Source organism: Dipodomys merriami, unplaced genomic scaffold (assembly GCF_024711535.1).
Source record: "Dipodomys merriami isolate MVZ:Mamm:240054 unplaced genomic scaffold, mDipMer1.0.p SCAF_1, whole genome shotgun sequence".
Lineage (NCBI taxonomy): Eukaryota > Metazoa > Chordata > Mammalia > Rodentia > Heteromyidae > Dipodomys > Dipodomys merriami.
Window position 1 is genome coordinate 46413890 of NW_027202270.1, and position 144179 is coordinate 46558068.

The window sequence follows — 144179 nt, forward strand, 5'->3', positions numbered from 1 at the left end:
GATTTTTGATCACCATAGAAGTAGGACACAGAGTTGAACTTGCACCCTTGCATAAATTTAAAGCTCATTCTGTTCTGATATCTCTACTCTTCCTCCCACCCTCTCTTCTCCCCTCTCATTCTTTCTATCTCTGTGTTTCCTTTTAGTCTCACTCTCCTTTTTAGATGAAGCATTTAATTATCTGTATTTTTACAGTCTCTGGTTTCTCTTCAGATCATATAATTTTTTGCCTTTCACTGTCTTTTTTATTGTGTTATATTGTATTTGTAGATATTTCTATGTCTTTTAATTACAAATGTGAAAATAAGATCTAAGTCTTTTTTAGAGACAAGATCTCCCTATGTAGTTCAAGAAGACCTCATACCGTAATCCTCTTTCTTCAGACTCTTGAGTCCTGGGGGGGGGGGTTACAAATGTACATCACTCTGCCCAAAACTGATTAAGTGTTTGAACTGGTCACTGCCTGAAAATTTAACTTCTCGCCTGAAAGCAAAGACAGCTCCAGGAGAACAGAGACAAATATGAATTGTTCACTATTCATTGTTCACTATCTTGGAATCCAAGCAAATATACCATGAATAAATACAGTCTTTAGAAAGTTGCAGAACCAACTATCATTCCCTTCAGGTACAAACAATTTTATTCTTTCTATAATAGAATATTCTACTTGATTCCTTCAAGCATTTGACAGCCTGAACTCTGTTGTGCCAGAGTATTTTTTGTACACTTTTTTTATTGTAAAAATGCTGTATGGAGGGGTTACAGTTACATGAACAAAGTAATGAGTACATTTCCTATTGAGCATTTTTGCCTCTTCCTTTGCTTTGTTTTCCTCCTACCATCCCTTTCCTCCCACCTCACAACTACCCCCCATCTCCTCCCCCCTGCCGAAGTTGTAAAGTTCATTTTCAACATAGTGTTTTGTACATCTCATTGTTACAATGGGTCAATCTGTATCCTTATTTAAGCATTTTGGTTTTTCCTTTCCCCTTCCCGAATTAGAAAAGTGTATATACAAGATGCAGGGCACTGACATCAAATACAGTGAAAACAGGGGTTATACCATGGGGGAGGAATGTACAAAGCAATAAAAATTCACATGGTACATTATAAGTATGTTAGAAACAATAGCAAGAAAGTAAAAAGATATTTGTGTCTCTATCTTGGGGTTCATTTCACTTAACATTATCTTATATGGTCATATGTACATAGCTTTTGGCCTTTTCTGCTTGTCCTACACATACATTAGTTATTGCAAATAAGGAAAACCATGGGACCTATGTTTCTTTGGGCCTGCCTTACTTCACTTAAATATAATTTTTTCCAAATCTTTCCATTCCTAACAAATGGGTCATTGTCATTCTTTCTGATGGAGGCATAGAATTCCATTATGTATATATATATATATATATATATATATATATATATATATATATATATCACATCTTGATCCATTCATCTACTGAGCAGAAAAGTATTTTTGATATGGAAGACATCTTGATGAGTATGCACTGTGGAGTCTAATCTTAGCCAAATCTCCTCAGTCCCGAGGTAGCTCATGACCTGAATTGATTTACTTAGGGGTCAATGAGCTTCCTGGAAATGCAAGCAAGAGGTTTGTGTTTGTGCACATTTCTTGGAAGAAGGCCACAGCTTTTGCCAGATTCTCAATGGAATCCCTGAACCAAACAAATTGAGTAAGGCATAAAGTTCACCAGAATCCCATGCACTGCCCATGGTGCCTATTCCCAGTAGTGCCTCCCTATCCCACCCGGTTTCCTTGAAGCCATCTTCAGCACTCCATTTACACTAGCATGACTTGTGAGTTAATGACATTCTAATAACTCATGTGTGAGGGTGAGTTTTATCTTTTACCAAAATTGCCATTCTCAAACCCCATTATGGTTGCCTTGTGTTTAACTAGTTCCATTAATTGAGTGCTTCAGATCTTTTCAGAATGTGCTAATTCTGAGTCATCTAAATTCTGTATAGGTTTTTATTTCAGTCAATTTTGTCTGTTTTAGATTGCTATACAAAGGAGAGAGGCTAGAATTTCAGTACGTTTTGCCACATCAAATATTGCAACACATGCACGCACATGTACACACACAGACACACATATTTGAAATGGGTCTTGTTATATAGTCCAGGTTGACTTCAAACTTGGTAAGTTTTTCTTCCTCTGCCTATGGAAGACTGAATTTATGAGTGTGCATCTCCATTCCTGCCTTTTTTTCATTGTTGGAGATTGGATGCCTGCAAGGCAAGAGCTCCACTACTTGATCCACACACTGCTTTTTGTTGTACTAGAAGATAGATGCTTATCATAAAATCAGTCACTCATCTTTGAGTTAAATGCTTACTGCAATTCAACAACATTCAGAGACATTTGACTGTAGTGTGTTACTTCTTCAGTGGCAGAAAAACAAAAACAGATTTTTGGAGATGTTGACCTTTAAGGTCTAAATAGTATTACCCCTTTATAATAAGCTTACCTGTCTTCTCTAAGATAAATCGTACTTAAGAGTCTCTACACTGTTATGTTGCAATGTAAAATAGATTTATTTCAGACCCTAGAGTTTAAATTCTACTGACTTTCAGAAAATAATTACCTCTATCTTGGCTAGCATCCCAGGAATATTGGCATCCCATTATGACACTGTTATGAATGATCCTGCTACAGCTGTTCCAGGTACCCCCTCCATTAGTCCCATAATGTATTCCTCTCTCGAAATGATCATTACCTATACATCCATAAGCTCTTTCTTGGATCAGCAATGGTCTCAGGAGAGCTGGCCAGGAAGTAGTGTTATTAATTCTTCACAGAAGAGCCAAATATTGTACAACTGAGGTCATATTGGATAGAGGATGTAGAAAGTACTTTCTGAAAGGTAGTAGCTTCCAAACTTGAGTATGCATCTTATTCTTCCTGAAGGAAAGTTAAAAACATGTATTACAGGAGCCCCTTTTCAGAATCTTTGACTTGGTAGGAATGGAGGGGGCCTTTCAACTTTGTATTTCTAGTAAATTCCCAGGTAATGGTGAGGTTGTTGATTGAGAAAACTCATTTTGAGAAAAAGTGATCAATGTTTCAACACTGATTCTTATATGTACTAGGCAGGACAGAAATAAATCATATCGTAAGAAACTTGTACTCTAGTAGAAGAGATAAAATATTTGTATGAGGAGGATAATATATGCCTTTACAGATGAACAGAAGAGTAAATAGAACACAAAAAGGGAGATGAAACTTCCAGTCTAGGAATTAGGGAGCCTTTGTGGAGCAGATGGCATGTAACTAGGTGTTGATATATGGGTAGAGTTTATAAATGTAAAATGTAGGATTTAAAGTAAAAATAGATCCTATAATATAATGAAAATGATACCATTATTTTGTCTAAAAATTTCCACAGTAATTAATAGATTGCATTTAAAAACTGTAAAACAATTGAAAAATTGCTCCCAAAACGGTCAACTTTGTGTGTGTGTGTGTGTGTGTGTGTGTGTGTGTGTGTGTGTGTGTGTGTGTGTGTGTGTGTGTGTGTGTGTGTTTCTAGGGATCAGACTCAAGGCTTCACACAAGCTAGGAAATCATTCTCCCACTATAGTCCAGAGTGGTCAGGTTTTCAGAATCAGAAGGAAGAGTGATGTTTGTCAGTGTCTTGGGGACAAGAGGAAAGGAGATTTATTGTTTAATGGGCACAGCTTTGTAAGATAAAAATGTTCTGCAGATGAATAGTAATGGTGGTATAAAACATTACCGTCTCTTATCATTTAAAAATAAAATTTTTATTTTGCTATGTGTATTTATGCTATGTGTATTTTACCACAAATTAAGAAATTGAATGTTTTTCTCACTATATTAAATATTCTGAGTGTTTGAGAAATTTACTCTTGTCTTCTTTGAAGTTATCCATCTTTTAAAAAATAATTTATATGAAATTTGAGCAATAATTTACATAACAAAATCTTGGCAATTATAACTATATCATTCCATGTAAACTTATATCAAATCACTTTTAAAATGTTTCTATTGCCTCAAAAAGTTCTTGGCTCCTCTGGTAGTCAATGTCTATTTTTGCTCTAGACATACACTGAACTGTCTTCTGTTTTTGTAGATTTTTTCTTTCTTGGTTATGTCACATAAATGCAATCATATAATATGAAGTCTTTTGCATCTAGCTTCTCTTACTTAGCATACTCTTTCTTAGTAAGCAGTAATTTTTATAGCTATTTGCTGGCTTTATCACTGCACTGTGACAGAGGCCTCAGTGCTTTCTTATGCTATTTTTTCTTTTAAATTCTTGGAAGATGAAGATTCCAAGTGGAACAGGTGCTGAAGATTGACTTCACTTTGGGTACTGTGATTTTTATTACAGCAATTATCAGAAGACTTGGGTTTTTAAAATAATTTATTTCAGTGGTTCCTGGAATAAGCCATGCAGAGATCTAAAGAGAAATAATTCACTCAGACTTAGATGAAAAGTTTGACAAATGACATAGAAATTTCTCCCTCACAGCTTGGTTGAATAGACTTGAGAAAGAATAAAAGGCAATAGCCACCCTGGGTCACCCTGAAGTCTGCATATTGGTTGGGGAAATCATTCTCTTCAGTTCCAGGGCCACAGAGAACTAGAATCTTCACTCAGCAGCCTGAGCAAGGTCAGTGTAAAAACTCAGGAAACAAAAACAGGTATAAAGTCAGTACCTTTTCTTGAATCTTTTTTTTTTTGTTGTTTTTTTTTTTTTTTTTTGTCGGTCGTGGGGCTTGAACTCTGGGCCTGGGCGCTGTCCCTCAGCTCTTCAGCTCAAGGCTAGCGCTCTACCACTGGAGCTACAGCGCCACTTCCGGTTTTCTGGTGGTTTATTGGAGATAGGAGTCTCATGGTCTCTCCTGCCCGGGCTGGCTTTGAACCGCGATCCTCAGATCTCAGCCTCCTGAGTAGCTAGGATTACAGGCGTGAGCCACCGGCGCCCGGCTTTGAATCTTATTAGTACTATGCTCACTGATCTGGGACATTAAAGACCCTACTGATAAGCACTGCCATTCATTCAGCTGAATCTCTGAGTTCCCAAGCCCATGAAATATAAGGTAAATACTACCAGATATCTAAAATCAGAAGTTCTTGGGTAAATATTTGGGAAATGAAAGATTTTTTTCTATAGCAAGCAGTAAATTCAATAATAATCTCAAAGCAGGAAGCTGACTTTCATGTACACTCTGATTTGTTCAATATGAGCAATAATAATTTCTCCTGATTTCATAGTTCTTAATATAGTTCTCAGGGATAGAGTGGCTAATATCTCTTACTCATGAGCATGTTATTTATACCTTTATCTTATGTTGGTGTTTGCGTTGTTAAAGACATCAAAGACCAGCAGTATGATAAAAGACCTATAGTCAGAGATTTCTGATGATAATGTGTATCTGAACACAGCACAGTGTATTCTTTTCTAAGATGAAAATAATATCTTTTTTCATATTACTAGCCATCTTTAGCGTTGTTTAGAGGACATAGTTTCCATCCTTCCTTATTTTTTTTTTAGTATTCCTCAAACACATTGTTAGAAAAGTTGGGGCAGGAAGAAGGAGGAGGAGGAGGAGGAGGAGGAGGAGGGGGAGGAGGGGTAGGAGGGGGAGGGGGAGGGGGAGGAGGAGGGGGAGGAGGAAGAGGGGGAGGGGGAGGGGGAAGATGAGAAGGAGAAGAAGAAGAAGAAGCAGAAGCAGAAGCAGAAGAAGCAGTAGCAGCAGCTTTTTAAAATAGTGTGAACATTTTCTGAGGACTCTCAGGAGGTTTCTGCCTACTCAAAATTGGAGTCTACTTTCCAAAGTAAACGCAAAGAAGAGGTTATATACTTCTTAGAATACAATTAAACTTCAAATTTATTTTTTGCTTGCAATGGAAGCCTTTATTTGATGCCAGGAATGCCCCCCTCTTGGGGCTATCCCAGGCTCTTGACACATTCAATGGTATCGCTGTAGTCTCGCAGGAAAGAACTACAAATCCCAGAAGGCTCTTTCCTCCGTATTTTACCGCGAGATTCCGGAGGGCGCTCCTAACCAATCGCTGCATGAAGATCCTGTTTTATCAGTCAATCAGAGGCCGGGTGGCTCTGGGAGGCGGGTGGCGGGAAGCCTCCCGCGTTTGAAGTTTGGCGCGGTGGCTGAAGCGGGCTGTGGGCACCGACTGGTTACTGGCGGCGGCTCAGGTCCGGTTTGGGGACGGCGGAGTGGCTCTGGCCCGCCCGGCCAGGTGAGGGGTGTGGGAGCCGAGCTGGCCCTTCGACTCGTCAGCCGCCCTCGGGGAAGTTCGTGTGTCCTCGGCCGGCGCGGATCCCGGCTGCCGCTCTGGGCAGGCCGCGGCTGGGCTTCGGTGGCGAGGTTCGGGGGCGGGGCTCACCGAGATCTGGCGGGATCTGGAGTCTTTCCGAGTCCCGGAGGGAGAAGGTGGGCCCTGTGGGTGAGCCGAACCCTCCAGACTCAACCCCGACTCCCTGTCGCTTGCGGTTGCTGTGTGTGTATGGAACCGACTCGTGGGGTGGAAGGGTAGGTGTACCGGAGACCGAGGAGGTGCGGGGCCCCTGGCGATCCAGGCCCGAGAGACCTGTGACCAGACCGCAGTCACCGTCCGTGGCCCCCGGCCACCGCCCTGGCGAGGCCGGTGGCCTGAGCGACTGACCAGTGGGAAGTCCGTCCAGGGGTCCTGGACTCCTAACTGCAGCTTAATCACAACTTTAGTATCTAGAACGAAAGCTAAATGGCGGGCTGTGTTGTGTAAGGGCCAAGCCGTCCAAACAGACTGGTTTGGAACATGGTGTTTATTTGCTTCCAATAACTTTAAAGTACCAACTGTGTTCTTTGTGTTTTGTAGTGGCTTACACCATGGTGGAGGATGAGCTGGCACACTTCGATAAAAGCATAAGCGAATTTGGGAGTAAGTTCCGAAATACTCTGAGTGACACTCCCTCTCAGATGGTGGGGCTGAGAGATGCCTACAAGGACTCCATTAAAGCACTGGCAGGTAGTGTTAACTGATTTCTTGCCCTTTTCTTTTTTATATTTTCTAATGGTATTTCAGCGTAATTGGAACGTTGATTTCAATATCTCTTTCAGAGAAGCTGTCTGTGAAATTAAAAGAAGAAGAAAGAATGGTTGAGATGTTTCTGGAATATCAAAATCGTATGTGAAAAACATCACAAAGTTCTTTTTAGATTTAGCATCTTTACATGAAATCTCTTGTACAAGTAAGGCAGTAGAGTGTTTAAACACACATTTTAAAATACATACGTGTGTATGTGTGTGTGTTCATGTTCCTACCACCCAGTTTGAGATGGAGGAAGTAGGGCATCTCATATTATTCTTTCCTCCTATATACTAATTTGTTTAGTATTGTGTTTTGAATGTTATGTAATTGGTATCATTTTATATGTATTCTGTCGCTTTTTCACTCAACATGTTTATGAAATTTATCTATGCTAATATGTAAAGGGAAGTATTTTTTAATTATTTTTAAATTGGAAATCATAGCCTGGGTATTGAAAGGCTGGGGTTCTTTCAGTACTTAAGAGTTAGGATTAGTTCTTAACAGTCTTTCTCTCTCTCTCTCTCTCCCTTCCTCTTTCTCTCTCCCTCTCTCACTCTCTCCCTTTTTCCCTCTCTCTCCCTCTCTCCTGGTCTTGGGGTGTGATTGAGCTCACGGCCTGGGTGCTGTTTCTGAGCTTTTGCTCAAGCCTAGCACTTCACTGTTTGATTCATAGCTCCGCTTCTTTTTTTTTCCCCCTTCTTTTTCTGTGGATAATTGGAAATAAGAGTCTTATAGACTTTACTGCTCAGACTAGGCTGATACAGACAATATTTGAGGAGTTGGAAAAGTTGAGGGGATTTATTCCCTCACCACCTGTTGAGTCAACTACTCTTTTTTTTTTTTTTGGTGGGTCATGGGGCCTGAACTCTAGGCTTGGGCACTGTCCCTGCGCTCTTCAGCTCAAGGCAAGCGCTCTACCACTTGAGCCACAGCGCCACTTCTGGTTTTCTAGTGCTTTATTGGAGATAAAAGTCTCATGGACTTTCCTAGCCGGCTTTGAACCGCAATCTTCAGATCTCAGCCTCCTGAATAGCTAGGATTACAGATGTGAGCCACTGGCGCCAAGCACTATTCATTTTTTATTTGTCCTGGTCCTGGGTCAAGGCTTGGGCACTGTCCCTACATTTTTGTGCTCAAGGCTAGCGGTATACCACTTGGGTCAACTTTCACTTTTTGCAAGTTTATTAAAGATAAGAATCTCATGGACTTTCTTGCCTGGGCTGGGTTTGAATTGTTATCCTCAGATCTCAGACTCCTGAGTAGCTAGGATTATAGGCATGCGCCAGCAGTACCCACTGCTAGTTACTGTTCTAAAATGATACATCAGAAAACACAATAGCCAAATGTTCTGGCCCTCCTGGTCCATCTGTTCTATCTGGTTATTATCTGCAGGAAGACTGTCAGTAAAAACTAAGAGTAGGGTATGAGTGGGGTCTTAAAATACCTAAATGCTTACACCGTATAGAACAGAAATTATCACTAACTTTAAATAGATTTACGTGCATGTCCAACAAAGTACCTATCATGATAGTTTTATTCTCTAGTCACATATGAAGCATTTCACCTGAATGTTAATTTTTTTAACCTTTCTTTTTTGTTTTTTTTTAAATAATTCTGCTCAATCTTTAATTAATTAGCAGAAAATCCCCACTTATCTTTGATTTATTTTTGATTTGGAGAATAGCTTTTTCCATGTAGTTAATTTTATACTCATAAATACTGCTTTTCAAGTTTTATTTTGTATATAAATATTTAATACTTTGGATTCTAGCACTATTTAGGGAATAATTTACTCATAGATTACTGGTTTTTATATTTTCTTTCTCCTAACTTCCTGAATATACAACTGACTGGGATGTGTATTTCTGTTTCACTGAGCTGTACATCAGTTCTTCACCTAGTATTCCGCTGTTGGATTAAAGTGTCTTCATATCAAGTGCCACTTCTGACAGACAAGTCTCTTGACTTGTTATTCTTTCCCCTTATGTCTTCTTAACAACATGTGGTGATAGGGTTAGTAATTACCTTTGATAGACCTTTTTTGCTCTCCCTCTATTTCCATTGGGAATTCATTAGATGTACTGGCTTTTTTTATGGCATTTAGAAACATAAAATGTCACTCTGGATATCAAATATGTCAAATATGTGTTTCCACTGTGTTCTACACTTTTTTTCCATATAGCACCTACCTATTTCCTGGTCTAGATCATTCTTTTTTTGTTTGTTATTGCTGAAAATGAGACATCCCTATTTCCTAAGGGAGGCCAGTCTTTTTTTGGGGGGGGGGGAGGTCCGATCGTGGGGCCTGAACTCTGGGCTTGGGCACTGTCCCTCAGCTCTTCAGCTCAAGGCTAGCACTCTACCACTTGAGCCACAACGCCACTTCCGGCTTTTTTTCTTTTGCTTATGTGGTGCTGAGGAATCGAACCCAGGGCCTCAGGCATGCAAGGCACTAAGCCACCTTCCCAGCCCCAGGGAGGCCAGTCTTATGATATGCACTTCAAGCAAAGAATCCTGGGTTCAGTTCTGTTTGGAAAACAGATCATGGCATCATTTCCCTTTTAAGGATTTGTGGTATTTAAAGTTCTCAGAAACTTTATGATGGGCTCACTCATTTCACTTTTGGAGAACACTTGTAATTAAATATTGGAATTAAATGGCAATGTAGTTGTTTCAGTTTGTTTAACATAGAGCAGGTTTGCTGTTATTAACAATGTGTTTTGTGTTAACGTTCAAATTTCACTTAAATGTTAGTTTAAATATTTAAAAATTTATGCACAGTTTGTTGTGGTAGTGCATACCTGTAGTCTCAGCTACTCTGGAGACAGAGGTAATAGGATGACTTGGAACCATGAGGTTGAGACCAGATGGGACAAGATAGGGAGACACTGTCTAATTACAACAATAAAATAATAAGCACATCATAAAGCTCAACTGGCTTTGTTTCTCTCGCTTCTGAGAGTTCTTAGACTTTTGGGTAGTCGTGTGTTTTCCGGTTGACAGAGGTCAGAGTGGCCTTGCCAGTGTTATTTCCTTTTTCCAGGTTTAGCACAGGCTTTGTTGTTAGCTGCATTTTGAGGATGCGTATGAGGGGTGGGGTGGCTGTAGAAGCTGTGTTTAGAGGACTAGGAGAACAGAGTAAGTTTTTTTCTTTCCTTTTGCTGTTTATGATTTTGAAGTCATTAGAAAATAATTGTCAGTCAAAACGTTCTTTATACCCAGGAAGCTGAGGCAGGAGGAGCCTGAGTTTGAAGCCATTTTAGGCTATATGAGAACCTATCTCAAAACCCAAAACTCATTCCTTATTAGTTGTATAAAACAGTGTAATTAGTTGTATAAAACAATTTTGTGTTTTGTTCCATGTTTGAGGCAGAAGTGTGTGTATTAATGTTCTGTCCTTGTGCTCCATGCAGAGATCTGCAGGCAGAATAAGATCATTCAGGAAAAAAAAGAGCGTCTCTTAAAGTTGGTTGCTGAAGTAAAAGGCAAAAAACAGGAGCTGGAAGTACTGACAACAAACATCCAGGATCTTAAGAAAGAATATTCTAGGAAAAAAGAAGGTAAGTTTCAGTAAGGCACGTATTTCAAGCGTGAATCCTGATTTCATAGCGGGGATGGCTCCCAATCCTATTATGTTAAAGATGGATAACACACCTTAGGGTATACCTAGCACTCATGTCTGGAGGATGGTAGCCAAATGGGCTTTGTTCCCTTTTGTTTTCCTTAGAGGACTTCCTCCTTTCAGTTGTAACCACAGTAATATTGGCATTGCTATGAGGGTTAATTAAGTGGAGTGGGAGACTATGTCACCTAATAAGATTTGCCTCTGGAAAGTTTGTGATTTCTACAACAATGTTTATTATAAGTCTACCTAGGTAATAGGAGCGCTCAGGTTGCAAAGCCTCTTTTTCTGAAGATACATTCATATCCAAATGAATGTGTTATTTACAAAGGAGACTTACTTGTGCACAATAATCAACTCTTCAAACCTTTTGAAAATAGCAGTTTGTTTTATTAACGCTTTTTCTTATAGACTTCTTACCCACAATTAAATTGTGAACTTGTTTTTATCAGCCATCAACTATTACTATGGAATCATTTTTAATGTTTTAAATTTTATTATTCTTACTTAAAATGATAAAAACAGAGGGTTGCAGTTACATTAGTCAGACAAAAAGTAATTGCCTTTTGGACAATGTCACACCTTCCATTACTCTCTCCAAGTTTTTCCCTCCCATCCCAACCACAAGTTGTATAGTTCATTTTCACTGTAGTGTACCATGATTTGATTGCATTTGTTTACCATTTGTCCCTCCATTTCTGTATCTCCCCTTCTACTCCCAAAGACATAAGACACGACCAAAAGAAAAATACTTTCCTATTCTTGTGATCACTTGAAGAAAAACTCTGAACTAACATGAAATGTTTACCTCATGAGGAAGTAGTTATGTCTAAAGAAGTAGGATGTTTTTCTCATAAAGCAGTTATTAATCTTTATCCAGAAAAAAAGCAATATAATGTAAAGGAAGCCCATTTCTATGCTAGCTATATACCTCTGTGGCCTGATTATCTGTGTCTTAAGCATTTATCCATTCATCTGGAATGAAGTTACCTCTTTTGCTAGTTGGTAGAAATAGAAACTGAATAAATGTAAATAGATTCAAAGTTTTTAATGTATACTTTTTAAAAATAGTCTTCATTTCTTAATAATAATTCCATGAGAATGAATTGAGAGATACTTAAAATACCTACTACAGTGTGTTTGTTTTTTAATCATAGCTATAGCCACTGCTAACAAAGCTAATGAAGAGCGGTTGAAAAGGCTGCAGACATCAGCAGATGTGTATAAAGATCGACTTGGACTAGAAATTAGAAAAATCTATGGTAAGTTTAATGTTATAAGTAATATTTAGGAGATTAGAAAATGTGTATATATATATATATATATATATATATAACAAAACACAAACCAATTTTATTAAATATGGTTATAAAAATATAAAATTACAGGGGCTGGAAAGGTGGCTCAGTGATAGAGCACTTGCCTTGCATGCTTGAGGCCCTGGGTTTGATTCCTCAGCACCACATAAGCAAAAAGAAAAAAGCTGGAAGTGGCGCTGTGGCTCAAGTGGTAGAGTGCTAGCTTTGAGCTGAAGAGCTGAGGGACAGCACCCAGGCCCAGAGTTCAGGCCCCACGACCGGACCCAAAAAAAAAAATTATAGTACAGTAATATATTTGCTTCTCTAATAACACTAAATAGCAAAACTACAAATGTCTAATACCTAAAATGCAAAAACAGAAATATGTGATAAAAATGATGGAACATGAAAAGATTCAGGATTTCTATTTGCGACAAAAATCATGGATGATGCTTATTTCTTCTTAATTAAATAAAATAAATAAATTCCACAAAGAGATTAATAAAATAAATATACCATTTCCCTCATCCAGTTCTACAGATACCCCAATGTTTATCCATAAACTCTCCAAACCTCAGATGTTTAAACTCTATACTGAAGATTTTAAATAGCAGCTGACTGCTTAAAGAAGATACTCTTTATTTGCTGAATAAGTTCTGATATGTTTGATTTTTTAATTCAGAGCCACTGTTTTTATCTCTATAACAACTTTGTAACTATCAGTGATGAACAGAGCTATCAGAAAATGTTTGTTTTTAAGTAGGGAAGAATTTTTTAAATGTTTTGAATTAAAATAATAACTATACTATTATCTTTTTAGAAAATAGGAGAAAAATTAGTTTTTTAAATCATCCCTAAATGACTTTTGGTGCTTTAATTATTTATCTGCTTTTTTTTTTTTTTTTTTTTTTTTGTCAATTGTGGGGCTTGGACTCTGGGCCTGGGTGCTGTCCCTCAGTTCTTCAGCTCAAGGCGAGTGCTCTACCATTTGAGCTACAGTGCCATTCCAGTTTCCTGATGGTTAATTGGAGATAAGAGTCTCATGGGCTGTCTTTGACTCAGCCTCCTGAGTAGTCTTTCAGTTTTAGAAATAAATAGATCCCTCATTTTCTTTTCTTTGTTCTTTTTCCATTTTATTTTGCCATACTGGGACTTGAATTCTGAGCCTCATGCTTGCTAGACATTCTTCAACTTAAAATTTATGCCTTACTTATTTTTGAGTTAGGTGTTTTTTAGTCTAACTAGGATATCTTTTTTGCCTGAAGCCAGTCTCTTAACTTTCATACTCCTACCAATATCACCAGTGTAACTGAGATGATAGGCCTATTAACACCATAATCAGCTTGTTTGTTGAGATAAGGTCTCACCAACATTTTGCCCTGGCTAGCCTTGAAACCTTTTTTACCTTCCTATTAGCTGGGATTACAGGTGTGAGCTACTGCCATCTCAAGGGATCACTAGGTTAAAACATATGGATACTCCTATTGCTGTTACTTATATATGTGCTAATTTACAATAATGTTTGCTGTTTTTGAGTTCCCCAAGCTCATTGTCAGCCTTGGTGATTAACTCAGAGGACGCAGAATATATTGTTCTGCTTGCCTGTATGGGTATGTTCCAGCCTGCAGTGGACTGCTGATAGTAATAAATGCTGCATGAACTGTGTATTATTTAAATTAGGAAGTACTTCATAGCTTCTCTTTGCCATATCCAAATTACTAGTATCACTAGCACTTTTGGACCATTAAGTAAACAAGGGTAACTTGAATACAAGCCCTCCAATATGTTAACAATCTGGTTACTAAGATGTGTGGCTATACTGAACAAAGGGATGATTGACATCCTGGACAGACAGTGGGAGGGACAAAGGAATGATTGACATTCTGGACTAATAGAGTAGGTGGGCATGAGATTGTATTACATAGTTTAGGCAGTTTACAATTTCAAATATATCAGTTTATTTCTGGAATTTTCCATTTGATATTTTTAGACCTTGACTTATAAGTAATTAAAAATCAGAGAGAAATGAAAGTGACTGCAGTCCTACTCCAGGCTAAGATTTATTACAACAAAAGCCTACAAAATATTGTTAGCAAAGAAGGCACATTATAAAGTATAGAGGGAATTAGGTGTAAGTATTTGAGAGTACTAAACAGAATCCGGCAGGATGGACTTTATTATTTGAAGCATTGAATTGTGACAACAAATGTGAATGAAGAAAGCTTGTTTAGTGAAAGCTTATTAGAAAAATCTAGAAGCTTGTACCTAGTTTCCTTGGTCTTTATACGTCTTTTATTTTCGCAGGCTTTGTTGAATCCTTCTCAAGTTGATCTTGGGGACTAATACTTACCAACCCATGGACATCCTGGGAAGCAGGGCTTCCTAAGGGTCTTAAGAATAGCAATCTCAAGCCTGTTTTGTTAACTTTTACATTTTGTTAACTTTTATATTGTCTGAAAGAACCCATTTCATTGAGTTCTTGAGACTGAGAGGTCTCTGAAATAAAAGAATTATTTGAAGACTGGTGTCACTGACTCACACCCATGATCCTAGCTATTCAGGAGGGTAACATCTAAGGATTGGGGTTCAAAGTCAGTCCAGGCAGAAAAATTGAATGAGACTTTTATCCCCAACTAACCAATAAAAAGCCAAAAGTGGAGCTATGACCCAAGTGGTAGGTAGCGTGTCAGCCCTGAATAAAAAAGCTAAGAAACAGTGCTCAGGTCCAGTGCTCACGCTCCAGTACCAACACATGCACACAAACTCAAACTTTTGTAGATGTTAGCTAGAAAGAAGGAACCTTATTGGGATAAGATCCCACAGATATCTGTGGCAGATCTAGGTAGCATTTGGCAAAATGTCCACCAGGCTAGCGCAAAGAACATTTCCCTCCTTTCCCCCCATGACAATTTGGGAAGAGAAGGCATAAAATTCTTACATTGGGCATTCCCTGGCTATAGATAAGAAAGGTAGGATTCTGTGAAGATGGGCAGTATTGGAATAGGAAGGAAGTTCATTGGGATAGGAAGAAGTCTTTGTTGCTTTAGATTAATTGGAGTTGTAAGGATTAGAACCTACAGGCCTGTATGGATTTGAATTAAGGATTTAACATATATTCAAGAGTCCCAAAGTGTCTTATGTAAGAACAAACCTTAAACCCCCATTTCTCCTACTGTCTTCCAACTGTCAGAATTTTTCTCTTATCAACAGAACTGTACATAAGATTTTTTAAAAAGCATTTCTCTGATGCATTTCCTTTCTTAAAGGGTGACAATTTTTTCCTATTTCTTTACTAATTATATATTTTTGCTGTTTGATTTTTTTTTTAACTGACATATTTCTTAGTCTTGGAGTTTTTCCTATCAGTTGGGTTGATTTTTTTAAGCTAATTAGATTGAGTTTTTAATAAAAACTATTAATCTTTTGAGTAAACAAGAATATAAGAGTCAACTCTGACCTTTAGATGTGTAGTATTCTTAAGTAGATCTTTGCCATCATCTTGCGTTTTCTTTGTTGTTGTTGCTATTGTTTGTTTAGTTTAGTTTTGAAATAGCCAGATTGAAGACTTTAAAGTTATTTTTACATTTCAAATAGAATTTGTTCATAGCCCTTGAAGTCAGGAAATAATGTTTTAAGGAAGTACGATGTTATGAAAGCTTTTTGGTGTCTTTCCCAGTTTCCTAATGTACAACTCCTAAAATCTTTGAGATATCTAAAATGATGAATGTCATTTTGTGTTCAAATGAGTTGACCTATGGCCAGCTTCTACATTGGTGACTTCGGATGGTGGGAGATTGTCACCTGAAGACCACCCTCTAACTTCTGGGGAAAGGTGGGGAGGAGAACTGCATAGCTCATCACCAAATGGCCAGGACTTAATCAGTCATATGTACAGAATAAAGATTATTATAATAAAAGCGGTAAGAGACTGGGATCTAGGAGCTTCTAGACAACTGAACACTGAGGTTTCTGGGGTGAGACAGGGCCAGAGAAGGGATGCAAGTTCCACATCCTGCCTCCTATACCTTGATTTTCACGTTTCTCTATGTATATACTTTGCAACATCCTTTAAAATAAACAAGTAAAGTGTTTCCCTCAGTTCTGTGAACTGCTCAAGCAAATCAGTTCAGCCCAAGGAAAGGATGGTGGTGGGCTGTCCTCAGGTGGAAAGTGTCAGCACTGAATTGAATTAGAGGACAACCAACTGGTCCACAGCAGAACTGATGTAGGAACTATTGACCCACCTATAGCTACCCGGTATTCTCTATCGATTGTTGAGTGACAGAATAGGATAAGCACTTGGGCACTTTTTTTTTTTTCCATATGTTTAACCCTGAAATCTTATTTTCCTTTCTGTTACTATGAACAGTTTTAAAAATCTGGTGTATTGGGCTGGGAAGGTGGTTCAGTGGTAGAGCGCTTGCCTTGCATGCCTGAAGCCCTGGGTTCGATTCCCCAGCACCACATAACCAAAAAAAAGAAAAAAGCCGGAAGTGGAGCTATGGCTCAAGTGCTAGAGCGCTAGCCTTGAGCTGAAGAGCTGAGGGGCAGCATCCAGGCCCAGAGTTCAGGCCCCACGACCGGACCCCCTAAAAAAAAAAAAAAATCTGGTGTATTGGCGTAACTACTTCATTCTGAAGTTGAATGGGAGATAGTTTTTGTTTTTGTTTTATCAAAGATTCATTTTTGAAATAAAAAGGTTTATAATGAGTTCTCCTAAGTTTTTACATGACAGAAAAAAAAAAAAACCTAAAATGCTTGTGAATTTCTACTGGGTATTTACTCCTTTTAGGAGCATTTGAAGTACTTTTGAAAAGTAGACTCAAGTGCAGGTTGCAAGGTTTAATAGTACCTTTTCATTGTGGTAAAATATGTTATATAAAATTTGCCACTTTAAGTGTGTAAATTCAGTGATGTAATTAACATTTACAATGCTGTACAACCATTACTGACCATGATGAATTTTTAGAATTTTTCTTCACTTCCAGTTCTATGAAATAACGCCCCATTCTCCCCCCTCCCATTCAATCTTTTAATAGCCGATCTGCTTTCTGTTTCAAGGAGTTTATCTTTTTTATGTAAATGGGTCATATACATTTTTTCCTTTTGTATCCTGCTGATCTCATTTAGCATTACATTTTCAAGGATTGTCCATATTATAATACATATGAGAACATCTTTTTTTGTGAATGAACAATGCTCTGCTGAATGTATATGTTCCATTGGTTTAGTGATTTACCTTTTGTGGGACACTGGATTGTTTTCATTATTTGGTTATTATATATAACATATTGAACATTAGAGTACACCTATCTCTTTGAATCTCTCATGTTCAATTTTGGAGGTTCTAAAACATATATCTTCTATGTATTTAGACTTCACTGGATTTTTGTGATTATAATTGTCTTATTTATCTTTTCCTTTGAAGAAGTTTTTAATTTCAGTAATATCCAGTTTATTCTTTTCTTTTGCTGTTTATGATATTGATATCATATAGATATGTGTGTATATATATTTATTGGTTGTGGGGCTTGAATTCTGGGCCTGGGAGCTGTCCCTCAGCTCTTCAGCTCAAGGCTAGCATTCTACCACTTGAGCCACAACGCCACTTCTGATTTTCTGGTTGTTTATTGGAAATAAGAGTCTCATAGATTTTCCTGCCCAGGCTGGCTTTGGACCTTGACCCTCAGATCCCAGCTAGGATTATAGGCTGAGCCACTGGTGCTCAGCTTAAAATCATATTTAAATTAAAACCAACTTAGAATGTCTACAGATACTGGTTAAGTGGTTACATATACTCAGCAATACAGTATTGGTCATAGATATGGAAAGCAAGCTTATCTCCATTGAAAATTTTGGCATGCTAAAATATTCTCATGCTAAATTATTAATTTCTTTTCAGGTGGCAAATTGCAGTTTATATTCACTGGTATTGACCCCAAGCATCCTGAGACTCCATTTATGTTTTCCTTACATCTGAATGAAGCAAGAGACTATGAAGGTATGTTCTCAGCGCTCTTAACTTGTGTTTGAGATTAGTATCCCCAAGTGGTTTTTGGATTAGGTAATTAAGTGTATGAAGTAATGTAATAGTCCCACAGTCCTTTTGCTTCCTTTTCCAGTCTTTCTGGAAAGGGAAGGATGTGAGGATAGTTCTGATTTATAGAAACTATATACTGTGTAGGAGCCTAGTAACTTCTCTTCACAGTGATTGAATGCCACAGTGATTGAAAGTCTACAAGACCAAACATTACTGCAGTCATACACAAATATGAAGCTCCTTTTAGACAACTTAAGTAAATGACTTTAAAATCAAATGTAATGTAGACTAGTTACTATTCTTTAGCAAACTAAAGGCCTTTGATACCTAGGAATATATAATTAATACTAGTGTGAATAGTAAGAGAGTAAAAATATATTTAACCATGTGCCCTTTGCTATTCGTTCTCTGCTGTGGTCATGGTCCTTAGTCCTCAGCGTTATCTATCAGAGCTGGAAATCTGTTATGATGAAGACTACAGAATCTAGTCTTCCATTTCCTTTGACCACCTCCCTGAAGGTTTGCTCTCAGCCATTACACTCTATATGAGGACTAGTGTTTGTGACTTTGAGTCTCATTTGATCAATAGACTTCATAAATACCACTCTTGAAAATATCAACTACATTTCCAATAACTTCCAATAACTTGTGCAAACTAGCTGTTTCTTCCTTATTTGTTCGATATTATGAATTGGTATTGAAATTTGTACTCATCTTGATCCAGTGGTGAGATACTAGAAGTCCATCAGTTGAAAGTTTAGAAACTGTTCAAACAGTTAAAAGATAAAATGTGTGGTGTGGATATAAGATGAAGGAAAATGGCATACTGCATCACTGAGACCTGAGTCTTTCCAGTACCAACTGTTTAAATTTAAAGCTGGATTATAGTTAAGATTTGAATATTTAGAGATTAAACTAAGAAAAGGTCCAAAAGATAGTTAGCATCAAGTGTATCATTTTATACTCAAAGCATTTTAGAGAATGTAATTGATGTTCAGATCAGATGAGCAAATGTCTATTAGAAATACTTCTCTCCCATTAAAAAAAACCCTCATTTATAGTATCTTCATTTTTTTTCTTCTAGTGTCAGATAGTGCTCCTCATCTTGAATGCCTTGCAGAATTGCAAGAGAATGTGAGGAAGACCAACAATTTTTCAGCTTTTCTTGCCAATGTTCGGAAAGCTTTCACTGCTATGGTTTATAATTAATGTCTAAATATTATATAAAGATGATTGTTTCTCTTCTCTGTCATGTATGTCTTTGTAAAATAGTTCTCATATATTGTCTACTTATATATAATTTATTGCTGTTTTTGTGATTTTTTCCTATGTGCTATGTAGGAAACCGGACCACCTAACCCCAAAATGTGTTTCTTTGATGTAAGTATTTGAATTGAAGAAGCAAAGTGAAAAAAGCTCTCTGCCCTTCCCCTAGTTGCATAAAAGCAAGTCATAACATAGTAAAAGTATCACTGATTCCCATGTCCACAAGGCAGAACAGAAGGTCACCACTAAAGAGAATCTTTCCCAGTTCACTCATAGTGGCAGGGGAATTAAACCTTACTTCACTGGCTTTTTCCTATGACCTTGTGTTCCACTACTTCCCACCTCTGAAAGCCTAAACTACTTTCTTCCGTAAAAACTTTTCCTTGTTGATGACCCCATGTAAGCCAGAGCTATAAGCAACTTCTTGGAGTTACCTGTCATTGAGGATTCTCCCATGTGATGTATTCTGCATGCATTAATAAAGCTGCTTATTTATATCTTCGTTACCCTGTCTTGTTACATGCATCTTCCAAGTTTCAATTTCTGAGGGTTGACTTAAGTCTTTTCTTCTACTTATATAGCTTTATTTTATTTTAATTACTGTCTAAAGAGGAGGTTGACAAAGTAAATGTGCCCTTTTAAAAATGAAGTGTAGTTAATATACTCTATATTCTTTGTTTTTTGCTTAAGTATCAGGCATGAAGTAGTTTATGTACAATGAGCACTGGGAATGGGAATTTATACAGCCTACCCTGTATCTTTGCCATCTTCACAGTTTTGGAGGATCCTGGACTCTTATTTATTAAAAGATGAAGAGTGGGCTCAACTTTGTGTTGACAACTTTTAAAAAATACTTCACAAAATAAATACTACTGTTTTCTATCCCAATGTCACAAGAAAAGGGTATTTTTACCTTGTGCCAAGAAGAATCTACAGTTAGAATAAAAGATAATTCACTAAAGAAGAAAGTTGACTGCAACCTAATAAGGCATCCAGAGAATGATTTATTTCTGAAAGTACAAATGTAAAAATTTATCATCAACTTTCATATGGTAATATTTATGCCATTTAATTCTGGTTTGGACATAAGTCATCTTGAGAGTCTGTTTAACAGATGAGAGTTGTAGAATTCCATTTTTGTCATCATTCTTGTAAATTTGATTGAAGCCACATAATACCGTTTCAAGATAACTTGGCAACAATTACAAGTCCTCAGTGTCTTGTCTTCTCTTAATGAAGTTTAGTTGTGGTCCAGCTAGTACAGAAGAGGTTGTTGTTCAGTTTTGGGGTATCACTCTGGGCTTGGATCAAATAATAAGAATTTCTTTGAGAAAAAGGTGATACACTGGTGGAAAAATCACTGACCCATAGTTGTGTGCAGACCAGCTTTAGCTACTACCCATCGGAATAACTTAGACCCTCTTATTCACATGGTGCTATGTTCTAAGATCCCAATAGACAATGGAAGCCACAGATAGTTCCAGAATCTGTACTATATTGTTGAAAAGGGCACATTAAGCAACAATAACTAAAAGCAAAATGACTGTAATAAAGAAATAGGTTTGAGGGAAGACCATTGCAAGGATGAGAAAAGACCTCATAAGGTCATTTCCCCATAGCAACAATCATGCATCACTTCTAAATGTTGGGCTAAGACCTGGGGACATTAGTAAGAAAGTTACAAAAGGACATTGCAGGAAGTAGCTTAGCTGCTGTTATCCAAAGTTGAATGTACAAAGTGCACTGTCATGCCAGAGACTTAGGCTATGAAATTTATATTGATTTACTTTCTCAACAGGGAAGTTGACTCATTCCAAAGTTGAAGGTTATCCAGGCAATCTAGCCTGGTTAGGGCTAGCCATCTTAGAATACCATATATATATATATATATATATATATATATATATATATATATATATATATATATATATATATTTCTGGCAATGCCTATGAGCCTGGTATTTTTCTAAACATTTTACATATATATTTGCTTCTTTGTATGTTCACAAGTTGTGCAATAGATAGTACAAGATAGATAGAACAAGATAGCCTTGTTCTTCAGTTAAAAACTTAAAAGTGCAAAGTTTAACTCAAGTCACACAGTTGGTAATCATAGCTAGTATTAGAATTAGATTTGAACTCAACACTTGAATCCATCAGCTTGCTGCACCTTAATGCCTTTCTATACAGTATTGTAGGGAAGAAATGCAAGGATAGTTCTTAAGTTTTGTTTTTTTTTTGGTCCGATCGTCGTGGGGCCTGAACTCGGCCTTGGCGCTGTCCCTCAGCTCTTCAGCTCAAGGCTAGCGCTCTACCACTTGAGCCACAGCGCCACTTCCGGCTTTTTTCTTTTTGCTTATGTGGTGCTGAGGAATCAAACCCAGGGCCTCATGCATGCAAGGCAAGCACTCTACCACTGAGCCACCTTCCCAGCCCCAGTTCTTAAGTTTTTAAACAAATTTGAATTTATGATTAAGTTGAGTGAGTGGCTCAAGTAGTAGAGCATTTACCTAATGAGCACAAGTTTTTCAGTTCAAACTTCAGTGCTGGGGGAAAACAAAACAAAACAAAAAAACACCAAAAAGGTAGATTGCCTTGAAAGCTGGGAACTATCCTTTGTCTTTATGCTTAGGAAATAGCCTCATTAAAATGACAAAGCAGTTTTAAGTCTCAGAAAATAGTGAGCAGCAGAGTGGCAGTCTGGTGCTCACTGAGCAGTCTCCTGGGAAATCAACTGAACTCATCCACTCAGGTCTTTATGAGAGTAGAAGATGGAAATGAGGCAGGATGGGACATGGAACTTGAGAAGAAACCTGCAATTTGCAAATATACACCTTATTAATGTATAACCAAACTAGAAGTGCACAAACACCATTTTCTTTAAGCTTCATGCTCCTTCACTGAACAGTACAAGGATGACCTTCCTTCTCCACCTGTCCTTGCTTCAGACAATTGTGCCCTAGAGACCAAACATACTTACTTTCTAGTTTACTCCCCTTCCTTCCTCTGAAGGGTAGAAGTAAGTGTTGCAAGGACACCTAATTAACTACCTTTTCAGATTGAATGTGTCTGGCTGAATTGGTTAAAGTCAGAATACCATAGCGATAGGAATGGTTGGGATGTCCAGGCTGCTTAGAACAAAGGCCCACTTAGCTAAACATTTAAATTACATCCATTTCACCTGGAATAAGTATCACTAACGTTAAAATGTCCAATGCCCCTCTTTCATGTGACCACATACCCAGGTCTGGGTGTGTACTCTCCTTTCTTTGCTGTTATAAACTTTACTAATTTCTATCTTGACATATGCTGAGAATCTTCTCTGAAAATGTCATAAACTCAGAACTCAGGTTCTCTTCCTTTAGGTATCTCCTTGGCCTCCCTTGGTCCTGGAGATAAGACAGTTATTGACGTATGCATTCTCTCTGCAAAATGTTCTACTATACAGCATCTACATAACTGTCTAAATCTAACTTCCGTCATCTCACCCCGACTACCTTCCCTGGATTTACCTCATTTCCCAGGATACGTTGCAAAGGACCATGGGGTGTGTGATTTTGATTCTAATGTATTCTCTTGGTCCCAGTCAGGCTGATTGTCCCTCAGAATCATCAAGTCATTTGGGGGAGGGGGAGCAAGGAAGGGAGGTTTCTCTTGGGGAGGGGACAGTTAAGCTATGCTTAAAAAACTAATCAAAGGCTTATAATTAGCCGGGTGCTGGTGGCTCAAGCCTGTAATCCTAGCTACTCAGGAGGCTGAGATCTGAGGATCGTGATTCAAAGCCAGCCCAGGCAGTTAAGACCGTGAGACTCCATCTCCAATAAACCACCAGAAAACCAGAAGTGGCACTGTAGCTCAAGTGGTAGAGTGCTCACCTTGAGCTGAAGAGCTGAGGGACAGTGCCCAGGCCCAGAGTTCAAGCCCCAAGACCGACAAAAAAAATAAAATAAAATAAGGGCTTATAATTCTGTACAGTAAAATTAGCCCCAAAATGAATATTATATTGTTCATTGTTGGATCATGAGACATTTTAAGTGATTAAAATGTCTTTTATCATTATGAATATTATTGTGGCTAATTGAAAATGCAAAAATAAAATTAGTAGATGTTTCTGGCAGATAGCCTGATGGATATATCAGATCTACTGTACTAGAAAGGAGGTAAAGTAGAATAATATCTATATGTTTGATAAGAACTGGCTTGTGCCTCTGTAGCCTATATTTCAGGCTGTTAACGGTGCTAAAACTTTCTGACATATGAAACTGCTTAGTGGGGGTATAGTTATAAAGTACTAATTAATAGTTTAAACGATTCATGCGAGAATTGATTTTATACTATAAAAGACTCAGATATATCATTACTTTTCACCCAATAAGCACTTTATTTTTGCCTCACATCTAAGAAGTACAATTCCATCTGTCCAAGATGGCATTCATGCTGTCCTAAAAAATACTTCGCAATTCTGTAATACCCAGCTACATTAGCGTTTTATTTTATATTTGTTGGTATGGGGAATCAAACCCAGAGCCTTGCTCATGCTATGCATGTGTTCTATCACTGAGTGACAGACACCTCCAGTATTCTTTGAAACTTAGAACTTGCCATAGATAGAAAAGACATTTATACCAACATTGCAAAGCAAGAAAACCATTTCACAGAGCCCAGCTTGTTTGCTGACTTATGAAGGCGGAAAGGGCTCTTTCTTTGAAAATTACTTCCAAAGAGGGTCCATCCGCCATCATCTCCACTTTCTCCACACAAACAGCCCAGAGAAACTTGCAATTAAATCCTACACTTTTTTTTTTATCCATAAAGGCTTAATGGAAAGAAGTAAAACGAAAAGGAGATATAAATTCAAAATCTCTGTTCATGGTCTAATGGCCTACTTCTTATATGCTGAAAGCATCATTAACACACCATTACAAATGACATTAAAATTGTGGATCTGCTCTTCCAAGCTGTAAGTTATGTCTCATAGAACAAATTTGACTTGAGTCTGAGATTTACTATCTCTATATAAATACCTTGTATATGCTATTCAGGAATATAATGACATAGTGCTAGGAAAAATAAACTATCTTAGTTTTGAAACTTTTCTTCTTGAATGTATAAAATTTGCAAATTAAAACAAAAAAGAAGTGAGCTGGGCATGGTGACTTACACTTGTATTCCTAGCTACTCAGAAGCAGAGAAGAGGAGAATTCAGGACCCTGTCATAACCAATAAAACCTGGGAGTGGTGGCCTGTGCTATTTTAGCCATGTGTGAAGCATAAATTAGGATTCAAAGTCCAGGCTAGCCAGATATAGATGTAATACTCATTCCAAACTATTCTTCCCCTGGGAAGGGACCGAGGCCCTCATTTCCACCTTTTTTTTCATTTTGATAGTGAATGTTGGTTTATGGTAAATTCCTTTCTAAACTAGAGACTTACAAATATTTAATTTTCTGTTCACTAGAGACCTCCTAGTTAGTCCTTCCATAATAACCTAGTTGGGAAGTGCAAAATTCCTTATTCCCAAATTGCTAAGTTTCTAAATGATCAAGGAAATACGGTGTTTCTCAGGTACCACTACCACCTAACCCTTTCCTATCTGCATTGCTCTTTCCCTCAGATCCCCAGGCATCTGCTTCATGCTTGATTGACATCAGCTTAAGAAAAGTTGGTAGTGGGCAAGGCTACATAAGAAACTGACTAGAGCTGGGAGCTGGGAGCTCACACCTGTAATCCTAGCTATTCAGGGGGCTAAGATCTGAGGATCTCCGTTCAAAGCCAGCCTGGGCAGGACAGTCCTTGAGACTCTTAACTCTAATAAGCCACCAGAAAACCGGAAGTGGCGCTGTGGCTCAAGTGGTAGAGCACTAGCCTTGAGCTGAAGAGCTGAGGGACAGCGCCCAGGCCCAGAGTTCCCCACGACTGACAAAACCAAAAACACAAAAACAAAGCAAAACAAAACTAACTAGGCAAGGGTGGCTCATGCCTGTCAGCCTAGCTACTCAGGAGACAGTGGCTCAAGTGGTAGAACACCAGGCCCTGAGTTCAACCTCATTACCTAAAAGTAAAAAAACAAACAAAGAACAACAACAACAACAACAAAACCCCCACTGCCTCAGAAGGCCCCTGGATCAGATGAAGCTCATCTACCATTGTTCCTCTGTCTAGGATCTGGACTTCCTGTCTTTTACTCTCCGATCCTGTGGCCTCTTCACCTTGGCTCCTGATCCTTTTTATTCTCCTAACCTGGGTGAGATAGCTCATCCTTGGAGGCCTGCAGTTGTGTTCTGTTGCTACCCAGAGGAAAAAGGACATCTAAAATTTATTGCTGTTGTGTTGTCAGGTAATTATGTGACTTCAAACAAACATCTGAATCTATCTTGTGCTGGATCAATCTCTCCCCTCTTCCTCCCTCTTCCTTCTGCCTTTCCCCATGCCAGTAGTTAGACTGGACCATTCCTAGGTCTCTTAGCATGTAGAGAACCACCAAGCTTCTTTCTGTCTTCCCTCTACTCATCCATCTTGGAATCAAATAACCATGGGTACACAGTGCTGAGAGGTGTAAGTAAGACTCTACCACGTATCCAGAAAGAAAACAAAAAGGACTTGCTAGGATAATATTTTATCTTTATTTGCACCATACTATATAGATTTCAGGGTGCATGATCATGTGCTCAGGCTTGTTTTAAGCCTGTATATCTGTGCCTCCAGGCTTTGAAGATAACTCCTCCACATATGCAGCAGGGAAATGGCCTTTTTTTCCATTTAAAGATCCGTACCACCATCCATCTTCTTTCTTTTCATGTATAGTCACAATGTCTCCTGTAAAAATACACCTTTAATTAGAGAAAAAGGTCTTGGCAACTCTAGCATGTACCAGACTTTAAAGAAAACATAGTAAGAGTTTTAAGGAAATGTTGCATCTAGAGAGTTGCGGCCCTTATTTTATGTAGTTGATTCAGGTAAAGAAAAATTTAGGCAGCACCTCCATGAAACAGGTGTAAGGTAAAGAATACTAAAATGGGTAAGATAATGAACCACCGAGTTGTGCCATCAACGAGTTCTCTTATAGCAGAATCAAGTTGTGTTCTTCAGCTACCTGGTTACTATTTCTGTAATCGATGCATTGTCAGTGAATTGTTTCTTAGTGTCCATACTTGAAAAGTCTCACATGTTGGTAACCATGATAGCTGGGTTTCTTGACTCCTATGAGTATGTCTCAGCAATCTTTCCATAAGATCGAAACAGCGCCTCTCTATGACACCTGGCTTCCTAATATGATATTCTCAGTCACAGATTTGCACAGTAACATGACTTCCCATTCATCAATTTAGGTAACTTTAACAAAATATCAATTCAAAGACAATGTTTTCTAAAGCAATGGTTCAAATAAACAGCATCCTTCAGACTGCTCTTATCTAAATCTATATTGATTTTTAAAAATATATATCATTATAATATTAATAGCTTTAAAACTTAACCTGGTGCTCTAAATCCTTTTTGTTAAACCTCTGTCTTATGAGAGAGTCATTTTCTTCTTTTTTTTTTTCTGGCTGTGTTGTGTTTGGATAAGAAGCAAAGTCCCAAAGGCTCATGTGCTAAGGATTTGGTCCCCAGAATTTGTGGCATTGTTGAGAAGTGATTGGATCATGAAGATGCTAGCTTTATTAATGGATTAAGACACTGATAAATTCACAGCTGGCTGGGCTATCTTTCTCTGCTTTCTGACTAGCCAGTAGCTTTTCTCCTCATGCCCTTTTTCTCCATAGTGGTTTTTTTTTTTTTTGCTTGTCACATTTCTAAAAGCAGTGGAGCCAGCCAACCATGAACTGACACCTCTGAAACTCCGAGCCAAAATAAATCTCCTTTAAATTATTTTTTTCCTCAAGTATTTCCTCAGCACCAAAAGGCTGACTAACACAAGCTGCTTCTGTTACATCAAAATTGAAGCCTTCACTTTCTTCAGGATCCAAGATCTACTTTTTCTTTCCAAAGACTTTTCTTTTTTCTTTCCTTTTTCTTTTTGTCGGTCATGGGGCTTGAACTCAGGGCGTAGGCACTATCCCTTAGCTTTTTTACTCAGTGCTAGTGCTCTACCACTTGAGCCACAGCTCTACTTCTGGCTTTTTGATGGTTAATTGGAGATGAGTCTCACTACCTTTCCCTTGTGGGCTGGCACCTGGCCATGATCCTCAGATCGCAGCCTCCTGAATAGCTAGGATTACAGGCAGAACCAGCAGTGCCCAGCTATTCTTTTCCACAGGGAATTTTGCTCTAAGGGAAAGGCGATGGTTAAAGCTCTTTCCACCTGTTCTTAATCATGCATCACTACGTATTCTTGCAGGGTATCATTCTCAGTCTAAGTTCTCTTCCAATGAGGTTTCTCAGGTGAATAAATTGTTTGACAAAATCTGTCATCAGGAAATTAAAAAATGAGTTAAAATTGTATTGCCACATTTCCTGTATTCCCAATGTGTTTCTCTTAAAGAAACTACTTAGACACTAGAAAGTACAAAGTAGAATTTGAGACCAATGGAAAAATGGACACAAGCAAGAGTCCTATTATTGTGAACCCTGTCACTCAACCTCAGGACTCTTTGAGTTGTAGGCTGCCTCTAGAAAATATGTTTTAGAGTCACAGAAAAAGAAAATAAAGGAGAAATTGACCAATATGCTAAAAAAGATAGCACCCCATGAACAAATGTACAAGGTTCCTACGTGGCTGGAAAATCCATCTCAATTTCCACTGGCTCTGGATGCCATATTCTGGTCATGAATAATAAACTTTCTTCTATGATATAACCCTTTATCACTGGTCCTTCCATTGCCAGTTCAGTGCCTTAGGACTGACATTCAAAATGTGGACATAAATGGAAAGTTGAGTCTGGAGACTTGTTTTTGTTTAATACTATTGAGGTTTACATCATGTAATGCATTTGCTTGTTAAATAAAAATTGGTACCACCAAGAAAGAAGTCTGATTCTTTAGGCTGGTTGTAAAACACTAGGAATCAATTGATCCAGGTTCTAGAACTTTCTTTTATATTCCAGTTTATGAGAAGTCACTTCATCTTTCTGTGAATTTAGTGTCTAAATTTGCTGATGACCTCCCACTGCCAACATTCATTCTGCCCCATTGTAGCTCCGTAACTAAGGACATGACTAAGTTTCTGAGTCTGAATCGTGTGCCACCACTGCCTGTAAGGTTAGCCCAAGTTCTTAACTGTCCTGTACTTCAGCTATAAAATGTGAGTAGATGTCAATACCTTCCTAAGAGCATTCCTACGAATATGAATTGAACAATATTCTTGCAGCAATATCTGACACATAGAAACATGGAATAACTGCTGTTATCATTAGGTGAGCTATAGTTTTTCATGCACTTTATATTTATATTATTTATATTTTTTGAGAGGTTGGTTCTGACATTTGAACTCAGGGCATTGTACTTGTTAAGCAGGTACTCTATAGTTGGAGCCATGTCTCCAGCCCTTTATGCTCTTTAGGGTCTCACTTTTTCTCCAGGTTTGTCTGGACCATGATCTTCCTTTTATTGCTTCTCATCATAGCTGGAATGACAGGTTCATACCAGCTATTGGTTGAGAAGGGGCCTCACAACTTTTTGCCTGAGCTGGCCTTGAACTGACATCTTCCCAAGCTCCACCTCCTAAATAGCTGGATATACAAGTGAGTCCCTAATCCAGTCATCTTTACATTATATTCAAAGAACTGTAAACCTCAACTGGTACTAACTTAAGGCTACAATGCCATGGAGGATTTTATTCATATCAAGAATCTCAACATGAAAAGGCAATGAACATGTTTGCAAATGTGTCTTACCTTTTTCCAAATTCAACTCATCATCTTGCCTGGCTTGAAAAGAATATAAGGCCTTGCAAAATCTGTTGCTGGACTGGGCCATACCAGGGGCTAAAAGTCAGATAAAGTTATAATTACCATGCTGTATTAGTATCCAAATCGAAGGGATACAACTAAGTTTCTGAGTTTGAATCCTATGCCACCACTGCCTGTAAGTTTAGACAAAGTTCTTAACTTTCCTGTACCTGTGTGCTTAGCTATAAAATAGGAATAGATGCCAAAATATACTCAGAAGCTCTTTTGGCAATTTAACAATGCAGTTCAGATTTAAATGTGCTGAAATGTTCTCAAAAAGAATGTTTATGGTTTTATCTAACATCCCTTGATTCAAAAGCATTTTTGATGTACCTATTATGTCTATTCTGTGCATATTATATGACCACAAAACCCATATTATAGTATTGGAAATAAGTCTGGAGGAAAAAAGTTATCATTATCACAATAAAGATGTTAGTTATAACATCATTGGTTGACAGGAATGGAAAACCAGCATTGCTATCAGGTAGAGATGAGAGATATAGAGACAGCATATGCTTTTTTACCCTCATCCTTCAGTGCTTAAAGAACCATTTAAACAAGGCAACAGTGACTTTTTATACTATACAAACCACAATGCCCAGTTTTTTTTTTTTTCCGGGACTGTTTAGTGCCAATTACAAATCAAGAAATTACAGATTACTGGGTGCTGGTGGCTCACGCCTATAGTCTTAGCTACTCAGGAGGCTGAGATCTGAGGATCGTGGTTTGAAGCCAGCCAGGGCAGAAAAGTCCATGAGACTCTTATCTCCAATTGTCCAATTAAAAACCAGAAGTGGTGCTGTGGCTCAAATTGTTGGAGCGGTAACCTTGAGCAAAAAGAGCTTAGGGACATTGCTCAGGCCCAGAGTTCAAGGCCCAGAAACAAAACAAAACAAAACAAAACTACAAATCTGAGATTATAGTATATGCTTAAACAATAAAGAAAATATCAAAGAAAGATTGGACAAATGGGATTGCATGAAATTGCAGAGCTTCTGCATGGCAAAGGACATAGCTAGCAAGATTAATAGAAAGCCCACGATTGGGAGATCTTCACTAGCCATACACCGGACAAGGGTCTCATATCTAAAATATACCTGGAACTCAAAAAATTAAATTCCCCAAAAACAAATCTTCAAAGAAACAACTGCCTAATAAATAAGTAGGCTAAAGTCTTAAAGAGAAACTTCACTGAAGAGGAAAAAAGATGGCCAATAGACACATGAAGAAATGCTCAACCTCTCTAGCCATAAAAGAAATGCAAATCAAAACAACATTGAGATACCACCTCACCCCAGTTGAATGGCTATAATTAAGAACTCTAATAACCACAGATGTTGGAGGGGATGTGGACAGAAGGGAACCTTACTACATTGTTGGTGGGAGTGTAAACTTGTTCAAACACTTTGGAAAGCAGTATAGAGATTCCTCAAAAGACTCCACATAGAGCTCCCCTATAACCCAGCAATCCCACTTTTGGGCATTTACTCAAATGATCATAAACAAGACCATACTAAATCTACCAGCACAACCATGTTTATTTGCCATATTTACCATAGCATTATTTACCATAGCTAAGATATGGGACCAACCCATATGCCCTTCAGTAGATGAATGGATCAAGAAAATGTAATATATATATATATATATATATATATTACATATATATATACATTGTATATATATATATATATATATATATATATATATATATATATACAATGGAATTCTATGCCCCCATCAGAAAGAATGACATTGCCCCATTTGTTAGGAAATGGAAAGACTTGGGAAAAATTATATTAAGTGAAGTAAGCCAGGCCCAAAGAAACATATGTCCCATGGTTTCCCTTATTTGCAATAACTAGTATATGTTTGAGTCAAGCAGTCAGATAAGTTGATGTTAAGGGAATGAACCCCAAGATAAGTATTCAAATGTTTTGTTTTTCTTTCATGCAATTGTTTCTAACATATTTATAAGATGATTTCTATGTTGCTTTGTATGCCCCTCCCCCATGGTAGAACCCCTACTTTCACTGTATTTGTTGTTGGTATAATTTGTGGAGGGGAAGGGCAAAAACAAATCATTTAACTAGGGATACAGGTGGACCCATTGCAACAATGAGATGTATAAGTTGGTATGTCGAAAAACAAACTTTACAACTTTGGTGGGGTGCGGGAAGGATCAGGTGGGGGGAGCTGGGGGGAGGATGGGAAGGGATAGTAAGGGGAAACAAAGAGGAGGCAACAATGCTTGATAAGAAATGTACTCGTTATCTTGCCCATGTAATTGTAACTCCTCTGTACAGTATTTTCACAATAAAAAAATTTTGAAAAAGAAAATAATGACGCATGTGTGTATGTGTTTAACACAATTTCTCACAACATTCTTTTCCCAGCCATCATTCTTCTTGAATACCTCCCATTACTTCTTTTATTAGATCTGCAAAAATACAGATTTCAGTACCAAATGCAATTGAATTTCTTTGAGCAAATATAAGTAAATATGGCCCTGAAAATAGTACTTAGTGTACTAATGTGTTTTACCAATAGAAGCAGCTCAGAGTTATTCTGGGTATTAGATTACCTGAAGATGAAGAAGTTGGTTTGCTCTGCCCACCAGAAGATGCCCTGCTCACAGCATTCTCTAATCTCTTTGTTAAAACAGGCCGGGATACTCTTATGTAAGTATGAGTATGATCCTGTTGAAACAGTTTTTTTTTAAAGTTCAATTTTGATGTAACATATTTTGTCAATTATAAGTTTTAATAAAAACTCATTATCTAGAGGTAATTTCCTCAAGAACTTGTTTTATTAAAACTAATTAATATAGTCATAACTCTTTTGTTTAGATTGTCTTGTTTCTGAAGCTTTAATATTTTTACAATTACACAGTTACTATAATTATAGCCTCTTTCCAGTTTTGACCTGTATGTCTAGGCCAAATAATTGCATTCACTGCATTACTTCTACAAACTTAGCTTTTACAGAATTGAGTGCAAGTAGAATTATGATGACTAGCTACATGATTACAATCATTTTAGAGCTCTTAAAACTCTTTTGAAAGCAGGCTGGCCCTTCGTGATAAGATAGTGACAGCTTCTGCTTCTGACTAACAATGGAAATCAGCTTTCTTCTATACCTCCTCAGGCAAGGAGCTCATCTTCAGCTTCTGAAAGATCAACACTACAAAAATACTTGTAGGCGGTTAACTTTTTGTTGGTTGGTTGTGTGTGTGTGTGTGTGTGTGTGTGTGTGTGTATGTGTGTGTGTGTGTGTGTGTGTGTGTGTGTGTGTGTGTGTGTGTGTGTGTGTGTGTGTGTGTGTGTGTGTGTGTGCTGGTCCTGGGACTTGAACTCAGAGGTTGGGCGCTGTCCCTGAGCTTTTTTTTTGGCTCCAGGCCAGCACTCTACCACTTGAGGTACAGCTCTACTTCCAGGTTTTTATGGTTAGTTGGAGAGAGTCTCATGTACTTTCCTGCCCCAGCTTTGCTTCAAACTGTGATCCTCACATCTTAGCCTCCTGGTATCAAGGATTACAGGTATGAGTCACCAGTGACCAGCTTGTGTGTAAAGTTTTAAAACTCTCCTCAGACAGTATATACTATGTTAAACCTTGAGCCATAACTAAACCTGTGATAATGAGACTAATACAGATCATAAAGCCATCAAATTTATATCTGTAAGAATACTAATTCAATTTAGTAGAAATTTTTCTACAAAAGCATATTCAAAGGCTAAAAATAAGGTATGAGAGAAAGAGAGAGAGCAAGAGAAAGAACAAAGAATGTGTTTGGTTGTATCTAGTTCTTACTGTCCTCAAATGGAACAAAAAGAAATTTGTCTTTGACATTTGCAATAAATATTTGGGAACGTTGGCATGTATAACAGCTCCATGTCTCCTAGCAAATCCGACCCAGAGATTATATCTGGTCTCTGCAGTTTTACCTTTTCTTTCCACTTGAAGATGGAGGTACTACAAGGATGGCTGGGTTTAGGTCTTTGCTCAAGTTCTGCTAATACTGATGACAGTTTGTAGGAGTTTGCTTGCAGAAGGTCTAGTTTCAGGTTGTTCTGTGGATACATGATTGGGCCATATAAGTAAATTTCTGGAAATTGAAGTACAATAAGAAAGATAAAGGAAGACTGAGATCACTTTCAGAGAAGAGGTCTAGGGAAGCAGGCTCACAGATATGCACAAAACTCACAGATATGCACAAAATTGCTAATGAGAACAAACCTGAAAGAAAAAGGACTCTTAGAAGAGTCTAAAGGAAAACACTTTCCTAAGTAGGATAAAGGAATATTGTTAGAAGCATTACTCAGTATTTTGTGACATTGAAATTAGCTATGCAAATTGCACAGCTTTATGCAATTTTCTGCAGAGGAACAAGACAGGAAGTAAGTGTAAGGTCTGCTCCTGGATGGCTAGCAGACTCCACCCTCCTCCCTCCTCACAGCAAAGTCTCCACCCAGTACCTGCGTTACCTAGGCAACTGGGACACCTGGAAGAGGTTACATCTGCATCCACTGAGGTCACATCTGAATTTGATGTGGCCACACCTTTCTCCTCTCATACCCTAGATAAGACCTAGCCCAGGCCCAGACGCTCTCTGCTCTTTTCTAGCTCTTCTCTTTTCTAGCTTTTTTTTCTCTCTTTTCTAGCTCTCTCTTAGCTCTTTTCCCCAGCTCTCTCTCTCTTTCTCTCTCTCTTTCCCAGCTCTCTCTCTTTCCCAGGCCCTTCCCCAACGCGTGGAGGACCAAGATGGCCTGGTGCCAGTCGGAACGATGAATAAACCTACCCCTTACCTGAATACCACGTGCGTGGTGCTGTTCTTACTCGGCCACCTCTTTTTAAAAACCTAACAGTAAGTGCTAATCAGGAAGATAGTTCTAGTGGCAGTGAGGAAGGGTGATTAAACCATAGGTTAATATAATAGAGTGTAATAACATTAGTAGCATCAAACAAACATGGACATGATTTTGTTTCTTTTCTTTGAGGAAGAAGGACCTTATAATACCCAGAAGGTTTGTAGAAATATGCTCTCAAAATTGGAAATAATATTCTAAGGTATTTCTATTTAAAAATAAGGCTAATGCCTCATCTCGTTCTGTTCTCTGCTTTGCCCTTGAATTAATGTGTTATAATTACTGAGTTGTAAGTGTGGGTTGGGTCAGAAGAAATCAAATATAGAATGTAAACATTCGAAGGGTTCTGCTTATCTATTCTCCCACTCCTCATTCTTTCTCCATACCTCTCATCTCTTTCTTACACTTCAACCTGGGGGCTCCTAACCTCACAGCTCTTCTGGGGGTTCCACCATGGGTAGAACATGTCCTTTGATGGGGAAGTTCTCTAACCCTTGTTTAGCACCATCCATTGTGTTGTGAAGTAGATTTACCTCCTGTTGTTAGTGAGACCCAGGCCAAGCTCCTTTTGAAAGCTCAGAAAATGAATGTACTTCCTTTTATGTGTGGTGCTTTTCAGTCTCTGAAAACAATCAAAATGTCTCCCTCCTGTTTCTGAAACAATTTCTCCTATGACATGCCTTATCAACATTCTTCATTCAAATATGGCACTTCAAGGACTGGGAGACAATGAAATAGGAAATAACTTTTTTTTAAAAGCAGGGGTCTTCATTAGGGCTTGAATTTAGGAGGTTTATGTTTTCTTAGACAAGCACTCTACCACTTGAGCACACCCTTAACTCTTTTTGCCTTAGTTCATTTTTCAGATAATGTCTGGTACTTTTGTCAAGACTGGCTTCAGATCAAGATCCTCCTACCTTTGCCTCTTGAATAACCATGAAACCATGTCTTGTTTTTTGAGATAGGGTGTCACTAACTTTGTTGCATGGCCAACCGTTGAACCATATTCTTTCTATTTCTGTCTCCTAAGTATCTGGGATTACAGATGTATATTGCCATAGTTTGACAAAAATAGGAAATAATTTAAATAAAGCAAAATTTCCTCTTCCAACCTTTCCCTGGGTGACAGAAAATGTGTCGAATACCACTAATTTCCATCTACCCAGATGCAGAGCATGTGTAAGGAGGTCTCATGGATATTTAGCATTGAAAGTTCATGGTTATTTCCTTGCTAGATCATGCATACATTAAGTTCAGAAGTCAGATGTTCTTGTTTTGGGTGTGTGAGTCAATCTAGTGTGTGCCCAGATGATCCTAGCATGTGCCTTTTGTTAGTAATGGCAGTGACAGAGTTTTGTATACGAAAAGCCAAAGCAACTTATAACTAATTCAATTGTAAATGTTTTGGATGACCATTTGCATTGAATTAATTAACTAAACATTTTGTATCTTCACAGAAAAATGTCCTAAGTCTGTTTTATGACTTTTATAAATTGTAGCCCCATGTTACTGGAGTAATATGTTTAACACCTCTGTTCCCAGGGGAACAGATGAAGGCCTTTCTTTTCACAAGAAGTTTGAAGACCATTTCTGCAACAGCGTCTCCAGTAAAGGAATCTTATACCTAAAAAGATGGCGCAATCTAGCTGGCTGCATTGGTCTACTTTCATCAAAGCATTTGCAATCACCAGGTTGAGCATAATTATTAAATACTTTCTTCTTTTTTATTATTGTCAAGGTGACATACAGGCTGAGTAAAGAAAGTTGACATCCTTTAAAACATTGCTAGAATTTTTTTTAATCTCTCCCTGAATTCTTCCCAGATTAACCTGAGCCCATTTCTCATCACTCAAATTATAGCAATCAGCTATAGTCCTGCACATACAGGTAATACGTGCCTATTTGTTTTTATTTCTGTTTTTTTTAAGTCTGGATCTTTTAAAGCCATTCTTTTTCTGTTGATTCTTTACAAAGAGGTGGCCAAAATGTGTCCCGTTGCTAAAGGTGTGGTGCTGTTGGAAGTCTAGACTCTGAGCAAAAAGCCCAGCAAGCAAGCACTGGGCCCTGAATTCAATCCCCAGTACATGTACACATAGACACAATCACACAAACATATATACACATTATTTGTTACCTAGGCATGATAGCTCATGCTTTCTCTCCTGGTTATGTGGGCAGCTGAGAGAGGAGGAGCAAGAAGTAAGAGAACTTTTCTAAAAAATAACTAAAGCAAGGACACACGATGACCCATTGCAACAATGATACTCACAAGACACTGTGTTGGAAATGAGCTTTACAACTTCGGACAAGGTGTGGGGGAGGGGTAGTGGAAGAGGTGCGGGAAGTAAGAGATAGTAGTAGGAGGAGGAAAACAAAGGATGAGGTAACAATGTTCTACAAGAAATATACTTATTACGTTACTCATGTGACTGTAACCCCTCTGTTTACATCTTTACAATAAAATAAAATTTAAAAAAGCAAAAAAATAACTAAAGCAAAAATGAGTGGTAAGCATGACACAAGTGGTAGAGTCCTGCCTAGCAAGAATTAGGTCTTCAGTTCAAACTCCAGTACTGCCATCAAAAAAAAAAAAATCTAGGAATCTCATCCCCTCCCCTCCTCTGACCATGTATGTTCCTAGAGCTCAAAGAAGTAGGCCTCTAAAGTTGCTTCCAACATCCCCCGAGGCTTTTGCTTCACATCCAGTCTGCTCTTTTCCTTCCCTGTTATTCTCCAGGATTCTGACACCAGCTGAATGGCATTTTAATAAAACATTGAAGATGCCCCTCAACTTGTGATGAGGTTAATCAGTTCAACATGAAATAAAAAATAATCCGAGCTAAAAAAAAATCACTAGAATGCACCTAACCTACTAAATGTGCTTCTTTAGCCATGCTGATCTTAAAGAGGCTCAGATCACTCACATTAGCTTATCATTGACTGAAATCATGTGGTACAAAGGCAATTTCCTAATGTAAAGCTCATATAATTTACTGGACATGAAAGCAAATGACAGAAGAGTCCTGTGAGTATGCAAGTAGTTTTAAAACTAGCATTTTCTATATAATATTCCTCTACACAAAAACTCTATGAAGTAAATATCAGTAACCCCATATTACAGAGAGAAAACTAAAGTTGTTTCAGGTTGCAGATCAAAATCCAAACATAAGATGCTATTCATAAACTGCTGAGTTAGATGGAAGCTCTTTTGTACATGAAAGATAATAAAAATTAAAAACAAAATTCTGGCAAAACAGAAAGGACTAATAGTTCTAATAGTAAATACTTGAGACATCAAAGTTAGCCTTTTTATAAGTGATAACAGCTAGACAAAAGTTCAGGAAATAAAAGGCTTGATCAAAAGTAGTAAAAAAAATATCCAAACACAGGCCATTGTGAATGCCAGCTCTGTGTTTTTTGGTCGCTTTTCTTACCTGGGTCAAAGTGTATATGGTTTCATTAAGGAATGAATCTATTTTGGAGAATTCTATTTCAGACGCAGTTGGGTTTTTTCCTCCCCTGGTGTTCTCCTTTTACACGACACCAAAGCAAACATTTCTAAGTAGGTGGATTTTTTTTTTCCTTCCAAATCCTTAAAACTACCTAGGCAAGAGCTGGCCTTATTAGCTTTCTGACTAAATTGTTCTAAGTCATAAGAAAAAGGTAAACAGGTCAAATGGGCTGGAAAGCAAGTTTTCTAAAAATAACCTTTTCATTAGACAGTACATTCTGCAAATATTTACCTCATCCATTAATGCGGCAGTGTCTTTCTGGTTCTTTGAGTCAGAGAAGGAGGAGTTGCTGGAGTGTGTGCAAAGCATTTGTTCCAGGCCTGAAAATGAAACCATGTTCTGGGTCACCATGTCCTGTCCTAGTGAGATAACCTGGGGGGAAGAAAGGGGGCCTGACATCCTCAAATTGCCTGATCTTCTACCTGGAAGTGATGCCAGCAGGTCTTCCTAAATGCCTGGGAAACTGGATGCACTGTAGTTCTTTTCTCTTTTTTTGCTGGTCGTGGGGCCTGAACTCTGGGCCTGGGCGCTGTCCTTCAGCTCTTCAGCTCAAGGCTAGCACTCTACCACTTGAGCCACAGCACCACTTCTGGCTTTTTCTGCTTATGTGGTGCTGAGAAATCAAACCCAGAGCCTCATGCATGCAAGGCAAGCACTCTACCACTGAGCCACCTTCCCAGCTGTAGTTCTTACTAAACATTTCTGGATGAATAATGAGAAACGAACTCACTATTGTTTGACTTTACCTTTGTTTAATGAAATTTAAGAAATGCTGGTTCTTAAAGTATTCTGATTCTTAATTTTCAAGTTTCTGAATTCCTTTTGATCAGGTCATTCCAATCACTCCTAGCATTTATAGAATGCCAGGTTACTAACAGAATTGCATTACAATAGGTTGTTGTTCCTGGTCAACATAAAAGAAACTAGATCTATTAGAATCACAGGTATGCCATTTAAAAAATTATCTGTGGCTTTAGAGCTGTTTCATACTGTAAAATCTCAAATATTTAAGTATGGGATTTAATTTAATTTTGTTTGAAAGTAAAAAAGGAATAAGAGTCTAGAACTCTATGCATAGTAGTTTACCATGCTTTAAAAACACAGAAATTGTCTTTCATTCCATCCAATTATAGAATAAAAAACCCCAATAAAATGCTATATTAAAAATAATAGTGTATTACTTATATAGCTCTCATATAAAGACCCATATATCATTTTACACTCTTTGCTTTCTCTTTTCCTCTTTTAAAATTTCCTTTACCCATACAGCTTAGATTTGATATATGGTTCTTCTTGATTTTTGTTGCAATTGGTGGTAGCTTTGGGTTTTATAATATTGTTTGTACACACTAGATATATACTTGACAGTTTAAACTACGTCCCCAATCTGATCACGTGGTTCTTTAAATGAGACATACTCTGCCCAATTCAGCAGAAGCAGATGGCCCCCAACTCTGCATAAAACCTCTGGGTACAATATTCGCTTCTATGGGACTATAGAAATGACAATCACATACCTTCCTTCTCTCTGCAGGCTCTTTCAATGTCTCTTTGTAGTCTCAACAATTTTGGCTTTATTAAAGTCTTTCGTCTCTCTTTATCCATTATATTGTTAGGATCTTCTTCCTTTAGGAGGAGAAAAGGATTTTTAACAACTTAAGGAGTAAAAATAAGAATTGCTGTTCTTTTTATGTGTGAAGGCAGGTTCCAAGGCTTGAACTCAGGACCTTGAGCCTCTTGCTCATGACTCTACTCCCTGAGCCATACTTCCAGCCCAGCATTTTGCTGCTATTTGGAGATGAAATCTCAGACTTTTCAATCTGGGCTCAATTTATTGAGTAGCTAGAAATACAGGTGTGAACTACCTTCTCTAGGCTAGAGTTGCTATTCTTAGTTATTCAGAGATTTTCACTGACTACATTCAATTTAACTTGTGAAGGAAAAGGTTCAAAAAGACCCAATCCCAGGATAATTCTTAGTCTTACATGCATTGCTTTTCCTGTCCTAGATGTCATTAATAAGAAAACATCTTGCTTATAACTTGTAAATACTTGACTGAACACTTTTTTCCCCCAGTCCTCGGGCTTGAACTCAGGGACTGGTCACTGTCCCTGAGCTTTTTTGCTCAAGGCTAGTACTCTACCACTTGAGCCACAGCACCACTTCTGGCTTTCTCTGTTTATGTGGTACTGAGGAATCGAACCTAGGGCTTCATGCATGCTAGGCAAGCACTCTACCACTAAGCCACATTCCCAGCCCCTGAAAACTTCAAAAAAAAAACCCCCAAAACCCAAAAAACAAATTATTCTTGGAGGAGAAGCATTACTATAACCACTTTAATTTATTGATTAAATCTATTGCTCCCTAAAATGATTTGTCTATAGTCAAGTTTGAGTTCTTAAATGGTCCAAATACAGTGAATGTGTCTTAGCCTAGGACTGCCTCAGGAGTGAAAAAGGGTTGAGTTCTGTGTTGGCTTGGTATTGAGTGAAAGTCAGCTAGAGCACAAGCTCTGCTCCACGTAGGATTATCTGTTGGCTAGGTCTTGAAAGCCTGACATTAATGCAAGGCCATGTACGTTGTTCAAGGGTAGAGGCAGTTGAAAGTGTTAAGGAGGCTGCAGACCTGACCAGCACTTTCAGTTACATGAAAATCACTTTCAGCAGAAGAAAGGGCATGGGCAAGGGACACACAGAGGGCTTTATATGGAACATATAAGAGACAGTAAGTAGAACAGTTGCTGGAGCAAAAATAGTGGAAGAAACAGAAAGTGCTTGTGGAGGTGAAGCAAGATTTTTAGGGAGAAAGGAGGAATTCTATCACATAGGGTGTGAAGAAGCACTAGTGATAGCTGAGTTTTCTCATGGATTATTTCAAGAGCTGAATTTTAAAAAAATGAGATGTTGATTTGGGAGGAGTGTGGTTGAACATGACTGGCCAGATACCCGTAGAGAAATAGGAGAACTAATGACATGAGACAGAGTGGGAAGGTAAGCTTCTCTGATAAGAAAGGAGGAAACTTAGAATCATGAATATTGGTTGAGAGATTAGCTTTACTGTAAAGAAAGGGAAGCAAAGAGAATACCATCAAGAAAATAAAATGAATGGATAAAAATCTTGCTATATATTATTATATATTATTAATGTATTCATTTTATTAACTATTAACTGTTAATATTTCTATGTATGATATATCATAGATTATATATTTTATATATCACATATTTTAAATATAAATATATGCTATACAAATATATATTATGGATTATAAAATGTTTCTCTATATTCTTGATTACATGTAGTTCTTAAGAGAACTCTATGATGAGATTTCCTTTCTAAGAAAGGAATAGTAGGCCTCTTCTTTGGCTCTCTCAAGTCACTCACAGGCTGCCATACAGTGAGACATGTGGAAATCCACATGGCAAGGAATTGACATCACCTTCTCACAGTCAGCAAGGACTACAGGTCTGCCAACGTGAACAGGCAGAATCTCTCCTAGCAGAGACCTGAGACATGTGCATTCCTGGCTGTCACCTTGACTGTGGCCTTGTAAAAGACTCAGAAGCACTTATATAGGCAAAGCTTTATTTCCATATAGGTCCATATGATTAGGGAGATAACAAATGTTAAGTTTAGAGGTAAATTGTTACCTAGTGCCTTTTACAGGACAGCACAATGTGCTCCATGATGATTACTTATGTGAAACATATTGCCTGGTATTACTCTTGTAGATCTTCTATGATGTCAATGTTATGTGTTAGAAGTTTCCCAATGTGTTGAGAGGTGGTTAATCACTAGGGTTGTGTCTAGCAAATGGACTAACGTCAATATCACAGGAGTGGATTTGTTATAAAAGCAAGTTTGGCCCTTTTGTTTCTTGTCCATGTAATACCTTCTGCCATATTATTATGCAGTAAGCAGGGGCTCACAAGATTTGATGAGTAGGACTTTGTAGCCTTCAGGATCCTGGATGAAATAAATTTATCTTCTTTATAAATTATTCAGTGTTCTACATTCTGTTAGAGCAGCATGAAGTATCTAAGACAAATACTGAATTGTCTTTGGTAGAGAATACCAAAGACAGGTGTCCACTGTCAAGTTTGTCATCCACACCTTATGTTTTAAAAATTATATGGACTATGGAAAAATCAAGAATTTCTTTTACCAAAGAAGATATTTCTTTTAGAGTTGCTTCCAATGTTAATTTCCACCTAAACTAGTTCAATGCTTTTCAAAATGAGTTTCTCAATATTTAGCTATGTCTCTCCATTCAGACCACTCACTTCCTGCCATCCCATACTTACAAAGTAATCAGTCAGCAGGAGCTCAGATTTGTTTTCTGTAGATAAAATTGCAGTTTCTTCCATTAGTGCCTGGATATCCTTCTCGATATCAACCTTGCCGATGGCACAGTGAATCTGTGTGTGGCACTGTAATGTCAAGAAACACAAAAGGATGCTGAAGAAATATTTCCTGCCCATCTTACCATGCATGCTAGAAATGAAGACATCTTTACTACTCACTGTGGTCAGGGTTTGGCCAAAAAGAGAAATATGTTGACTGTACTGGTTTAAGTTGTTGCATAAAAGTTGAATTCTTTCCTTCTCCAGCTCCAGGATGCTCTGAGGAGGATGGAAAATGAGGCCAGGACAACCAATTATTATATAACTCAAATGTAATCATAGCTGAGGAAAACCTAAACAAATTATCACTATGTTTTTTTTAAAGCTGTGCCATATCCAAATGACAGCCAAGGAATGTGATTTGGTGTCTGTCCCATTTAAGATGGATTTAATTGACAAACTTTCCCTGGGATATTTTGGAAAGGAGGGATAAAAGTATGTGGGTTACCTAGTGTTCTTAGAGAAGGAGAGAGAGAAAAAAAGAAAGCATTTGAGAAACACCCGTGGTTTCTAAAGAAGTACAGTGAATCCCATTAAAATCCATGTTCATATATCAGAAATATATCTAGTCACTAAAGAGTTTCAGAAACATTTATTGTTCATACAGAGTATTCTTCTAGTCTGGTGGGCAAATATGAGACACACATCCCTGATGAATGAGACATGAGCAGTATCTCAGTCTGCTCAGTGCATAATCCTGACCTAAAATTAGGCCTGGAGATCAGAGCATGGTGCTTGAAGGTGGAGACATAGTGTCTGTATTTTGTTTAGGATGCCCCAAATTCCAGAACTTGGGCTGAGTGTGGTGGTACATGCCTGCAACCCCATCTACTCAGGAGGCAAATGTAGGCGAAACAGTGTTCAAGTCCAGACCCAAGCAAAACACAAGACTCTGCCTAAAAAATAAGCAAAGTAGAGCTAGTGATGAGGCTCAAGTAGAAGGCTTGCTTACCTAGCAAGCAGGAGGCTCTGAGCTCAAATCTCTGTATCACCAAAAACCCTACAAATGTCAACATCTTGACTTTGAAGACTTTTAGTTAGAAAGGTAATAAAGAAGTGAGGAGTTACCCACTTGTTAGCCTTGTAAAGGATAATAACATTGCAGAACAAGTTTTAGACTCTTGCCACTGACATGTATTTTGGACTGGAGAGCAGAGAAGTTTCATAACTAGGATAAAGTGGGATATGCAAAGGATTTTCCTAGCCATGTGTGAGACTGCAGGGTACATGGCTTTGATAGAGATGCCAGGTATCTAAGAAAAACTCACCTCATCTTGTTTTCATAAGGGTACGGCTTAGGCATTCATCCTTTCATCCAGAGATAGGTCAAGTTGGGTTGCTGCCATACCTACATCCAATTTCCTCTGTCCCCACAATGATCTTTCATAAAACAGGTTTGGAACATTGATGGGTGACACTACCACAGGGAAGAAGGATTGCTGTATCTCCTGACCTGTGGCTAGGAGGTGGGGCTGCAGAGGGCCAAAGATGTCACTGCGTGCTCTCATCCTGCATATCCTGGCATACCTGCTGGGTCTATGGCTTGATCCATTATGGATTACTATGAATCCACTATGATCTCCTATGTCCTGTTCTTTCATCTATTGTACTTTAATGTTAATTTGATTTCACTTGCATTTTTAACTATGATAAAATTAACATAAATTGTATCATTTTAATGATGGTTAAACTGTAGTTTAGAATTATTAAGCACATTTGGATTCTTGGGTAACTATTACCACCCTTAGTCCCAGAACCTTTCTCTATATCCATAAAATAACAATTGCTCATTTCTCTTCCCTCCCCATCCCCAAGCCTTGGCAACTACCATTCTGCTTTCTGTCTCTATGAACCCTTATAGATATTTCAAATAAAAACAATGATATATGTCTTTTTTGTGCCTGAACTATTTCACTTAGCATATTTTCAAAGTTGACTAACTTTATAGCACATGCTAGATTTTTTTTGCTTTTAAAGGCTGAACAATATTCCAGTTTAACTATATACCCTATTTTGTTTATTAGTATAAAGTTATCTTAACACTTCTTTTAAATGGAAGCACTAAAGGGATCAGGAAGTAACTATGAACATCTATGCTTCCATATCCAAATTTAGGTTTTGTGCCACACGTCCTGACATTTGGATCAGAAGCCTGGACCTGTGCTCTTGTGGCCACCCTCTTAGATGCAGGCATAATTTCTGTAAATCAATAATGTAAGCCTGGCAATCTCCTGAGTCTTTCTCCAGAATCACTGGAATCAGCTATTTGAGTGGGTCCAGTTGTCTTTCTTTTCCTCCCAGATAAAGGATTAAACACAAGAAGCACAGCCTATCAAATGTATTGCTTCTTCAACGGGCAGAATCAAAATGCTTCGTTACAAATACACAAAACACATTCTGCTCATTTATTTGGATTTTAAGTGGGACAATCCTCACAAAAGAAAAAGATTTATCAGTCAGCTCTAGCTCAGCATGATGAGTAAAAGGCAGGAAGAAAGAAATGCCGGGTTTTTAAAACACAGTGTGTCGCTGTGGCCGCTGTTTCTTTACTTTGAGGAGTGTAGAAGAAGCCACAGCATCAATTGAGATTAGAATCACTCATGTCCTTTGGCAGAGATGGCAATGTTTAACAGATTTTAATTACATTTCAGGGAAATCATTAAAATGATCTATGTTTGCTAATGAAAAGAGGCAGAAATAAATTTCACTGTGCAAAGGGGAAATCCATATAGTATTTGATGAGTTATATTGGTTTCTATTATCTTGTTCTTTTCTATAATGGGCAATAGAGAGACAAGATCTCCAGAAGGACTCAAATTGTGCTCTTGCATTTCTGCAAAGGTGCATGGCCCAGAAAGAATGTTAGAGACTTTATCAAGAATCATGGATTTGGAGCCTGTTTGGGGTCAGGCATTAGCATAATTCATGCTCTTTATTCATTCTTTTCTGCTTCCTCTACCCTGGCTTTCAACTAGCTAACCAAAGGAGGAACTTAGAAGAGCTTATGTTTCCTTTTAACCTGCTTCCACAAAGCTGATGAAAGAAATATCTTGCTAAAGAAAGGGCCATCACACTTTAGACTGTCCAGATCTTTCTTAAAATCATTGGGAGTTCTGATTTGCCAGAACTAGGGAGGTGCTCAGAAATCTGAATTTCAGCAACGTTCTGGTGCTTTGGATATTGTCCTAGAGCCACAGAACCCCACAAAGAAATGCAATCTAAAATCATACCTAATCCTTCCACTCAGATGATCAGTATAGACATTCTGCTGTATGTTAGTCTAGGTGAATGTGTATGACTGTACCTTCTAATTATAAACAGTTTCTCAAGCCATTATTCCAAGAAAACACTATTTAAATAGCTTCTAATAGTCCATCGGGTAGGCAGGTATGAATTTCAGGTGTCATCTTTTCATGTTGGCCACTTGGGTTATGTCTTCCCTGTTACTTTAAATGTATTTTGAACAGAAATCTGTGTTCTGATTTCATTTTTCCCCATGATAGATTTGTAGACAAAAATTGCCCTTTTATAATTATCTTGAAGTAGTTGTACAAAGGAGTTTCTATTCAACAAATCAGTTTATAAGTACAATCAACACATCCTGATCAATGTCACCCTTTCATTGTTATCCCCTACCCCTTCCAACCCAACCCCTTCCCCTAACTTTCTTAATTCTGTAGGACACCCATAGAATTTTATGAGCAGGTTCTCCTCCACCCACTTTCTCTTCATGAATAAAAGAAATTGCCTTTTTAAACAGGAATTCTAGGAGAGAATGAAGTACTGCTGTCCAAAGACTTCATATGTATTGCCATGTGCTATATAATGACATTTTGGTTAATGCAGTGGTTCCATCAGATTCTATGGAACTGAAAAACTATGACCCACTGGTGTCATAGCTACTGTAACATCCTAGCCTAACATGTTGTTTCCTTGTCTGCAATGATGTTGTGTCAAGGAACTTACTGCCCAGATAACCTCAGAAGTGCCAAAAAAGGACAGCATGGCAATACAATTATGTACAGTACATAATAATTGATAATTATAATTATATGCTTCTTATACTTTTTGGTCATTATTTTAGATGTATTCCTTACCAAAAAAAGCTAACCACAAGATAGATTGCGTGTTAAACTGGCAGCGGCCTCAAAATCTAATGTTTACCTTTTCTCTGGATTGCATTAAGAAGCCACAGAAAGTGATGGCCTCTACCATTCAGTTTTGTGTAAGTAAACTCTGTGATTGATCACACCATAGTGAAATTGTCCTCAGGATGCATCCCACTGTTAAGAGGTATAGGACTGTAATGAACTGTATCTACAATGGTACTTGTCAAGTACACTCCTCAGGAGAATTGAGAAAACAATCTCTCAAATCACTTCTGTATTCTCTGACTCAGTTGAGAAGTATTGGTTAATAAAAAGAACATCTTTTAAGGATATTAATACCTAATTGCAAATGGCTTTCTGAAATAATTTATTGTTGGTATCAAGCACTTGACTTTCAGTAATTATTGACAGTGTGACTGTTACTTTTTGGTATATATATATATGTATCTATATATCTATATATCTATATGTTATTTCTACCAACCAATTCTTTTTGGTTTCTTCTTTTATAGAAAGGAAAAGTGTATAATTGTAAAGTAATCAGACTAATTTTGACACAGAGTTTGTACATGGCTTGACACGATTTCTTTACTTAAAAGTTATATTTGTGATTTTTGTTATATTTTTCATACTGTCCAGTAACTCTCTTGAATGAAGTTCTATGAGTGTTGTCTTAAAGATTTTGTAAATTTCATCTATGTTGTAAGAACAGGTCAGAAAACCTGGGAGGTGAAGCAAGGTTCCAGACAGACTCCAGATGGAAAACTCTTCCCTTTCCTCAACTTTTTCTAAAACTTATTCACCCAAGGCAAGGAAGGGCTGTGTTGGGATCCTATGTTCAAAAATCTAAGTTAAAAAAAAACCTGCCTTCTCATTTCTTTCCTTCTTTAACCCAAATTTTTATCTCCCCTTGACTTTCTTCTCTAGCCTTGAATCTATTCTATCCTAAAAGTGGTCGAATCCCAAGTGATTTTGAATATAGCCCTTCAGTAGATAGGCTTCTTGCCCATGGCTCCCCTTCTTCTAGTTCTTATAAGGGCAGGATCATAGCACAGAGGCCAGCTTAAATGTCAAAAACATCTTGGTCAAGATATTTCACTTCTCTAGCCTTACTTTCTCAAGTGTAAATTAGGCAATAAATTCTTACTTTCCTCACAGTGTTTGATGGTAACAAAATATAATGCATATGAAGGCATTTGGTACAGGGCAAGAACCAAGCACTTGCTGCAAGGTACACAGTATGCCACTTCCTTTTCCATTTGTAGCTATTTTAAGGATTTTTTCTTTTACTAGAAATACATGGGAAAAATTTAAAAATTTATTCTTACCACCCAGTGTAAACAATCAATCATTTAATGTGGTTATATTTATGTTATCTTAAAAACAGAGATTTAGCTGATTGCTGGTACTTTACACCTGCAATCAATCCTACCTATCAGGAGACTGAGATCTGAGGATTGTGGTTTGAAGCCAGTGTAGGCAGTGAACGTCCATGAGACCAGCAAAGTGACTGTAGCAGTTCTAGTGCATAGCGTGAGCTTCATTTCATCCAACCAACTGAGATCTGACTGAATTGTATGAATGTTTATCAACATACATATATAAACAGTATAGTTTTTGTGTGTCTATATTTTTTCAAAAAATTTACATAGATCATTACTCTAATTAACTTTTTACTATTACCTTCCAAACTAGAGCACAGTTTTTAAGAGTACTCTCTTAATGGGTATGATGATTGTGATCAATCCCTTTTTTACTATGTAATTCTATGATAAACACTCTTTTGCATCATTCTTGATGTACAGGTGTAAATGTTTCTTCTGGATAAATGCTTAAAGTGCACTTGCTGTGTTGTGGGCATGTACTCATTTCATTTTCACTGGATGCCACTAAATTAATTCTTGTACCATCCTAGAAAGGTATAAGAATTCTTCTTTTCTAACATCCTTGCCAATACAAGATATTATCACACCATCATTTTGCCAAATGATTGATAGTGTAACTGTGGAAATAAAATTAAGCAAAATGCAATGAAGGCTTAGGTATTACATACTTGGAATTGAGTTTTAGGTATGAGAGCATGTTTAATCAGTGATCATTTATGAAGTTTCTAAATCATAGGTTGTGTTGAGCACTAAATATAGAGCAATGAATAAAGTCATATTTCAACATTTTAAATGTTCATCTTAGTAGCACAGACACATAAAAACGAAGTGTGGCAAACCATCCAACAAAGAAGAAATAAAAATATTACAAATGAGAAACTCAAAGTTACCATTAAACGTATGAAATACATACACTTTAATTTGCATTTTATTATAATGGTTTTCTGATGTTTGCTGAGTACTACTGCACCTATTAAGAATTAGGAGCAGCAACTCGTTAATGATAGTCAATAAACTTTCATTGTTAATTGTATCTATAGAGAAATGGAAACGAGAGGAACTATAGTTTGTCTAGAGTGATGATCATGGATGATCATAATACAGAAATCAGGTCATATAACTTGATCAGATGTTCATTTCTACAATTCACACAAAGTTCCATGGGAATAAAAGCATTGTAAATGCATAGCTTACCTTATAGGAGTTTTCTAGTGTGGTTTCCCATTTCAATCTAGTAGAATAACCTGCCATGTTTTGTTGGTAGTAATTTTCATCTTCCTTTTGCAACTTCTCAGTTGATTTTTTCAGTTTGTTCAGGAGCTAAAATAAAACAGCTCTGTCATATACTCATTAACACACTTATGCAAGCCCTTTGTAATTCTACATAAAGGACTGCACATAGTGTTTATGCTTTCACTCTTTATATACAGTAACCATAGAGAACAAAACCAAAGATTTTTTTTTTCAGAAAAAAAATGGATGGGAGAACCAGAAGGAAACTTTAATTCCTTTCAGTATGAGACCCTCAATTTTACGCATGAAGACATTGAAGTAAATGGGAAGTGATTTATTGATACTCATCAAATCAAAGACAAGACCACATGACAGTGCATCTGAGAATCAACAACAAGAGTTAAGGATCTCCAGCTTACCAATCCATCCTAAAACCTTGTTTAAATTGTTTAAACTTGTTAAATTGTTTAAGTTCCTTTATTTCTTACCTGGATACACAGAGACTTCTAAATCAATTTAAATTAATAATGTGATTTCCATAATCATATAACTTTTGGAGCTCATTTCTAGAACTGACCTTCCTGACCAGGTTGAAACTGAACATAGAGCTCTGGAATCAGACCTCCAGGATTGGAGGCCTGGTTCTGGCTTCCATAGTTGATGAGCCACAGTTTCTTTAACAGTGATGGAGTCATTGATTGCTCCTATTTCACTGGTTTGCTCTGAGGATACAATCAGAGAACACATGGTGATTACGCTGCACTCTCTGACACCTAGCCCAGCATTCAAACATTAGTGAACACTGGGGCACCAGTGGTTCACTCCTGTAAGCCTAGTTGATACTTGGGATCAAGGTTTGAAACTATCCTGGGCAGAAGTGTCTGTGAGACTCTTATCTCCAATTAACCATCCTAAACCAGAAATGGAACTGTGGCCCAAGTGACAGACACTAGCCTTGAGCAAAAAAAGCTCAGGGATAGCACCCAGGATCTGAGTTCAAGCCTCCATAACCAACAACACACACATACACACTCTCTCTCTCTCTCTCTCTCTCTCTCTCTCTCTCTCTCTCTCTCTCTCTCTCTCTGTCTCTCTCTCTCTCTCACACACACACACACACAAACATATGCACACACACAAGATTAATGAGCATGATTTTCCTAGTGAAAATCCCATGATCACAAGTGATAGACGATTTATGGACAGATGGTTTCCTCTCTGCCCTTCAGAGTCCCCTCTTGCTTATCCACCAAATTTACCTTAGTAATGGTTAAATCTTGCAGAAAAGAAATGTAATTAAAAGCCCTCTAGATCACAGTAGCTAAAGAGGATGTGGAGATGCTGAGACAAATTATTTTCCATGTCTAAAATAGATGGAAATAGATAGATTGCATGCCTGGGCACCACTAGGGATGCTTGTAAAGCAGCCACTCCCTGGGCCTACAAAGACCCAGGAGCTCCGTGGAAAGACCGAGAAATCTCTTCTTAGATGATTCTCAGAAGAACTGTCTCAAGCCTGAATTAGGAATTTCAGGGCATCCTCTCCATTTTTAACAATTTAGGAGCTGAAAGGACAGGAACAAAGGCTTTTAGGAATGACCTTATTTATGATCAAGGACATTTTGACTAATGTTGCCATAATGAAGAACATTCACCTAAATGTTAGATACTAACACAACTCACTTTATTATTCTGATGGTTATGTTAGCTACAGAATGCCCTTCACTGTGATCTATGACCTAGCCACAACACATTTGGTTTTGCATTTCAAGCGTAATGAACCACATCTATCTGGAGAAACATGAGCTTGTGAATTTTAACCTGTTAACAATACCGTGAAAGAGCACAAGGACTTCCTGGGCTGTGCTTTGCTACCTGGTGTGTGTGTGTGTGTGTGTGTGTGTGTGTGTGTGTGTGAGAGAGAGAGAGAGAGAGAGAGAGAGAGAGAGAGAGAGAGAGAGAGAGAGAGAGAGAGTGAGAGAGAGACAGAGACAGAGACAGAGACAGAGATAGAGATAGAGACAGAGACAGAGACAGAGACAGACAGAGACAGACAGAGACAGACAGAGACAGAGACAGAGAGAGACAGAGAGAGACCAATAGAAAGAGAGAGAAAAGGAGGGAGGGGGAGAGAGAAAAAAGAGAAAGAGAGAGAACAGAGTCTTTGTAACAGAGTCTAACTTTGAATTTTCTGCTTTAGCCTCTTGTGTGCTGAGATTACAGTGTGTGCTTCCATGCCCATCTTGTCTTTGGATTTCTACTAAGAATGCTCAGATCCCTAAAATGAGAATCAGGTCACTCCTGAGATCACTCACATTAATCAACCTGCATTGGTGCTTCTGCATAGCAAAATGACAGGAAATAGCCTCTCAAGCTATGTACTTATGACCATATAAGAAGATGGTAAGTGAAATGAAGCCCAAGATAGGGATACAAGTGTTTTTTTCTTTCTTGCTATTGTTTTTTTTAACATATTTATAATGTACCATGTGAATTTTTTTGTATTTTTGGTATGTTCCTCCCCCGTGGTATAACCCGTCTTCACTGTATTTGATTCCAGTGTCCTGCATCTTGTATATACATTTTTCTAACTTGGGGAAGGGAAGGGAAATAACAAAATGCTTAAATAGGAACACAGGTTGACCCATTGTAACAATGAGATGTACAAGACACTATGCTGAAAACGAACTTTACAATTTTGGCTGGAGTGGGGGTGGGAGGAGTTGGGGAGGTGGGGAGGGAAGGGATGGTAGGGGAAAAACAAAGGAGGAGGTAACAATGCTCAATAGGAAATGTATTCATTACCTTACTCATGAAACTGTAACCTCTCTGTACAGTATTTTTACAATAAAAAACATAAAAAAGAATGTAGACTTTATGACTTCATTCACCTAATTAATTTAAGAAATTTGCTGTACTAAAATCTGTCAGAACCAAATTCTTTTCTGTCCTCTTTTCTTTTTCTCTTAAGAGAAATACCTCATTCATTCTCACCCAATAGTTATTGATTGCCTTTCGTGTGCCATGGGCCAGGCTTTGGGAATAGAAAATAAGATAGGCTTCTTCTCTATTCATTCTCTATTCAGGGCTGAAGACAGGCCACTGCCATCCTATATGATCAGATTCAAATGTCAGAAACAGCAGCTTGGCTTGTGCTTGATCAGTAGGCAGGAAGAGGACAGTGAAGGCCAAAAGACCAATTTGTTGGCTGCAGTTCTTCAGGCAAGTAATGATGATGGACAGGGAGAAAGCAGCACCAGGGAGATGGATGCAAGAAAACAAGTTTGAAAAGTATTTAGTTTAGCAGGTAGAACTGAGAGGATGTGGTAGCTGGTGATTGTCAAAGTTGGAGAAAACTCGAGAATTAAGAGTATTTTTGGTAGAGTTGGAAAGGATGGGTCTGATTTTGGATGTTGGGTACCAGAAGGCAATTTGGAGACTAGGTTGAGCTTGAGATGTAAATTTTGGTAGTGTCCTTGAAATCTTGAGAACAACCTATTGAGTACTTATTATTTTATTAACTACCTGACATTGAGAATATTACGTTGGACACTGGAGTCACAGTGAATTAAACAGAGGAGCTCAGAGAGAGATAAGGACTCAAGAATAGCAACATATAACAGCCAGGCAAGGAAAGAACAATCCAACAAGGAATCTAAACAATCTTTACAGAAAGATAGGAGGAAAACCAGAGTGAGTGAGGGGGGATGCTAGAGTTAAAAGAGAAGTGTTTCTAGAAGAGAGAAATAAACAATGTGCCATGTTTCCAAGAAGTTCAGTAAGGTAGATACCGGAGGTCCTGGAAAGTTGACTTTCCCAAGAGGGCATTGTTTTTAGTGGCAATAGTAGTGTGAGTTTCCAGAATGATGATGGAGAAGATTTGCAATAAATTTTATGGCAGAAAAGAGAGAGGGTGATAGAGGAATGGGAAAAGTTGTGTCTGATTCAATCTGCTCTCACTGCATGATATGGGGTATAATGAACTGATTGTCTGTGTGCTCCCAAGAATCACAACTAAAATTCTAACTTGTTGTGGGATGATGTCACGAGGCTAGGCCTTTGGGGGGGGGGTTGGTTAGGTCTTGAGAGAGGAGCCCTCATGAATGGAATTAGTGTCTCTATAAAGAGAACCCCAGAGATCTCTTTTGGCTTGTGAGGAAATAAAACAGCATTTTTGCAGATGCAGTCTGGGGGATGGTGATCACCAGCAGCCCCACTGTGCTGGTTAGACCCCTGTTCTTGGACTTGTGGTCTCCACAAATAAATGCCTATGGCTCCAGCCCCCTGGGCTACAGACAGTTACAGTCCTTGATAGATTAAGGTGGGCGGAGGGAGGCATGGGTGTGTGAATAGAAGAAAACTTACAGGAGGAATCATCTCAAAGAGGGCACTCAAGACACAAGACAGAGTGCATAACCACTGGAGGGTCTGGGAGAGGCAGGATGCCCAGCCCAGGGAGTGCCGAGCTCTCCCTGCAGCTGTGCAGATGCAGTTCCTTGAGAGGGCAGGTAGCTGCTCTATCTAGTTTGCTCTGGGAGGTAGGAAACAGGAAAGTCTGCTGGGAGTGGGTGGTGTGGACGGAGGTGGGGAGAGAATGGGGGTTTTAGAACAGCTACTTTTGAGAACAGAAAAACAGGAAGAACTGAGGAGCAGCACAGAGGAATGGATAGGTGGGTGGGAAATGAATACAGCCTTAGTGTTCAGCTTTTGGGCTAAAACCCAGCCTCAGATTAAACAGTGAGGATGGAGGGATGAGGCCAGAGATAAAGGTCATGGAGGTCATGGCTGCAGGAGGGCAGAGGAGGTGTAGGGACTTTCACCTGCCAAGGCAGCTGCTGATGGAAGGAAGAGGAAATTCATTCCTCAGCTATGTAAGTGACATCAATGAAGAATAGCTTCTAATGAGCGCTCAATGGCCCACACAGGTCCTGTGCATACTGAGGTCAGGCTTGGAGGCTACTCATTATTCAACCCTAGTGATTGTTTAAATGTGTGAAGATTGATGTGAAGAAATAAGAATCTTGGAACATCTTGCTAACAGACTATTTAAGTTAATGACTGAATAATTTCTTCAGATGAAATGATAGAGCCACTTATAATACCAATTTTCTTTTCCCTTTGAGATGTTTAGGACCACAGTGGCTCTGGCTACAGTTCTTTAGGGGGAATCACATCTTTTAGAGAAGGTATGGCGTATTTCAAAGATTTCCAATCTGGGATCTATACCATCAGAAGTGTGTGCAATGACCTTTTTTGGGGGAAGGGTAGGTAGACAGTACTTAGTTTTCTTCTTGCACACTAATGTAATTTGTGTTCATTTGTGCCCAAGAACAATGATCATGCTTACTCCTATGGTGCACTGGTGACCACAGGTGGGCATTGTGGATTCTGAGGTGGTCAGAGGAAGTTGGGGGTGGGGATTCCACAACAGGAGGCATTGCTGTGGAAGTTGTCTTCACTTCCAGCATTTTAGGGATGTGTGTCATTGCCATGTGGATTTACTGATACTCTTATCTGGCTTTAATTAAGGTGATATACACAAAGGGCACAAATGTCTTTAATGGGTTTCTGACAAGATCCTGTGGATTGAGGTTATTATTAACAAGTAAACACAGAAGAAACAAAACCTCAGAGTGAGTCAGGCACTGGCGGCTCACTCTTCTCAGAGGATCACAGTGGGAAGCCAGTCTAGGCAGAATAGTTTGCCAGACTCCATGTCCAAGATCACTAAAAAAAAGGCATGGCTCTACAGTAGACTGCAGCCTGACAAGTGACAGGCTGTGGGTTCAAAACCCAGTACCTCCAAAATAAAGAACAACAAAAATCCCAAATCCCAATAACATATCACTGTCCACAGAAAAAGGCAGACACTAGAAAGTGTAGTGCAATCCGGCAAGTAATGATGGGAAATTTAATTGCTTAATTATTATAAACTAGGATCATCAAGAAGACTGTTAGAAATATGAATTTATATTTACCCAAGTATATATTTTGGTTCTCTTTTACTCAAAAACCAATTTATTAAGTAAATAGATGTAAGATATCATGATTAGCTAACCATTTCAAGTATCATTTTATCTTTCCCTCATCCTACAAATGTCCTGCAATCATTTCATATATACATTGATGTATTTATCTATATTCACAAGCTGGGGATTGAACCCAGAACCTCAATCATGCAGCAAGCGCTACCACTGAGCAGTATCCTCCCATTATAAACTTTATAATGTTCATAATTGTTAGTGTAATATAGAAAGTACTATATATCATACCCAAATATAAAGTATATATACTTTTTTACTTATTTGGAGTGGGAACTGACTTTTTTGAAGTTTAAAATGACATCTTTATTAAGTTGTTGAAATAAAATGCAAATAAGCAAATGGATAATCTATAAAATAAAACAATCACATGTTCAGGGCAAGCATTATTAATATTTTGATATTTGCTCTTTGCCCTTTTTTATTAATATGGGTATAAGGTTTATATTTTAAAGCATTTCTCAAAAATGACAATGAATCTAATGTCATAATTTTCTAGAACAAAAGGCATCGGAAGCAGGTTTTCATGACAAATTTTTCTACTATATCATTTCAAATGACTAGTATTCCAGAATATAGATATTCCAGATCTTTTTTAGAAATGCTTTTTAAAAATGTCATTGTAAAGGTGATGTACAGAGGGGTTACAGTTATATGTCAGGTAATGAGTACATTTACTTTTGAACAATGTCACCCCCTGCCTCATTCTCTCCCATTCCCCCGCCTCCCTACTTCCCTCTCCCCCAAGTTTTGTAGGTCTTTTCCAACATAGTGTTTAGTGGGTATCACTGCTGAATTGTCTCACTCTTTGTCCCACTGTTTCTGTGCTTCTCCTTTCCCTCCCCAAATCAGACAAACAGAAACAGGACAAAAGTTTAGACTCCATTGTTCTAATGGCATGTCAATGCCAAGAATAATGTGGAATAATGTGTGCCAAGAACAATGTGGAGTCCCTTTCTATTCTCTGTCAACATGACAGCTTACCTTTTGCTTTTCTTTCGCCGTCACAGATTGCTTAGAACTTTCTACAAGGTGGAAAAGTGCTTCGTGTTTCTTGGTACTCACCATTAGTTTTTTCTTAGCCTATGGTAAAAATATACAAACAAGAAAAAAGATAAAGATATCAAGAGAGAAGCTGTTGTGTTTTGGAACGAGGCAAGTTCTTGTAAATGACTACATATTTTTCCTTCTTCATTCCCACTTGACCTCAAAATCATCCTAAAATACCACCACAGCAAACACTTTATTGGAGAACTGCTGTGCAGGTGTCATCATATTGAGGATATTCAAGAGGGTTATACTTTTTGCTACATCAGAATGCCTCCAAGCCTCCAAGCTCACATAATGGCTTTTGCAACAAGTATGTAAAATTGTTCTTATCATTCTTTTAAATCAACCTTGAGCCAAAACTGGGGTTGTTTTAAAATATTCTCTTAAAAGCTGGGCAAGGAAGCCAGGCTCTGGTGGTTCACACCTACTAGCTACTCAGAAGGCCTTTTACCTCCAATTTACCACCAAAAAGCCAGAAATGGAGCTGTGACTTGAGTGATAGAGCACACACACACACACACACACACACACACACACACACACACACACACACACACACACACACACACACACACACACACACACACACGATGATCAAGGGCAGAAATCTTGTTCCTAATTCTCAGAACTGAGAGCATTTGACTGGCACCCTCTGAAATGCTCTGTATTTATTGAGTAGACTGAGGGAAGAGATAAAAAGGAAAAAGTAGCCATGTCTCTACATCTGGGGGATATCTCAGTGCTCAGTGTGAGTTATAATTCAGGTGATGCTTTTTCTTTTAGCTCTGCAGCTGAACTTGGCCGAAAGATGGTGCCCCTGAGGTACAATATGCAGACAGATTTGGGGTTAAGTTGAATTCAGTCCATTCAGGAACTAGATTGATTGCAAAAGTGGCTTTACTTCTCAAGATTTTAAGAACTAATAAAACTGGACAATGAAGGTTGAAAGTGTGTATCTCTCCCCTTGGACTTTTACCTTTCTGGAAACACATAAAGGCCCCATAAGAGGAATTCAAGGAACAAGCAGTTCCCAGCCCTTTCCCTACCACCCTCAGCCTTTCCCTCTGTCATTGGCAAGAGCAGGAGACAAGAGTACCTGGCCCTTTAAAACTTTGCATTTGTGTCTCCAAAATAGATTGTGTTTCATTATCCATGCACTGGATCCCTTGAATTGCAACTAGGGAGAAAAGTTACTATAGTTCAAGGATTTCATCTTCTTTAATTTCTCTGTCACTCTTCATAAAGAATAAAATCACTTTATTTAGGAAGATGACTTGGTATAAACTGGGAAATAGCAATGAATGTCTTTGTTCTTAAAAGCAGTTGCTGTGACTTTTAGTCCATTGTCTTGAACCTCCTGTGAAGACTATTTTAAGAAAATTGGTTTAAAAAAGACAAGTCCTTCTAATGAAAGCTCAGGAAATCAAGAGCAAGATTAAAACCAAATGACTGGGAAATACATTTTCTGAAACTTTAAAGTATTTATTATAACAGCTACAACCCTGTGAGTATGGAAATTTTTTCCTCTCAAACATTTTTTCAGTACTATCCTTGGTCTATAGAGTCTTCATGTTCAAGAGAAGCTTTAGAAGTAACTATGAGGCCATTATATCTCAGAGTCGCTTTGGTTATTTGGTACCAGTGGCTGTTTATTTGTGAAGGTTCTCTTTGGATACTAACATTTTAGAGATGCAAAAAGGAAAACATAAACTCTTAGAATACAATTCCTCACCAAGGTCACCACTAGATTTTTTCTAGAAGTTTCTCTGGTCTCTTATTTGTCTTACTCAAAGTGAATTCCTCCTCCACCAAATCATTCTAGAATAATCTTCTGTACAAGTGCATTCCACCTGCTATTTTTGCTGTTTGAGAACTAAAACTGATGCGTTCTAGTTTCTTAGACCATCAAGATTATAATTCTCTCCTTAGAAATTATTCCAAGGGGGTAGTCAGTATGGTATAATGATGAAGAACAGAGACTCTAGAATTCAAGAACTTGTAAGAATTCTTGGTTAAAACATTATGTATGTTTTCACATTACTTCAACTACTATGTTTGTCTCACCTTCCCCACTTGTAAAATGGGACAATGCAAGGTCATGGATCATGTTGGACTAATGATGATTAAATATATAAGCATATAACACTTGGCACATAATAAATGCTGAATTAACCACAATATATGCCACATTTTGAGACATGTTCTTCTTTGCTTTATTTGAAAAATGCATCTATGGAATAGTACAGCTGAAGAAATATTTTTCTTTGCAATTATCACTTAAAAGTCCTAACATTAGAATACATGATTGTGTACATGCAAAAACAAATGCTATGATCCTAAGAAGTGACTTTGTGCAAGTATTATTTGTGGATACTTACCTTAATTTGCTGATTCCAGTTGCTAATAACAAGATTTGCTGTCTTTCCAACTTCATTATCAAGCTATTAGGAAATGAGAAAAATAATTTTGTTTTGTTCTTTAGTCACTGCTATTGACTTGAGTATTTGTGTGTATTCCCCTCCTCTTCTCCCTCCCACTTCCAAATTCATAGGTTCAAATCTTTTCCTTCAGTGTATTGGTGTTTAGAGATGAGAACTTTGGGAGATAACCCAGGCTGGAATTGGACTTTACCCTCTTATCCCAATCTTCCCAGTGCTGGGATTACAGGTATGCACCCCCATACCTAGCTCACTTTTTCTCTATTATAAACAATGCTTAGCAAACCTTCTTGTCCATAAATCTTGAGTGTGTGTTTTTGATTACTTTTTATAAAAATTTCTGAGGCTAGTATCACTTTTAGACCATCTTTTCCCCAGTAAGCCACAAAATACTGCTTTGAAAATAAAAGAAAGGGGAGAAAAAGAAAGAAAAGAAAAGCACTTTAAGACTCACAGATTTTCTCTCCTTCTCTTGTCTATTGAGTACTTGATGAGTTGGTTTTATTGCTTCCAATTCAATTGCTTTGCCAAGTTTTCTGGAAATAGAACATTAAGACATATAATCATTGTCTTAGGGTTTAAATGGGCTTTCCAAATGACTCTCTAGGGAAATGGCGTGTACTAACACATTTACTCAGGGCCAGTTTGAAAGAGAATATTTGTATCCCTCCCACTTCCAATATTTATGGCTCTGCTTGGAGCTGGAACAAGCCAGGGTGGGTCTGGAAGCACTCACTGATGCAGGTCTGCGGCAGATTTCATGCCTTCGGAAGCCCAGGACCACGCACTGCTGAGGCAGCTAGAGGCAAAAGAGGGGGTGGGAAGAAAGAGTGGGTGTCACCATTCCAGTGAACTCTGAAATACAAAGCATCATGCCCAAGGCACCACCGCCACCGTGTTCATCTCCTTAAGCTTATTCCAACCTCTATGAGATTCAATTTGGCCAATGTGTTGATTTGTATCATAGACACTGCTTTCCCCTTTCCCCCAGTCACTTTTCATTTTCATCTTTCATTTCACATCTGTAGAAAATCCAGGCATGAGAGCAGATAGGGATGGGATTCTAGGTGAGAGGGGTTCAGAGATCATCTTTTCAGATTCTTCACTTTGTGGGTCAACAACTAGGCTTTGGAGAAGTGACATACGGCAGGAATCTGGTCACTTCTTGCTTGCTGCTCTTAGGCCTGGGGTCCATTCAGACAACTTTTTATGGTCCTATGAGCTGTTTCCAATGAACACAAAGGGCAGCACTGATCTGTCCCTAGGAGAAGCATCTTATCTTCCCCATAGAAGGGCCCCAGAAGTCCATAGAGGCTGTCTTCAGAAGTCAGGACGATAAACCCAATTGTGTTAATAAACCTCAGGGCCAGATATCTTGATGAATGGGGTAAAAAGGAGCTGCATCTCTGTCAACATCAGAATGGTACAGGTGTTTTGATGCTGATGGCTGAATTTGCTCCCTAAATTTGGAAAATGTCAGATGTAATACACAATTAAAATCAGGTACAGGGCAGTACCTATTGTGTGCTTCCAAGGATCAGCAATCCCCAAAAAGACAAAATTAATCTAGATGGACAGATCAGGTGTGAGCCAAGTTTTGGTATGTTGAACATGTTTTGACTTGGTCAGTCAAAGTGGACCAAACTACTACTTAAAATGAATGCTTATTATTCTTATTATTATTTGTATGTAGAACTAGGGATTTAACTACCATTTGAGCCACATTGTTTGCTTTCTTGCTTTATTTTTCAGATAGATCTCATACTAACTTTCTCAAATGGTGATCCTTTAACCTATGCCTCCCAAGTAGCTGGAACCAAACCCATATGCCACTCATGCCTGGCTTAGAGTTACTTTTTCACAAAAGATGTCAGGTACATTTTGGGGAAGAGCAATCTCTTACTTGTCCTACCAAGCTGGGCAGTAGGACAGGAAACATGGCAAGCTTGCTTCAGGGTGACTGGTCTAAAATCTGAAGATTTACTGTGTTTCCTGTGTGACCTTGGGAGAATCACTTCTTCTCTGTCTCTCACTTTAACTAAAAATACATTGGGATGGCTGGGCAAGTATTGATCACAGAATTTTGTATGGACAAAAATTCAATTAATGTTTATTATCAAATTGTACTAATGCTGATTAACTGGATGTGGATCATGCCAACCCTTTAGTAGTAGTGTGCTGAATACTGCAGTTGGAACACAATAAGACCCCCACCACTCACCAGGGCTCTTTATTCTTTAGGAGGTGGTTGAGTAATTGAGAATTAAAGACAAAGCTGGCTGTAGCTGGGTGACAGTGGCTCAGACTTGTAATCCTAGCTACTCAGGAGGCTAAGATCTGATTATCACAATTCAAAGCCAGACCAGGTAGATAAATGCAAGAAACTCTTATCCCCAATTAACCCACCAAAAGCTAGAAGTAGTTAAGTGCCAGTCTTGACAGAAAAAGCTAATGGACATCATCTAGGCCATTAGGATAAGCCCAATACTGGCATACAGAAAAAAAATGGAATCAAAATCAAAATGGGTATCTATGGAATTTTTACTCTAGGCCAAGTACTCTGCTAAGCAACCTCATTTTATCTCTATTTCCAAATAAAAGAGATGTTGAGAGGGAAGGTCAGTTGTTTTATGTCACCCAGTATGTGATAGAACTAGAATATCAGCAAAAATCTATCTGTACTGTGTTGTACTGACTCCTTGCTCTCTACCAAAGTACTATTTAAAAAGAATAGTAAATCCAAGAGTCATGGCCATGTCAAGGACAGCATTTGCCATTACAGGTACTGCTTAAGCCGGGGTGGAGATTTTGACCCCAGAACCTTTCATTTTCCTGTGCTTACTTTTTCTCTAGCATCATTGTAAGGAGCTTTTGCAATAGCTCTGTCAATGCAGAGTCATATCTACATGCATTAGTCAAGAATCTTTGTAGCAATCACCAATGGACCATTTTGCCAGCATCACTATCTTTCACTTGTCCTCCAAAAGAAGGAATCTACTTCATTCCTATGCCTGCAAATATTGAGAAGAATATGAGCCATCAAGTTTGTACCTAATGTACTAAACTTCTTTACACATACTATATCATTTAATATGCATGACCCTCTTATATTTACATATACAAGATCATTCTATATATCCCATACATATACATGTACATAGCATAGATCACACATCCCTATTTCATTCAGCAGAGGAAGAAATCTAGGCACAGAGAAGCGAAGTTTCTTGTCATAGTCACCAAGTAGAGACAACAGACTTCATACCTGCCTCCAAGACCTGGCTCAACACACTTCCGAAATTAAATGTCATTACCAAGTCAATGACAAATATGGTCTCAGGAGCAATAAAGACCCACCCAGCTGTACAAAGCATTACCCTTGCAATGGGGTACTATTTCTTAAATTCTACAGACCTCAAGTCCTCATCTGCAAAGGGAGATAATGATTTGCCAAGGCTGCTGCAAGGATCAAATGGAGCATCTGTAAAGCTTTTAGCACAGTGCCTGACACATATTAAACACTAAGTCTTGGAAGCCATGTCACAAGTATAAGAGGAAGCTAGCTTGAATATTTGCCATTTTTTTATTATTTTAAGGAATGATTTGGCCCCATCTCTGCCATGATACTTACTTTTTCTTTGTGTTCTGTAATGCTTTGTTTAACTTGGCTGCCAGTTTCTGAAGTCCTTTGGCATAGCTAATCTCCAGATTGGCCCTGTTAGCAAAGGGCTAGTTGTTAATCGGATGTGCTGGTTACAAGTCAGTGAAAAGTACTCTCACACATAGCACTCACACTCAAAGGAGGGTAGGCTGACTATGTAATGCCATCATAAAAATCCTCTTGTCAGTCAGCAAATCAGTAAGGGTATGGAAGAGGAACCTACAAGGAAGAAGTTTTTATATAACTTTTTCTTTTCTTTTTTGTCAGTTGTGGGGCCTGAACTCTGGGCCTGGGTACTATCCCTGAGCTCTTCAGCTCAAGCTAGTGCTCTACCACAGCGTTGCTTCTGGCTTTTCTGCTTATGTGGTGCTGAGGAATCGAACCCAGAGCCCCATGCTTGCAAGGCAAACACTCTACCACTGAGCCACCTTCCCAGCCCATATATAACCTTTTCTTACACCAGTGTTATGGACTGAATTGTGCCTCCCTAAAAGATGTCAGAGCTCTGTCCTCAGAGCTTGTGAATGGGAAATGGGGTCTTTGTAAATGATGGTCGAATTGAGATGAGCTCATCAAGGTAGGACATGCCTAATGATGATGTATCTTTATAGAGTAAGGGATATTTGAACACAGAGCCAGACATGCTCATACAGAGAATGCCAAGGGAACACAGGGCAGAGATGGAGGTGACAGCTATAGAAAGCAAAAGGTTCAGGCAAAACACCAGAAGCTGAGAGAAAGCCATGATGAGCTCCCTCACACTTTTCAGAAGGGGCCAATCAGGCTGACACATAGATCTTTTACCTCTAAGGACTGTACCACTTGAGCTATGGCCCCTAGCCCCAGCACTAATCAGATTAACTCTAAATTATGAAAGGCTCCTATTGCAATGGCCAACATCAGATGAACAATATCAAACATCCATGACTTTCTATGCAGGACAAGACTCAGCAGGAAGTATGGGCGTTCCTCTCAAAAGCAGCCTACTTGGCTCCTTTAAAGAGATTGAATCACATTCTTCTAAAGACATTTCATCAATTCCTATTTATGGATTCATCTGTAGCTATATATAATAAGGCCATATTCTTGTTCATCTCACTTATTTTTGTTTTTGTTTTTCTTTTTTTAGATATGGTGCTGCTGTATAGCCCCGGCTTTGAACTTAACCTTTCTGTCTCAGCATCCATTCAGTGTTGTGTTTACAGGTGTGTGTCACCAAACTCAAGGATCATCCTTTTGACTGCTGATCACAAAATATAAGAAATTAAATTCAATATATTTTCATTCTTAGTGGTGATCATAAGAAGTTTGGTTTCCTGGTTTTCAGTTCTATTTTTAGTATAAACTATCTTTTAAATCACTTCTGACTTAATTTAATCTGAGAAACTGTCCCAGATCTCTCCTTATATAACTTTATTACTGCACATTCTCACACAAATGAGACTTAGTGTTATAGATTGAACTCAATAATGACAGACAACTACAATTCTCTTTTATGTGTGGACTGTTAGATGCAGAAAATAGATATTTGGTATCAGAACTTACCCAATGTAGAAGGGAAAATTAAGGCAAGTAGTTGAAAATGATGAAGCTGGTAAGTAAACCTCTCATTGAGGGAAAGAGAGAGAGGAGAGGGAAGAGAGATTTACAGATGCTTTATAATCTTGAAAGGTGAGGTGGCTTCAAGCTTCAGGCAATGCTGACACAGAGTAAAGGAAATTGTCTTGAGGAGTTTTACGAGGATTAAAATGTGGTAATGACCTAAATACAGTAGGCACTTAACAACTAGAGCCATTGTTATTAACCAATAAGACCTGTAAGGCACTGTGTGTTCTGATCCCACAGCTCTCTTCTTGATTTGCTTCTCTGATAGTCATCCCTTTCCCCATTCTTCTCCCACGCAGTAGCTAACTGCCATCTTGCTCCAGGGCCTTTGCACTGACAGCAGCTTCTCCTGTGCGTTTTTCTCTTGTTACCTAACTACAGGGCATTCTCCTTCATGTCATCCTTAATATGTCTTGTTCAAATATCATCTCTTTGTAGGCCATCTTGTCTAAAGCAAAATCCTGTCATTGTGCCCTTTAAGCTCCACTTGTATCCTATAATTTATCACTACCTTTTTCACATTACATTTTAATGTACATTTTTATGAATTCCTGTAAATGTAAACAGTTTCATGAACCTCAAGACTTTCTTTTTTCTCATTGCCTAGGCCCCTGGTTGTGGGGCTTGAACTCTGGGCTTGGGCGTTATCGCTCAGCTCTTCAGCTCAAGGCAAGCGCTCTACTGCTTGAGTCACAGCACCACTTCCAGTTTTCTAGTGGTTTATTTGAGCTAAGAGTCTCATGGACTTTTCTGCCTAGGCTGGCTTTGAACCGTGGTCCTCAGATCTCAGCCTCCTGAGTAGCTAGGATTACAGGCATGAGCCAACGGCACCCGGCCCAATAATAGTTCTTGTTGAATGTAACACTCACCATTTATAGCATGACTGACTGAATGAATGAGTGACAGAGTCGATAGACAGACTTACAACCAGGTCTGAGTTGGAATTCTTACTGGTATCTGCTACAGGTCTGTTCTTGCCTCAACTCTTCCAAAAATATTCATCTAAGAAACTGTTTAGATGCCTTTACACTTATAAGCTATGCATGGCCCTAACATCAGAGCACACTGCTTCTAGCACTTTAGCCACTGAACATATAAACCCATTCCCCATCCATTGTGCCAGGATTCTTTAGCATTTTCCTCATCCTATCTTCTTTAATGTAGCACATAATGCATTAAATAAGATGCATTAATAGTGCTTGGCTTACAGTTCTGGGCATAAAACACAATCTTAGTAAATATGAATCCCTCTAATATGATTATTAGTGTGGATCCAAAAAGACCAGAAAAAGTGGACAGGTACACACATGCAGAGGTGGACAGTGCAGAGGAAGAATGTGAGGTTTTCTCATCCATTGTCTATTCTGCTAACAGTCCCTGAGTGACCTTTAAGGGACAGGTTGATACTGCCAGGCTCAGCCTCTTCCTCAAAATTCAAGTTCACTTTCAGAATATTTTTATTTTTATCTTCCTCCAGATGAGGACACAAACTCAGTATCTGACATTTTCACTCATTGGCTGGCTCTCTACCACCTGAGCCACACCTCCAACCCCAACTTTCAGAAGGTTCTGAGAGGTTGAACACAGTGTTGCAGAGTTAAAATAAAAAAGGACAACCTGCAGAAAGAAGTCTGCTTTCCCACTGTTAACTGCATTGAATTTTCTCAGGAAGAAGGTTGGGCTTGGTAGCTGGAGAGGAGAAGACCCCTACTTGCTCTGAGGTGTGTGGTACTCTTGAGGCAGACCATCTCTGTTCTTGAGCATATGTTTATATTGGCCTCTCTTGAGCAGACAGGAACCAGACTAAGGAGACTCAGCCTTTCTAGCACTGGCAGGCTTCTCTTCATGTGTGAGTGTCTTAGCCATCTGTGGGAGGACATATGTGAACATTAACATGCTATCATCCTGCACAGGAAGAGAGTGTGTCCACACAGCGCTGTTCTGACAGTATGGGATATCAAGTTGGGGATGATGCTGATGCATGACCTGTGTTCCTTCTACACAAAAATACCAGTAGCCAACACTTCTGGGCCACATACAGCATTCCAGAAACCAATCTCAGTGCTTTAGGTATAGTTTCTCATTTAATCCATGATACTCTTCCTAAAGCAGGTAGTTTGTCTACCCATTGCATGGAGGGAATGCCAAGGTTGAGTGAGCTGAATCAGTCACAAAATGGTTGCCACCCAGGAAGGAGGTGACAGAGCTGGGATCATAATCTGGAAGCTCCGCTGGAGTAGCTTCTCCTTAATTTCACCGTTTTCCTGTCTTTGAATTTGTGGGATGTCAAACAGAGGTAATTGTAAAACTTGGCACAGTCTCTCATTTTGTGAATCACTACAGCTCCTGGTGGCTTAGATGATAGAGATCTAGTTCAAAGCAGCCAATGTTAGAAGCTGCTGAGCAACCCAGGCCTCTTCCCAAAGCATCCATGCAGTTGTAAAACATTTTTGAAGTGGAATCTGGCAAACTGGAAATGGTGAAGACTGACAACATGAAATGTTACCAAACCCTCCTTTGAGGCTGGACAGAGTTGGACCCTGCCTTTTTCCCTTCATCGGCAATTTGTGGATGACCCCAAATGGCCTTAGAATCAGCATTTGAATCAGCCTAATAGAGTGGGCTGATAATTTCTACTCTTGCATTTGAAGTTCTGGTAGCCATTTGGAGAACTTCAGAAGACGACTATAAGGAAGAATTAAAAATACTTACAATGAGGAAAGTGTGTGAAACACCATCTCCCAGGCTTGAAGAGCTCACTGACTCTATTTAAAGTTTATTGTAAAAGTGGTGCACAGAGGGGTTACAGTTGCATAAGTCAGGTAATGAGAACAGTGGTTTTGTTTTTTTAAGTGTTACCCTTCCCTCATTTTCTCCAATTCCCTCCCACTGACTCCTGTCTCCCCCCAACTTGTAAATTTCATTTCCAAAATAGTATCTGGTGAAGATCACTGTTGAATTGTTTCACCCTTTGTCCCACAGTTTCTGTGATTCCTCTTCCCTTCCCCAAATCAGATAAACTAATATACAAGACAAAGGGTACAGAAATAAAAAGAGTGCTAACAGGGAATAAATTGAAGGAAAAAAAAGAAAGAAAAAAAGAAGTAATTGCAAGCAGCACAATAATAAATAAAAACCTCTTGTTTCCATTTCTTGGAGTTCATTCCGATAAGCATCATTTTATACAGTCATACGCACATAGCTTTTGAGCCATTGTGATCCTCTGCTACGAATACACTAGACATAGTCTAGTTGTTACAAATGAAGGAAGCTATGCAGCTTATGTTTCTTTGGGGAAGCTATACAGCTTATGTTTCTTTCGGTCTGGCTTATTTTGCTTAATGTAATTTTTTCCAAGTTTTTCCATTTTCTTATAAATGGGGTGGTGTCATTCTTTCTGATAGAAGCATAGAATTCCATTGTGTACATATACCACAATTTCTTGGTCCATTCATCTTCCAAGGTGCATCTGCAATGAACATGATTGTGTTGGTGCTTTAATGTGGCCTTGTTATGGTCATTTGGGTAAATGCCCAGGAGTGGGATTGCTAGGTCATAGGAAGTTTTATGTTTAGTCTTTTTTTTATTATTAATAAGTTTTTTAAATGTGAAAATACCATACAGAAGAGTTACAATTACATGAGCAAGGTAATGAGTACATTTCTTATCAAGCATTGTTGCCTCCTCCTTTGTTTCCCCTTATATCACTGCCTTCCCATCCCCCCACCCCCCACACCCAAAGTTGTAAAGTTCGTTTTTCTGTTTAGGGGGGTGAGTGTTATGCTGGCCTCATAGAATGAGTTTGGTAGAGATCTTTCACTTTCAATTTCATTGAAGAGTTTGGGGAGTATTGGAGTGAGGTGTCCTTTGAAGGTCTTAGAGAATTCAGCTGTGAATCTCTCTGCTCCTGGGATTTTCTTGAATGGGAAGTATTTTATTGCCATTTCTATTTCATTACTTGTTATGGGTCAATTTAGTTGGTTTAAATCTTCTTGGTTTAGTTTGGGCATATCAGTATTTACTGAAGATTCTTCCATTTCTTCCAGATTCTCCAATTTGTTAGCATAAAGGTTTGCAAACTATCTCCATATAATGTTCTAAATCTTGCTTGTTTCTGTCGTTATGTTCCCATTCTCATTGTTATTTTATTTATTTGGATGTGTTCTTTTTTTGGTAAGATTTGCTAAGCCTTTGTCAATTTTGTTTATTTTTTCTAAGAACCAACTCTTTGTTTTGTTGATTCTTTCTAATACTTTTTGTCTCTAATTCATTTATTTTTTTATTACTTATTTTTGTCTGTTGTGGGGCTTGAACTCAGGGCCCTGTCTCTCCCTGAGCCTACCCACTGGGCAGAGCTGCATCTCAGTGGGTGGAGCTTCCACCTCCTGGGCATGACTGCCTCTCCCTGGGCCAGTCTTTTCTTTTCTGCCACAGATTGAGGTGCAAGGATATCAGATTCCTTTGCCCTTTTCAGAAATGTCATATCACCACTTCTCTGGCATTTGTTACTGGCCAGGTGCTCTGGCAGGCTCTATGCCACTTTCAAAGATGGTGTTCTTCTCAGGTAGGGGGAGGGTATCCTTCCAGATGTTGTTCTCTAGGAGGGAGAGAGGATATCTTTTGTGAGGTACTCACTCTTTTTTTGGTGTTTTGGAATGTCTGCACTGTGACAAGTTGTCTCGGGGTCTGCATGTGGCTGGCAGGGCTGTGGATTCCTTTAAGTTCACGCTGGAGGTGAGACACGAGCCTGCATACATGCTGTTTCTGTTGCCACTGCCTTTGTCACAGCTTCCCCAGCAGCTTCCCCCACCTTCACCACCACCGGTGGGTGCTTAAATCCATCTTCATATGCTGGCTGCAGAAAAATTTTCTTATGTAATTTTCTTCTTTGGTATAAATCTCTGTATAATTATAGCTTACTTGGTGTGTTTCTCTAGATGTGGATAAAACTCTGCTTCTTCCAAGAAAGCTCTGTTGGTACTCTGTTAGCTTTCTGCCATCTTCCGGAACCTTTTTCTCAATGACTTTTAATCGATGTTAATGGTTAAATCCCAAACTGTAGTAAAAAAAATCACTCTACTAACAATCATTTTTGTAAGTCAGAATGCTTGTCAGTGGGAACAAACACTGCTTTGTGGCTGTGTGAGCTACGACTTAATGCAGTAGGATGCCTGCTGAATAGAAATGTGACCTTGGGGTGTTCCTGAGACAGAGGTGGTAATGAACGATCCTACTGAGTTTGGTTTCTTCCAAGTCTTTTGAAGAGAGTTACTTTATCCTGTTTTCCAGCCACAAGACACCACATGTGCAAAGGGAGTCCACAGCAGAAAAGTGAATCTGAAATTTTGACACATTTTCTTTCCCCAATTAAAGCAATCAGGAACAAGCTGATTATTAAAATAACCACCATAAGTACATTGTGCTTAATTTTCTACTTTATTCTCCAATTTTTCCTTTCATTCTACAGCCATTGTTTCATACAAGTGAGGTTACCTTCTCCAAGTAAATGTCTTAGCATGTGTGAAACTGATGATATGGCTGTCTCTGGATGGGTAACCTAGCTCAGAATATTCTAGTGAGTTTTAATGGTTTTGAACTAAGGAAATGACAAGTGCTGACTTCTAATCCATTTATATTCTGATTTCCTCTCAGTATGAAGGTAACAACATATTTTCATTAGTAAGTAATGAAGATCAACCAGTATATCAGAGGTCAATGTTTGACTGGGATTTTAAAAGATGTTATACTTTTGAATGAAAGAAGCCTAATATTTTAGGTACAGTAGAAGTTAAACTATAAGAATAAGTAACCATAAAATCAGTGGTAGAGGGTTTTGCTGTAATCGTTATTTAAATTTTTTAAAAAACTGTAGTTTTTTCTTCTGTTTATGACAAATTAATAAAAATTGAGCTAAGGCTTTCTCATGCTTGAAGATAGCAAGAGAAAGAGCCCTCCTTCTTTTTTTAAATTAAGGGGCATTTTAGTCATTCCAAATGCTCAGTTGATGATATCAGCCTGTCTTCTACCTCCTACTTTCCACCAGCAACAGTAGCCATTTTGGGGTTGACTTTGCTAATGTTTTCCATTTAAGCTTTATCAATTTGTCTTTTGGCGGATAGTCATGAGCTCACTTTACAAATACATTGTCCTTACATTTACTAGAGTCTGTTGGGGCGGGGGAGGAGCAGGGAGGATGGGAGAGGTTGAAGTGGGTACCACAATCCAAATTGAAACCAGTTGTTTAAGGATACAGGTGGACCTGTTGCAACAATGAGAAGAACAAGTTGTCATGTCCAAAACGAGCTTTACAACGTCGGTGCAGGGGGGGGGAAGGGGGGGAAGGAGAAGGATTGGGATTGGGGGGGAGGGGGGAGGCTGGGAAGGGATGTGAAGGGTAAACACAGGAGGAGGCTGCAATGCTTGGTAAGAAATGTACGCATTATCCTGCCCATGTAATTGTAACTCCTCTGTACAGTATGTTCACAAATAAAATAAAATTAAATTAAAAAAAACAAAAACAAATACATTGTCCTTACATTTACTAGAGTCTGTTGGTGGGGGGGAGGAGCAGGGAGGATGGGAGAGGTTGAAGTGGGTACCACAATCCAAATTGATAGGAGGATTAGTGTTCTATTGCATAGTAGGGTGACTACAGTTAATAACAATGTATCATATATTCCACAGTGGCTAGCTAGAAGAGAGATCTTCCAATGCCTTCACAACAAAGAAATGATCAACACACAAGGTGACAAATATGCAAATTACCTTGACCTGTGAATTACACAATACATACATGTAACCTAATGCATACATTGTACCCTATAAATAGGTACAATTATTATATATCTATTAAAAGTTTAACCAATAGGGCTGGGGACATGGCTCAGTGGCTCAGTACTTGCCTAAAATGCTTACTCAAGCCAAGTTCAATTCCCAGCACTACAAAAATGACTACATAAAAATCTTTTAAATTTGTATATTAAAAAGCAAAATAAATGGAGGGACAAAGGATGAACAAATGCAGCAGTGATACTCCTAGACATTACATGAAAAATGAAATACACAACTTGTGGGTAGGGACAGGAGGGAAAAACTGAGAGAGGAAGGGGGAAGGGGTAATATTGTCCAAAAATAAATGTACTAATTACTTGACTTAGGTAACTGCAACACTTCTGTACATCACTTTTATAATAACAATAACAATAAAAATATAAAGCAAAATAAAAGTAGTTAGCAACTGGAATCCAAACAAAGCTCTGTTATTCTAGGCTCTGGCTTGCTCACTTTACTCACTTACTTTATAGCAACAGCTGATGGCTTAGATTCTGATTCCTGACAATCAGAAAGTAAACTAGAAGGATGGGATATAGATGACACCCTTCTTAAATGTCCTGGCTATCACTGAATCATCTTTTACACTAGTCCAAGGAACATGAGAGCTATGTCAGCTCTAGAACTTCAGGTTCTGTGTCTACTCATTCCCAAGCTGAGTGTCCAGAAGTGCCTGGGATGGGGATGAATTTCTATGGTGAAGTCAGATCATTTGAATAAGAAAAACAGTTTTAAGACTCTTAGCTGGAAACTCATATTTTATACCCAATCAACTCTGTCATTACCAGAACAGTTATTCTGAGTAACTAGAAGAGTGAATGAAGAAGGAGTGGAGCTGGTTCACTTATTCCTCATGTCCTGATGAAACTGTTGAGGGTACTTTACAGACCCTATGAGCTACAGTGTTTGAAAGTCACTGGGATTGAGGATGCTGATATCCCTTCCTATAGAGGATTTTAAGGATGAGACCAAGTTCCTTGAATGTGTAAGACTCTCACAACAAAACCCCGTAATGCAACCTCACTTGGAGAATGCCTTTGCACTGAGCCTGGGTTGGGCCAGATAAGAATAAAAATATGCTATCTATTTCCCGTCCCTGTCTGTAGACTAAGGATATGTAAAGTAGATATATACCACATTTGGTTGTGAAAATAAAACAAAAGAGACTGAGCTCTGTCAGATACATCTAACACAATGCTGTCTATAGGTTGTACTAGATAAATGATCTCTTCTCTGATTTTATTTTTCTAGTATTTCTTCAAAATAATATGTCATATACAAGACTGTGTCAGCTTGTGGTTCAGTAAGAAGGAAAGTGTCAGAACTCCTGGGAGCCTGCAGAGAGAAAAGATAGAAGGCAGGGGCCTGAATCTCAAAGATTTTTTTTCCTAAAATATTATAAAGGATTAATTTGATCCTGAAGGTCATAAGCCTCTTTAAAGGATCTTAAAAAGAGTTGTAGAGTAGAATATACATTAGAGAAAAGGATAGAATTATAGGTACTCCATAAGTTATGGTAGTTTGGCTTGGATTAGACACAAAAGGTACTTGACTAAGGTGTGGATCAAAGGTAAAATGTCTGCCTAGCAAGCATGAGGTCCCAAGTTCAAACCTCAGTACCACCAAAGAAAGAAAGGGAGGTAGAACAAAAGAGAGAAAGAAAAATAAAATAAATAGGGGGTGTTTGAAGGGATGCTTCAATGAGATAGGGCTCAAGATCTAAAGGACAAATTCAGATTCCAGTTTTATTTCTGCTTACCTAGCTCACCCAGGAACTTTGTGTAGCATGAAAATTACATAGCTGCATGAAAGTAACACACACAAAAAGACTAATTTGAATGAAATTTGCCAGAACCATGAAGATGGCTACAGATGAAAAAAAGTCATGGCTATACAGGGGTTCAGAAGAGAGAAGTATGAAGTATCATCTATTAAGTAGGATAGAAAGAATTGTGAGGACTGGGCTAGATGTGGTGGAAGGTGTTTCCAGTTACCAGGGCAAAAATCTGGAAAGAATAGTTATTTGCAATATCTAGTATATGTCTGAGTCAAGCAGAAAAGGACAGATAGGGTGATGTTAGGGAAATGAACCCTAAGCTATGTATTCAAATGTTTTTTTCTTTCGTGTGATTGTCTCTAACACATTTGTAAGATTATTTCTTTATTGCTTTGTATGTCCCTCTCCCACAGTATAACCCCTGCTTTCACTGTATTTGATGTTGGTATAATTTGTGGAGGGGAAGGGGAAAAACAAGTCGTTTAAGTAGGGATGCAGGTTGACCCATTACAACAATGAGATGTACAAGTCGTTATGTCGAAAATGAACTTTACAACTTTGGTGGGGGGGAAGGGGGAGTGGGGAGGATTGGGTGGAGGGGTGGGAAAGGATGGGAAGGGATGAGAAGGGGAAACAAAGGAGGAGGCTACAATGCTTGATAAGAAATGTACTCATTATCTTGCCCATGTAATTGTAACCCCTCTGTACAGTATTTTTACAATAAAAAAATAAATAAAAATTACGAAAAAAGAAAAGGTGACAGACTGTGTTTTGAATATACTATCCTTGTGGTTCTAAGGCATATCTAGGAGGAAGGAAACATCCAATGCTCTACCAAATACATGGTTTGAAGTACAGGTAATTCCTGTTGCTTAATAATACATTTTTTAGAAGTCCTCAGTATACAAGTGAACTGAAGCTGTAGGAGTTAAGAATATTCAGGATAATTAATAGAAATGTGATGATTCATCAATGATTTTATTTTCCCATTTTAAAAAAATCACAATGTCTGCCATGGATCATTGTAGAGGAGACAAATAGTCAGCTACTCTTCTTTATTCTGTACCACTTTGTTGATGTCTAAAGTGGTGGCTTTTGCCATTTGAAAGTTCAATTGAGCTTCCTCTCAGAGGAACAATTGATTTCCCCCATCAAGCCTTGTTTAAACATAGCTATAATGGTGCTGAGAGCCAAATACTCATAAAATGGTTCTGGAAATGTGCCTTTGTCTCTTTTAATTCTGGTCTGTAATTACATTAAAGTGTACCTGAGGACTTTGGCATTAGGGATAGTGGGAGCTGCTGGGTACCTCTCAAAGAATCTGAATTTGCTACTGTATAAAAGGGAAACAAAAGCGATTAATTGGATAAAAGAAGCTAAGTATTGTTATGAATTTAATAAAACCAAGGAAAATGATATTTCAACAACAACTCACTTTTCTATCTCTCCAATTAGAATGAATGTGAGAAGGCAGCTAACCTTGGAAAACAATCTATTTGGAAATGCAAATCATATCTACATATGAATACAGAGCTTTGCTGAGTGGAAACAGTTTACAACAGATACCTCAGCAAGATGTCTACAAATGTAAATTTCCAATGACAGTAACAAATTTGTTCTAATAATGTTGGCATAGTAATAATTAAAAATAATAATCGTTTAAATATTTATCTAATTTACAGATATTTATGAAATATACTTCACAAGATGATGCTGCCAACTGAAAGAAGCCCAGCCCATAGATACATCATGACATCTGCCACAAGCTACCATTAAATTTGCCTTCAGGATCTTCTCTGTCATAAGCATCATTTTGTCTTGTCTTATGGAGTTTCTCATTACTCATCCCTAAGCAGAATAGCTGATTTTAAAGACTACTTGTTTTTCAGGTATTTATCTAATACAAAGAAGAGGTATTATTGATTTATAAGAAAGATGCTCTCACACTAAAGAGGAAAATAAGTCCTGGGCTCATTACTGGATCACTGGTAGGAACTAGTCTTTAACCTTATATATGGTGAAGGGAGTAATTTCTGAATTGACAAGACTGGGAGAGTAAAGGTAAATGCAATGCCAGTTGTGTTTTGAGCATTCTTCTTTGTGGAGTGAGTTGTTCTGTTGAGTCAATTCAAGTTCAATAGGAAGAGGTTGTGCCCTCTGGATCACATCGCCCCCTAGGGAGAGAAGTGATTTGATCCTAGGGAATGCGGCAGTCTTTGCCACTGAAATCTACAAATATGGTCCAAAGTACACAGTGGGCCTTAAAGTCTTAGATTAATAGTGTTTGAGCCCATTATATAACAGTTCTCCTGAAATAAATACCATCTCCTTTCATGAGGACAAACTTCCTTCAGGTTAACTGCATAATCGTATAGCTGAGTGTGGAGAGGAACCTTGAGAGATGAAGTGTGAGGAGGCATGGCAAGTGTTCATTTATCAGGAATCAACATACAGTATCTCACAGTGCCATCTTAGGGCTGGGAATGTGGCTTAGTGGTAGAGTGCTTGCCTAGCATGCACGAAGCACTGGGTTTGATTCCTTAGGACCGCATAAACAGAAAAAGCAAAAAATGGTGCTGTGACTCAAGTGGTAGAGTGCTAGCTAGCCTTGAGCAAAAGAAGCTTGGGGGCAGTGACCAGGTCCTGAGTTCAAGCCCTAGGACTAGTAAATCCTAATGGTGCCATATTACTAAGTAGAAATGATTTATTTGTATCAAGTTTGCTTTAAAAATATTGATGGAAGCCGGGCGCTGGTGGCTCACGCCTGTAATCCTAGCTACTCAGGAGGCTGAGATCTGAGGATCGCGGTTCAAAGCCAGCCCGGGCAGGAGAGACCGTGAGACTCCTATCTCCAATAAACCACCAGAAAACCGGAAGTGGCGCTGTAGCTCAAGTGGTAGAGTGCTCGCCTTGAGCTGAAGAGCTGAGGGACAGCGCCCAGGCCCAGAGTTCAAGCCCCACGACCGACAAAAAAAAAAAAAAAAAAATATTGATGGAAGTATCTATCACGCAAATGATCCAATAACTAACATCATTTTTGACCTTCCTAAAAAAATTAGTTCTGCTCTTTTCATTTATGTTGTGCAGGCTTTTGTGTTTACAAATAGTCTTGTAATTTTTCTAGTCAGCAACTGTGCTTAGGTATTCAAGTTCTGTGGATTATTTCACACATTAGTAAGTCTAAGATGGTGGTCCTAGGGACTGACTTCAAGAGAAACTCCAGTAAGAGATGAAGGTTCTGCTAGTAGATGGCAGGGTGATGATGCGGAGAGAGCTGGATAAAGGAAAGCAAGAGGGCAGTTATCAAGCAGTGACTTTGGCAGCTCTTCTCAGTTTGTTCTTGAGTCAGTTTAGCAGTGGACATCTTTTTCATCCCCTGCCATTGATCTTTGTAGTGCTCTATCAGACACTAATTTTGAACTCCTAGATGTCAAATAATCAAGATCAAGTGACTGTAACCCTAGCACAGCAATCTGGGTACAGATTCTTCCTAATATTCAGGAGAGAGATGCTTTCTAATATACATGGTGAGTTAAATTTGGAGAATAGTTATATATTATAGAGTTGTCTAGTGGCAGGTTAAAGGTCTGAAAGAAAGCCTAGGAAACAGCGTAAGTCTTGGGTTTTCTAAAAACTGAAAGCAAAGATTTTTGTTGTTGTTGCTCTCTTGGCTGAGTTCACTGTGACCACTTTAACACAGTGTAAAGGTTTACATGTGATCACACATAAGAATTAACAGAAGATGATATTGAAAATTGGGACTTTTTATCCATCCATCCATCCACCCATCGATCCACGATCCATCTATCGATCCGTCCATCCAGGCATCCAGCCAGCCAGCCGACCAACATTTACCAAAGAAATCAAAAGACTAGTTTTGAAAAGCTCAGCTTGTAACATTTAGTAGCACATGACCTCTGCCCTTTTAGGGAAGTAAAAACTGTAAACTAATAATTGTCATCAGTATGAATAGTGCAATAATGGACATGCACATCAGACCCAACAGTGGGCAATAAAAGAGTGAAAAATTGAGTCTGAAGAAATAGAAGAGACTAGTCTTCCAAAACAGAATATTTTTCCTGTTATTCCTTGGTTTTTAAAGTGCCCCATTGATGAATGTGCAATACAGAGAATCATTCTTCAAATAGGTCTCTCAAGGAGCACAAAATATAACACTGTGTTCTGGAAATCAGGGCAGCTTATAATTACTCCTATGGTCATACTGCTTGCTACAGCTACAGAGGGGAAACTGTTCATTGCAAATGTGCATTTTGTACCTTTGCTGAAGAACAGATGTGATCTGCTTGCAGAAATTCTCTCCATTTTGAGCAAACTCCTTTAAGCTCTTGTATACTTTATTGTACTGAAAAAAAAAAGATGAACAGGAGGTTTATGATCACTTCTAAAGATAGAGTCCCCTGCTGTAATGATAGCTGTCATCATAAATGACTGTGAAGCTACAGGAATGTGCAGTTTTTAGATGAGTTTTTAAAACTAAGTCTAAGTTTCCCGTTTCAGAATATGAAGCTTCTAGAGAACTTTCCAAAAATAAATCTAGTCTATCAGTTTCTCTCCTGGGCCAAATACAAACAATTCAATAGTGAGGTGCATTTGGAATGTGATTTCCTATGACCCTTATCATTCCCAGGAATGTCAAAAGTTTAGTCGAAAGGACAACACATATCATTTTTTGTGTCTCTTTCCTACTGCAGAATAATATTTTTGGCTTATGGTGACAACAAACGTAGGTTGATTCTACAACTTAATCTGACACAGCAGCTGAATTAGAATTAGATCCTCTATCTGCATATGGTGCTAGCAGAACTTCAAGCAGTGGAAATGGGGTCACAAAGGAAGAAAGACCTAAAGAAATGAACTGTTCGAAGTTCCTACTTTTGGAGATGAAACAAAGTAATTCAGTATCATAGATATAAAATCTCATTATTTGTAAACAAACTACAGTCTAAATTTTCTTTAAATTTAAAGCATTGGAAATCTACAGAAGGATTTGGTAGATACCAAGTATAGGTCAAATATCCTACTCTGAAAATTAAAAATCCAAAACACTTTCAAATCCAAAAAATTTGGAGCAATCACCTGATACCAGAAGTGGAAAACTTCATACCTGACCTCATGTGATAGATCTCAGTCACAACACAAGAACAGGAAATGGTGTATACAATCACCTGCAGGATTTGTGTGTATGAATTTCTTATTTAGATCTGGGTCACATTATGCATTTCATTATGCTTACACAAATCTTCCAAACTTGGAAAAACTTCTGGTCTCAAGCAGTTTCAATCAGATTTGTTCAGCCTTTATTACCAAACAGCTGCAGGGAAATTGCCTGGTCCACAAGGAGAGCCTTGAAGATGTAGAATACTCACAAGGAATTTGTTAACTTCATAGAGTGGTTGAAAGTTTCAGACCCTTCAGATACTAGTTAGGTACGTGTGTAGGTGTGTGTGTGTGTGTGTGTGTGTGTGTGTGTGTGTGTGTGTGTGTGTGTGTGTGTGTGTGTGTGTGTTAGAGAAGGGATGCAGGCTGGAATGGCAGATAGCATTGCCATTCTGATCTTTTTGTGTCCAACAGGAATATGGCCCAAGATAGTCAGATCTCACAGTTTGTCAAAAAAAAAAAACCCAAACAAACAATCTGATTACGTGTATGTTCAAACAAGCAGTAAACAATTCACTAATTTTCTGCAGTACAAGTGCAGCATAAATGTACAGGGACTGAATTCTGGCCTTTGTCCTGAATAGAAATAAGTATACTCTAATACTCATGAGAAGAAAGTCACCATTTGTCAACCAAGCTTTCTGAGCTTTTTATCCATAAAACTACTTTTTCCTCTGTGGGTAATATGATTCATTGAAAGTCTCTTTTTTCTCCTTCTAGGCATACTGGGAAAATATTGGTAAGAAGGTCTACAGGAAAGAACCTTATACAGCTGTCTTGTTTATTACTCAACATTTCACTACATTCCTTCTTAACTAAGCCTTTTGCTTTCTTCTCATCAAACCTAAGAGCATCCCACAAAGCACATCTTGGTGCCAGAAGCAGAAATCACAGAAATGTTCAGCAGATTTATATCCCCCGAATGAAGTCAATTCTCAGCTTCCTTCAGTACATCTGTAATGGTGTCACTAAAGGCTGTCTGAAGACATGTAACAGAAATCCTTTGTTTTGCTTTTGGTGTTTCAGTTCATGAGCCTCCTTGTTTTGCATGCTTTGTACTCTTAGAAATGACAGTCAAGGCAACTGGACAGCATGAACCAAGATCACAAAATGGCCCGCGTGCCTGCTGGCATACCTGACATCTTCACTGTCTACTTCCAGACTTACTTTGTATGTAAGAGAAATACAGAGGCCTTATTAGACTTATTTAGAGTTTTCATAACAGAAAGTTTAACATGGTTCTAACAAAGTCTTAACTTTTTGTTATAAATTCTGAAACATCTTTATGTTTCATAAAATACCAATACTACAGAAGGTAATACTGCACAGTATGTATTCTACCTAAGTTATAAAGATATTAACAGTTTTTCTTTATTTCTTGCTTCGAGCAAAGTTATTTCTTTCCTTTTCTAAATTTCTCAGGCTATCTTGGGTATTTATTTTTTCACATGGAAAGGTATCTAATTATAAAGTTTTCTTTCCCAATTCCTATTGGAATGCTAATTGGAATTGTATTATGCATATGTATATACATATATGTACATATAATATATAATTATGAGAAATGGATTTTTAAAATGGTATTTAGACTTCCTAGCCAAGAACACATTATAACTCTTTTCATTTGTTCAAATCTTATTTCATGTTCAATAAAATTTTATGTTTTCTTTATAGGTTCTGCAGCTTTCTTAATTGATGAATTCAGAAACATCTCCCAGTATTAAGCTTTGTATTTTTATGTGTTGTTCTATTTATTTTTTTTTCTTCTGTCATCCAAGCAAAGCAGAAACAATTATCCAATTAAGCCACCATGGGCTCTGGGCAAGATGGAGAGATTTGGATGAACAGCAGGGTTTTACTGGGGCTGGGGGAAAACAAGGTGCCTTGGGCACAAAAGAAAGAGCTCCCTTTCCCTTTCCCATAGGTAGACTTGGGAGTTGAAGGGAAGAACCCCAAGATGAACCATTTTTTAAAGAAAAAGGTCTCTCTTCCCAGTCCACTATCACCTGAGGTCAGCCTTCATAGAACAGCCTTGGAGAGAGGACACCTGGGGCCGAGCTTGGAGATCAGTGTGAGGATGAGAGCTCGGAGGAGAACCTTGCCCATAGCTGACACAGAAATGAGTAAAGCACTGAGGATTTTTCTGAGTGGCTAACATTCCTTGAGATATACTTTTTACCCTCTGAACAAGTGATTGATTTCAGGAGGCCAGCCCACCCTGAAGGTTCATAAAGCAGACTGAAAACTTGGGTGACCAGTGGAAAGAAAAATGTACTAGTTTTCCAAAGACACTCAGAGCCAACTTTAAAGAAGTTGGGGGTTGTTCAAGCAAAGCACATGCATCTCTTCTCTTGATCTTTGGGCCTCCTACTCTAGGTTTTAGAGATGATCTTTTCATATCACAGCACCTACAGAAAATACTTGTACTCAAACAGAGTGGTGAGCAAGGTTGTTTCAGGCAGTGGACTGTCTATGGTTGGGTCCCTTGTACTCTGTGGACTTAAAGGGCTGAAGGATTGGTGAGGGCTTCATTCTCTTAACTTCAGTGTGTCCAAGCAAATGCAACCAGAAGTTTTCCAGTAAGTTACATTGTTAATCTAATGATCAGATAAGAGAGGGATGGATGTTCTGCTTATGACAACATGAAGAGAATCTTTATCTTTGAACCTATGTACAATGTGCTGGAAACTCCCCACAATCCCAGATCTAAGTTGAGATAAAGTTGACATCAACAGATAATAGGGTTGCTAAGAATAATTCCATTATCACAGCTTAATTCCTTATTTAGAACCAATAGTTCTGTACTTTTCATCTTGTATCAAATATGTACACCTGAATGCAAAAACTATGAAAAGCATGGTTGTATAAATGCCAAGGTAGATCATAAAGACCATCTATGAAAGATACATTAGAGAGAGAGAGAGAGAGAGAGAGAGAGAGAGAGAGAGAGAGAGAGAGACAGAGAGACAGAGACAGAGAGACAGAGACAGAGAGAGAGAGAGAGAGAGAGAGAGAGAGAGAGAGAGAGAGAGAGAGAGAGAGAGAGAGAGAGAGAGAGAGAGAAAGTAGGATGTATATATACATGGAAATTTCTTGACATTAACTTGGAATCCATCTCTTCTTCCCACCTCACTTCTACTCAACAGAGAGGACTCCCGAGATTCTATGGAGCACAGTTTAGAAACCAATGTAGTCCAATTCTCTTATTTATAGTTAAGGCCCAAAGAGCTAAAGATTAACTAACAAACTTCCTCATTAGATGGAACAGAATTGTGGTCAGAAAGGTTAGGTAAGCAAATCAATGGGAGAATCCATCAGAACCAAAGCTGTTGTTTTTTTGGTAGCTAATTTGTAAAAATCACCCCAACATTATTCAGAGTTGTGGAAATTTTAAAATCAGTACTGATGGCTTCTTTTGTATGTGTGCTGGTACTAGGGCTTGAACTCAAGACCTGAGTACTGTTTCTAAGCATTTGTACTCAAGATTAGTATGCTACAATTTGAGCCACAGCTTTTTTGGTGGCTAATTGGAGATCATAATCTTATAGACTTTCCTGCCCAGACTGTCTTTGAACCATGATCCTCAGATCTCAGCCCTGGGTAGCTAGAATTATAGGTATGAGTCAGCCAACAACAAGCAAAAGAAGGTTTATTTTGCTAAAAACCACAGGTAGGAAGTTGAAATTTCTTTTCTAGTCATTGAACTTTCAAATATTCTATCCCTTACTACATTTTCATTCCAACAAATAATCTAATATTGGTTTTACATCATTACATGAATTCATATGAACATTCTACATCTTCCTGGGATCATTTATTTCAAAGCAAAAAGACTAAGAGTTTCACCACCCTCTGACATTTCTGAGTCCCTAAAATATTCTTCCACAAACACAACTAGTATACACAGGCATTTGTCAGTCATCCATTAGGAAAGTGTTCCTGCCCCACAGCTGGAAACAAAGGCTGTATAAATTGTACCATTTCACAAAAGAACTTGGTAATCTAGGCAATTAACACAGGAAATGACAAGACAAAATGACTTGTAAACTATATAAAATGCTTATATCAAAGGTGGCCTCACTGATCTTTCTGGCTTTACAGTTTGAATGATTGAAGCTAAATTCAGTGACTCTAGAATTTTTTAAAATTATATATGCTAGCATATATAATTTTATATAGATCTTTGAAACAACACAACATTGATGCTTTTGTTGTTAAACAAATCATCATATCCCATTTAAACTTGAAAGATCCGGGAAATGGAAATGAAAGATCCTGACACAGGAAGCTGCAGCAGGAGGATGAGGAACTTGAAGCCAGCCTGGACTATGTACTGACTCTATCTCTCAAAAATATGAGAAAAATATCAAACTACATGAAAAGTTTAGCTTTTTGCAGATCTTTTTCTCATGCCAGGCACTATGCTACTGATTCTATGTGAATTCTAGTTCCTTAGAGGTGATATTTCAAAGCACAACCCCTACAAATTAGGGGTTACTTGTATTTATTTATTTGTTTGTTTATTTGTACATTTTTATTGTACAGAGGGGTTACAGTTACATGAGCAAGGTAATGAGGACATTTCCTATTGAGCATACTTGCCTCCTTTGTTTTCCCCTATCCCGCCCCCTCCGCCAAAGTTGTAAAGTTGGTTTTCAACATAGTGTCTTGTACCTCTGATTGTTACAATGGGTCAACCCCCTTATTTAAGCATTTTGGTTTTTCCCTTCCCGTCCTGTAATTAGAGAAGTGTATATACAAGATGCAGGGAACCGACATCAAATACAGTGAAAACAGGGGTTATACCATGGGGGAGGAACACACAAAGCAACAAAAAAATCACATGGTACATTATAAATACATTAGAAACAATAGCAAGAAAGAAAAAAGATATTTGTGTCCTTATCTTGGGGTTCATTTCGCTTAACATTATCTTATATGGTCATATGTACATAGCTTTTGGCCTTTTCAAAATAGCTTGGTCCTGGCACAAGAACAGACCTGAGGACTAATGGAATAGAACTGAAAACCCAGAAACGAAGCCACAGACCTACAGCCACCTAATCCTCGATAAGGGAGCTAAAAAAAAAAAAAGAATGGAAGAAAGACATTCTCTTCAGTAAATGGTGCTGGCAAAATTGGTTATTTACCTGTAGAAAAATAAACCTAGATCCTTATAATCACCTTGCACCAGAATCAACTCTAAATGGATCAAAGACTTCAGAGTCAAAGCAGACACCCTGAAAACATTACAAGAAGGAATAGAAGAAACCCTAGGTCTCCTTGGCACAAGCCAAAATTTTCATAATAGAGACCCAGAAACACAACAAGTCAAAAAAAGGTTGGACAAATGGAATTGCATGAAGCTGCAGAGCTTCTGCATGGCAAAGGACATAGCTAGCAAGATTAATGGAAAGCTCATGGATTAGGAGAAGATCTTCACTAGCCATACAACGGACAAGGGTCTCATATCTAAAATATACTTGGAAATCAAAAAATTAAATCCCCCAACAACAAGTCTTCAAAGAAACAACTGCCCAATAAATAAGTGGGCTAAAGACTTAAAGAGAAACTTCTCTGAAGAGGAAAGAAAAATGGCCAATAGACACATGAAGAAATGTTCAATCTCTCTAGCCATAAAAGAAATGCAAATCAAAACAACATTGAGATTCCACCTCACCCCAGTAGAATGGCTATAATCAAGAATCTAATAACAAAAGATGCTGGAGGGGATGTGGCCAGAAGGGAACCCTACTGCATGGTGAGTGGGAGTGTAAACTTGTTCAACCATTTTGGAAAGCAGTATGGAGGTTCTTCAAAAGACTCCACATAGAGCTCCCCTATGACCCAGCAATCACACTTTTGGGCATTTACTCAAATGATCATAAACAAGACCATACTAAAGCTACCAGTACAACTATGTTCACTGCAACACTATTTACCACAGCTAAGATATGGAACCAACCCAGATGCCCCTCAGTAGATGACTAGATCAAGAAAATGTGGTATTTACATATATATATATATATATATATATACACACACACACACACACACACACATATGTACACACACACACACACACACACACACACACACACACACACACACACACACAGCTAGCTAGCTATATAGTGGAATTCTATGCCTCCATCAGAAAGAATGACATTGCCCCATTTGTTAGAAAATGAAAAGACTTGGAAAAAATTATATTACGTAAAGTAAGCCAGGCCCAAAGAAACATAGGTCCCATGGTTTCCCTTATTTGCAATAACTAGTACTTGTATTTATCAAGCATCTTCTTAATATTTGGAATCCTGTAGCAGGCAGTCATAGATAGGTAATACAGAAAACACAATCTACTCCATTCTGTCCCTTTTGTAATCAATGTAGAGTGGCATGTGACACATTTTACTGATGCATACCAGGGGATGTTGTGGACCACACAGCATCTATGCTATGTTTTTTTCATCTCTGCAGTGCAATCTCTGACTCTCCCAGGAGCTATTGTCCTTTTCACTAGCACCTTCTGAGTTAATGATAGACACAACTGGTGAGACTCCCAAGCTGATTTACCAAAGTGGGAAGTTCAGAACTGGTATCTGAACTAAATCATTAACATGAAGAGTTGCTGGTGATGTTTCAACAGTTGATGGTGTGAGGGAAGAAGCTGGTGATGTGGACACCAGAAGCTGGCTTTGTCAGGCTCTGCTGGATCCTGAGTGTGTAAGAAATGAAATGCTGACCACAACTTGCTATATGCTATTGAATCCTATTCCTTTTAGGAAGGTGGCACTTTCTGTTTTTTCAAATGATTGGATTATCTCCTCTGGGGATAATTTGATCCTGTCTGCTTCTCTGAACATGGATTTGAGGATGACTTCCCATAGCATATTTTTAGATTTTGAAGGAAGCTAAGCTCACAGGCTTCAAGCCTAGGGCCAATTATTTTCTTTTTCAAAAACAGAACTATAAAACATCTTCTTTAAATAAGTTCTGACACTCTGAAGATTACTGAAAAGCCTTGCAATATTTAGGCAATCTTTGTGCTACTCCATTTGAAAACAGATGCTGACCTGGCTATTCAAGGTTGAAAGGCCCAGCTACCAATCCAATTTTCTCATTGGACCATGACCTCAAAGAACTTTTTAAAGCCTTTTGTACTGGGGCTGCCTTTGGTAGTTTGAAAATTTGTTTGAGTCAGAATACTATTTTTAAATGTATAAAATACAAAAGGATTACAGAGGAATCCATATTGAAACACATTTATAAACCATATTTAAAAATGTATACTGTTATCTGTCCTTTTTAATTAATATGCTGAGCAACAAGTCCTAACAATTACTAAACTTTCTAACTATGACTGAGAAAAAGCAATAATTTTAGATGTGTATAATAACTCTGTCATAAAAAAATCTTTTACCAAATGCCAGTGACTCACACCTGCAATCTTAGCTACTCAGAAGGCTAAGAACTGGAGGACTGTGATTCAAAGCCAGCCAACGCCGAAAATCATGAGGTTCTATCTCCAATTAACCAGCAAAATGCTGGGCTAGAGTTATGACTCAAGTGATAGAATACCAGTCATAAACAAATACAGCTGACTGAGAACTTGAAACCCTGAGTTCAAGCCCTGGTTCTGGCAAAACTAAAAAGAGAGAGAGATTTTTCTTTTCCATTGAACTTCATGTAACCCACTATGATCTACTTGTGGACCAAGTTAAGAAATATAGCTAAGTAAATTGTGCTCTGTGCAGCTCTTGGGACTCAGGGGATAAGCATTTTGCAGACTATTAAAACCTTGAGGTCTTTGCTAAAACTGTGTAATGAATTGTGAACATTCCATTGCAATCCACGTCCTTATTTCATCTCACTCACAAACTAGTCTCATCTTCACAGAGCATAGTTTCCTTAGTGCACCAGGAAACCACCTTAATGAAGATGAGACAGTTGCACATAAATAAACAAATAAATAAATAAACCATGATTTCAGAGGGTGCAAAAACAGGGGAAGAAGAGATATCTGTATCCTCTTGACTCCTGGATATGGTTGGTGGCAATAGGCCCTTCAGAATTATGGACAAGGACTAAAGTCCTTGGAACAACAGCTCAGAATAGGATAAGGAGCCCCAGATCCCCAGCATTGTGTCATTAAAGAGACACAAGAGTGAAGAGATGAGGGTCTTTAGAAGCTTCTTAGAAAACGTTTCTCCCAGGACCTGATCAGATGATACACTGCGCTGTCTACCAAAAGGATGTTAGGCCTTAGTTCCCTTTTACTTTTTACCTTATTAAATTTTTTTTATGGAACTTTGTCTCATTTATTCTCTCTTTCATATTATCTTGGCATTGACTTTCTCCTTTGATGACTATCAGTGTCAAGTTCCATTTCTATCATTCCAGTCCCACCCTACCAAGCCTGTACAGTTAAAAAAAACCCTAAAAACCATACAGGTATTAACAACAAAAAGCAAAACCCACCAAAACAGGTATTAACATTGAGATAGGAGAGTGGGCTAGTAAGAGAAAGTAAATAAACAAATTATCAATAAAAGACTTCTTTAAAAGTTATCTGTATACTGTGAAATTTGGGATATTATGTAACCACTTAGTCACAATAAAAATTTGGAAAAAAATAAAAGTTATCTGTAACTACTAATGGAGAGATTGAAGTTGAAGAAATAATGGAAAAAGCTTTACTTTTAGCAGGTATAGACTACCATGTTGTTAAAATTCCACTATACATTAAACACACTTAGTTTTGTACTTAGAAAAGTAAATAGGCAAAGCTGACTATTTATTAGCTCATCTCATTTAGGTTCTCTGACTCATTTTGAAAAATGGTAGGTGTAGTTCCATCTTTTCTAAGCCCGTGATTTCCTTATTATTTGAATAAACAAAGAGGAAATCAATAATTCTCTGTTGATTATTTTCTTTATGGCTTTATTACAGTGCCTATTTCCTTCTCCATAGTCTTTCTTATAAAACACATACATAATGACTACAGGTCCTTGCTTCTCATGTTACCATTTTAGCTTTTCAGCATCATTATTACGATAAGACACGAACAATCCCCAACTGCTGTATTTTTAAAACAAATACACTATCCCTTTATTTTAGGTGCTTCTTTTCTTCTGAATCGTATCTCAGCCGTTTCTACTAATGACCTCACAATGGCTTTGGACTTATGACGATCCTCTATTTGTAGTAATGCTCCTGGGAATGAATAAATACACGAGAACAACTACAGGGTAAACAGATTGGAGAGTTTACCCTGAATATTACAGGACTTGGGATTGTTAACTTTACTTTGGAGGGTGGAAGAAAGCAAAAAAGTTTTCCCTAGTTTCATTCTCACAGACAACACTTGGTTACAGACATGCTGCATGATTTTGTATCTGTTCCACACACAGTGTTGTCACCATTGGTGTGCATCTTAAAACTATTTTAGAAACATCCACCATCTGGACCCAAATATGATGCCACACGTTCACTTAATTTTTTTCCTACAAATTTGACAATGAAAAATAACTATTATAGCCATTTCTTAGAATAAGCTCTGTGTCAAATTAAACCAAAGTAAAACCACAGACATTATAATACCTTAACATGTTTGGTTTCTGAGAGTTTCACATTTCTAAAGTTAAAAATCCTTTAATACATGAATCTACCCCCTCCCTCCTCAAAGAGACACACAAATTTCATTGAGCTACTCACCGAGCAGTCAGTTAGTGGATCCCTCATGTTGTGTTTTGCTTGTGTCCTTTTACCTATGCTCCAGCATTCTAGCCACTGCAATCAAGGTTGGGTGTGTCCTGGACTTCCGGGACTCAAAGGGCCTAGAGTACGTCAGGCCTTGCCACACACAGAGAGGAGGAAGTTCCAGCCCTGGACTTTTATCCCGGTTGTTTCCTGAAAAAGCAAAGAAGGGCTCTGGGTCATTAGAGGCAGTGTGAGGTTGTGAGAACCGTTTCTGCAAACATTCAGAGGCAGGATCCTGAGTCCTGGAGGGTGTAGCCTTGAAGAAAGTCCCTGGAGCTCCAAATGTCCTAGGGTGATGGGGAACTCATGTTTCCTCAGTGTTTTGTACCAATCTTGTTTATCCTTTCTGTGTTTTATGTTGCTTTTACATTTAGGGGCCTTGTGGACCCAAAGAGAAACTGTTTCTTGCAAGGTTAGTTAATTCCTGAGACAAACAACTTGCCCATAACATGCCTTTGATTTTGGATAGGTAAAAATCAGTCAAATAGGTAGATTTGTCAGGGCCCAAGGCCCCTGGAAGAACCTCCCAACAGAGAAGCACTGTTGACCTAACAAAAGGAAACTAGACCTTGAGAACTGTTAAGTTTGTTTCAAAAAGCCCCAGCCACAAGGGACAGAATGTCCTGCCTCTCCCTCTCTCTCTCCTTCTCCTAGTTTTGCCTTCTCAGTTCAATTAGCCTTCCCATGATCCTGAGTGTGAGAATATGTAGGACAGACCTGATTGAGGACCAGGTCTTCAGTAACTGTCCCAGGTCTTCTGTGATTATCTTATGCCTCATTTGCATAAGGTATGACCAATCAGAGAACAGCTCAGTATATAAAACCCCTAGACTGAACCACTTTGCAAGCAACCTTCTATTGAAACCATTCTTTTGCTTCTTGTCACCTGAATGAATTCCATACTTGTATGCTAAGCTTACGTTGTCTATGGATGTCATCTTTGAGTTTGAGAGACAGGAAGCCAAGAAGGAACTGGTGTTGGCCTGCTGTGGGGCTATAGCACCTTCAGGTATTGTCTGTTGTAGAGCAACTCAAATGGTACCATGATGCTCACCATGATCACAGAACCACTAAACAAAATTTTAAAAACTCAATATCAAAAACCTTTCAAAACCCTGATATCAATATGCAACTCAACAGATCCAGAATCCAAGGCCTATCACATACCAAGTTAATATTCCACTTGCCCTAAATCACCCAGAGCTCAGTACTGAACATCTGGAGACCTGTACCAACAGAATCATAACATGTCAAGAAAGGCTCTTTGGAGGCAAGATGCTCAGGAGCCACTTCTCAGGGCCTAACTCAACCATCCTCAACTTCTTGCCTAACTGAATCAAGAGGCTACCTCTCTATAGAAGACAGAGTCACTTCTGTTTGGTCTTGTTTCTCAGCATTCAAAACATGGGCAGAACTAGAAATCAACCACGAGTAACTTTTTTTTTCTTATTGCTTCCTTTGCACCTGTAGTCCTAGTTAACAATCCTAACATTATCAAGTATTGACCTAATAATTTGTGACAACTGCAGATCCAAGCCGGATAGCAGCTCCATCTACATTGTCCTGGCCAATGTTTAGCGTTCGAAAGTATCCTTTTGAACCTGGCTAGCTGGCATGTGTCCATTCATCTGCTGTGGTGTCCAGGCTCCAGGTAAAGTCTTTGAAAATGATGAAGAAGAGAAAAGGGATAATGAAGAAAATGATTTACCTTAAACCAGAAGAGTAGAAGGTGCAGTCGTTAGTCAGGGATCTCCACATGCTAATACCATTGTTTCTTTGGCTTATCCAAAGGAATTCCATCACTGGAGGCCACAATATTGAGCAGCTGTCAAGACACTGGAATTAGGATACCTCTTCATGATGAAAAAAGTTGATGCAGATTAAAAACTGATGTTAATATAGTTTTGTTTTTTGTTTGCAAATCGGTTGAAAATGGGAGGATCGACCTCCCAAGACAGTTTCTGTAAGGAATGCAATCACACTGTTTACTGCAATCTGTGTGGTTAGATTGCAGATTGCTAGGGCATCCTTATCCTCAGAAACCTCTGCTGCACCTTTCCTAGAAGTTGGATTAATTTCCCTCATGCCTCCAGACATAAACTCTGCTTTGCCCCTGTATCCCTCTCACAGACTAAAGGAAGCAGATTGTGTTGGCTGAATACAAAACAATAATTAGAAGTTTGACTATTAGCCAGGCTCTGGTGGTTCATGTCTATAATCCTAGCCATTCAGGTGGTTGAGTTTGAGGATAGTAATTTGAAACTAGCCCAGGCAGGAAAGTCAAATCTGTGAGACTCTTATCTCCAAAAACTTACAAAAAAATCCAGAAGTGGAGCCATGGCTCAAGTGGTAGAGCACTATCCTTGAATGAAATAAGCTTAGGAACAGCACCCAGACCCTGAGTTCAAGCCCCAGAAACAAACAACAACAACAACAACAAACAAAAACAAAAAAAAAGAGAAGAGTCTATTTATGCAACATCTCAGAACTCTGCAAAGAATATAGGTCAGAAAGAGAATTAGGTCTGTTCTCTTTTGAAATAATATGGTATTTATTAACAGAAAATCCAGTAGCTTCAAATGACACAACATTTATTTGCTCAGTAATCTGTGTGGTAGCTGGTGGTTTTCACCTCTCTTCTGCACTCAAACAAAGCAGGTCATTGCTGCACCTCTACTGATCATAGCTGGGCCAGGCACAGCAGGTTCTCCTGGGCTCTGCTGTGTAAGGAAGCTGGATGTAAGCTGGTGGTTGGCTGAGGCCATTTTTATCAGCCAGCAGTCTAAGCTGGCTGCTTCTAGGGCAGGGCTTGTTGAGGAGCCCAGACACATCAGCAAGTTATCCATATGCAGCTAAGCAAAGTCATCATAAGCCATTCCAGGGGGTGGAGCTGAATGTCCTATTGCAAAAGTCATCGATGCACAGGGGGCTGGGAGTTGGAATTATTTTTTCAGTCTACCTCCATGGTTAGTCAATATTTGTTCTTGAGTAACTGGGGAGATAAAGCAGAAACACACACGAGGGAGTAACTGCCTGATATCTATTTCTCCCTTCACCTCAACTCAGCCTGGAGGGACAGGCTTTGAACTTCAGCAGAGATTGAAAATAGGCAGAGAAATAAAAGAAGCTAAATTCATGCGGGGATCTACATGCCCATTTGGAGGAGGTCAGTGTCTTCTCAGACCATACATGCTATGGTACAGACCTCAGTGGAGAATTCTCTCCTGGAATGGGATGAGCAGGGGTGTGGCTGAAAAGAGTAGCAGCCGGGGTGGAGACTGGCAAGTCACTATCAGGCCACATATATGAACAAGTGTGTCCTGGAGCTATATAGGATGCCCTTACCCCTCCCTCTCAGGAATGGTCTAGGGAGACTGGAGGCCCAGTTGGAGGCTGAGGTCAGATAGAGTCCAGTAGCTTTGGAATTAATATGACCTCAGTGTACCCACAGGTTGATGAGAAGAAGTGCATGTACATATAATGAAACAGCTTCTCAGAGAAGGCTTACCACACTTAGTCCCCAAGCATTTCTTTGCCCACATACTTGTCCCTGGAATTCTATGTCTGGCCTATATTCACACTCTGTCTTCCTTCCAACCCAGGCCTTCAGTTTAACTTACTGCTTGACCTCTAAGCTCCTAATCTTTCAGGTTCTTTTCCTAGTCTGTGCTCAGACTCTTGGCAGAAAGAAAATCTACAATGGTTTTGTTTTAAGTCTGACCTGGAAACTACTGCACGGGACACAATCTACTTCTTTGTGTGCTGCCTTCAAAGGTGGTTGACATTAGTATACATTTACTCAGTAAATGTTGGATGCTGGCTGGTAAGTTAATAAGAAATTGAAAGCCAAATGTAATAAGATCTAAGGGCAATTCAAAACTTTCCTTGAAAATTTCTTTAGTAGCCAACACTTGCAAAAGTTTTCCAACAGCGTGAGCATACATCACCAATAGAGACTTGGTAACTTGAGTTCAAACATAGTGTTTACTGGCTATCAGGCACTACTCTAAGAGCTTTACAAATAAAATAAATGCATTTGAGGTAGATATGTACTATTTGGATCTTTAAAACACATTCAGGGAAACTGAGGCAAGGATAGTTAAGGTCACATGAAAGTAACATTTCTGTACTCATCTCACACTAGTGAGCCCTTGTTTTATTATTGTACCACACTGCCATTCAGTTCCAACAATGGGTTATTAAACATCCAAAAGATGATGATATAGGATAAAACATTTAGTTATGTGTACTGAAAAAAAGGTTGCAAAAAGTGAGTATGATCCTAGCTTGGAGATAGATCTAGGCACACCAGATTACCATGCATCTCTCAAAGTTGGAGATATAGTTGTCTATGGATAGATAGACAATTTGTTCTACCTCATACATTTCTGTGTGATTTTCATGTTGCTTAAGAAACCTATAGAAAGACAAATAAAAAAATTAGATCTGGGAGTTGGTAGCTCATACCTATAATCCTAGCTACTCAGGATGCTGAGATCCGAGAACTGTCGTTCAAAGTCAGCCCAGACAGGAAAGTCTTATTTGCAATCAACCAGCAGAAAACTGGGGGGGGGGATAATAATATTATGCTCACTTGCTTTAATTTTTAGCAAAGAAGGGGTGGTGAGTGATATGGTAATCATGTGCCTTGTTATCGTATATGTCCAGGATTTTGCTTGTGCTGTCCCTTGTATCTGCATGTCTTTCTCTGAACTTGCCTTATATTATCTCTAGAGTCCAGTGTATCACTTTCTCCAAATTACACTTTTGCTTTTGTACTTAAGGCTACTCATTGCACACATCTCTTTTGAATCGTTTATCCCATTGTATTCAACTTTTTAGTCTAATGATCTACCCTATCACATGACTCAATGAGATTCTTATAGCCAAGAAGCAAAGTAAATATTCATAAATAACTGCTTTTATCTGATTGAATTAAATTCTTAGAAAATGATTCCATTAGCTGGTGCCTTTGGCTGACCAGGCAGGCAATGCTGCATCACAGGGTAAGTCGATATCATTAGCTATCCGGAAACAGAGTTCCAAACACTGAGAGGGAAGATAAGTGTGACCTTCTGGGCAGGAACTCTAAAATGGGAAATGACTGAAAAGCACTTGGGAGGCTCTGACACTGAATCAAAACAGCTTTGACAAGCAGGAAACGGGGAGAGACTCAGCGGGAGTCCCAAGAGACCACTTAGAGAACTTTCTTGGAGATTTGTTGGTTACAAAAGATACAAACAGATGAAAGAAAGAGAGTCTTGGGACCAAGACTAAAATCGAAGAGTGCCATAATGTTATGAATAAGTTTGAGTAAACTGAATTCTGAAAAGTTTGCCAAGAACAACTAAGAGTTTGTCTCTATCCAGTTAGATGAAGGTACTGGGGTGGAGGGCGGAGCCTCCTTCCGGAGGTTGGGTTGTAGCTACTGAGGTCAGAGGGAGCAGAAGTACTCAGTCAGGCAGACAGGGGTCAGGTTGCGGGTCTGACAAGAAGGCTGGCCACAAGAGGGCTACAAAAGCACTCTGTTGTCAGGACCAACCTAAACAGGCTTCAATGCATCTTCCCGAGGTCAGCATCTCTTCTGAATCGTGCTTGGCAGCAGTTTGGGGCCTTTTGGAGCTGACTTGGGAGCCAGGACTGTCCTCTGTTGCTATTTCAGACATGTGAGAGCCATGGGCAGGGACAGTGTGTATCATTTGTGACATCATTTCTACTGGCCATCTTCACAGGGAGTATAGAAATACTTCTCATTCTTATTAAATGACCTGGTTGTCACTTTTAGTCCTGGGCTGCAGAAGTGATTGCCTTTCCTTTTTTGTTTTTGTTTTTTTGTCGGTCATGGGGCTTGAACTCTGGGCCTGGAAGCTGTCCTTTAGCTCTTCAGCTCAAGGCTAGTGTTCTACCACTTGAGCCACAGAGCCACTTTTGGTGGCTTTAATGGCTTCTAGTGGTTTATTGGAGATAAGAGTCTCACATATTTTCCTGCCTGGGCTGGCTTTGAACCACCTTCCTGAGATCTCAGCCTCCTGAGTAGCTAGGATTACAGGCATGAGCCACTGGTGCCTGGCATCTTTTCTTATTTTGTTTATCTCCAAAGCTGGAAAATGGATTTCTGAAGCCTTATTTAAATGCACATATTCAAACCAAAACAAAAGACAAAGCAAAACAATAATTAAAAAAAACTTTCCCCAAAGCCTCAGAATAGAAATAAACAACAACAAAAAAACCCACCCCTCTACCAACTATAGAAGTACAATTAAGTACTTTAAACCATAGTGGAAGCCACAGCTACTTTGGTGAATAGCCAGCTTAATTTGTAGCATCTAAGGTAACTTTTATGCACAATTTGGTCTCATTACACTGTGTTTTAAAAAATTGTATAAAATAGGCTTTGCACCCCCTACTAGTTTATAAAATTTGCCTCATTTTAAAATCTGAGCCTAAACAGTCATAATTAGCTTACTTTATATAGGTAAAAATGGTGCCCTGTATTAATGTTCTAGGATTTAATATTCATTATGCATACAGAAACTTCATATTAATTCAAAATCACAGGTGTTAATGGAGAAAAATGAAATCAAATAGATTAATTTGCATAAAACAAATTAAAGTAAATTTGCTTTTCCCTAGTAAGCCCTAAACTAAAGACTAATGAGAGCTAATTAACAATCAAGCCATCCTATAGCTGTGGTCGATGGCTTTGTCTGCCAAAAGAAAAGCCTAAGAGTAAGACTATTCTACAAATGCAGATTTGCCCAGATTTCATTACATTTTCATTTGATCACCTGTGTTAATGCTCGTGAGATATTACTTACATTTTTCTAAGCTCATATACAATAGACTCAGCAGCTCTTAATCAAGATGTCTACTGGGATATCCATTAGAGTGCTAAATTAGTTATCGGGGCAAATTATGAGCCTGGCAGGTTTGCATTTGTAAATAAAAGGCTACCCACAGGATTTATTTTCCTTTTCCATCTTGGTTTCCCTTACACTTTACAAAGCACTGATTTGTAGTAATTTCCTATAAATCATTGCCAAGTTCTGGAGATAGAATCTTAGGGAAAAAGCCAGAGTGCTCACAATGGTTGTTTATTGTGATTCCTGTAAATAGGAACTGAGGGGCTGGGGTGGGTGTAGAGAGGAAAGAGAGTTTTATTTTTCACTCTATTTCTTTTTGCACATTTGGTATTTTTATACACTGTGCTTTCATTACCTATGCAGAAATATATACTGATTGTTTCTCAAGTTGTTACATACCCGGGGACAAAAGGCACATAATATAAAGATTGTTCACCCAGAATTTAGGTTCAAACATCTCTCTATATGCTTGTTATAAAGCTTCTTTTATTGTCTTCTTGCTCCAGAACTATTTAACCCCCTATTGGGCTCCTCTCACAACTCTTCTGGAATGGTTCTACTGAAATCCCCAGAATCTTGCAATTTGACCCTCAACTGTATTTTATTTTGGAATTTGTTCGTTCACTAACTTGTTCAATGACCTCTTAGCAATTGGCAATTCCACAGAGATACCCAGCTCAGCCTAGCTAAGGAGAAGAATGATGGCATTATTTTTTTTCAGGCAAGAGATGGTACTGGTTCTTGAAATGGCTTGGATTAAATTTAACCTAAAGGTAATGGGAGCCACATAGGGATGGATCTTCTTTCTATACAGTTTTAAGCACCGCTGTGAGGGCTAGGCTTGCATTGTACTTTTTATAAAATTAATTAATTTTGAAACAGAGTCTCGCTTATGTGGCCCAGGCTGACATTAAATTCATGATCCTACTGCTTCACTCTCTCAAATGTGGTGAGGCGGGGATTTGGTTTTAGACCAATCAGTTTGACAGCTGAATAGAGACTCTAAACAGAATTGAGATAAGGATCAGGAAAAGTGGGAGGCTGTTGCCCAGAACTAGAAGAAAATGGTGAGGCCATTTTAAAGAGATAGAGCTTTCTAATGAAACCAGCAATGCTTGGTGATAAATAGGATTGGGAGCAGGTGATATGATATGAAGGTAGGATGAATCTAGAAGCAAACCAAGTTTCTGATTTTTTTCCTTAATCTTCCTTCTCTATGTTATCCATGGGAGGCAGTAGAAGACAGGAGTTAGTAGAAATGGTTTTGGAGAGCTTAAAAGTTGGATAAGCGGGGCACCAGTGGCTCATGCCTGTAATCTTAGCTACTTAGAAGGATGGGATCTAAGGATTTATGTTCAAAGTCAGCCTGGGCAGGGTAGCCTATGAGATTCATATCCTCAATTAACCAAAAAAGCTGAAAGTGGAGCTGTGGCTCAAATAGCAGAGTGCTAGCCTGGAGCAACAAAGCTCAGGGACTGCACCCAGGCTCTGAGTTCAAGCCCCAGGTCAAACAGGCATACATACATACAGACAGACAGACAGACAGACAGACACACACACACACACACACAAAGAGTCTGGATGAACTTACACATTAGTATTCTAATTTGAGGCATAATTTATTAGCCCCTATAAATTTCAGTTTCCTGATATATAAATAAAAGTAGTAATAGAATACATGTTATAGCAGTACATATGTTTACTATATTACTCTTTTAAATATTATGTTATAATATGTTATAATATTTATTATTATTATTTTGGCAGAAGAAATCAAGATGTTAATAATGATGATTTATATTGCCATATAAAACACTTGAAAATATAACAATTGTAATTCAGAAACTTGCTAAAACTGTAGCCACACCACTCACTAACCTATTTAGAATGCTCAGATTTCAGTTCACATATTTTATTCTTTTAATATGTTTTTGTTTGATAAAATAAAGGTCTTTACTATTAAAAATAAATATGACTGCCTGTAAATATTCACAAATTTGGAACATTATTGGGGTCTTGAAAACTCTATTAACATATATATGAAAAATAATTTCAAAAAGCTAAAGTTTTAATGCAAGTATTTTTTTTCCTGAATAAGTTGCCAACCAAATGCTCCAAAACCCTCTAATATTTTAGTAGACATTTCCTACAAAGAAGGGTGTTCTCCACTGAACCCACAATATAACCATCAAGGGCAGGAAATTAAAGTTAATTCATTACCACTATCTAATTTCAGTTCTTTCAATTGTCCTACTTATATTCTCCATGGCAACAGGATCCCTTTCAGTATGTGCCTTGTGTTCAGCTGTCATGTCTCTGTAGTGTCCTTTGCTCTGACACAGATCTCTATTCTTTCCTTGAGTTTTATGCTACTGACTGATTTGAACACTGCTTGCTGGCGTTGGGACTGTAGATTTGTGTTAGAGGGCTTGCCTAGCATGCACCAGGCCCTGGGTGCATGCTAACAACAACAGCAGCAACAGCATGCACGCGTGCGTGAGCACACACACACTATTAAAGATTATGTTCTTCAATGTATTTGATGTTTATTTGATGTTTGTTCTATGGCTTTCATATTTGGCAGGAATATGATAGAAACAATGCTGTGCTCTTTTTGTGTATGTGTGTGTGTGCCATTCCTGGGCCTTGAACTCAGCCTGGGCACTATCTCTTTAACTTTTTCACTCAAGCCTAGCACTTTATCACTCTATCACTTGAACCACATCTCCACTTCTGGCTTTTTGGTAGTTTAGTTGGAGACAAGTCTCAGATTTGAACTTTCTTGCCTGGGTTGGCTTTGAACTATGATTCTCAGATCTCAGCCTCCTGAGTAGCACCTGGCTGATGCTATATTCTTATTGCAGTCATTCCAGTGACTTGTGGTATTATTTATTAAATTACTGATGTTACTTATGAGATTAGCACAGTGTCCTCCAAGTCTCTTCACTGTCAAGTTACTATTGTAACCTTTGTACTTAGTAAATATTTGGTTGAGATGTACCTTGAAACTAAGCAATCACCTGTTCATCATCAAAATTTCAGTTTATTAATTAAGTTGTATCCCATAAACTTATACATTTTATTTTATTTAGTGAATTATAATGTCCCTATGAACATGTTCATAGGAACAGTATGTGACCAGAGAACCCCTGTCAAGTTGGTTTTGTGCCCTAGTAACATTTCCATCCTTTGAGCATTCCCTTGCTTTCTGGCCTACAAGCAAATCCCTCCTAATCAGTGTCTTTCCTAGCCCAGCTCCAGATTTGGTTACTTCTTCAAGGATATGTTGTTTCTTTCAGTGAAGAAAAGATTCAAGAGGGATTTAGAAACTAGGACCTAGGGTTCTGGGTATGTTTTGTCAGAGCTACTAAAGACTGATTCCAGGCCCTGAGGTAGGTGAGCAATCTCTCCTCCCTCCCTCCCTCTCTCTCTCTCTCTCTCTCTCTCTCTCTTTCTCTCCCCCCCCACTTTCACTCCTGCTCTTTATCTCTCTTTCTCTTGTCTTCTCTTTGTCTCCCTTGGTACCATTTCTCTTTCTCTTACTATGTACATCTAGTCACACAATGCAGTTAGACATTTCTGTTTATTTGACATCTATATGCTAAAAGCCATTCATGAATATTTAAAATTTCCATCGAATATTACTAAGCTCATTCAGCTTTCTCCTCCTCCATATGTATGTTTTGCTTTCCCAGAATCTAGAACTTGATTCTCATTATCCTTATAGCTGAATCAGTTTAGCTGTGTGTGACCACTCTCACTGCTGCTGCTCTGACACTGCAGGCTTCCCATGCCAGGCTGTCCCTACAGGAATAGCCCTACCACCCAGCGTGGGCTCTCATGTCTTGTCATCCCTACACCTTGGATAGGTACCCTCTTCACCCAGCTTGGAGCCTAATTCTCCATGGTGTGCTTGAAAACTTCAGACCTCACCTTAGCCTCTCTAATTCAATTGGGAACTTCGTCAATACAACAGCTTTGCCCTTGACTTCTCTAGGCTTTTCAGAAAGCCTAACATAATGTGTCATGCAGAAGTCATGCTCAGTACATGAACCAACTTACTTTCAGTGCACATTTTTATTACCTTCTTTAGTCTTAGCTTTGAGTGTTTATTTTGTGTGAGCTTCAGGGCTTGGACTTAGGGCTTTGTTCTATTGTGCAGCTTTTATATTCATATCTGGTAAACTACCTCTTGAGTCATGCCTCCAGCATTTTGCTGGGTAATTAGAGATGGAGTCTTGAGAGCTTTTCTTTTTTTTTTTGTCCAGGCTGGTTTTGAACTATGATCTTCCAGGTCATAGCTCCCTAAGTAGCTAGAATTATAGATGTGAGCCATCAGCACCTGACATGTCTTGTTTAAGATAGCATAATACAATTTTTTTAAACGTCCCAAGAAATCACATTACTGACATTAGAGCTCTGGAAATAATATACGTTAAGAGGAAAGGAAGTATTCATTAATCTTCAAACCTATAGAAACCTTTGGTGATAAAACTCCATCAGACCTGACATTCAATATGATGTGTACTTGGTGGCTTATCAGCTAAGTACTAGCGTTTGGGTAAGGAAAACTAGCAGAACCAAGATATTTAATCCTGATGAATAAAATTAGCTACTACAAGTTGAGAGAGGAGAGAGAGGGGGAGAGAGGAGAGACGGAGAGGGAGAGGGAGGGAGGGAGGGAGGGAGAGAGAGAGAGAGAGAAAGAGAGAGAGAGAGAGAGAGAGAGAGAGAGAGAGAGAGAGAGAGAGAGAGAGAGAGAGAGAGAGAGAGAGAGAGAGAACGCACTGCTAACTGTTCTTTCATTTCCTATGACTATCACTCTCCAGCCAATCCCCCTTCCATCTCTCACCCATGGCTCATTTATAGGAGTATTTCCCTGGGAAATTTTTCAGCCCATGATTAAAACCTAGATCTCTAAATAAATACCTCTATCTAGATATTTTCCCTTCTCTTTGGCAAAGCATCAACTTTGAACTGATCCCTTATTGGACTGTTTCGTTTAGAAACAGGTTGGTAGGTTCCTATGGTAAGCTGGGGAAGGACAAGGTTAAACATAAGTAAAAAATTCAGTGGATTGTTTAAGTACAATGAAAGATTCAGAAATGAATGTAAAACATTGGAAGTAGTGCAATGATCTAGGGATAGAAAATGCATAGTTTATAATCACTCAAGTCTTGCATCAACTTATTTTTTTGGTGCCAGTCCTGGGGTTTGACTCAGGACCTAGTCATATTCCTGAGTTTTTATTTACACAAAGCTAGCACTCTATTATTTGAGTCTCAGCTCCACTTACAGCTTTTTTTTTATTGTTTTCTAAGTAGTTAATCAGACATATGAGTCTCATGGGCTTCTCTGCCTTTGAACCATAATACTTAGATCTCAGCCTCCTGAGTAGCTAGGATTTAAAGCATGAGCCTCCAGTGCCAGGCTTTCCAGAATTCACTCTTAATTCTATCAATTGCTAGTTGTGTGTTGGGAGATAAGTTATTTAACTTATTTGAGCCAGTTTCTGCATGTACAGGTTATTAGTGTGCTAGTAAATGTTTAACAACTGGCTCATTATGAGTAAGGAAAGAGGGGAGGAGGGAAAGAAGAATGGAAGAAAGGAAAGAAGTCAGGAAGAACATAAGATTTTCAGATAACAAGAATTGACCTTTGGGGAAGGACTTGATTGAGATTGTTTTGACTTAGTAGGATCTTCTGCCTGTCACACAGTAGGAAAGACCTTAGAAATGTCTTGCTTTTCCATCTACCTCCCCGCATGGGATGATGCTGAACAGGACAGGCTGATTGCACACAGCCAGCAGCGATGGAATCCACAAACAGCCGATATTGTAACTTTGGCTGCTTGACTCCTAAGAGAGCTGCTTTGGAACTTGCTCTCATCCATCAATTCACAGTCCACTAGATGCCTTTGAAGTTCACAAAGGGAGATGCTAACAAAGATGATGAAAAAGAACTATTTTCAGTCAGCAAGTCTGCCCACCTCCCTAAGGTTCTTCTCTGGCTGCTGATTACCATTCTGTCATTGTTTTCAAGCTGCTTTCTTGAAGGGATTGGAGGGTTTGTTTGTTTTTTTTTCTCATTTGAGATCTCAGCATCCTTAAAGCACAAACACTCTACCTGTCCTTCTGCATCACGATTTTCTTTGCCGTCACTTAAACCTTTAATAATCCTAACCTTTATTTCTCCCAAGGGCGATATACCCATCCCCTTGCCTTGTCTCTGCTGCCTATCACATTCCACTGCCACACGGGGAGCTTGAGGGAGGTTTCTGGTCATGATTAAGATAGGTGTTGTTTGCAACAGGTCCTTAAAAGCTGCCTTTGCTGTGAAATACTGGCTCCAGTGCTTGAACCTAGGAACTAACTGAAGGTTGGATGAAAGCTAGGCTTCCTAGCCTCGGCTTTGTATCTGTGCCTTTGCTCTGAGCCATTCTCTCCTGTGGTCATTTTGTAACCATCCAAGGTGGCTACAAGAAGGACAGAATTTTGATGCATAAACATCCTGTGATAGGAGGCAAATCTACCTCCTGTCAGGCAGAGATGATTCTTATTGTTGCAAGGTCCTACCTTACTCATCCCAAGATCTTAGTTAATGGACCATCTGTGGGCGCCATTAATGACCACATATGACCTCTGGGACATATCTGTGACTGGGACTGCTTAATGATGATGCATATCTTTCCCCTTGCACCTGGTTCTCTCTCCTTTATTTAAACCTAAGGCAAGAGTCAGTACCTGGAAGATGGTTAGAATGCTATATTTTTTTTTCTGTAGTGAGTCCATATTGTTGAGATGCTATGTTGTTTCTGTAGTGTGCCTGTGTCTTGTCAATGAATTCTCCTTTCACTGTCCTCCACCATTACCATGGGATCACATGCTTTTGTGGCTACCCTGAAGAAAGAATCAAAATATGTCCTTTAACTTGACCTGCTCACTGCTAGCTGACCCTGGATGGACAGGAAAGACAGATGGTTTCCATGAAACTTTTGGAATTCTTTTTATTCCAGAGACTTCTTTCTTATCTTTCCTGTTCAACCAGTCTTGACTGCTTTTTATCATCATTTGATGGAAACAAAGAAACAAATATTTGGCCACTATAAGCCCTGAAATCTGACTCTTGGTAATTCTCCCAACTTGGTGCATTGCTGGGCTTTCCATTCTTTTCTATGTTGTCTGGAAGCTCTTCTAAGCCATTTTGGGTTCTGTCGAACCACGTTAGGCTTTTGCTGTTTGTCTGACAGGGAAATTTGGACTCTGAAATTGTGCTGGAAGCGAGCAGGGGAGGGATGTAATATGCATGGAGAAACCACGTTATTTGTGTTTGAGATTCTTGTTATGAGTTGTTTGTGAAAAGTTGCAAGAACCATATGGACAAAGGGAGTAAACCTTCCAGAAGTGATTCCATCTGTCTAAAAAGGTCCTAGTCTAGGATTTCTGACTGACCCCATGAAAAGTGGGGGACATCTGTTAGTACCATTTTGAGAGTGACAGACTCAAGCTGAATGACAATAGGGAAGCTAGAGATTCTTCTTCATTTTATTTGGGGGTAACTTGAATCCCCTTTTAGCCTTAGTTGAATTAATCCCATTTATTGACCTTGATTCTGGAAGGGAACTCCCTTTCTTTTTGTTTATATGCTATATTTAACATGGCTTTCTGTTGCATTGGAAATGGCTTTGAAAAAAGTTTGTGCAAGGAAAACAGAAGAACAGAAACAAAACAAAACAAGAGGAGGCCCAATTAGGCTTCCAGTCTCCTTGCAGGTTCTGGGCACTGAAGGCTACTCTGAGAGGTCTACTGGCACCACTGGAAAAATACAGAAGCAGGTAATGATGCTGTCCCAAGATCACACTGTTATGGCCTCTCTTTCCTGGACTCTCCAGGAGATCTGCTGTGAATTGCATTTTTTAAAAAAGGGTCCATTTTCTGACCCCATTTTATTACTAGGAGAATTCTAACAGATTTATGAGTTAACAGTTTATTTAAAGTACAATCTAAAAGAATATATTTGTTTTTATGTTATTTTTATGTATTAGTGTATCAATGTATAAATTGGATAAAAACTTCATTTGCCCCTGGAATTCTAGAAAATAGCTGGCCAATAGGGCTCCTCTTGGAGTTTTCTTCCCCTGTTATTCCTTTATCCTTATAGATTGACCCAGTTATCCTTTCACTTATTGAGGATATTTTGGGTTGCTTCCATGGTTTGGCAATTATGAATATAGCTTAAACAGTTTGTTTGTTTGTTTGTTTTGGTTGGTTGTGGGGCTTGTACACTGGGCCTGGACGCTGTCCCTCAGCTCTTCAGCTCAAGGCTAGCACTCTATCATATGAGCCACAGCCCCCCTTCTGGTTTTCTGGTGGTTAATTGGAGATAAGAGTCTCACAGACTTTCCTGCCTGGGCTGGCTTTAAACCATGATCCTCAGATTTCAGCCTCTTGAGTAGCTAGGATTACAGACATGAGCCACTGGCACCCGGTTTTAAACAGTTTTCTAAAACTGTTATTGTAACTTAAAATAAAAACTGTTTCCATAGTTTTGTTTTCTCCAGAATATCATCTACTTGGAATAATATGTAATCTTTTCATACTGACTTTTAAAAATAACGGATATGTATATTTTTCCATGGACCAATGAACAACTTATTTCTTTTGAACACTGAGTAACATTACAGTGTGTGGATGTACCCTATTTCATTTATCCATTCACCACTGAAGGATATTTTGGTTGCTTCCATGTTTTGGCAATCATCAATAAAGGTGCTATAATATTCATGTATGGGCTTTTGTGTAGACATGTTTTCATCCCCTTTGAGTAAATAATGAGAAGTATAGTTGCTGCTTTTTTTATTTTGGCAAGAGTATGTTTAATTTTACAAGAAAACTATTGATGGCTTCACATGTTGTATTCCAACCAGCTATGAATAGGCACTTCTACTTCTCCACATCATTGCCAGCATTGGCTGTTGTTAATATTCTGGCCACCCTCACATGTGTATGGTATCCCACTGCTGTTTTATTTTTCAATTCCCTGACAGCATTATGCACAGCTTCTTGGTACTTTATTTTTTTTTCTTAGTAGATTATAAATTCCATGAAAAGAAGAACTATATATGTCTCATTCACCATTCTATTTTTAGACTCTATGATAATTTCTGGTACTTACTGGATTCTTTGTGAGAATATCTGAGCGATGAATGGCACTGTCAGGGAGCTGAGCCTATGCTCATCAAGCTACCTCTGTCTATCCAAATGTTTCTCATCCTTCATTGCTTTTAAAAGAATAAACAATTTCTTACCTGATGAGTTGCTTCAAAACTTGGTCATGAGTGCAGGAGCTTAGCTCTTCTTGTTCTGTTTATATTTTAGAGTCCTTTCATTAGTTTTCCAGTTCTCCTTAGTTCTCAGCTCATTCCTAGCCTCTTCTCTACCATAGATCTTGCATCCTCCTTCTCTGAGGCCTGGACCAGGGAAGCTTGGATACAGACAATTCCCCTTACTTGAGTTCTGTTCTCAAACTCTTCAGTTTCTGTGCCTACCACACTAATGAGAGAAGCTTGACTACACGTGGTAAAACTCTGAATTCAGAAGTAAGGGGAGAGGAAGCACTGTTTTACTTTCTCATGCTCCTCTTGTTCCCTCACAGATTGAATGTTCATTAATGATACCTCACATCGTACCCTTTCTCTCAAAATTAGGTACATTTGTTCCTGCAACAATATGATGTCTTGTGACCTTCCAGGCCCTACCTGAGGCTCCAGGAATACCAGCCTAGGCTGTGTACTGTCCTTCTTGACCCAGATTTGTTTGCCCTGCAGGGTACCATAGAATGTGAAAGTATTCCTTTCATTAGCATTCTTAAAATAAGCCATCTGACAATAACTTTTGGTTCTGATTATGTATTTTTTATTTCAATTTTTAGGAATAATGTAATTTGGGTTCTTTTTTTTTTGTTGTTCTACTGTGATTAGATACCTAACATAACCAACGTAAAAGGAGGAAGGGTTTATTTGAGTTCATAGTTTCAGAGGGTTCTGCCCATGGTAGCTTGGCCCTGGGTGCTTGTGGAGGATATAATGGAGTGTGTGGCTGTGGGAGTTCTTTACCTCATGGCAGACAGGAAGCAGAGATAAGGGACTAGGGACTATGTATAACTTTAAAAGATCCTCAGAGTATTACTTTATCTCTCAAAGATTCTTCAATCTCATGAAATAGCACCAATAGCTGAGGATTGGATAGACAGCACAGGAGTCTGTGTAAGACATCTCATATTGAAACCATGATATAAATTTGTTTCCTTTTGTTACCTCAGTTTGAGGACAAACAAGAGTGGAGGTCTTGGATACTGGCACTGTGATGGCCCAGACACCAACGACTGTTTCTGAGGAAGCACCAACATCCTAGGAGATCCTGGTGCATGGCTCCCTGCTTTGTTGTCCTGCCCTGCTTTGATGTTGTTGGCATTAATTCCACTTTTCCTGTTGAAGCAAGGGCAGGGTTGGTGGAAGTGGAATTAGGGGTAACATATGCCCGAGTTGACTGTAGCATCCCCAGTGATAAGGAAGGGATCTACAGAAAACTGAGTTACATGGAGTCCATTAGGGAGAGCTGTTTCTAGTGTCAGGTCATCCTATGTTTACAGAACTGGAAGAAGCTATGGCCTCAGAGTGAAGTATTTTGCTGTAGCTTATCTTTTGTGCCCCAGAGAAATTTTGGTGGTTGAGCTTTATTTTTTTTTTTAAGAAAAAAATGCATTCAAGGATGAGTCTTTGTGGGTCATGTGGAGGCTGAGATCTGGAGGATCATGGTTCATGACCAGCCTGACAGGTATATTTGCATGACTCTATCTCCAAAATAATTAGCAAAAAGCTGGGTTGCAGGTATGGCTCAAGTGGTAAAAAAAACAGCTGAGCAATAAGGCCAGACAAGTGTGCAGCACTGAGTTCAAATTCCATTGCCAGCAAAAAAAGAAAGATACATTCATATTACTAATACTTATATTTATAGGATTTTTAATGAGGGTTCTGCTTTGATTTTGTATGACATTGGTATGAGGAGAATCTGGTTGAATTTCTATGCCAGATAATCGAAGCTCAGGAAAGAACTACAGCAGTAGAGGGAAAGTAGAATTTCATAGCCAAAGCTGAAAGAGGGAAAGAAAGTTCTAACAACATGACCCCATCCCTAGAGCAGAAGCCATCGGCCAAGCTCCTCTGAGTCATACAGAAGAGACAGGCAGTTTTGTGTTATGCTTTGGGTATTGGTCTTAAAAGTTTTCTTTTATAATTTGGAAAAATCAACAGAATCTTATATGTTAATATCTATAAATCATAGTTTTTCAGAATGAAGAGCTATGTAACATTTAACATTAAGGTTTTTTTATCCTAACTTTCAAAGAAACACTGTAGTATATCACAAAATAAAGTCACACTCCCAGTAACCATAGTGGTCTAAGGGCTCTTCTCTCCCCTCTTTCCCTTTTCCTCCTTTCCCTTCCCCTCTCCCTCCTTTATTCTTCTCTCCCCTCCCTTCTTTTTCTCTTGTGTCAGTAAGGGGGTTGAATTCAGGACCTGTGATCTTGCTTAGCTTTCTTCTGTTCAAGGTTTGTGTTCTATCACTTGGGACACAGCTCCACTTTGGCTTTTTGGTGGTTAACTGTCCAGGAGGGCTTCAAGCCATGATCCTCAGATCTCAGCCTGATGAGTAGCTGGGATTACAGGTATAAGCCACTGGTACCTACCTTTGGTCTGTAGATTTGAAGAGGACACAAGTGGTTTTATCCTTGCTGTTGTTTTTCATGTATTTATAATATACCATATGATCTTTTTGTTTCTTTAGTATGTTCTTCCCACATGGTATAACCCCTGTTTTCACTGTATTTGATTTCAGTGCCCTACATCTTGTATATACATTTTTCTAATTTGGGGAGGGTAAAGGATATAACAAAATGCTGAAACAAGGATACAGGTTGACCCATAGTAACAATGAGATATACAAGACACTATGTTGACAACAAACTTTACAACTTCAGTGGTGGGGGAAGAGTTGGGGAGGTGGGGAGGGAAGGGATGGTAGGAGAAAAACAAAGGTGGAGGTGACAATGCTCGATAGGAAATGTACTCATTACCTTACTCATGTAACTGTAACTCCTCTGTACAGTATTTTTACAATAAAATATATATGAAAAAATTAAATTAAATTAAAAAAAAGAAATGATGTGAGCTCTGACATCCCACCCAGGAAGGGAGCTATATTGTCAACCCAAATTGCTCAATACTTTTAGAAAACCACACCTAAGACACCATACGCTTAACACTTATCTTTATTATGAAAGTGTTTCCAAAGTAAAATGATCCTCATAATAATGATTGCTTCCAGAGATCAAGAATGAATAATTACATTTTCATAGAAAAAAATCAGCAAAACACAATAACAACAAATGAAATAATTCTAATTGGTTAACAGTACATCATTCCATTTCTGACAGAGATGCTCAAGTACTGAATTGTCTTTACAAAACAAGTAAGGTTCTATTACCTATCCTATTTCTCACTGAAAGTTGAAAAAAAAAACAAATTCAAAACCTAACCATCACCCCCTTCCATGACAACAAATGGCTGTGACAAAATGACTGCGGTGTGAGCAAAGAGAGGACTGGCTCTGAGCTTCCGGGTCTTACGAATCTTAGGAAAATAAAAGCTGGAGGCTCTTTTCCACACTTAATAAAACTTCAAATTTCAAAAGCATCACACAACTGCTCCTATTGGAGAGCTAATTTTTTTGTAGTTAATCTTTAAAAATCCTTATCTTTAAGAGCAGTCATATAGACTCTTTCACACAATTATTGAAGATAAAAAATACCAAATCAGCATGAAATTTAATTATTTTACCCAACACAGAATCCATCATTAATAGCTGATGTTATTGGTTTTCAGGCTACATAACAGACACCAACAAAAGAAGCCAAATGTTTGTAAATCTGTGTTAGGGAAACATATATACACAAACATGGTATTTTTCTTTGTTATTGTTGTTGTTGTTCATAAAATTGGGACCAGGCAGGGAGACATTACTGGGAAACTTAAAGCTGGCTTCCTCCTGACTTCCTTTTTGTTAAGAGTTCTAGAAGGTTTGAAGGAATGTGAGATAATTGAGACAGATGTTAAGCTAACAGGCTCCTTCCATCTCTTTCTATGCAATCATGAGAATGCCCCATTTCCTGGAGAAGCCATGTACTACCTTGCTACAAACACTTTAAGTTTCTTTGACCCAGTAGGGTCACATATACAATTATTGGTAATACATTTTCTTCAAAGGCTTTGTGTTGAATTCAAGTTACAAAGACCTGGAAAAGACTAGGGCTTTCCTTTTGGCTGTCTTCTGATCTCGTGGTAATACTTAGGTTGCTTCATATTTTCTTAACACAATTTTCTTCATAACAAAAAATGCATCAGGTATGTGATCTTTTAGTATTAGAGAAATTAGAGCAGCAGAGTTGCCCAGGGCTCCTCAGCATCCACTGACCGCCCCCTAGGGATAGGTGAGCATCATGCATACCAAGGTTAATGGTCCTTCTATGACCTATCACAATTTGGGAATGGCATGATTTCATTTCACCAAGGAAAACCAAAGCTAACTTGGGGACAACAATATGTTTAAGAAAAGGAAAATCTTTCTTCATTTTCCTTAAGAACTGTTTGTGATCAGCAAACTGATTATGTCACTCTTTTCCCAGTATGCTGGATAGCAAGTACAATAACGAGAGATTCTTGGAAGCATTTCCTTTTCTATACAATTACAGAGCATCATATCATCACTGATCCATCAGGTCAAATATGATCTCATTTCTTTCTTATTTGAATATTAGAAGTCTTTCTGGACTAGGGTCATTTATCTACAAAGCAGAAATTACCCAAAGATTGGGGGGGCAGTGATTAGAACCATAATACTCCAAATAACGCATAAAATGTAAACATTTAACCTTTCATTTCCAAAGGATTTCTGGAAGTCTCTCTAGATATAATGACATCACCATACATACCGATAAAGAGAACTTTTTAACACTTTGGGAGTTATTCTTTATATTTTTCATACTTCAAATTAAGAAAAGCACTCAAATATTCAGGCCATTTTGGCATTTCCAAAAATAGTTATTTCCAAAATAACTACTAACGCAAAATATGAACATCTCAGGGATAATCATATCTGTAAATTTCTCTCTGGAGAGCTCCTTAACAAAGACTCACAAAAGCTGAGATAAAGCCTCTTTTCTTATGCAGCCCAAATAGCAATGAGATTGAAATACAGAAGTGAATATTCAGACTCTTTTTTGTTTGTTCAAATTCAAACTCAATCAAATATAACCATTTGTCACTAAACAACAGGGAGAAATGTGCTACTAGGTGGTTCTGTTTAAAGTATGATTGAATGAACTTACACCTAGGCTAAACCATAAACTACCATATGCCTAGGCTGTATTATAATCCAATGGGACCACAGAAATATATGCAGTTCACCATCAACTGAAACATCATTATACAGTTCAGATTAGAAAAACTGACTCAGAGAAGGAAGTTTGTCAACATAACTGGGGCCTTTTGAGGCCCACCTGCAATTTTTGACTAGAGATAATCTGATCTGATCTTGTTTCTTGCTTTTCTTCTCTGTCTCATTCATCTTTGTCAGATGCCTGTGACATTATCTAGCTATCTCTCAGGACAACATCTGTCTGGAAGCCCAGCAGTGATTATTAATAAAACTCTGTGGTTTATTGATGTCAATTTCATTTTTATAACAAACATTTGAATAGTCTAAAATACTGACAGTTTGCTCTTCTAATCTCAACATCCACAGGGCTGAATTTGGGAATTTGAACTGTATTGGGTTCCGTGTCGCCTCAGGTGGTCTATGACCTGGACCTTAGTTGTTCTGTGGCTAAAAGCTGAACAGGTTCCAATACTCTCAACTGTGTGGGGAGTAAAAGCGAAGAGAATGGTGATGGATGGTATGTATGATGAGAATATGAATGAAGATGAGTCATTGATAATGGTTTTTATCCGGTTTGGGAGAAATATACACACACATACATAGATCACATACTTTTATATCACTTATTGACTCAAGGCCAAATTCTATTTGACTTTTCTACTTTTCTCCCTCTCTAAGAGATCTAGAAAAGCTATGAAAGCAAGGTTACTTTTTCTAGTGTCCTTTCTACATATCTCTTCTCACCTAGGAAAGGTGTGAATGTGATCACAAGGGAGATTTCACCACAGGCTAATTAACAAGAACAATACTCTCACTATCCTATAGCTGAGTTTAATTTATACAATACACCTCCAAAAGCTATGGCCGGGCACAGGTGGATAAGATTCCTCACACAGTCTCTCTCTCAGTTTAATTGGGCCACCATGCAAGAACAGTAGTCAGAGTTAAGATGATTCTATGCCAGGAAAAGCCTACAATAATCCATTTAAATTACCCCAAAGAACTCTGCCTGAAAGTGTAAAATGAAATAAAATCTGTAGACATGTAAAAGACTGCAGAAAGTAAATGTCTCAGTTAAATAGACACTCAGAAAAACAGAGTATTCCTAGTCCTTCTTCAAAATTATTTCTGAGAAAAACAAAATATTGTTTGGATCTGCTTTTAACTAAAGATGGAATCAACTTACTTGATTTTATACATTTCTTCTGAATCTTGAATTTACAGTTGATCTGGAGGTTACTCTCCTGGGCAAAAGCATGCTATGTGTTTTAAACTTGAGCACTCTGTGGTCCTCAAGTTCCTTTCACCTATCAGGAAAACTTGCCCAGAAACTAGAGTGAGGCTAACATATACTCTGTATCCTATTTATAACACCTCAAAGTTTTCAGCTACAATATATTTGATACTTTTAGTACATCTGCACTTGAACAGGTGTTCTGATGACTAAATACTTCCAGTATTTCACAAACTCAACTAATTTCACAAATTCAACTATCCACCAGTTACACTCCTATGCATATGCCTGTTTTGTGAAATAAAATAGTAAGACTCTACAAGCAGAATTAATTGTTTTCTATATAAACAAGCAGACATACTTCAAAAGCCTCTTCAATAACTACCATGGATAATACCAGGAAAACTATATTTTGGAAGTGGATGAAGAAAGATCTACTATTACATGAAAGATTTTCGGGAATTTTCTTTTCACTATTAACTCATAGGCTGAAAAATGTGGGCACGTGAATTTATTTTTTTCCAAAACAAATTGAATTATCTCTAATATTCTGCTGCTGTTTGTACTGTGTTCTGACCACACATTCTTTTCACTACATTTTTATTTTGGATTCCTGTTTTAGGCAATAGAATTTTTGACCTATAAATATTTGTAATCCCATTACTTCCCTTTTGCTAAAACGGATAAGAGGTAAAATCTTTGGCTTACTTGATGCTTTTATGCATTCATAAGTAACACTGCTACACATAGGAAGCTTATGCAAACTTATATATATTATCCTTCAGTAATTTTCTTTCATGTTGGTATTATCATTATTCAGGATAATGTCTGTTGTTCTGGAAATAGCTCCAGTTGAACAAAAATTCATGTACACCTCATAACTCTTCAAAGAAGGAAATAAATTGGATGTAGAGTTACTAGAAACTGAGCAGCTTCGATCATTGTGAATGACCTTTACCAAGGAAAGCAATGGTAAAACAGGTCTTTTACCACTGGCTTTCTTTTGTTCAGCAAAATGATAACATCAAGTCAAATACTAGAGAGGGCTTTTTCTTGAGAGCTATTTGTAGCAATAAGGTGCTTTGCCTTGGAGGACAGCTTTGCCAACTCTTGGAAGATTCCTTTGTTCTACCTTAAAATATATTTAGCTTCTTTTTTTTGTGATATGACAGAACACTGTGCTAATTATAAGGGACAGTGGCAAACATGGCTGTTAAGAGTTTCTGTCCTTATGTTGTTCCCAGCACATGGGATAAATTCCCCATATGAAGAATAATTTCTTTATAATGATGAACTTAAAGCAAATTATATTACTTCTGAGTCAGAACACCAACCTCTTCCTAGAGAATTAAATCAAATTGAGGTTAACCTCCAAGGTTAACTCAGCCCACAATGACACTTGAGGGATCTTGGCTGTATGCACAAGAAATGAAATCTACTCTAAATCGATTTCATACCAAATTCCAATAACTCTCCCAAGAACCATCCTCTTCCATTTGTACTGCTAATTGACCATGAAGAGTAACAATTTAAAAACCTAGTTCCTTCTGTTTAAACTTTCCACTGGAAGAATGGTCATCACAACGGTGGAGGCAATTTCAAGATGGGTACAATAAATAATAACACAAAGAAAGCTAATCTACTAGCGTTGTGTGAGGATTTTGCTGGATCTAACTGACAAACTAAGCCCACAGAACACGAGACTGTAGCAAGAGAGAGGGGTCGAAGCAGAGGAAGCACCTCCTTCACTGTCATGAGCCCAGAGAGTAAAAGAAATGAGGAAACCCTCTTGTCCACAGATTTACAAACAAATACAAATAAATAAATAATATTCTAAGACAGTACAAATGCAAATACTGTTCCCTTGTGTCAGTTACATACAGCATGCCTACATAGAGAGAATGGTATTTCTTCTTCATTCACAGACAGGACATATGGCAGTGCACTATTCAAAATGCTTTAATAATCCTAATTTTTGTTTCATGTGATGAGATATTATGAAAGGAACTGCATTTGCAACTTATTAAATACTTCCAGGAACAAATAGTTCACTTTGTTCGGGACTTATAGTTTTGAATAATTAATCATCAATGGAACAAGAACCAGTCAGGAGATACCCGTTGGTACCACTGGTCCCGTTAGTGGTGGTTGTAGTATGGGGGTTCTTCCCTGGAGGCTCCAAGTCCTCCTCATCTGAACTGGACTCAATGTCACTTCGATCATCCTTAGTCACCTGTAGAACACAAGAAGAGGAATGTAATTGGTTCAAGGTCATCAAGGTATGGAATGCCAAGAAGGGCATACAGTCTCACATAAAAGTACCCTGATTCATAGATTAAGAAAAATACAAGAGGACAAGATCATTGCTAGAGTAATAAGTTCCCTTTTGCTGGAATGATTCAGTGTGAGTGACAGTCATATATGAAGGAATGCAGGTAGACTTACACATAACAGAACTGGACTTGTTGACCTTTGCAAGATAACCTTTGATATTGAGAATGTCCTAAACCATGAATCCCATTTCTGTCTGTTAAAATTAATTCAGCATTTTTTATATGTCACCAAACAACTAATGGCATCAAAAGGCTCTCTATGAACCTTTTACATAAAGTCTAGCTTAAACTACCTCCAGAGGAAAACTAATTGACCATATTTTCAATAACTAGCCTCTGGAATATTCCAATTCTGCAACCCTCCATTAGGTTTCATTTTGTGAGGAGAATGGCAAAACAATGCACAGAATGCAAGTCTGTATGCTAATATAAAGGATGGAAAAAAAACCCTACAGTCTAGCAAGGAAGTAACTTTATAGAAAATGTTATTTAAAAATAACATATCTTGAACCTAATCTGAACCTCCTTCTCTATACGTCTATATTACAGTCCACATTTTAATCCAGCAGGTCTTAAGGCTTTCAAGCAACTGAGTCTTGTTTACTTAATTTTAAGAAGCTGGCCATAGGAACCTACGCCTAGCTTCGTAGACATGCTCCCAAAATGTCTTCCTGGGACTCTCTAGGGGCTGGGCTGGGCAGACTGGGCTGACAGAGTGTCTGGGAGGTATTTCTGGATTAATTGGGAGTTTCCTATATCATATCATACCAACCCCAAATTCTGGAATCTATCACTTGATAAGCCACCATAACTATGAGAGTACATAATCTCTCAAAGGTAGGTAGGGACAGGAGAAAGTAGAAGCTGAGGACAACTGCTCCATTAATCAGTGATGGCAGGACAAATGAGCCTTACTTCAATCCATGCCCTTTGAGGTGAGAGTGAACTCACATGGACTATTCCCCAAATCTTAGATATGCAGACAGCATTATGACTAGAGAATAAGGATATCACAGCTTAAAAGGCATGGATTACAAAGACAGTGCTGTTATAAAGCCCCACTGCATTTATAAGTCCATTAGTCACAAATTAATTTGCTAATAGCAAAACTCCACTTGCAGAGTATGACTAATTTACATGCCTAGTAAGATTATTTTAAATTGCATCTGGAAAAAAATCTATATTTATGTTACCTTCAAAGAAAGACCTATTTAGAATATCTCAAAATAAGCCACAGGAAAATTACGAGATGAATAGACAAAATGAGTAATCTCAGTGTCCTAGATGCAATTAGCATTAGCAGTTAGAAAGTTCAGAAGCCCAAGATCTGAAATGACATTAATGATAAAAATCTTCATAAAGGTGAAGGAATAATGGTCAGAAGGAAGGTGATATGACTTCCAGAAAGAGCCATGGGTGAGGAAAGACACTAATGGAATCTACCATATCCTGTGTGTTATTATTACCAGACTGATGGTATTGTGTCCATTGATTTAATTTATACCCAAATGAGGAAAAATTGTAATAGAAACATGTGTCCATTTGAAAGAGTAGGAAGTCATAGGGATTAATAAACTTCAGCTTCTAAACAATGAACTGGTCATCTATTTTAGAATTAGGCCAGGGTTGCTCAGTGGTACAGCACTTGCCTAGCAAGTACGAGGTCTAGGGTTCTGTCCTCAGCACTGTATTGAGCAGATGCTGAGAACTGGTATCTTAGCACATGACGAGTTAGTTGGATGTGCCTGTGAAAGGCATGAGTTCTGTGGGCCTTGCTGCGCAGGGCTATGTGCTGCCCTGAGGCTTTCCACAGATCAGACAAACTCCTGATGCCCAGGCCTCTGTTCTCCGCTGTGTTAATCTTCTCAGCTAGTTTTGTTTCTCCTACGTGACTTTCACCTATCTTTATCTCTTGGACAACATTCTAAACATCAGTGAGGAAATCCTTCTTCTTCTTGGTTGGTCATGCAAAATTTAGCAGACTACCTGCTCATCAAGAGTACACTGATGGAGTTCTTTTTGGAAGTTAAGGGGAAGTATACTTCAAATAAAGCCTCAAGTTATTACCAACAGATTAGACAGAGCTGTGTGTGTGAAACACAAACATTTGGAACCCCTACAACAGGCAAAGAGTGAAAGAAAGAGTGAGAAACTTACATGTAAAGGGTTCCACTTTCCAGCCTTCCAGGGGGGCAGGAGGAAGAGAACAAACAATGAAGTAAGAAAACATTACAGAGAACAATCTGGAAATGGCCATGCCTACAGTAAAGGGACTGAGGCTCAGGAAGCTATATTCAGGTTAGTCCCATGAGTCTACTTAACCAGAGACTTAGCCAAATGTAGCTGGGAAAGACAATTCTTTACTCTGAGACATGTTTGCTTCAATGGGTATAGTGCCTTGAGAAACCCTTCTCATTAAAGAACTTACTACATTTCTATTCAGAATAAATATAATCAGAGAAAGGCTAAGGAGATAGGAGAGAAAGGACACCACGAAGAATATATACATTATACACCTAAAATTATACATGCAGATCTTTGGGCATACTAAACAAAACTACCCAAAGACTTTAAAAAATGAACTCAACGTGTTTCTAGGTGACCTTGTTCAACTTTGAAGAAATAACACTGATTTTGATGAGATTTGAAATAACAGTTGTTTCATAGGAACCAAAAATATTTTAAAACTTCTGGGACATATTGCAAAGAATACATTTTAGCTTACCTTGCCTTTTGAAATAGCTTTGTAAGCTATTTTTACAATCAAGTAAGACCAGAAGCAGTTCAACCCTTGTATTAGCAACAGCAGTAGGTTAAACAGCCACCAGGAAGGGTAAGGTCCAACGATCTCCCAACTTTCAAATAATGTGCTATTTAACACCCTGGGAAGAAGAAACAAGTAATTACTGAGCACCGAATTTCACTCTGTGTTCAGAGGAGCCCCAGTTTCTTTCTGGAAGCATAGGGTCAATGATCTACCCACATGGTTCCCTTCCTTTCTGGGGGACAGCTGAAAGGCTAACTAGGCACGGAGAGAAGTCAGTTCCTGAAATATGGCCCTGGGGTGTGACGTTTGCTCATTCCAGCTCAAGTCATATACTTTTCCCCTACCAACTCTTAAAAAGTGTGACAAAGTACATATAGCACAGGATTTGCCATCTTTACTATTTTAAGTATGTAGCTCAGTGGCATTACATAAATTCACACTGTTGTGTAATCTCTATCCTCATCCATCTTCAAAACTCTTTTATTTAGGAAAATAAAACACAGAGACTCTGGACTTACTAGGCAATAGTTCTCCATCCTCTCTACCTAAGCATCCACCCATCACGTGACTTGCTGCCTCTATGAATGTAGATTCTCTAGAGGTTCTACAGATGGAGGGGATCACACCTAGCTGTCCTTTATGAGGGGTTTGTTTCAGCTAGTATAAAATGTTCAAGGTTCATCAACCTTGCAGCCAATGTCAGATTTCCCTCATAAAGGCTGAGTTATATATTACATATACCACATGGATTACCAGTGGACATTTGGGTTGTTTCCCCTTTGTTGCAGGTAATGCTGGACAAAGCATGGATGGTACAAGTCTCTTTAGCACATATGCATTTTTTGGGTATACACCTAGAAGTAGAGTGGCTGAATCAATTTGCTTTCCCTTTCATGTTTTTCATCATATTTTCCCATTAATTTTCACTCACTTTTCAGGATGGAATTTTATATCTATTTGTCAAAAAAACTGTACTAGCTTTGAAGTTGCATTTGACTCTTCAATAAGTGTGAAGCATATCACTCAATAACACTGCAGTGCAAGAAAAAAAAGATTATCTCCAAAAATATACCACATGCTTGGCTTAGTAGGAATCCATATGTGTGAGAGCTAAGCTTATATCTCACAGGACCTTTAATTTTATATGCCATGGCCTGGGAAAGAATTGACAATTGCAAGACATCATTTTGAAGTGATGCCTCCAAGTGAATATTCAAAGGACATTTTACAAAACAAAAACCACTCAAGTATAAACAGATGTATTTAGTATTAAAATTATGTAGGAATATATACTTGACTTAGGGAAAAGTTTTGGATGCAATTGGCTCTCCACAACCTGCCATCAGCACCAGAACAGAACAGCCACCTGGAACCAATACATATGGCTGCTTCTAGTGTTTGCTTCTAGTCTCTGCCTATGTCTGCCACAGAACAGTACTTTAGAATCACATTATTTGGAATCAACCTTAATTTTCTTCTTTCCTCCTCAGATGATATGAGGCTGGTTTGTAGACCTAAGGACAGTCACAAGAAAATACATCTTAGAGAATTTCTACCACCTGCAAACTTGAACCAGTCAGGATACAGGATGGGTTATGTGGACAACACTGAAGAGTCTAAGGGAACTTTATGGAGAACTCTCAAACTGAAGACATGGACCATTCATACAAGTGCAGAAGACAAATAGGCAGAGAATTTAGCATAGAAACAATGTGATAAGTGCTTGGAGAGAGGTTAAAATGTGAATTTACCAAAGGAAAAAAGAAAGTGGAATACCATTGCAACAATGAGATGTACAAGACGTTATGTCGAAAAACGAACTTTACAACTTTGGTGGGAGGGGGAGGATCAAGGAGGGGGAGGTGGGGGAGTATGGGAAGGGATGGGAAGGGGAAACAAAGAGGAGGCAACAATGCTTGATAAGAAATGTACTCGTTATCTTGCCCATGTAATTGTAACTCCTCTGTACGGTAGTGTCACAATAAAAAAAAGAAATGAGAGAGGGAAATAGGCATACAGAGGTTCCTCATCCCCAATTTTAGAGACTGTAGTATGTGATAGAATGAGCCTAATGGATGATCTTTAGTTTTCTCATATTAGTATCTCACTTGGGACATGGTTCAAGTAGCAAAGCACCTGCCAAGAAAGCTCAAGTATCTAAGTTCAAACGCTAGTACCACAAAACAAAGCAAAATCAAATCATATGCATTATCTGTAAAGAACAATGTTAAATAAACACTATACCAAATATATACTATACTAAGATATAGTATACAATTGAGGGATTCATTAAGAGTATGAAACTACATGATATAACAGTATTCATGATGAAAAGGGAAGATATCCATTAACATGACATATTACATCCATAGGCCAAATTGACACAGATCCAATAATTTCAACAATTCCAAAGACATTTCATAATGTCCAATTTTCCATTGCTGGTGTTTAAGAATCAGAACTCAAAGGACGTGTGTGTGTGTGTGTGTGTGTGTGTGTGTGTGTGTGTGTGTGTGTGTGTGTGTGTGTGTGTGTGTGTGTGTGTGTGTGTGTGTGTGTGTGTGTGTGTGTGTGTGTGTCTGAGTCTGATGATTGTTGATCCTGGGGCTTGAACCTGGGGCTAGAACTATCCCTGAGCTTTTCTGTTCAAGGCTAGCACCCTACCATTTGAGCCACAGCTCTGTTTCTGGATTTTTGGTGGTTAACTGAAGATAAAAATCATATGGACTAGGCTGACTTTGACCTCAGGTCCTCAGATCTCAGTCTCCTGAGTAGCTAGGATTATAAACATGAACCACTAACACCCAGCCTCAATGTGAGGTGTTCTTTTTTTTTTAAATTTAATTTTATTTTATTTGTGAACATACTGTACAGAGGAGTTACAATTACATGGGCAGGATAATGCGTACATTTCTTACCAAGCATTGCAGCCTCCTCCTTTGTTTACCCTTCACATCCCTTCCCAGCCACCCCCTCCCCCCCCAATCCCAATCCTTCTCCTTCCCCCCCTTCCCCCCCCCCCCCTGCACCGACATTGTAAAGCTCGTTTTGGACATGACAACTTGTACTTCTCATTGTTGCACAGGTCCACCTGTATCCTTAAACAACTGGTTTTTCCCCATCTCCTCCACAAGTTATACTGACATCAAATATAGTGAAAGCAGGGGTTATACTGTGGGGGAGGGACATAAAACGCAACAAAGAGATAATCTTATAAATGCATTAGAAACACACGCATGAAAGAAAAAAAACATTAAAATACACATCTAAGGGTTCATTTTCCTGACATCACATTATCTGACCTTTTCCGCTTGACTCATACATATACTAGATACTACAAATAAGGGAAACCATGGGACCTATGTTTCTTTGGGCCTGGCTTACTTCACTTAATATAATTTTTTGTCGGTGGGGGGGGAGGGGGGTATGATTGGGTGGGGGGAGGGGGGAGGCTGGGAAGGGAAGTGAAGGGTAAACAAAGGAGGAGGCTGCAATGCTTGGTAAGAAATGTATGCATTATCCTGCCCATATAATTGTAACCCCTCTGTACAGTATGTTCTCAAATAAAATAAAATAAAATTTATATATATATATATATATATATATATATAATTTTTTCCAAGTTTTTCCATTTCCTAACAAATGGGGCAATGTCATTCTTTCTGATGGAGGCATAGAATTCCATTGTGTATATATACCACATTTTCTTGATCCATTCATCTACTGAGGGGCATCTGGGTTGGTTCCATATCTTAGCTATGGTAAATAATGCTGCAATAAACATAGTTGTGCTGTTAGCTTTAGTGTGGTCTTGTTTGTAAACATTTGGGTAAATGCCCAAAAGTGGGATTGCTGGGTCATAGGGGAGTTCTATGTGGTGTGAGGTGTTCTTGAACCACAGTGCTACTTCCAGCTTTTTCTAGGTAGTTAATTAGAAATAAGAGTCTCATGGACTTTCTGCCTGGGTTGGCTTTGAATTGTAATCCTTAGGCCTCAGTTTCCTGAGTAGCTGAGATTACAGGCATTTAGCTTGAATATGATTTTAACTCTCTCAGATTAACATATTAATAAAAGTCAGAGTTACTTTAAAAAATCCATCAGGAACAAACCAATGACAACCAGTTTCACCACTATTACTTAATACCATTTTAGCAGTTCTGTTATGTCAATCCAAAACCTAATTTCAACTATATAATAATAAATTATCTGTAAATATCTAGAAAGAAAAATACAATAAAATATTCCGTGCCACTAGTCCAGAAATTATGAAGTGATTCAATGTAGCAAGCATATTTTTTAATTACTGGGATTTGAATACAGTGATTCACGCTAGACAATACTCTGTCACTGAGCTATACAACCCAGCTCTTGAACATGTTCCAATAATCTCCAGTGATAGAGGAAAGCAAGTGGTATTATTTCAATGCCAAGAAACACACACAGGTGTACACATATGCACACACACATGAGAATGGGAAGGAGTAGAAATTATAAGTACTTGAAAGAAAATAATCAAAGCTATTAAAGGAAACTTTCTTTGGATTAGGAAATTTTATATTTTCTTCTTTAAATAGTTTTATGTTTCAAACCATTGACCAATACTTAGGAAAATGTTTGTGAAAGTAATGAATGTGGCAATACTTAGATTACTCCTACAAGGCAGTGCTCCGTTTCATTCCAGTGTGCTAGCCAGGGCATATGATTTCTTAACAAGTCTCAGCTCCACTGTAGTGAGTAGGAACCCTCACACCTTAGGCTTTTCCATCTCTAGCAATTTGCAGAAATGCTGGGAAGGAACATTTTTATTGACTCTCTGTTTGTTTATCTGGCAATCGAACAAACAAGGAAGATAAAGAAAGCTTTGGAAACATAACTATATTATTTTCTTTGGAAACCAGTTTTGTTTCCTAGCATATGCACAATACGTTCTAAATTCAGAGAGAATGTAGTTTCATTGCAACAGAAAAAATCCTTCATAAATAGCAACAATTAAATTCCACTACACATAATTGAGTAGCTTTGTTTGGATTTATAGGCTGGGCACCTTTCTTACCATTGTAATTCTAGCACTAGGCTTCTCTGTGGCCTAATCTGAACAGGGTATCAGAACAGTGGCAGGTGACATGGTTCTCCCATTAACTTCAGAAACATTACATCAGCATGCATCAGCTCTTGATGATAATCATTGGCATCTCTGAGGTGCCAGTCAAACATAATGGAGAGAGAGACTTGGGGAAATACAATTAGCGCACCAAATGAGTCTATGGCTCAGAGAGGTGTTTGGTAAGAAAAACAGTGTATTAGAACTTCCACTGGAGAAAGAACTAACCAGTGACACTCAGACTCTGAAAAATAGCAAACCTGGAATGCTTCTACTGAGAAAACCATCCTCCATTTTTTTTGGACAAACTACAAAGAAAGTGATGACAGGGTTTTATTCTTTCTGGGGGGTTGGAGGTAGAAATATGTACTTTAATGGTGCCATTATGAATCTAGAGTGATATAGTTCAACAAAGCAGTTATCTCTGAGGGAAGACTGACCAGAACAAGGGGGGAGGGATACTGAAAGTTTCCATATCATGATCGGAGTAATTTTTACATGGGTTATACAATGTAAACATGTATTCTCAACACTTATATTCTACATTGAATGTGAATCATACCTTCATTCCTCGATGAAATTGAAGAAAGTACTCTTGGGCCAGACAACATACATACATACATACATACATACATACATACATACATACATACATCACACACAGAGGCATGCACAGATGCTTGAACATACACAGAGTCAATTTGTGACTTTTGGCTTGAAATATTACTATAATATCAGTGCTTCTTCCTCCCAAATAATTTGCTTTCAGCACACAGGTTCTAAGAAAGTTATTTTTTCTAAGTAATGACTACCTTTCACCACCAAACCTCCATTACTGCTTAACTCAGGGGTGTATGGGAGGGAGAAGGGGCAAGGAAAAACCACTTTTCTTTGTATTAATGTCAGCCACTAGATGGCACATCACACACAGAAAGCATGTTTAGAACAAGTCCATGCTGCCAGAACTTGTCAAAGAGAAGCACAGGAAATACTGGATCTCCAGGTTATGTCCAGCCTTCTACAAATCCCATCCAAAATAGATGAAGAAACTGGCCTTTTTGTCTCTGTATGACTGAACAGACATGGATGCCTGCAGGGGAAGGCCAGACTCAAGCAGTTCACTGGTGCTGTGCAGACTCATCAAGACCCAATAGCATAGACTGGATGGGTTGTTTTAATTGATGTTTAAAGAAATTGTAGGAATTTAGTTTTATTATTCTTACCTTTTATGGATTCTTCACTCTTGATTATCAGAAGTATGGCATAGGGTATGCGAGAATAGAAATGCATACATGCGTGCAGAAAAAGGTACAATTTTTATATTAAGAAATCACTTTGCATTCTCAGCACCAGTGTGAGGAAGCATTCTTCTTTCTTCTTTAGGACTTGAGGGCTTAGCACAGTATATACAGATCTCCACTGGTCCCTCATTTAGAAAGCCATCTTGAATGCTTCTTGCTCCCATTCTTACTGTGACGTCCAAGTGGGAGCTTAGCTCTGCTTTCTTTTTTTTTTTTCTGCTTATGTGGTGTTGAGGAAGCAAACCCAGGGCCTCATGCATGCAAGGCAAGCGCTCTACCACTGAGCCAGCCCTTAGCTCTGCTTTCTTAAAGTTAGATGAACCATTCTCACTTTTCATTTTACTCAAGTCATAGCTGGATGTTAATGGCTCATGCCTGGAACTCTAGCTACTCAGGAGGCTGAGATCTAAAGATCATGGTTCAAAGCTAGGCTGGGCAGGAATGTTTATAAGACTCTTATCTTCAATTATATACCAAAAAGATAGAAGTAGATCAGTGGCTCAAACGTAGAGCTCTAACCTTAAACAAACAAACAAACAAACAAAAAGCTCAAGGACAGCACCAGATCCTGAGTCCAGGCCCCAAGACTGGTACAAAAAGAAATAAAAGAAAAATATCTCCAGTCATATCCAATCAGGGATATACAAGGGCAACTGAGATATTAAAGGAGCTCGTATGACTATGAATGAGTTACAAGTGTTTTTCTTTCCCTAGGTTTATGATGGGTTGTTGTCTTCTCTCTTTCTAGGGCTGGGGGATTGAACCTAGAGCATGCTAGGAAAATGCTCTCTATCACTGAGCTAAGTCCTCAGTCATGGGAGGTTGTTTCTGATGAGACAGTCACTCACAGCCCTAAAAGCAAACACAAACTGCCTCTGCTTCCTACCTGAGTCCTAGCTGAGCCTGGGGTGTATTTTTATGAATCTATATAAAATCCACAACAGTAATTATATTCACATTAAATATCCAAAGAGAGCTATGCATTCTTCTCCAGGAAGCAACAGCCAGACCTTCTGTCTGAGGGGTGCTCCATGACAGGGAACACATCCTGGAAACAGAAATGGACTTCATGGTCAAAATTAAGTTATTTTTTACTTTGGAGCTTTTCAATGGTCTTGATATATCCCAGGCAACTCTGAGTATATTTCACAGTGTATATTTCTCTGTGCCAGTGGTGGTGATACACATGTATAATCCCAGCACTTGAGAGGCTGAGACAGTAGGATCATAAGTTTGAGGCCAGACAGGCAAAGTTAAGGAGACAGCATCTCCTTACCCAAAAGACAACCAAAAACCAAAGGTGCATTTAACCTACAAAAACATGAATGAAAAGCAGATTCTACCTAAACATTACCAGTAGTCTACTAGCATATTTTCTCCTTGTAAAGTAGATAGATACTGATAGAAAGGTACTTTAAATTATGCTGAATAGAAAGTGTATGCACATAATATCTGAATGTGAAGTCATTAATTCACTGTCACCATAAACTCTTTGACCTGCCTAAATTATATCTTCATCTAGTGTTTGGCAGTCAAGGTTGCTACAAGGCTGAAAAGCATGTTTGAGATCTCTCTTCTTTTAACAAGATGGCTTGGATTCCTCCATACCATTGGTATTGTTAGGTAGTTCCTTGTTTTGGGGTAGCTTCAGGTTGGATGTCTAATTATTGTGAATAATAGTTTCCCTTATCTTTTAGACTATAAGAAACACAAAAGTGACTTACTTATCCCCAACAGGAACCTGAACTTCAACATGACTGAATTATTTGCCTTTCATTTAGAAAAGGATGCATTCATTGTGACTGTTTCTCAATCCAAAAAAGATATGGGGCCATTCAGTTCGTGTTTGCTTTTTAGTTGTAGTCTGGCCAGACAGAGTAGTTCGTCCATTATTATATCACAGGAAGTGTGGAAATGGAGCTTTATTGTCTGGGCACAGACATTAGAACCTCTTGGAACTATTTGGTGTCTGCCTACAATCTTCATCTTCCACTGATGGCTCTACTTTTTCTGCTTCAGCTCTCCTAACCTGAGTTCTCTTGGAAAGGGCTTTAGCTTTCCAGTATACCCTCATCACAACTCTTTTGTTTTTATCCCCCCTTCTTTGTTGCTTGCCTATTGGTAAAAACAGACTTTGGCCTGGTTTTCTGTCTATAACTGCTTTTCATTGAGTTCTTACTGTAGATGCTAGTTAATATCTTCTGAATGTTAATGGTGGTAGAAGATGGACTCAAGATTTTCATTTTAACCCATCTGATCCTCATGAGGTAAAAACCCTGTGGGATTAATTCTACTCCAGCCCCAGCCCAGGAGTACTACAGTTATCCCTATTTTATAGATGAGGAAATTGAAGCACAAGGAATGCAAATAACAGTTCAGAATAAAGGTCAGAAGTGGGAGGTGAGGAGAGTTGGGGTCTGAATTTTCCTGTCTACTAGTCTAGGGCCTTAGCCTACTATTGCTTTAATTCCTTTTCCCAGTCCTCTCAACCTAGTCTCAGCTCTTCACAGGGACAGAGGAAGCCTTGGAACACATCTGCTGCTTAGTGTTTGTGCTATCATTCTTTTTGGTCTGTTATTTTCAGCTCTTATTTCCTGTGCTTTGTCTCTTGGGCTCATAAGCTCATTTTTAATAGCTGTGTTCTAGTTCTCCCCGTTTAAGTGACACATGTGGGCTTATTTAACTGGTTCTCTTGAAGCCCTTATTTAACTAGCTTCCTTTAAATCTTTAAGTCCACGTGGAATTATCTCTGTGTTGGAAATTGTGTGACACTAATACTTCCTCCTACTTAGAAGATATTCCAAAAGTTTAAATGTTTATTAGATCAAGTCTCCTTTTTAACTGGTGCAGTTGCCAAGGCAGACGTGATATCAACTTTTTGGTCAGGAGATCAAGATTCAAGCAGTAAGTAATTATCCAAGATCACAATGTAGAGGCTTTGTCGCTTTAAACTTAAACACATTGTCTCTAGGTCTGTCTCTGTTTTTCTCTCTTTCTTTCTAAACATGCACACACATACACACACACTCACCCTTGAAAATTATTTTAAAATGAAGAAAGCTTACTCCATTAATTTCCTAGCAAGTAAGAGTTAAAAGCTCTCCTCATATTCTGACTGGAAAACCAGGAAGATGTTACTCTTCTTCTTCCTAAACGCTCTTAAGAATGTCCCAGTAGGGTCTTATTCTGGGTGAATCTCGGTATTTAATTTTTCAGGGATCAGGTTCCACTTGGAAATTTGAAGAGAGTAATCCTAGACTTTAGTTTGACCTTACCACATGGCTCCACAAGCCAAGTTGTGAGATTTCTTAGGCTTATCAAGGAAGCAACAGTTGTCCCAGAGTAATCTACTAACTCCAAGGTTAAGCATCCATAATCTGAAAACCCAAAATCCAACAATGCTCAGAAACAGAATAAAAATGTCAAAAAGTTTGAGATTTTGGTACATCTTAGATTTTTAGACAGATGTTTCAAAATCCTTTCAAGATTCTGAAATCTCAAAAGGTCTGCTTTTCAGCATTTCAGAGAAAGGATACTAACTTGTAATAATGTGATATGAAATCACTACAAAATTTCTGAAAACTGAACAAATATCAATGACATATGATGTGTTATAAGATATACGTAAAACACATATCATGAAGTGTGTGCATGACTTCTGATCCTTGAGGAAACCTGGGTCCCCTCACCAGCACACACCAACTGGCTAATGACATCATGCTCACTTCCTTGTTCCCATATCTCAGGTTTCTGAACTCAGAAACTCTCACTCACATTTCCTTCTGGACTCTGCATTTCCCTATGGTCTCCACAGTAGTTAGGGGCTGGCTTTACAGCCCCAGGAAGACTCTGACTAGCCTGATTACACTGCTCCAATTCCTTCTCCCATCTCCTCCCACCAAGCCATGCCACGTATAGGTAGGGAAGGTGGGAGCTGTTGGAGGTAGGACAGGAAAGAAGGAACCTTCTTCTATTCCCAAGTTGTATTCACTCTCTCCTCTAGTTAATTTTCTGGAATGTTTGTGGGTGAGTGGGGAGGGTTGAAGGTAGAAGATGCTATTTGGTGTGTAGCAGTTATAAAATTACATGGATTTTACTGGAAGTGTTCATAAACTCCTCTGTACTTAAAATATAATACAAAATAAATTTAAAAATCCTTCTATTTTATTTAAATATTTAAAGGATTCAATTTTTTAAGAGAATGTCTCTGAAAATTTTGAAAGTGCTACAACAGAGAGAAAAAAATATCATAGGTTTGTAATCTTGAGGAGTATTCTGTACCTTAAAAAAATCTTTATTACTTCTTGGTTGGCAAGTGAGATACAGTAAATATGTTTTCCACAAAGAGCAGCCTCCCCCACAGCAAGTGAGATGCTTAAACTCAAGGGAAAAAACAAAGCTCTAGCAGAATATATGTAGAGATTTAGACAAGAAAACATTGCTCTACAGGCTTCACAAGCTTGAAAGAAAAATAACACATAAGAAACTATATGTGTTGAATAATAACTAGGCAATTGATCAACAAAAACAAAGCATTCTAGTTAAAAAAGGACTGAAATAATGTTAGCTATGGGAATAATTACTGTGGAAGACAATGGAATTGTTTGGGAGTGTGGGTAGAAAAGTGAGATCAGTCCTTGTATATGCCAGCTCTTATGTGAGTCATTTTTTAAGTCTAAGTTTCCTCATCTACAGAATAAAAGCCCAAGACAAGATGATTACTAAAGACTTTTAAACTCTAGATTTGCCTAAAAATCCCATTGTTCTGATTATTTCTTCTATGCAAGAATCTCCATATGTACAGACACATTATCTTCAAGTGAGTCATACGTGTCTTTAAATTTAACCTAACAATGCCAGGAGAATAAAAGGAACCGTTTATTTTGTGGCTTTCTTCTGTATTCATGGGTAAAAGTAAGAAAGCAGAAAATGGGGGAAAAGCATAGAATTCTACCTTTAGGAAAGAATCCATGAAATGTCCTATGTAGGAGAGTGAAGCTTTGCCTATTTGTGGTTCCAGAGCACAAGGAACCAGAGTGTACAGAGCCTTCGTTTTCAGCAGAAAAACATACAATCAGATTGCCATGGCTACAGAGTTCTAGAACAAGCTCTCAACTTAATTGCCCTTTGGCTGCCAGGCCCACGCCAACTCTCTTGTCAGTCTACCTCTAGCTTTCACAAGTAACAGGGCAGTCAGTGGTATACAAGGCGGGGCCAGGATGTAACACAGCAGTCGAAGTCATGGTCTTTATCTTGCATTCTTGTTCACAAAGAAGGAAGTTACCAACATCAGGTTGTGTAATGTTATTCTCTTAAATTTTCAATCTATGTGTGAGCCTGGGGCATGGACTATATAACCAGCTGCCACTGGACACATTCCACTGCCAAACACAATCAGTGTTCTTCAGATCATTTTGATCCTAAAGAGAAACAGCATGCCTAAGGTCAATGAGGCATCTCGGTTACTTTTGTTTTTTTCTTCCATGAGTGCAACTGTAACCAAGAGAAGGGCTTTAGAAAGGTTAAGAATCAATGTTTGTGCTGAGTTTAAAGTAAGTGTAGGAGAGTCAATCACACTGATTATTAAGGTAGAATGTCTTCAATACAAAAGATGTCTTCAGTAAAGGGGGTTCTTTGAGCAGAAGCAGGAATGTGTAGACTAGAAAGCACAGGGACTATACAAGGCAGAGCTGAACAGGATTACTCAAGAAATGTCACCCAGCACCACTCTGTAGAAGGTCTTTCCTGATGGAAAGAGAAGTTTGAACTTACATTGGGAAACAAACAATGGAAAAAAAACCCAGGATGACTTGAGCAGTGGCATGCGAGGGGGATTAGACTAAGGCTTTGATTTATGAAGAATCTTAAGGTTACATTTGGGGTGCTTTCCACTTGTCAGGAGAGGGGCTGTGGGAATGCTTGGTAGGAGATCTTGGTGGAGGATGCAGCAATCTTAAACAAGGATGAGAAAACTGTGTTTCTGAAAAATATAGCTGCTCTTGACAACTTTTGCCCATTGACTACAGTTTATGAAAAGAATCCAGAGGAGTAAAGGACAGTAGGAGAAGGATGAATAAGAATGAGATTCCTATTGTGAGTGCAAAGCTCAGATTCATTAATTGAAATTGTTTTTATAGGAGCGCCTTCTGCTACCTCCCTTTCACCACAGAGTGCCTGGTGTATCAGTCTAGTACCTAGTCTAGCATCCTCTGGCAGCCCACACCCTAAACACATCCTTAACCCACTTGTTCCTATAGGAAAGATAATCAACTTCTTTTAGAACAGCCAGTGCTAAACTAGAAAAGGCCATAGTGTCCCAGCTCTTCCTGCACCATTCACAACTGACACCAAAGTAACCACCAAAATCCGCACAGCCCCTCTCTCTTCCCCACACCTGACATGGAAAATCAGGTCACATCCTGCTCAAATTAAAAAATGTTTTTGGCCGGGTGGGGGTGGGGAGGGTGGGAGAGTGGGGGTGGAGGGTGGGGAGATGGGAAGGGATGGGAAGGGGAAACAAAGGAGAAGGCAACAATGCTTGATAAGAAATATACTCATTACCTTGCCCATGTAATTGTAACCTCTGTGTATGGTATTTTCACACACACACACACACACACACACACGCACACACATACACACACACACACACACACACACACACAAATATCTGTGGCCTCCTCTGGGTCTTAAACACATTGCTTAGACTTTTACTGTTAGCATTTCCTGGATGCCTAATGTGAAAATGTCTATGATTCATAATCCATGCTACAGTGACATGGGTCACACATTTTGTAATGCAGAAGAGAGAACAATGTTCTATACATGAGTACATTCCTAAGTATAGCAAAGTGCACTATGGCAGCCTTCACCTAAAGCCACATCCTGCTCTGGAACCATCCTGTTCTGTTTCAGAAAAGTAATCAACTCATTTGTAACAGCCTTTTTTCCCCCCTCTGTAGTAGTACTAAGTTTGAACTCAGGGCCTTGTGGTTGCTAGGCAAGTGCTCTATCACTTGAGCCATACTGTCAGACCTCTTTTGCTTTATACTTCAGATAGGGCCTTGTGTTTCTGTCCTGGACTAGGATTCTCCTTTCTCTGCCTCCTACACAGCAGGAATGACAGGCACACACTACTATGTCTGTCTTGTTGGTTGAAATGGGGTTTTGGTAGCTTTTTGCCTGGGTTGGCCTCCAACCATGATTTCCTCAATCTCTTCCTCCTGAGAAGCTGAGATTACAGGCATGAGCCACCATAACCAGTTCATAATGCTATTCTAAGGTATTCTTTTTTTTTAATTGTGAGAATATTGTACAGAGTAGTTACAATTACATGGTCAAGATAACAAGTACATTTCTTATCAAGCATTGTTGCCTCCTTGTTGTTTCCCCTTCCCATACTCCTCCCTAAAGTATTCTTATAATATCCAACTAGTCATGCATTGTTTCTTTGCCTCTTGCATAAATGATGGTGAATTTAAATTATGGACAATGCTATTTCTTGTTCCCTACTCTATTTTTCCTGCTGGAAGGGTTAGAACAGGCCCCATGCAATATGAGATTCAGGGGGTAAACTACAATTTCATCATCTAAAATATTTTGTTGCATGGAATTATCTGTCTGCCTTCAAACAAGAAACCATCTACTGCAAGGAGATGAGTGTCCAGGGTAGTCCTTCTGTTCTGATGTTGAGGAGTCAAAAGTGATGACCACCAGATTCATTCCCCTGCCTCACCTCTAACAATGTCCATTACAAATACCGTATACCACTGCCCACTGAGCCTCGGTCGTCTCCTTTTCCACCTCACAGTTTTAACACCTATCTTTACCTTTTTATCAGTTCCCTTCTGTTCCAGGAATGGGCAAGACCATTCCCATGGGCAAGACCATTCCCATGGGCAAGACCATTCCCATGGGAGGCTGTTGGCACTACTAGTTCCTGGTGCCTGGTCTCTTCCTGACTTTCCACATCCTCCTCCTCCTCCTCTTCCTTGTCCTCCTCCTCCTTTTACTCCTCCTCTTCCTTCATTTTAAATGTGATGTACATCTTCTGACATTCCTTAGCCCATGTCTCTTGCTTTCCTTTTTGTTCTTTTAAAATTACTTTCATTTTATTTTCAAGGTCATGTACAGAGTGGGTATAGTTACATACATAAGATAATGAGTACATTCCTTGTAGAACCTTTTACCCCCTCCCTCATTTTCTCCCACTTTCCTCCCCCCAACTCCTCCCCCGCCAGTTGTACAGATCATTTCCACTATGTGATTTCTTTTTTCCTTTTGTTTTTTTCTTCTTCTATGGTTTATCCCCTCTTGTCACTGTATTTGATTTTGGTACCCTGGTGAGACAAAGGACAAGGGAGGAACCAATGTAACAGTATGTTCACAAGACCATATGGTAGAAATGATCTGTCTCTTTCATTCTAGAAATTTGTCCAGGACCTCATTGTTCCCACTGTAAAGCACAAAGTCTATGTAAACAGCAATTGTGCACACTGGCCCTACTTCTGATCCTTCTGGACCCCTCGTAAGAGAGTAGGGGATGGGGATGGGGATGCCTTTATAAGCAAATGGATAGCAAGTGGGGCCCTCACTTCAGCAGCCCACCGAGGGTCCTGGTCAGACACACTGACATGTGTAGCCCAAGCAATACCCCTCACACTTCCCCTACAACATTTATATGCATAGGTACAATTTTTCAATGCATGTGCCATAACAATTGATTTTGGCCTGTTTATTGCCAAGACTTTAGTTTCAGTGAAAGCATTAGACACACAACAGAAAAAAAAAGAATGAGAATAGTAGGCTCCTGAAAACAAAGTTATTAGAATGTAGGCAATAAAGGAGATAAAAACGTCACGTTGAGGCTAATATGTATTGACTTTGGAAGCTGTTTAAAGGGAACAGCATAACAGGCAGAACAGAAGCAAATTGCACCACCAACAAAATGTGAACACTGTGCATTTTTATGATTATCCACTGTGATTGATTTTCCTCTGCAGTGTAAGACAAATGACAGATGAGTCAAAGCTCAGAATTTTCCCTTAATACTCTAAGTCAGGCCTCAAGAACTGTATAGCTGTCAACAATGTGTTCATCCTTTGAAATGAAATTGATGTGTTCAGTGCCAAATGTATACCTCTGGGATGTCTATGTTATTCACATGGCCCTCCATCAAGGACCACTGCTTCAGATGCTTGTTGGTGCAGCACAGAAAAAGCCATAGATAGGGATTCATAATCAAAGCACAGTGAGGCCCTGAAATGAGCATCTGTCCTTTATGTGTGAACTTTGGCCTTACCAGCAGTCTTAATCACACAGTCAAACTCATGCTAATGGGTTTCCAAATTTCCAGTTAAATTTGACTTTTAAAAATCCACCCCCCCCCCACATGTCACTTGCATGCTTAGATATTTATTAGGAACCATTTATTAGGAACTATTTACTTCTCATTCTTTTTTTTAATCTCCCATAACACCACTCAGAATCATTTCTGCCAGTTCTATTATCAGTGGCCAGAACTCCAGAGACACACAGTTGCTTTCACATTTTCAGGTAAATGAACTGAGACTAGAGGAAGCACATACCTCTCTCAGAGCTATTCAGGATAACAGAGGCAGGATTTGGATATACACCAGGTTTACCCATGGTCTCAAGTGTTGGGCACCATCTCCTTACCTCTGTTAATAGCTTCAGCCCTCATGTAGTGACTTAAGTCAAAATGGAGGCATCACTTGTTATGCTGCTATTGCTCCCCCAATTCCTCTATTAGGAATGTGGCTGCAAGACCTACCTGTCTCCACTTCTTTGAGATCCCTACACTCTAGTCTACTACCATTCCACTCTAAACCACCACCAACTATTGAGGCAGGTTCTGAGACATACTGAGTTTCTTCAGGAGACTGTATTTCTAATAATCACAAAGAAAACGATAATAGGAGTAGTGAAATCATGTGGCCAGATTTGGTTAGAAGGAGGTTATCAATCATGCCTGTTCTTATCTCCCTGCTTTTGATCACAGTGTTACTTTAGGATTGTCTGCCCTTCCCCCACATACTGATTACTCATTCAACAAGGCCCAGCTCAAATATTATTTTCTCAGTTTCTTGCTCAAAACTCCTACAGCCCTCCCATTATAAAACATTCCCTTTTTGTTCACTATTCTGGCTATCTGCTGTGGGTTAAAGCCAGTGATCCTTTATTAGAACTGGACTGTCAGCATATTAAGCAGGGACAGGGGAGTCATAGTCATTTGTATCTATAGTGATCAGCCCTGAGTATGCTTTTGATCATTTACCTTTGACACAAAAAAGAATCTCATGACATTTTCCTTGACAAAACCATGATTTAAAAAAAACAACTATGAGACAAACTCAAATTTATAATGTTCTCTTTTTATATTTTCTTCAAATTCTATACCTTAATGGATTATCTGACATATTTCAATTCTAATCTGAGGAACCATAATTAATAATTAACACTAAGGAGGTTCCGGGAAGATGGCGGAGGAGAAGCTGGAATCTGAACAAGCTCTCGCATAGAAAGCAGTTTTAGAGTTCCAGTGAACAGTCCTAAGCCAGAGAATCACACCAAGTGTGCCATCACAGGACAGAGAGTTAGACAAGAGAGGGGAAGCCAAGGCAAGGAGACACATCTGAGCGCTTGCCAGCAGCCGCCGTGGTGGCTGCAGGGTCGCGGAGCCGACTGCAGCCGCGGCCATACCTGAGCGCTCACACAGAGAGTCCGGGACGAAGGAGCCAGACGCAGCAGGCGAGAGGATTCTACTCAACACCAGTAAGAACCGACAAGGAGCGGACATCTTCATCCTGCAGTTTGCAGACCAGAGACGACCCAGGATCCAAGACTCGGCGTGAGTAGAAGTCCGATGTCCTCACTCCTTCTCAGGGAGCAGAGGAGGGAAGGCCACCCCTCCCCCCCCCCCCCCCCAGCACCGGTGATCTCCATCTTGGATACTGACAAAGCTCGGAGGAGCTGCCAGCTCCAACTCAGGCCTTGGAATAAAACGAGTCATTTAGCAGGTCACAAGAACTTAACGGTGAAGTGACCTGCCAGACTCAGCTCCATCCAGGGAAAAGTCACCCAGCTCAGGGGCTAGCCATTGGAGTGGCTTTCCTCACTGGGTAACCAAAGCCAGAGGCTGCCCCTCCCTCTAGCAGCCTCCACAATCAATTGAAAAACAGAAACCCTGAGAATGGCTCCAGGCTGGGCTCTGTGAGTTTTTCACAAAATAGCCCCAGGGAAAAGCTACTGTATGTTGAAAGGCCTCAACTCTACCCAGAACCTAGCCTCATCACTGCATCCCCCTCTTTTGTGATTCTCAAAGCAGATCACCCTCCCATTAAACTAACCTGGGAGGGGGATCTCAAAATCTTGGGTAAAGCAGAGCATTTTTCTGCCTGTTCGAACAAACTGACTTAAGAAACCAATCCAGCCACAGGACCTCAAGCTGACCAGAGACTCCAACAAGAGGCTGGTTACAGACAAAAGGGAGATACAGGATTCTTCCCACCCCTCCCAAAAAAATTAAAAAAAAAATCAAAGAACTTTTTTTTTTTCTTCTTCTTTTTTCTTTTTTTTTTTTTTCGGTACCTTATATATATAAATTTTTTTTCCTTTTCTAAAACTTTTATTAATCTTTAATTTTTGCCTTTTTTGAAAAAATAATTGTTTTCCAGTAACTTTTTTTTCCCTCTTATAATTTTTATTTTAGGAATATGTGAATGTGCGTTTTCCTCTTTTCTTGTCTTCTTTCTCTTTTCTTTCTTTCTTAATTATCTTCTTGTTTTTTGTCTAGCTCTACTGAACTTCTAATCTTTTTTCTCCCTTTCTTATCCTTTTCACCTTTTCCTCTCTTTTGATCTTCCTTATGTGACTTAACTCTTGTCCTGCACATCCTCAGATAAACCCGTAGTTAACTAGTAGACCCTATCCCCCATTGTGTACACACTTAATCCACAAATTTATTACTCAATTCAAAACCTCTGAGACTTAAATTCCTTAATAGCAGTACTACCTCTTTATACCTATATAATATTTTAAGCATTTTTTTAAGTTTTTCACTTCTCCTCTATGTCCCTCCCCTTCTCTCAATATAGTCACATTCCTCTCTAAATAGAGGGTCATCTCAATAATATATTAATTTTTACGTTTCTATTTTTTTTCTGGTCTCTTTTCATTTCCCTTTCCCTTTCTTCTTTTTCTCTCTCTCTCTACTTGCATCCTACCCAACCTATTTCCTGCATTGGAATTAGGACATAGTTAACTCTCCCTGTGCCTCCCCACACCAATCTATTCCTATTTTTTACCCACATCTCTCCCTAACCCTAATAATTTCTGGTTTTCCAAATTCTTCTCTGCGGTTCAAAGCCCATTAATATATAGTTGTTTGATGTTGAACTAGATTGTATCTGTAGACTATTGACTGTACAAATGCAAACTTTGGTTGATGGTTGCCTTAAGATAGTGTTCTAGCACAAAACTGGTGCTATTTTCATCTCAAATGGGCAGAGTAAGCCGGAAAAACACAAGAAAAATGGCAAATCCGGGTATCTCAATTCCCAATCTTGATAATCAGGGGTCAGAACAGATAATGAATAATCCAGAGGAGAGTTCCCAAATAGTTCTACAAACACTGCTGGCAAACACGATAAATGAGAAGTTTGACAACTTACAAAGGACTCTGTATGAGCGTGATAGGGAGAGAGAGGAGGCATCCCAAAAGTTTATACAGGAATATCATAAGCGTGAGAAAGCTACTCAAAAACTGATACAGGATTTGCGTGAATAACTTGAGAATACCCAAAGAGAAAGGGAGGAATGGCATGAGCAGGCTGAGAACACTCAAAGAGAACTGCAGGAATCCCACGAACGGGAGGAAAGAGAACTGCAGGAATCCCACAAACGGGAGGAAGCTAATCAAAGAGTAATACAGGAATTGAGAGACCAGGTAGAGAATACACAAAGATCACTAAAGGCATTCATGGAATCCATTAACAAAGAGCTGAAGGAAGTCAGGGAGACCACAAAGGGAATGCTGAATGGAACCCAACAGAAGGAATGGGAGTCCAAAGAAACCATAACCAATCAACTAAGTGATTTGAGAACAAGCACTGAACACCAAATTAAGGAAGTAAAGAAATTCATACAAGACCTAAAACAGAGCTTCAACAAAGAACTTGAAGCCATCAAAGCTGACCAATCAGAAGGAAAAGAGATAAAAAACAAAGTAGAGAGTCTTGACAGCAGGTTAGACCATGCAGAAGATCAAATCTCAGGGATTGAAGACAGCCTAGATATTATAGAGAAAGAACATACAACCATCCAAGACAAGTCCAAGAAATATGATAGATCTATCCAACACCTGGAAGACACCATCAAAAGGCCTAGTCTAAGGATAATGGGTGTAGAGGAGCATCTAGAAACAGAAGTTAATGGTCTAGGAAATTTGTTTAACAGGATCCTAGCAGAGAACTTCCCAAACATACAAAAAGATAGGCCTATTCAGATACAAGAAGCTTTTAGAACCCCAAATAGACCAGACCAGAATAGGACATCCCACCGTCACATTATAATCCACACAGGATCAACTCAGACCAAGGAAAAGATCCTTAAAGCTGTCAAGGAGAAAAGGGTAATCACCTATAAAGGGAAACCAATTAGAACCACCTCAGATTTCTCAGCAGAGACAATCAAAGCAAGAAGAGCCTGGAATGATGTATGCCATGCCCTAAAAACAAACAACTATCAACCAAGAATACTGTACCCAGCTAAACTCTCCTTCATAACTGAAGGACAAATAAAAACCTTCCATAGCAAAGAAAAATTGAAACAATACATCTCCACCAAACCAGCCCTACAAAAGATTCTTAAAGATGTCCTACACATAGAAAACCAACAAGACCGCAATAAAGGCCAAGAAACTACACCCAAACTGAGAATCCAAGAACCATAGGAAGAACCCAGTTTTCACAGCCCCCAAGAAGGTGGATAACATGGCAGGAACTCCCAAATACCTCTCAGTCCTATCTCTTAATGTTAATGGACTGAACTCTCCAATTAAGCAACATAGACTGTCTAGTTGGATTAAAAAACAAGACCCTTCTATCTACTGCCTGCAGGAGTCACATCTTGCCAGTAAAAACAAACACATTTTCAATATTAAAGGCTGGAACAAAATCTACCAAGCAAACTGCCCCCATAAACAGGCAGGAGTTGCAATCCTAATATCAGATAAAATAGACTTCAAATTAAAATTCCTGAGAAGAGATAAAGAAGGTCGCTACATACTAATTAAAGGATCTCTCCTTCAGGAGGATATTACAATTCTAAATATCTATTCGCCAAACAATGGAGCACCCAAATTTATCAAAGAAACACTACTTTCCCTCAAATCCCATATAGATCCAAAGACATTAATTGTTGGGGATTTTAACACACCACTCTCCCCACTAGATAGATCAACTCAGCAAAAACTCAACAGAGAAACCACAGATCTAAACAGCTGCATAGATCAACTAGACTTAACAGACATCTACCGAACATTTCACCCAGCAGCATCAGAATACACGTTTTTTCAGCAGCACATTTTATAGACCACATTTTAGGCCACAAAGCAAACTTGTCTAAATTCAGAAACATTGAAGTTATACCTTGCATCCTGTCTGACCACAAGGGAATAAAATTAGAACTCAACACCAAAAGCCACCAAAGAAAGTCCGGTATCACATGGAGGCTGAACAACACACTGCTGAATCATGAGTAGGTCATGGAAGAGATTAGAAAGGAAATTCAAATGTTCATGCTATTCAACAAAAATGAACACACAAATTACCAGCTCCTCTGGGACACAGCAAAGGCAGTACTCAGAGGCAAGTTTATAGCTCTGAGCTCCTACATCAACAAATTGGAGAGATCTGAAACTAGCAATTTAATGACACATCTAAACCTCCTTGAAAAAGAGCAGCAAGATAAACCCCAATCCAGTAGACGGAAAGAAATAATCAAAATTAAATGAATTAGAATCCAAACAAACTATAGAAAGAATCAACAAAACAAAGAGTTGGTTCTTCGAAAAACTTAACAAAATTGACAGACCCTTAGCAAATCTTATCAGAAAAAGAAGAGAACCCACCCAAATTAATAAACTCAGAGATGAGAATGGAAACATCACCACGGAAACAACCAAGATTCAGAATATTATAAGGGAATACTTCTCAAAACTTTATGCTAACAAGTTTGAGAATTTGACAGAAATGGACCTTTTCCTAGCAAATATTGACATGCCAAAACTAAACCAAGATGAGTTAAACTATCTTAACAGGCCCATATCAAGCATTGAAATAGAAACAGCAATAAGAGACCTCCCAGCTAAGAAAAGTCCAGGACCAGATGGTTTTACAGTGGAATTTTACAAGGCCTTCAAAGCAGAGCTCACACCAATACTCCTCCAAATCTTCAATGAAATTGAAAGAGAAAGCTCACTACCGAATGCATTCTATGAAGCCATCATAACCCTCATCCCAAAACCAGGCAGGGACTCATCAAAGAAAGAGAACTATAGACCCATTTCTTTGATGAATACTGATGCAAAACTTCTCAACAAAATTTTGGCCAATTGACTTCAACAATTCATCCAAAAAATCATACACCACCATCAAACAGGATTCATTTCAGGGATGCAAAGCTGGTTCAATATACGCAAATCAATTAAAATTATTCATCACATCAACAGGAGCAAGAATAAGAACCACATGGTTATCTCAATAGATGCAGAAAAAGCATTCGACAAGATCCAACACCCCTTCATGATGAAGGTTTTGGAAAAATTAGGAATCCATGGAACATTTCTCAATACAATAAAGGCTGTATATGACAAACCTACAGCAAGCATTATACTCAATGGTGAAAAACTAAAGCCATTTCCTCTTAACTCAGGAACAAGACAAGGATGCCCACTCTCTCCACTTCTCTTCAATCTAGTATTAGAATGCCTAGCTACAGCAATAAGACAAGATGCAGACATAAAGGGGATCCAAATAGGGAAAGAAGAAATAAAACTCTCCCTCTTTGCAGATGACATGATCTTGTATTTAAAGAATCCCATAGACTCCACTCCCAAATTACTCAAGCTGATTCAAAACTTTGGCAAAGTAGCAGGGTATAAGATTAACCCCCCAAAATCAATGGCTTTTCTGTATGCCAACAATGAGAAAAGTGTGGCTGAAATTAGGAAAGCAACTCCATTTGTAATAGCCCTACAAAAAATAAAATACCTAGGAATTAACTTAACCAAAGAAGTGAAGGACCTCTATGATGAAAACTTTAAAATCTTGAAAAAGGACATCAAAACAGAACTTAGAAAATGGCAAAACCTCCCATGCTCCTGGGTTGGAAAGATTAACATCGTGAAAATGGCAATACTTCCCAAGGCTATCTACAAATTCAAAGCGATACCTATCAAAATTCCAACCTCATTCTTCAAGGAAATAGAAGAGGCAATCCAAAAATTCATATGGAACAATAAAAGACCCCGAATAGCAAAAACGCTCCTCAAAGGAAAGAACACTGCTGGAGGAATATCAATACCAAATTTCAAACTCTACTATAAAGCCATAGCAATCAAAACAGCTTGGTATTGGCATAAGAACAGACCTCAGGACCAATGGAATAGAATTGAAAACCCAGAAATGAACCTACAGACCTATAGCCATCTAATCTTCGATAAGGGAGCTAAAACAATAGAATAGAAGAAAGACAGCCTCTTCAGTAAATGGTGCTGGCACAATTGGTTAATCACTTGTAGAAAACTAAAGCTAGATCCTTATATATCACCCTGCACCAGAATCAACTCCAAATGGATCAAAGACCTTGAACTCAAAGCAGACACTCTGAAAACATTACAGGATGGAATAGGAGAAACCCTAGGTCTCCTTGGCTCAGGCCGAAATTTTTTGAATAGAGACCCAGAAACACAACAAATCAAAGAAAGGTTGGACAAATGGGATTGCATAAAGTTGCAGAGCTCCTGCAGGGCAAATGACATAGCTAGCAAGATCAATAGAAAGCCCACGGATTGGGATAAGATCTTTACTAGGCATACAACGGACAAGGGTCTCATATCTAAAATATACTTGGAACTCAAAAAATTAAACCCCCCAACAACAAATCCTCAAAGAAACAACTGCCCAATAAATAAGTGGGCTAAAGACTTAAAGAGAAACTTCTCTGAAGAAGAAAGAAGGATGGCCAATAGACACATGAAGAAATGTTCTACATCCCTAGCCATAAAAGAAATGCAAATCAAAACAACATTGAGATATCACCTCACCCCAGTTAGAACGGCAAAAATCAAGAACTCTAACAACAACAGATGCTGGAGGGGATGTGCACAGAAAGGAACCTTACTTCATTGTTGGTGGGAATGTAAACTTGTTCAACCACTTTGGAAAGCAGTATGGAGGTTCCTCAAAAGACTTCACATAGATCTCCCCTATGACCCAGCAATCCCACTTTTGGGCATTTACCCAAATGTTTACAAACAAGACCACACTAAACCTACCAGCACAACTATGTTTATTGCAGCATTATTTACCATAGCTAAGATCTGGAACCAACCCAGATGCCCCTCAGTAGATGAATGGATCAAGAAAATGTGGTATATATACACAATGGAATTCTATGCCTCCATCAGAAAGAATGACATTGCCCCATTTGTTAGGAAATGGAAAAACTTGGAAAAAATTATATTAAGTGAAGTAAGCCAGGCCCAAAGAAACATAGGTTCCATGGTTTCCCTTATTTGGAATACCTAGTGTAGGTATGAGTCAAGCGGAAAAGGTCAGATAATATGATGTTAGGAAAATGAACCCTTAGGTATATATTTTAATGTTTTTTTCTTTCATGCATTTGTTTCTAATGCATTTATAAGATTATCTCTTTGTTGCTTTGTATGTCCCTCCCCCACAGTATAACCCCTGCTTTCATGATATTTGATGTCAGTATAACTTGTGGAGGAGATGGGGAAAAACAAGTTGTTTAAGGATACGGGTGGACCTGTTGCAACAATGAGAAGTACAAATTGTCATGCTGAAAAGGAGCTTTACAACGTCGGTGCTGAGGGGAGGGGAGGGGGGGAGGATTGGTTAGGGGGAGGGGGGGGAGGCTGGGAAGGGATGGGTAAACAAAGGAAGGAGGAGGCTGCAATGCTTGATAAGAATTGTACGCATTATCCTGCCCAGGTAATTGTAACCCCTCTGTACAGTATGTTCACAAATAAAATTAAATTAAATTTAAAAAATAATTAACACTAAGATACAAGTGTAAGGATGTTTGTTGTTGTTGTTGTTGTTTAACAGGGTCTTGTTTTCTGGCCTGGAATTCACTATGTACTCCAATTAGTACAAAACTCATGATCCTTTTACTTTTACATCCTGCAGGCTGGGACTGTGTGTAACACCATAACTGGCTAAGTGGCTATCATAATTTTAATCTCTCTGAATAGTCTCAGCATAGTACATAAATCATGACACTAAAATAGTCAGTATAAACAAGAATAGTTGAGATATATACCAGAAATATGAGAGACAATATTCTCATTCATTCCTAAGAAGGAATGTTATCTTTTCAATAATCACCCATCTGTCTTTTAAAGTTTTCATACCATCTGCCAACATCATATCACACATCTGACTGACACTTTTTCTTTTTGACCAAAAGCGATGAATTCTGGAGAAGAAACTTAGCAGAAAGTGACACTTTGATTCCCATCCCAAATTCATTTGCCAGAGAAGGAATCCTGTCTTCAGTCAAATAACTCATATCATCAAGTCTTTGAAAATGTATGTAAAACATAGTTAATCTGTATATTTAGGGATTATTTTTATTATTGTAAATTTCATATATATATATATATATATATATATGAAAAGAAGGAAAATAGTACAATGACTCACCTCCTAAATACAGGCTTGGGAGAAGCTTGTACAGTAATTAATTCAGCTATTGTGTTTTTATTTCTTCCTCTTTTCCTCCCTCATCATTTCAAATTGATTCTCTGATACTTTATCATTTGACCACTATGGATGTCAGCCACAATGCCATTATCAGACCTCAAAACATTGACAATAATCCTCACCCACCCATTCATCCTACACAGATCCAGCTGAAGAGACACAGCTCATCTCCCTACAAACAGCTCAAAGGCTGTTTATAAATTATCCATATGCAATTGGCTATTCCACTGTACTTTTAGGACAAAGAGAAACAGCTTGTTCCTTGAATGCTGCCTACCTTTGAATTCCCTTTTTGGAGAGGAGATGGTGCCCATCACATTCCTTTATGTACACAGAAGGCAAAGAACAAAATCACGGCCCCCACACCCTTGCTGCAGCCTCAACTATCATTCCTTCTTGAGCCCTGCCAAGGCTCACAGATGAGGATCTTTTCATGCATGATTTCAATGTTGATTTCCCAATAATTAGTTATTCCAACCAGTCATTTATCATCTCTTGTAATGATTTTCTTAGGAATATTGGCATTAAAGAAAAAAAAAGAATCTGAGAGCTTGTACTCTAAAAAAAACAACAAACAGCCTAAATACCATTTTATTCAAAAGGTTGATTTAGATTTATTTATTTTTCCTTACACATTAGAGACAAAAGGACATTTATGGGATGAAGTATCTTTGTCTGAGCCAATATTGAATTATCCATTGTTGGCACTCAGCCTCTCCTGGGAGGTGTTTAATTGAATCAGACTTCAAAGGTTTCCATTGTGTTTTTTCCTCAGACCCTCTTATGGATTGCAGAGGCATTCAAAATGAACACAGCTCTCAGGAACGATGCTATTGTACTGTTCCTTAGTTTGGTCTCTGTCACAATGGCTCAAACCTCTTCAGAGGCTGGCATGCTTTCAGGTCATGTAAAGGTCAAGGGCCAGAGATAAGGGAAGTGATAGCTCTTCACAGGGAACAGAAAAATTGTGCTGAAAAGACATGGCATAGTCACTAACTAATCCCCTACCACACACTGTATACAAATTTACTGAAGTACAGAGTCAGAGCCAGACATTACTCAGAAAGGACTCTGTCATGGAATGAAGGAGAGGAGAGTGAGAAAATGGAATGACAAAGTCAATGCATATCTTACAGAATTAAGAAGAGTAAGGGAGGGGGAAGGAAGAGGAGGGATGAGAGAATGTTGAAAGGGGTGACATTGATCAAGATGCTTTCTGTTTATAAACTGCTTTGTTAAATGGGAAACTGCTTTGTGCAACTACTTTAAAAAAAGTAAAATTCCCTCTCACACCGAAGAAAAGTCATAGTTTCTGAGGACAAGACATGAGAGTAAAGGTAGCTGATGGGAAAGAGCAAGCAAGAGGAATATGTCACCAGCACATCCACCATGTTGCCCCTAGCCTGGCCCGTGTTATCTTTATACATGCATCTGAAAACTGGGAAGAAATAATACTAGCTATGAGGAGATAGTTCTTGTCTTTGACAATGCCATGCAGCTGAATTAGTCTTAATTGTGGTTAGTGTAATGTGAGTACCCACACTTCCTTTTCCCTGAAGGAATCTTCCTCTCCCTCATCCCACCTCACCCTCTTCCTCTTCCTCATCTAAAGCCAGCCAATGTCTGGTAAGTTCTTCCACTACATTTGTGGGTCACCATTTGCAAGTGCACTAGACACAGTGCTATATTAGACTTTAAACTTCTTTGGTTGTGCTAGGAGATTTAAACTCAGGGCTTCACTCTTGCAAGTGTTAAACCCCTTGAGTCATATCCTTTTGGCTCTGGTTATTTTTAAGATAGGATCTTGGGTTTTGCCTGGGATGGCTTGGACCATGATCCTATTTTACACCTCAAGACTTCGCTGAAGTGATAGGGCTCTTCAAGAAAAATTTACATATACTCTATTTAATACACAGAAAGAAACTTTTATTATACCTATACTCACTTACAGTGAGGTACCAACTAGAGAGAAGAATCGTGATTTGATCAAGTTCACTGAGTAGTATCAAAATTAAAACTTAAAACAGGCTTCTTAACTGCTGATTCAATACTATTTCCTCATTATCTTTTTTAATTGTGTATTTGAAAAATGGCCCCTAGACTAGCTTTCCAATATCTTTTACCAACACGAGTTCAATGCACATAAACACACACATACACACAGACATACATATGTATACACTCTTTTGCATGTATTCATGTGTATACTTCTCATCTCCTTTGCCACTCTTTTATTGGAGTAATAGTTTGAGAAACAGACAATAGTCAAAATAATAGATATCTTACATATACATGCACCTTTTTTCATCATTTTATTTTTGATGAAGGGCCAAGGGTTTTCCCACTGGTTCTTGGATTGGTGGTCCTTTCACGTGCTATTCTCCAAATGCAAAGACTATAAATTCCACTTTGGGTTACTTTGAGGAAGTTACTGAAAGCAGATGCCTTCTGGATTTCTATGATCAATCATATTCAATCATTTCATTTACATTTCATTCAACATTAACTTGATATTTGGCTTTTATTATATTAAATTTTGTTTTCACAGTTTATTTAGACTTTCTATACCTCCTTTCCTTTCTTTCTAAGTTTTTCCAGCCTAGAAAAGTATTTCAGAAGTTCTATTGGTGACTAAAATTTCAGTAGCACTTGATACCCTACACCAAGATATGGCTTCAGTCTGAAATCACAAACTTGGAAGACTGAGGCCAAATGATTATAGATATTTCCACCACTTAAACAAAAGAGGCAGACTTAAAGTGTTGAGTGCCACCCTTCCCACAGAAGAGAAAACTATCCATGAACAAATTTTCAGCAAGTATAACCTATACATTGCTGTACTTGAGGGATGCAGGTACAACAACACATAGATCTAAACCTACCATGACCTCAATTGAGCTAGTTCCTATTTATATATACTTTCGTATTTTTGTGGAGGAGGTGGTGGGGTCTGGAAGAAATTTGTTGAAAACATTAGAAGACAGTCTCTGTTGCTTGGATGATCATAGTGTTCTCACTGTTCAGTTAAGGAGGGGAGAGACATACCAGTGTTGGTAGCAAAAAAAAGCACACATACTTAGTAAAGATCTGCTTTCTATGAGAAGAGGGTTAAGTGTTCAAATGCTTTGGTTTTTGCATGACTTACTTCTAAGTTTAAGACCTAATCTTTATTTTTTCCTTATGCTTAAGGAGCTGAAAGTCGACCTTGTCATATGCCAGAATAGTGATTAAATGTAACTGGGAGAATTTTTTAAAAAATTGACAATAACTGTCTTACGCTATAAAGTCAGTAGCTTGACTCCCACATTCATTTCATAAAAGAGGCATGAGATAAACTGCCCCCTTTTCATTATTCCCAAATATGCTCCAGATGTCTATGCATATCACTAAATTTAAACCCCATTGCTTCCCCCCGCCCCGCAATTTTGTCCCATTGCTAAGCAACCTTAAACTAGAGTGTTTCAAATATGGTAAGTTCTTTATTATCACTATTTGTCAGGATAAAAGCTTTATGAAGGAAGCAAAGCAATGCATACTACCCAAATGCCATCTGGTCTCCCCAATAGATGGCCAGACACTGCCACTTTGATGTGTGAGATTTTTGTCCTTACTTGATTGGTTCATTGGTATGATTCAGTATTAGCCTCTGATTTATACTGGCATAAGGTATGGAACATAAAACACTCAGATCCCCTTCAGGATATGGCTTATCACTGAGCCATGCAGAGGGCAGGCAGCGGGCAGCCTTCAGTGACAGCTCCCTTTGCACCTGCCCAATGTTTGAGCCAAGGCCCAGCCAATGACTGACAATCATCTTCTTTCTTTTCTTCTATATACTTCCAGCTTTAAAAACAAGTTTCCTATGTCTTGAAACCAACCACTTTCTACTTCTCTATAAATCCCTTGCAGGGATCACTTCATATGAAGTTCTGCTGAGCTAGGTACTAGTGGCTTGTGCTGGTAATCAAAGCTACTCAGGGGGTTGAGATCTAACAATCACCAG

The 144179-nt window shown here is 38.6% G+C and overlaps 3 protein-coding genes across 12 annotated transcripts in view; 1 reads left to right on the forward strand and 2 right to left on the reverse strand.

The window, feature by feature from the left end:
* The first annotated feature begins 6120 nt into the window (after window positions 1-6120).
* Spc25 (SPC25 component of NDC80 kinetochore complex) lies at window positions 6121-19813 on the forward strand. Of its 4 annotated transcripts, none has more exons than XM_070033811.1 (7): window positions 6121-6254; window positions 6873-7022; window positions 7115-7180; window positions 10499-10645; window positions 11865-11969; window positions 17908-18006; window positions 19130-19813. In XM_070033811.1, the coding sequence occupies exons 2-7, from the start codon at window positions 6884-6886 to the stop codon at window positions 19252-19254; spliced, it is 681 nt and encodes a 226-aa protein (XP_069889912.1). In that variant the 5' UTR covers window positions 6121-6254; window positions 6873-6883; the 3' UTR covers window positions 19255-19813. The 4 variants fall into 4 exon arrangements, with proteins under 4 accessions (XP_069889912.1, XP_069890042.1, XP_069889963.1 ...); XM_070033941.1 differs by having other exon boundaries at window positions 6158-6210; XM_070033862.1 differs by lacking the exon at window positions 6121-6254 and adding an exon at window positions 6381-6547.
* A 6107-nt stretch (window positions 19814-25920) lies between these two features.
* On the reverse strand, window positions 25921-87178 carry Nostrin (nitric oxide synthase trafficking). 6 transcript variants are annotated; one of them, XM_070021501.1, is made up of 16 exons: window positions 87007-87178; window positions 76389-76474; window positions 61869-61952; window positions 58974-59036; window positions 58692-58773; window positions 58178-58240; window positions 55734-55832; window positions 48670-48795; window positions 42102-42200; window positions 41883-42008; window positions 39096-39204; window positions 37810-37898; window positions 33146-33271; window positions 31786-31900; window positions 29145-29234; window positions 25921-26127 (listed from the first exon to the last, which is right to left on the reverse strand). In XM_070021501.1, the coding sequence occupies exons 1-16, from the start codon at window positions 87031-87033 to the stop codon at window positions 25991-25993; spliced, it is 1521 nt and encodes a 506-aa protein (XP_069877602.1). In that variant the 5' UTR covers window positions 87034-87178; the 3' UTR covers window positions 25921-25990. The 6 variants fall into 6 exon arrangements, with proteins under 6 accessions (XP_069877602.1, XP_069877620.1, XP_069877593.1 ...); XM_070021519.1 differs by lacking the exon at window positions 87007-87178 and adding an exon at window positions 62031-62117 and having other exon boundaries at window positions 76389-76459; XM_070021492.1 differs by lacking the exon at window positions 87007-87178 and adding an exon at window positions 68139-68358 and having other exon boundaries at window positions 76389-76450.
* Window positions 87179-106226: 19048 nt separating this feature from the next.
* The window catches only part of Cers6 (ceramide synthase 6), a 288857-nt gene continuing 250904 nt past the window's right edge, over window positions 106227-144179 (reverse strand). Inside the window, exons 9-11 of one of the 2 annotated variants that reach the window (XM_070021551.1) lie at window positions 114702-114858; window positions 114134-114157; window positions 106227-111876 (exon numbers count right to left, since the gene is read on the reverse strand). In XM_070021551.1, coding sequence (XP_069877652.1) covers window positions 111724-111876; window positions 114134-114157; window positions 114702-114858 — 334 coding nt within the window. In that variant the 3' untranslated portion in view covers window positions 106227-111723. The remainder of the gene's footprint in view (window positions 111877-114133; window positions 114158-114701; window positions 114859-144179) is intronic. The other variant, XM_070021561.1, reaches the window with a different exon arrangement.

What these genes read in the sequence shown, in the direction of transcription:
- Spc25 (XM_070033811.1), top strand. Translation starts at nt 6,884, where the DNA reads ATGGTGGAGGATGAGCTGGCACACTTCGATAAAAGCATAAGCGAATTT. An exon ending in CTCCATTAAAGCACTGGCAG is followed by an intron (nt 7,023 to 7,114) that starts GTAGTGTTAACT and finishes TATCTCTTTCAG; the next exon opens with AGAAGCTGTCTGTGAAATTA. An exon ending in TGAAGCAAGAGACTATGAAG is followed by an intron (nt 18,007 to 19,129) that starts GTATGTTCTCAG and finishes TTTTTCTTCTAG; the next exon opens with TGTCAGATAGTGCTCCTCAT.
- Nostrin (XM_070021492.1), bottom strand. Translation starts at nt 68,260, where the DNA reads ATGTATGCAGGCTCGTGTCTCACCTCCAGCGTGAACTTAAAGGAATCC. An exon ending in ACTGGAATCAGCAAATTAAG is followed by an intron (nt 55,833 to 58,177) that starts GTAAGTATCCAC and finishes TTTTTACCATAG; the next exon opens with GCTAAGAAAAAACTAATGGT. An exon ending in TTGGCCAAACCCTGACCACA is followed by an intron (nt 42,009 to 42,101) that starts GTGAGTAGTAAA and finishes TTGACATTACAG; the next exon opens with TGCCACACACAGATTCACTG.